General features: G+C 40.0%; 4 protein-coding genes and 2 non-coding genes across 13 annotated transcripts; 2 read left to right on the top strand and 4 right to left on the bottom strand.

Moving 5' to 3' along the window:
• The first annotated feature begins 14,687 nt into the window (after nt 1–14,687).
• Nucleotides 14,688–23,916, top strand: scoca (short coiled-coil protein a). 2 transcript variants are annotated; one of them, XM_069676999.1, is made up of 4 exons: nt 14,688–14,883; nt 18,396–18,467; nt 18,779–18,859; nt 20,821–23,916. In XM_069676999.1, the coding sequence occupies exons 1-4, from the start codon at nt 14,757–14,759 to the stop codon at nt 20,961–20,963; spliced, it is 423 nt and encodes a 140-aa protein (XP_069533100.1). In that variant the 5' UTR covers nt 14,688–14,756; the 3' UTR covers nt 20,964–23,916. The 2 variants fall into 2 exon arrangements, with proteins under 2 accessions (XP_069533100.1, XP_069533101.1); XM_069677000.1 differs by lacking the exon at nt 14,688–14,883 and adding an exon at nt 16,992–17,081.
• An 883-nt stretch (nt 23,917–24,799) lies between these two features.
• clgn (calmegin) lies at nt 24,800–38,694 on the bottom strand. 3 transcript variants are annotated; one of them, XM_069677015.1, is made up of 15 exons: nt 38,540–38,694; nt 35,744–36,016; nt 35,164–35,237; nt 34,976–35,034; nt 33,107–33,248; nt 31,398–31,479; nt 30,955–31,147; nt 30,640–30,829; nt 30,421–30,534; nt 30,158–30,314; nt 28,309–28,524; nt 28,028–28,144; nt 27,776–27,923; nt 27,502–27,686; nt 24,800–27,270 (listed from the first exon to the last, which is right to left on the bottom strand). In XM_069677015.1, the coding sequence occupies exons 2-15, from the start codon at nt 36,014–36,016 to the stop codon at nt 27,196–27,198; spliced, it is 2,025 nt and encodes a 674-aa protein (XP_069533116.1). In that variant the 5' UTR covers nt 38,540–38,694; the 3' UTR covers nt 24,800–27,195. The 3 variants fall into 3 exon arrangements, with proteins under 3 accessions (XP_069533116.1, XP_069533117.1, XP_069533118.1); XM_069677016.1 differs by having other exon boundaries at nt 27,502–27,680; XM_069677017.1 differs by having other exon boundaries at nt 27,502–27,677.
• Nucleotides 38,695–39,540: 846 nt separating this feature from the next.
• Nucleotides 39,541–44,904, top strand: exosc9 (exosome component 9). Its single transcript, XM_069676921.1, has 12 exons — nt 39,541–39,708; nt 40,026–40,120; nt 40,593–40,712; nt 40,916–41,018; nt 41,101–41,238; nt 41,446–41,528; nt 42,418–42,550; nt 42,762–42,850; nt 42,976–43,122; nt 43,863–44,047; nt 44,247–44,325; nt 44,423–44,904. Exons 1-12 carry the CDS (start codon nt 39,643–39,645, stop codon nt 44,484–44,486), a joined length of 1,302 nt encoding a protein of 433 aa, XP_069533022.1. The 5' UTR covers nt 39,541–39,642; the 3' UTR covers nt 44,487–44,904.
• A 315-nt stretch (nt 44,905–45,219) lies between these two features.
• Nucleotides 45,220–45,291, bottom strand: trnaq-cug (transfer RNA glutamine (anticodon CUG)). Its single transcript has one exon. It is a non-coding gene; the product is annotated as a tRNA-Gln (tRNA).
• A 297-nt stretch (nt 45,292–45,588) lies between these two features.
• trnai-aau (transfer RNA isoleucine (anticodon AAU)) lies at nt 45,589–45,662 on the bottom strand. The gene has a single exon. It is a non-coding gene; the product is annotated as a tRNA-Ile (tRNA).
• Nucleotides 45,663–60,733: 15,071 nt separating this feature from the next.
• Nucleotides 60,734–79,633, bottom strand: LOC138605002 (high affinity choline transporter 1-like). 5 transcript variants are annotated; one of them, XM_069677067.1, is made up of 10 exons: nt 79,290–79,633; nt 74,043–74,887; nt 73,258–73,466; nt 72,940–73,053; nt 71,973–72,128; nt 67,878–68,026; nt 66,082–66,225; nt 65,669–65,822; nt 65,208–65,425; nt 60,734–64,355 (listed from the first exon to the last, which is right to left on the bottom strand). In XM_069677067.1, the coding sequence occupies exons 3-10, from the start codon at nt 73,442–73,444 to the stop codon at nt 63,813–63,815; spliced, it is 1,665 nt and encodes a 554-aa protein (XP_069533168.1). In that variant the 5' UTR covers nt 73,445–73,466; nt 74,043–74,887; nt 79,290–79,633; the 3' UTR covers nt 60,734–63,812. The 5 variants fall into 5 exon arrangements, with proteins under 5 accessions (XP_069533168.1, XP_069533166.1, XP_069533167.1 ...); XM_069677065.1 differs by lacking the exon at nt 74,043–74,887; XM_069677066.1 differs by lacking the exon at nt 79,290–79,633 and having other exon boundaries at nt 74,043–79,279.
• Nucleotides 79,634–113,488: the final 33,855 nt, after the last annotated feature.

Here is a 113,488-nt window from a genome sequence, read left to right as displayed (position 1 = left end):
ATTGAAAACCAAAGAGAACTGTTCCAAACAAGTAGAGTCAAGTCAAGCTAAGTTGTACCATGGAGTGGAAATGAGATATTAGGCATAGAGGTGTTTTAATTTCAGTACAAATGTCAGTATGCTAGCATGTTCTAAGTGAAAATGCTACTTTGCTGAAGTTAAGATTGTATTGATAATAACATTCTTTTTTTTTTTACCCTGTTAGCATTGCTAACATTTGCTTATTAGCACTTAACAGTAAGTACAGCTAAAGCTAAGTCTGGAAGTATTTGCTAAAAAAAAACATTGTACAAAGAGGAGGGACAGGAGATCACTGAAGTCTGTAGGATTCATCCCTGGGGGACATGCATGTATGTACCAAAAATAAGGACAATCCACTCAAAAGATATTGAGAAATTTTAGTCTGAACCAAACTGTTGGACAAACCCACCATCCAATTGCCCAACATCACCATCCCTGCAACCACATTACCAGTGTGGTTAAAAATTACATTGCTGATTTCAGGCAATTGAATTGGTTTATCATTTTTATTGGATTTGATCAAATTTTCCTGATAAGAGAGATGCCATGGCTTTTTGGCAGCAAACACCATGTTTTTCCAAAGTGGTTTCCAATCTTATTTATGATCATAATCAATGATTTGATTTGATTTCCACAGCCCCCATAACCACATTCAGTGTTGGGAAGGAAACCAGAAATGTGTGAGTCATGTTCCACTTGGACAGAAAGGAATTTAAAGTCAGTGTAATAAATTATCAAAACATATTGGGCTGTCCATATTTGCCTTTTATTGAATTCAGATTTAGAACAAAATGAAAACATGATTGCAAATATTTTGACTTTAGTCTGATTTATTCTTGACTTCCTCTCCTACTTGCCTGTCCACAAACCATGACTACAACTTGTGTCACATTAACTAACCAGCTCTGAAAGCCCAGTTTGATAAAGACACACAGCTGTGTGTCCATGGAAGTGTGGTCTGTGTGTATGTGTGTGTGTGTGTGTGTGTTGAAGGGCTGTAACTGGTGCTCTGGTGCTGCCGGTTTAGCGCGTCAGGAATGAATGGAATGTTGTTTTACACACGTACACACACACACACACACACACACACACACACACACACACACACACACACACACACACACAGCACAGATGTACCACATTCCCAACTGCGTGCTTTCACCTATTTCTGTCATTTTTAGTTTTTCCTTCTCTGCTGTACTGTCATTTTTCCGTTGTTTGTCATAACTGACGCTGTGGGAGTGGGTGGTTGTGTATGTTTGCAGGATTTAGGAGCGGGGGAGTGTCCAGCTGTATTTTGACTCTAAAACAGGCATTGTCAAGTAAAATATGAGTTTCCCAACATAAAAAAGCACCAGAATGATCTCTCTTGAACACATTAGGGTGCTGTATGCTGACGTTACACTGTGCAAATGTGCTGCAAATGGCTTTTAATACCTGCAGCCAGCCACTCACCCTTTGTAAAGAAGAGTTTTTGAAGGAGTTTAAGCGATTATTAAGGGATTGTTAATAACTGTTTTCACTGGATCTGCCTGTGCGTTGTGAATTTACACAAAAGCATTTGCTGTTTGCTCTCTAACAAGGAGAGACGTATTTCTTTTCTCTTCTCGCTGTCATGCCGGTTTGTCTGCTCACGACTTTAAGTGTGGGAGGTAAAGAATGAGTTTACACAAAAGGTACAGACACGCACACACACACACACATACACACACACACACACACACACACACACACACACACACACACACACACACACTTGAAGGAAACATTGACTGTTGTAAAAATCAACAGGGCAAACAGCGACGTCTGTGTATCTGTCTTGCTGTGTGTTGCTCTCTTTGTTGCATCATAAACCAATCAAAGAGATGCAGACCAAACACAAACATTCACAAAGGAGAAAGAAAAATGTGCTTAACCCAATTTGAGGATTTCCTCCCACACTGACACCACATATCTCCTCCTCTTCTTATTTTTCCATGTGGCCTTCTCTGTCTTCCTCTGCGCTCACCACGTCGACTTCCTCTGTGTTTTGACATTCAGACCGCACTGTTCACCCTGTGATGACCCCCGACACACGCTCAGTGATACCCACGGGGAAAATGGGGCTCTCCTTCCCTTTGGGCTCTTCCGGAGACTCCCCTCCCTGCAGCGGCTGAGAGAGAGAGAGGACTCTGTTCACTCTGCCGGTCTCTCTTTCTCTCTCTCTCAGACGAGAGGTTGCCGGGCTGTTGCACTAGACCGCCTGTCTCTAAATATTTAATGTACGCGGCGCTGCCTCCGAGAGTGGGATAAAGAGGGAATCACTGTGGTTGATATATTGATGAGCCACAGGGAGGGCAGAGGATTGGATGGGAGGAAGAAATAGGGGTAGAAGTAGAGGAATAAAAGGAGGGCAGATGGATGTGAGGGACAACCTTGCTCAAGGGCACATTGATGGTAGTTAGTTAGGGAGTGGACAGAGAGGCCTGTTTGCTGTCCACACCCACATTTTTTCCTATCCAGTTCCAAGATTTCCACACTAACATGGGTACATTTGAAATACCTAATCCAATTTTCATTTCAGCCTGTAGATGTTTATCAAGAAGATCAAGGATGTCTTTATTATCCCCGAGGGGCAAGTTGTTTTACAGCCAGCAGTGCTACACAACAGTCACACCAAGAAGAAAGGGTTAAATAAGAAACACACAAATGGTTAAAAAAGGCAATGACAACAAATAAATATCACTTTAAGCTATTTCAAAGGCTGATGGCAGTTGGGACAAAAGAGTGTTTCAGTCTGTTTGTCCTGCAAGTCGGTACAATGTAACGAAGAAGGAAGCAGCGAGAACAAGAAAGAGCGGATGGTCCGGATCATTCAGGACTGACTGGGCCTTTTAAAGAGTCCTGAGTTTGAACACCTCACTCAGGTCATTCAAAGTGGTGCCTGTAATTTTGCAGCAGGTCTTGACCATGCCCAGCAGCCTGTTATTATGTTTTTAAATGAAGAGATCCGTAAAAGCAGGTAAAGGAGAATGTAAGAACGGATTCAAGAAAACATTTTCATAAAAACCCTGTCAACATTAAAATTGCGCAGCTTGCGATACAAGTACATCCTCTGGTGAATTTTTTTGCAAACAGCGCAATGGTACAATGATTTATGGTGTGAAGATGAGGCGCTCAACAGTTATTACTTATTATATTGTGGGGAACATGATTATTTTTGACATATTTTATGCTGATCCATTCAATTGTTGTCAAGTTATTTCACTTGAACCTCACTGTCGTGCAACTGAAACCGCCAGGAAATAATGATTATGACAATCCCCCTGTCTTGTAGCAGCCATTGTTTTTTTCTCCCAGTCATGTTATATCCTTCATTGGTTTGTCACGCTCCTGTCACACGAATCCTTTCCTGGAAGAATAAAACATTAGTCTTGACTTACAGCTGTTAATTCATCGTGAATAACTAATTACAGGCACTCTTTGCGCTACAGCTAATGTGCAGTTTAATTCTGTGTGCTATTAACACCTACTTGTGCATTCACTCTGCGTTCTCAGCTCTATGCTTTGAGCAGTCCTGTTTACATCATGGGCATGCCTAGAGTACGTCAACGATCATGTGATGTGCGTTTTCAGGCGTGTGAGTAAGGACAGAGATAAGACCAAACAGTGTTAAAATGCTTGTCTGGAAAGAGATCAGTTTCACCTGATGTAGTGTGCAAGTAGCCTCAGCTGACGTTAAGCGTGAGTGATTGTGATAAAAGTTATCTCTAGCAACATCTGAACAGCTCAGCCGTCTGTCTAAATATATTGCACCACTTAATCCTCAATAGGAACACGTTAGCATCATGCCTTGTTTACATATTACCTGTGTGCAACAAATCGTTCCCATAACATTGTCTAACATTATCTACAAGTTCTAATTACGTTTGAAAGAAAACGTTTTAAGGATGTTTATAATTGCGAATAAAGTTCTTGTAACGTTAAAACTAAGACAAAACGTTTTAACTGCAACATTTTGAAGATATTTTCAGAATGTAATTGAGGCCTGGGATGTCAGAACGCCTTTTATGAAACATTTGCTCAATGTTACATAAAAACAAAGGTAGAACATGCTTACTGCAACATTCTGAGGATCTTTTCAGGATGTTAGTTTGGCCTGAACTATCGGAACGTGATTTAAAACGTTCCTGAAATGTGATTTGAACATTCTCACTGCAACTTTCTGAAAACGTTCTCCTGCTATTAAAAACATTGCATGTAACATTCTCAGAACACTCTTAGAACAAAACCTTTCTAGTTGGGATATTGGTTGTTTAATGTGAAATATTGCACTTGGCAATTTACCTTGATAACTATTACATAAAAAGACCTTCTGTTGCATGCTGGGTCTGAGCTGACTGTATTACTAAGCTGTACTAGATCATCTACATATTTCTATGGCATGGTCTTGCTTTGTCATTTGGGTTGTCAAGCAAGGCCAGAAAATGAGAGACATGTCCGAGCAGACAATAAAATTACAGCTCAGAAATTAAAAACAAGCTGCCACACAACTCAACAAGGCATGAAGCGGTCACTCTCAAAATTACTGTTTTAGCTTCGAGCAAACGCAAAAACTTCACCAGCAGGCAGTGATTCTCAATAATGTGTTTGCATCATGAGAAAAACATGTTACCCTGAAATCAGCTCTTTTTCCTTTGAAAGGTGGAACTCAAAGCTTATGTAATAAAAACCTCATCTTAGTTTGATGTTGAATGATTTGTACATTAAATATAATATATTATATATTATATAATATATATTGTTAATTTGTAATTAAGTTTTTTCTATTGAAGACATTTTGAATATCATCTTCCTGGAAGTTTTCAGTGAATCTGCGGTATGAAGTCTGTCTGTATTTGATAGATTGGAATACATTTACTCATCTCTCTGTCCTTACTCTTTCATGTGGCTGTCAAAAAGTGACAGTGATGCACACTGACGAGGCTATTCTTTGTCTGTATACCATTATGTCGTCTCATCTTACAGTAAGTCTGAGTCTCTCTCTTCATATGGTCTCATGGGAGATGAAGTAAAAGAGTTTTAGGAGAAAGAAGACTGTGTTTCACTTGTCAAACTTTTATAAAACTAACTTCCAAAAAAAGTATCTTATTAGAAAATATGATGAGCCAATGCAAATTAAATGAGCGTGTGTGTGTTTGTGTGTTTGAGCACGTACTGTATACACCCTTCGACGTGTGTCCGTGGCCTGGCATCAGACTCTGATGTGCTGCAATAACTGCTGCTTCTCCTACAGGAACTGTTGTCACCCACACATTACCACAGTGTTTACTCCCTGTGCACGGGGCCGAGACGGTCGAAAACTTCTGGCTGGAAAACAAGAAGTTTTGACCGCACACGCCGTGAAGGCTGAGAGGAGAATTATATTGTTTTCTGCCTGATCAGCTGTTTCAGGCAGAAAACAACAAAGGGTTTGAAAAACAGTTTGAAACCAGACGTCTGCATTTGAAATAAGAAACAAAGATATTTTCTCCTTCTTGCTGTCTGTCATTAAACTGTTAAAGAGATGAATCATTTTCAGAGGATGGAAAAAAAGAAAAGAGGTGCTGATGAAGAAAAAACGAGAGAGAGAAGGTAAAACACACAGATAAGGTGGGGGTGGATTGTTAATGACAATAAAAGACTCACAAACAATACAAAAACACACAAACACATACAAACACTTATACGCACACCCACATGTGCGTGTCATGATCACAAAGGATGCTGGGTAATTATGCTAATGGTGCCATAATGAGATGCATATGCCCTCTCTCATTAAGAAACAACATCATCTTCCCTTTCAACACGCAGGCACACACACACACACACACACACACACACACATTCGCACACACGCACGCACACACACACACACAATTATGACTGACATGTCTCCCCTGAATATAGTTACTGTATACATACACAAAACACTCACAGAACTACACTTTTGCAAACACATGTTTAGCCATACACACTCACACGCACACAAACACGCACATGCACGGATGCACGGATACACGCATGCACGCATGCACGCACACAAAAGAACAATCACACCCAGACACACACAGATATGACGGCACTATTTGCATATGAGACTGACACTGATGGACCCATAAAAACAACAGGGAAAACATGGCTGCAATAAACAAGAACACACACACACACACACACACACACACACATCTCACATATCTACAAAAGAGATTTCTGCACATTTCTGCAAAAGTGTATTCAATCAACACAAACAATGAGAATCATAAAGTTGAATTGATGATCAATCTGAGTGATTGCTGCTTATCAGCTCATCTTCATCAAGTCTGGTTGAACAGATCATTCGTGTTATTATCAGAACAACTAACACACACACACACACACACACACTTAGCACACTGACACATAACAACGTGACTTCTTAATTTAGATCATAATATGTGTCCATGACTTCATGGGAGCTTTTATGACTTTATGACAACATCGAGACGTTCTGTGTCCACACAGGTCAGCAGGAAGAACCACCACAGACTGATGTCAATAACTCCACCACTCACACACACACACACACACACACACACACACACACACACATATATACAGTACACGCATTCATGCACACACACACACTGACTCACTGACAATCCCTTAATGACTGTTATTTGGCACTTTCTTGCCATGTCATGGTGACGCAGGGCAAAGAGAACAATAAAATACGACTGTTTCGTCTGTGCAAAAACAGAAAAACAAGGTGGCTCAGAGCTCACAGGTCTTCTGCCAAAATCAATCATTCATCAAGTTAATTTTACTGTAAGATATACTTTTTAATAATCTAATAGTAATCTAATTGCACACTACCAAAAGAATGGTTTCAACAAGGGGCTGCAAATTGTTTAGAGAGACAGTCAAGAGAAGAGAAGATCTTTCAGCTCTTGACTGGAACTTTAAATATTGGCCTCAGCCTTGTTTTGCAGCAGCAGCAGCACGCAGCTGTTTTAAGCCAAAATCAGTAAAAATGCACGGTAGGCTTCCTGCAGAAGCCAAATAGAATTTATGACTTGCTATAGTGAACTGAGTTGAACATTTAGCCTGCATTTTACAAAGTTATTTCTGTGGTGGAGACCAAAAACAGAGATAAAACGAGCACCATGCAAAGTGTTTGACGTTACTGTTACCAGTTAAACATAAACGGTGATGGTGTTAATCTTGTTTTGATAAGAAAATTACATTTTATCCTTAATTAATTTGCAAGTTTGATTTTATTGTCAGAATATCCACTGACATATGTGATCAATATGGTTCAGTGTGATAAGGAAATAAGTGCATCAATACAAACAACCTCAAGGAACAATTTGGTGATATTTCCAATGTATCTTGAGTGGTTTTAATAATCTGGTTGTGACTGATCAGCCTGTGCAGAATGAGGCCTACAAAGACTCAAAACATCAACGTCACCCCGGTCCTAAAAAATAGACATGCATTGATTGTGTATAAATGGACAAGTGTGCATGTTGTCTCCCTGTGTGTGCACTGATTTGCTCGGAGAATGAAAGTTGCCTTAGAGTCAAAAGTTCATACACAGATCAGTTTTCATTCAGCTGCACCAGGAGGTAACTGTTATTTGGTTGAAGTCACTCTACACTGCGCAGCTAATGGTGGTGGGTGGATTAAGCCCCAGGCACCTGACTCACAGGGGGCCTAAATGTGTCTGTTGTCTCTCTGCTGTGCAAACCTTTGTACTTTCAAAATACCTCCTTATTAAGTTATGAGATCAACGACCCTGTTTCAAACTTGTTAAGTTCATCCCAAACATTTGATGGAGTTCAATAAGAGCCAATGTGTTATTAGAAAAAGGTTGACCCAAAAGAGGACCCTGCACATGCAAGTTTTCTATTCATCTGAACTTTTTCAGCAAATACTTTCACATATGTACAGGAAGCTAGACAAATTAAAAAGCAAACTTTACTGACACATCTTACGTGTCCAGGTGATAATTATTTAGGCTTGGAGAGCACAAAGCCTAATTTGGAATGTGGGAATATAATGGGAATTTTAGGATCCAGAGGTATTGGAGGTTGACCTGTAGGGGCAGACGCTGCATTCACACATACAGGTACAAAATAGTAACAGTCTCTGGCCTGTTTCTAGCTGTAGCTCTGTGGGGCTGTAGATCTGAGCTTCTTATTTAGATACTCCACCTGAACAGTTGTCTACTGCTGTGATTGCTTTACTTCTCAGGAGGAAGTAGTTAACTCTGATGAACTGATTGTTTGCTGACTACAGAATTGTTTGTCTGCAGCCTTTCTTATATATTGTGGTGTATGTTATTGAAACTGTTGTAATATAAATGTAAATGTTTCTGACCGGAAACCTTTACATGAAGGCCCCCCCTTAAGTCAGAACAACTGACAAACTTGAGGCGATATCATGCAGATACATGGCTTTGTTTTTGGTATTAATTGCTTATTTTGAATGATAAATGTTCCACCTTAACCACGCTCAAATCAAACTTAATATCAGCAAAGCTAACAGAAACCTCAATGACAATATTATTTACATAAACTCTAAATGTCATTGTTAGAAGTTCTATTTGGATTTGTGGATGTGTGTTTGGGTTTTCAGGGGCTCTAAAGCTCGTGAAAACATCAAAGACTAGTTTTACAAACTGCTATGTGTCAGATTAACGCTTTACTGTAGATCATCAGTTTTCTGTTTATTCAACTGGACTTCCTGGATTGTGCGTTTTTGTCTGATGGTACCTTATATTACATGCTGCTCCTAAACAGCCCCCTGCTTTAGAACAGTTGGTCAAAAAACAAAACAACATACATATAAATATAACAAATTTTTTTTAGCTTTAAATCAGTATATCCTGTAGCTTGCAGTTCTCTCTATCTCTATTAGTGCAGTATTAATCACTGGTACTCTTTACACTTTAATTAACTCAGTATTACTGTTCTGCAATCATATGTCAAAACTGACAGTCGACAGTGTGACTTGTAGAATCATTTATTTCTTTATAGAGCAACATTCTCGGGTAACGTTTGCTGCATGCAAACACACACTGTGCGGACAAAGACACATTGTGGTTCTTGTCAACACAAAGGATATATATGATGGATAGCGTGGATATACAAAGTTCATATGCTGTGACAGTTTTTCTTTGTTGCTTTTATCAGTGTTTTGTAACTTGTGCACAAAAGACAGCATTTTGCATCTTTTGCACACTATTGCACTTGCAATTTCTTGTCAACACATTTAGTCAAATGACTAAGAGCAATTATTAAAAATAGAAATAATTATATGTTGCTTATGTCTCTGTGTTCAAGTTGCTTCTCAGTTATTCTCAGTTTCATTGTCATGTATGGCCAAACAGACAGGAGCAACAGGATGTCCAGTAACTTCCAGCACTGTAAGTTTAGCTTGTTAATGCAGTATTACTGCAGGCCTATGTTTTATTTCCACTGTAGGTTCTTCTGTATCGCTAGGCTACATGGTTTTGTTGGTAGCAGTGCTCTGTATATTTTCATGTTTTCCCCCCTATTATCTGTATTGTATGGGAGCCCTAAGCGGACATGCATCCATACATTATATTTTCTCCGTTTTCCAGTGATAATGAGTAATTTTTGGGTATTTTCCGGTGATCTAGAAAACAAAACAACAGGCTGGTCACTGTGAGAGTACAGACCATCATCTGACGGTACGGCGGTGCTGCATTGTTATCTCGAGATAACGAGATAAATCAGTGGAGATCTCGAGAAAACAACTGGAAATTACTCGTTATCGCCGGAAAAGGGAGTAAATAAAATTTGGATGCATGTCCGCTTCAGGCTTCCGTTGTATTGTTTTGTGTTGTGTGACAAATAACATTGTTTTCCCTCATATTACAGGCAAATCTGAGTTCGATTTTCAAAGTGAAAAGGTGAAACCTTGAGTATTCAGTGTCAGTGGAAACATAGAGCATATTTCCAGAGTCCATTATCTTGACAAAACATGACAACATTTTGATTCCCTGGTTTGTACAATGTCAAAGAAATGTGTTACTTTGATGCAAATCACTTATTTATTGACACATTTCCATTCCTCCCATTTGTCTTTACCTTAGTAACAAACAGAAAAGTTTCTACCACAGGCTGTGCTGCATGACTGACCAACTGTTTCATTCATGTTGTGCAGTGTGTCAGTGTGGACAGTGGAACAGGTTTAACGTCCGCTCTGATCCTCTCCGCTGCTGATGAATCTCTGTTCTGTCCTCTGGTTTCTAACAGACACAGAGTCAAAAGAAATGGCAGTTCAGAGAGCAGCAACAACTCTACTCACTCAAGTATTCTTACAGGACTGTGTGTGTGTGTGTGTGTGTGTGTGAGCTCCCCCCACAGAGTGTATGTGTGAGTGGGATGAGATTGAGGCAGGAAGAATGGAGTGAGGGAGAAGAGGGGGCCGGAGAGGGGAGGAGGTGAAGGGGGGAAACATGTATGGTGAGGATCGTAAACTAACACTGTAGCCTCTCATGGCTGCCTGCAAAGCCTGGAGTGGAGTTTCACTGGAACAGGATGGATGGATGGATGGATAGATAGACAGAGAGAGAGAAAGATTTTGCCTTACAAATAGGTTCTGACTATAATGGCTTGCAGACACACGTGTGCACATGTACAAAGGAACCTGTGATTGCCTGTAGCCCTGTATTGTAAAAGGACATACAGTTTAGATGCAATAAGGATGGGTGTGTGTGACAGCCACCTGTATCCCCTGTTGGAGTAGCGTAACAGCACAGTGCATCTGTGGTGTGCAAAATCTGAAACGATGTCATTGTCCAAACACTCTTATTGTTATAATATTACTTTTTACTCTTACCTTCCCCTTTTCACATTATTATGATAATGAAATAATACAATTACATTGCACATCTGTCTTTCTCACTTTCCCCTCAGTAGGAAGAAGAAGCAGAAGAGATTGATGGTTTCACGGTTTGTAATCCCATAAAAAGGAAAGAACTGTGTCAAAAACATCCGAAAAATTATTTATTTTAGATCAGGGCTTTTCTTGTTCTACTTACAACAATAACATATATATATATATCTTGTATATGTCCAGTAGTCCATACTGTTATCTATTTCCATCCATTTCCCCTAAGACCTTTTACATCCAATGTTTTCAAGTAAGTCCTGAAAATGAGCCTTTGCTGTGATTTCCCCTCCTGATCCTGAGTTATTGAGCTGAATAATGACCAGAAAAGTATTTTTGCAGACATTATGATGTAACAGGGATGTAGATTTTTGACCTGTTTGGTATAAATTGTCATCACTTCACAGAGGGTGAAAATTTGAAGAAATTCTCATGAAGGGATGGATAGGCAGAGAACCTGACAACATGTTTTTTAATTACCACATTTAGATGATATGTAAAAATCACAAATATTGAAAATCATTATTTAAATCATCCTAACATAGAAAGATTCATTAAGTTGGACAGATGACACTGGAACACATTGAATGTTTATGTTAAATACAGTCAAAAATACCAGGATGTCCTGATCGCATTAGGCTCTTTGCATTTTAATCAATAATAATCAAAGTTTGTGCTGCAAAGTACAACTGATGTAAGGCAAAAAGGTTCAAAGTTCAAGGTGCAAATTATATTACAATGTCCCAATGGTCGGTTTGATGTACGGGCAGCTGATGTACTGTAGGTACTGTGGTTAACAGAAAAGTAAAGTACATAAAGCAAAGTGTTAGTTTGTGTTTGGGACCAGGTTTGAGTCTTTGGGCCTCTTCTGTTCCTCAGGACTCGCACTGCCTCCAGTCGGCTTCTTTTTTTTATCCCTGAAAGTCATCCAGGTCTCTCAGGTTACTTTGATGTTGCCATGGTGACCAAGATAGCGATCAGGCAGTAAAAAGTCAGAGCCACCAATGAGACAAAATGATATTATAAATTGTTAAAATGTAAAAAATAAAAATAAAAAAGATGTGTACAATATTTTCATTATCCTCAACAAGTGGCTCAAATGACTCCACATGCATCTGAGAGGTTTATCATTTGAGTTCAAAGATAACTGAGTTGTAAAAAAGTTAATAAAGGCAAACAGTTTATTTTTCCTTTTTTTCCAACAGGCTGAATTTAGCTTCCACTCCAGAGAGATTCATTATTGAACAAATTCATAGAGATGGTACAATACACACACACACAATGTTGAGGACACTGTAGGGAGACACAAACATGCTGATGTGCTCGGTACCAAAGTAGCCTGGAGATGGACAGATGGACGAGTGCTCTTTTTACAGTCTCTGCTCCCTGTGTGTGTGTGCGCGCCCCATGCCTAGCATAACACTGGCAGAGTGTTGGTGCCAAAGTGGGCATCTGGTCTGTGGACTATCACAGGGGAGAGAACAGTCACACCAACACACACTCTCCTCTCTCTCTGTAAAGTTGTGTTTGCAGCTAATCCTGCTACAGATCTTGCTCTGGTTCCTGATGTCACTGCGCAGCAATAATTAACTACACGCACGCACGCACACACACACACACACACACACACACACACACACACACACACGCACACACACACACACACACACACACACACACACACACACACACACACACACATACACAGACACTCACACACACACACACACACACAAATTAACAAAGATGATGACAGAAAGAGCATACTGGCAGCAGATTTCAACAACAAGCAGGAGTGTGTTCAATATACAAATGGAGAGAAACTCGACAGCTCACACTAAAACAGAGGCCAGAATAAAGGTCACACACTCTCCCAGTAGCTGCATGTTCTGTCAGAATCATTCTGCGATGTGAGTGTGTGTGTGTGTGTGTGTGTGTGTGTGTGTGGTGTATTTCAGTGGCCTGCTTCCAGGTTGTGTAGGGGTCAAACTCTGTTCGGGTGCTAGAACCTCACACTGGTCATTAACCGTCACACAGACGCACATTTACACACACCACACTAAGAAACAGATACCTCTGTCTTTCACTCAGAACTTCAGTGCAAAAGATGAAACATGGTCCTCCAACAGCCTGTAAACTTTGAGCCTTTGTTCTCTGCTCGCCTTTTGAGTGTTTCTTACGGTGTCACCAGGCAAGTTGAGTTGACAGAGTCAGTCCTTATGCCATGTGAGTGATAGACCTGATCTGTGATCGGCAGCTGGGCTTCCTGAAAAAATTGTTCCAATAAATGTCAGATTCTTTCCGCCTTTATGTGACCGTTGAATCCTCTGCAAAGGCTCAAGCATGTGAGCACTGCACACGCACATACAAAAATCAAAAAGGTCATGAACAAGTAAAGAGTCATGTCGACTCATGCAAACAGAAAATAATAATATTAGTAAACGTTATTTCTACAGCACCTTTCAAAACCATTTTTTTCTACAGTGTTGGAGCTACAACAGGTAAAACATGATCCCCCTCTGTTTTCAGTCTGCAGCGTGGCTCTTGTAACGTTAAATTCTCTGATCTAAGGGGTATTGCAGCAGATCAATAGAAGCTTAAATTGAAAAGAGCATAGACGCACCTACAAATGTGAGCACGGACACAAATACATGAAAACAAACAGCAAAAATCAGATGCCAACACACCTTTCAGACAACAGAAACACATAGTGCTGTAATTCATGTGATCTGCACGGACAGTAGTTATTTTCTGCTGGCTAGACTTAAATACCTGTAGTGACTTGCTTGCTGGATTGTCCCTCACCTGGTTGTATTATTAAGTTATGATACTGCATAGTATCTCCAGTCCATTCCACTATCATTAGCACTGAATCTAAAAGCAGCATCACAATGTATGGCCCATTGTCTAAATGGTAACAAAGCAGTATCAGTCATGTTGTCAGTAGCAGTAATGTAAAAAACAACAATTTTGTAGAAAGATAGATTTATTATTTTTAGGATGCTGAAAATAGGATTAGTATTTCTAATTTTTTTTTCTTTTGCCTACAGTTGCTGCAAAATATTGAAGATATTTACCTCTAATAATGATCTCTGGTTAAATATTTTCCTTATTTTCTGTCAGATAAGAGTGGTTTAACTTGAACATAGGGCTCTTCAATATGAGGGGCTTCAGGTATTCTTTACTGCTCTGTACATGTGTGTAAACTGCAGCGTCACTGCAGGCTGCTCTGAGGTGGAACATGGAGTCTCTGTTGTTTATCACTGACCTGCAGTGCTCAACATTAACCACCAGAGGGCAGGCTGCTCCTAGAGATCTAATAAAACTAGTTTTATGTCTTCTGTCACTTTAGGTAAATGCTGCACTGAGGCAACATAGAATATGGTGGAACTAATGTGAATAATTATGACATTATACTGATTTTTTGAGCATAATGAATAAAAATAGCAGATAAAACAAACAGACTGTGTTTAAATGCACTCATTACCAGCACACTCTTACTCCTCAGGTTAATGTGTGACCGATTGTGTGCGCTGTCTTTATGGCTCCTTTGCACGAGAGCAGACTTGAACTTTGACCCCTGATAGTTTTCCTGCTGGGCCGGTCTGTCTCATGTTTGGGACCCGTGGTCGCCATGGAGACCAATTCCCATGACAGATGTGTAACCTGATCCACCAGTCAGGTAGGTAGCCGTGACAGGCAGCAGGTGTGTGTGGAGGCAGGGCCAACAGACAAGAAGAGAGGAAGAGAGGTGAAACAAGAGCAAAGTTTAAAGAGAGAAAGTACAACATTCTGGAAGGTTCCAACATTGATGAATGAGTCTGCGAGGTAACAGCAAGAAGGAAGGCAAGCTGGAGGAAGTAAAGGAGGCTCCGGTCATGGAGACGGAGGTCAATGAGGATGACGGGACGTTCACTAACATCTCTCTGGCAGACGACACAGGTAAAGCCATGATCTTTTCAGTAACTGTTTTTCTTTGTTTTATTTAAAGTTAGTCGCTTTCTGCCCTTTACTTTTCTATAGACTCAAAAGTAATTGCAGTACAGATCCTTGTTTTCTGCAGCTAAAATAACAGTCAAAGTATTCTGCAAACTTTAATTCCAAGAGCGTTACTTTCTACCTTTCCAAATTCCTGTCATATAGATAAGCAATAGCAATTCCATATGTAGCATGCTCCTCAGGTGTAAAGTGATTACTCTATTCTGCCAAAATATGTATGTATGTATGCATATGTACTCATTGTATGCTGTTGTAAATAACAGTGCACATGACAGGCAGTTGGAGCCATTATTAAAGGAATGTGACTGAACAAAGAGCAATGATGCAGAAACAAACAGTTAGTGTGCGCTGTGATAGGGCTGAGGTGTGGCTCCTACATAAGCTGCATTGCTTTGTATTTGGTGTTCACTGCATGTTTGTTAAACATGTGTGTTCATGCACACACAGTAATTTTCCTATAACTCCATTTAAATTGGACAAAGATAATTAAACTACGTGTTTAGAACATATGACTTACCATGGGGAACGATCATTTCACAATCTAAATCCTTACCATATGAATTAATAGTATCAACCTGTATCTTAACACTTGCACACTGCACTCTTCTGTGTTGTAACAATTACTAATATAGATGTATGAGTGACCTGACCGACATCTTCAACAAAATGAAACAAACACTAAAAACTCAATATCGTAAACTTTTAGCAAACAGTTGCTGTTTTACAAATCCAGCAGTTAAGGAGCCACATTTTCATATCTTAACCACCTGATGAATTTTGGTCCAATATTCAGTTTGATGCTGAGCTGGTAGTGTCCACTGGGTTTTTTGAGCTTTTTCATCCAAATAGTGGCAGTTCAAGTGATTCCTTTCACATTGTAGTTTCAGACACATAAAATAATAGCTGCTTTAAAGCGATACTATGTAGGCCTAACTATTTTTAGAAAAGATAAATGGCTCATGGAGGTAGGTTTTAGCTAACTTTAGAGGGATACTGTTGTATGGTTGACATTACTGAGTAAGTTCCCTCTCTTCTATATTTTAGCATTTAGCGTTGTAATATTTTGAATTCAATAATATCGCAGCAGGGGCTGCTGTTCAGCAAAGTTAAGGCTTCATATTGACAAAAAAAGAACTCTTCACAACTGTGTGAAAGTTACTCTTGATCTTTGAAAGAGTAAAATAATCTAAACCTTGGTCCTATAACTAGTTTGTTTTATAGCTTTCAACAGCATCCCACAGGCTTCATGTAACTATTGCTACAGGTTTGATGGTGACAACTTTTTCAGGAGACATTAAGATGTGATTGAAGGCTCAAGAAAAAGCAAGTAAATGAACATTTAGTTAGAATTATTTGTTCAAACACCTTGCAAGCTTGTTACTGTTCAACGCTCTCTGATTGGTCTGAATTGTGGCTGCTGTGATTCAAACAATCCTTAAGGCCCAATCCAACATATTTTTATTTGCAACTACATTACAGCTTGCATGCCCTATGTTTTTACTAAAGCTTTGTTATTAATAGGCCTACATGTTTACTCAGGAAAAGTTGGAAGCACATATTCAGAAATGATAGTAGAGAGTAGGACTGTTTATAGAAGGCTATATGCTGAAGCAGCAGTGTCGAGAGGGTTTAGTTTTCTAACAAGCAGCAGCATATGGACTCCTCAAAGCAAGAAGAGACGCAGCACAGCGGCTGCATGGATACCAAACACACAGACAAATATAATGTTCACACCATCCTGCAACCACTCCATGCATGCACACAGACAGGTGGACAGAAAGCTGCTCAAAGGTGCACAAAAACAAACACACACATGAAGATCTTGTGGGTATGGAAGTGTTGGTAAGGTTTTCATTTCCAACTGCTGCTCTGACTGTGCGTATGTATGTGACCATAAGGAATGAATGAACGCCTGAGCATCTGTTAGCACTGCAGTAAGTGTGCGTGTGTGTGTGTGTGAGTGCAAGTGTGAGCGTGTCGGTGCTCCCCCTGTCGGTCGGTATGGTCACGCACACACAATGACGTCGGGGTGACGATATTGATGGGTGAAGTAACCAGACATCATCAAAATCATCATCACAGAGTGTCTGGTCTGGTAACAGGCTAACTCCGCTAAACGGAGAAGACATTCCTTTCTTTGGGTGAGTTTAAACGCCGACATATGCTAAGTTAATTGTTTTATGCGACAGAAAGTTTTGTGAAGCTAAATGAAGCTAAATCCCAGGCAGCTTTCCCATTTCCATTTAAAGCTAAAGCTAGCTAGCAGCAGTACTTCGCTTGTAGCAGCTAGCACCAGTCTGGACGATGCCCGTTGTCACATAATGTGATGTTTTGTCAGAGAGGCTCTTTTAAATAAAATACTTAGTAGACGGCTAACTTTGGTTCTTTCAAACGCACACCGTGCATTTTGTTGCTGAAATTGTTCTGATATGTTGCAGCTCCGTTGGCGTAGCTAGCATAAATGTAGTTAGCGTAGCTAGCTATTTTGCTAATGTACAAGCGTCCATTATCGGACACGTTCTCTGCTAAGCAATTCGGCTAATATATTCCAAATATTAGCCGAATTGCTGCTGTCAGCCTCTCCACGTTGTATAACCCTACGGTGTGATTCTACTTATGACAGCATTTTTGCAGATGCAGTATCGATATCCTTTGATTTTCAAGCTTTATCGTGGAGTTGGCTCAATCTCTGTTTACGGATAGCGAACTGAGGAAAAGGCGAGTGTAGCAGAGCTCGTGAGGGAGCAGTAGTTCGTGATCGTGATTGAAGATGTCCCATCTACAGGAAGACGAAATGATGAGCAAGGATTATGAGAATTAAAGAAGTGACCGTAACAGAATGCTAACAGCGCTGGTATCTGATAATACAACTTTGTCTCAGAATGTTTGCATTAATTTGCTGGACTTACGTTGATGAAGAAAGAGCTGTTTCATTTTACGTTACTTGCTCGTTTATTTGTGGCTTCAGTGGCAATATACATGACAATGTTACAAAATAGACAGACACAATAAAGTCTTCCCATATATGAGGAAGTGTTTGTCTCGCAACAGGAATTTCAATAATATTTTTTCAGGTCAGCAGTATCGGCGTCATCTGACAGCGTGGACCTGGGTGCGGTGTCTGCTCCCACCGTGCTGCCCTCAGCCCCAGCAGGCAGGGATAAAATACCTTCAGTCTGTTTTCACAGCCTGCTAGTTTACACCAGGGTTAATGGTTAAAACTATCAGAACATAACAAGAATAAGTATTCAAATGATGAATGAAGTCTAAGAACACCAGACGGTGAATTAATTGAACTTTAGAATATAAGTTATGAACATGCACTGAAGTTTTGTATTTGCTACTAACTATATGAACAGAAAAGTTAAAAGCAGCACAAATCACTGAAATTATAAGTTTTGTTATCAGTATGAATGCTTTATGATCTCAAAGTATCTGTCCCTTTTCTTTTACAGCGGACAGTGGATCTGCAGCCCTGTATACTAGACAGGAGAACGAGCTTTTCATCATGAACTGCGACATAGATGGTACGTCTGCTTACATCTATAGCCCTTTTTACATTGCAATTCCGCCACAGCGCTGTAACGAAGCGTCAGCGTTATGCCACCTTTGCCATTTTACATTGAACCACAGAACACCGGCGTAAAGCCGCCTCCATGCGTTTTACATAGAAGACAGGGCGTAACAGGCGTAATAATCCCGTCTTGAACTGGCAGTGTAAAAAGGGCTTATGTCCGAGGGGTGCATTGTAAAATAACAATGATGTTAAGAGTTGTAATTAAATATAAATAACTGATTGATTGATTGATAAAGCACTGATTGTTTGTGTTTGCTTCAGGAGACATGGAGAACCAGGTGGAGATGGAGGAGAAGACGAGGTTAATAAATCAAGTTCTGGAACTCCAGCACACACTGGAAGGTAACACCCAAACTAATTTAATTTTACTGTCTTTTACAGGATGGGAACATTTCCTCAGTGGTTAGTAAAGTCAACAACAGCTGTCCATGTATTTTGATATTTTTTTTCTTGAAGCCTTTTAAGGTTAGTGATGCTAGGATAAGGAACTTTACAAGACAAAGTATTAGCTGATGATACTCAGCATCTGTAGAGCGCTTACTTTCATCTTTAAGGTCAGATCCTCTGCCTTCATCTTGTTGGCTGACTGCCTCTTTATGTGGTTCCTCTCATCATGTGATGAGTGAAATCTGACTCCTGCTACTCTTTGCAGACAGTCAGCTGCTGCTGCTGCTTTACAGGGCAGACTCTTTGAGTTTATAATTTTAGTTGTTGCTTTCAGTCTCAGTATTGATAACACGCATACAAAAAAAGGATAACATAATCAAAACCATCTCAATCCTTCTCTTCCTTTCTAATACAAACCCAAGCCCAAACACTCTCATTGTTCTCTCCTCACTATCAATACACATCAGTCTTTCACGGTCTTGTGAGCATAGAGCTTTAAAACACTGGATGTTTTCCCGTTTTGGAGTCCTGTGCTAATGCACTCACTTTACTGTACCTCTCCTCCCATCTCTTTTCAGCATTCACTAACACCATAAACAGTTGTCCAGCAGATTGCATTTTTTTTTTTACCAGCACAAGTTGGGAACCTGGAAAATCTCAAATATTTCTTAAATTGAAAAATTTCACATTGATGTAGAAGTGTGAAGGTGAGTTGCATAAGATGATGAACAGGACAGTTTCATTCAAATGTCATCAATTAACTGCAACAACTGATTTTATTGACAGTGCTGGTTATGTAACAATGCATTTTTCTTGCACAGAAATCAAGTCATGTTTACATTCAATGTTTTTCCCCAAAACACAGAAAATCCCATTCAAGTTCAAAATGCACCTTCACCTCTCGCATTTATATCTTGTAAAAACACAAACTGAGAGTACAGACAACTTTTTTTTTTTCATTCCATCCCTCTCATAGATGCACATTTAAAATTCACCATGACTGACACCATGTCAGGATTTTTAGGGCCGATACCGATTACCAATTTTTTAAATAGTGAGATCTGCCGATCATGGATCCGCGTGATTATCACACAGATCCACGTTATTAAACGTCTGTGTCCTCCTCGCACTGCATTATTCTGAACTATAATGAACTGCTCGCTAGTTACAGCTCCTGCTCGTGTCATTCACAGCATGTGGAGACGTACTTTATAGTAACTGTGCGCGGAAATAAGGACAGATCGCGACCTTATTGAGCCAGGTACAGAGCAGGAGAAACACAGAGATCTGCTCGTCTGCTGTGGTTAAAAAGGGAAAAAAATGTGAATCCTGATAAATTAGAAGACTGAGTGCGATCTAGTCATTTTAAGTCGTTCACATCCCTGTCTCGTTGATTATGATTTTTTTATAGTGTTTTAAACAGACTGCTGTCTTTGGAGCGTGTCTGTGTCTGTGATCACTGTGTCACAGAGCGGTGATGCTGCACTATTGGAGCAGAAGGAGCGCATGCTGGGGGATTTCCTCCTTGTAAAGCGAGTGCTTGCATCAGTTGACTGAATCATACTAACTTCTAATCACTTCCCTGGGATAAATGTTGCCCAACTTTTAAACTTTGGCTTTAAACTTTGCCAAGGCAAAGACACAAAATAAGACGCTTATTAGAGACTATATTGTCCGATTTTGATTGGCATCCGATCGATCGGTACATCCCTATTTATGACCTTTTTGAACATGCTGTCATAACTTAATTTTCCTGATGAGGACATTTTACACATTGTGCAATACAATTAGAATCAATCACATTACATTAATATATTTCCCAGCTCTTTGTACATCTGTGTGTGGGTGCTGTGGGATTTGTGCAGCAGTGTTGAATGCTTTCTTTTAACTTCCTTTTTCTTTATTTTTTGCTTCAGATCTGTCAGCACGAGTCGACGCAGTTAAGGAGGAGAACCTGAAGTTAAAGTCAGAGAATCAGGTCCTGGGTCAGTACATCGAGAATCTCATGTCTGCCTCCAGTGTCTTCCAGACCACCGACACTAAGAGCAAACGGAAGTGAGGTACCGTCAGGGAGGAAATGAGCTGAACTGCAGCAGCCGGGAGAGGAAACCCCACATGGAGCCATGGAGAGTATTTTGTGTTGTCACCTGACCAGGGCATTTTCTGTAACTGTAAGAGCTCCCTTACCTGTGTCGAAACTAACTATTTAATCATGAAAATTTTTTAACCGACCCTATTACCAGTCCCCCAGGCTCAGAGGTAGATACATTTAATGTTAGTCTGGCCCAGGTCTGTTTTGCAGCAGCTTCCTCTCCACACCACCGAAGAGGTAGACTTCACCCTTTAATCACTAACACAAAAACGGAACCAGAATATGAAGTGATTAAGGGTCATTTGTACATGGGTTTCTTCTTAATCCTCCCTGTCAAAGTAGTATCTGCAAAATAGTCCATTACCCTGTTTAACCTGCTTGTTTTTTTTCGGTTTGAAGACTATCCTGAGTTTCTGCGGTTTCCTGACCTCCTGACAGTGCCTCTGTCTCAAACTGTCCTGTTAGGGGGCCAAAGCAACCCACAAAATATTTCGAATACTGCTTGACCACCATCCTTATTTTCAACTCTGTTTTATGTTATTTATTTATTTTTGTAAAGTATTTTCTACGTCAGCTGGATCTGAGTTTTTGGCAGGTCTTGGATGTCATCATGTCTTTGTAAAGCTTGACTGCAAACTGAACAGTATTACTGAGAATGGAAAAGGTATTTGGATCGCATGTATGAATAATATTACATCTCCTGAATGGGATTCTTTTTGGTGTGAGTTTTGTATGCATCATGTAATGTCATTCCACCAATAGTAAGTGAATTGCTGATTATGTAAATCTACAAAAAATGTATCAGTAGAAGGTGGATACAAAATATATACAGGTAGAACTGAGTGCTTAGCAACAACTGTGTTTACAGGGACCCTATTATTCCAGCCCAAATCAGAATAATAGCCCAATCAGAACAGAAATGCCTCTTTTAACCACCTCAAACGGAAGAGACTGGAATGTGTAAACCTTCGATCGTCAGTTCAATAGAAAAGTGAAAGCCCTAATGACCATGTAAACGTTTAATCTCATCACTTCTGTCTGGTTGGAAAACATTTTCTACTCAAAAATTAAAGAAAAAGATTACAATGGTGAACGTGGTCTACCATCAGAGTTAAGAGTTTCTTAACTTCTGAGATTTTCTGTATAGATTGTGATCAGTAAATATGTCTTGTCTGACGTTGGAGAAAATACAGCCACACATGAAGTTATTGAGTCCAAACCATTTGGTTAATGTAATTTATATCTGTTCCTGTCTTTTTTGAGTAAATTATATTCTTTCTGAGCATGTTTTCCCCACGTTGGCAGAACATTAGGTGCCATGAATGAGTGTTCAGGAGGGGACAGAAACAGGGCAGTAGAAAAACAGAACTGGCCTCCCCGATAAGTTCTGCACATTTGAAACTCCCAACATAGATGAGAGGAAAGCATGTTGGCTCGCTAGTTAGCTACTTACATCATTTCCGGAATGAATAATTTGTCTTATTAAGACTAATATTGATGAAGACTGATGAGCTACATGATTTAAGTATATTGTATATAGTGACCTACACATACATACCTTCTTTAAGCCTTCGTGAACATGTGTAGTTTACCTATTTTGTCTTATATCTACAGAAGCACATTCATGTATAGAAGAAAGAGGTTAAAGTTATCTCTATAGAAAATAAGAATCTAATACAAATAAAATAAAAATGAGACACCACATCTCTGATTATGATACTTACCATCCCATATTTACGAGATCTGATAATTAAATGATAATTAAAATAACCATGTTAAGGGTCATACCTCATCAGACTACATCCAGAAGACTTTTAATGTGTTTTTTAAAAACACACTTTTTCCCCCCAGAGCTGATGATGGAAGTAGTTAACGAGTGAGCCATCTCCAGTTAATGGCTGATATAACTTGTTTATTGGAGACCTTAATAGATTTCAAGATTATTGAATGCCTCAATGGTTGAAAGACTCTAAACACTACTAACACACTAAAAAGATAACTTCTTCATCTGTGATATTTCCAGCAGATAATGTGCTTCACCGCAGGCAGAACCACTTTGGCATGTAAACACATATCTTGTATAACTTTAATTGTTCATGTTAACGGTTAAACTGTCATCTCTAATCAGGGTGAAGAAATATTGTCCATGGTGGAACTACTAGTGGAAGTGAAAGCATAGAGGACTAAAAGTTTTAAACTAAAACTAAAGCGTGGGTCTTACCTAACATCAACAATGTTTTATCCAATTGTATGATTTGACACAAGATTTTCTTTCTGTATTTAAAGTATTTGTAGCCCTTTCAATGTGTCCTTTCAAAATCTAATGTGAGAGTGACAAAGGAGATGGTAGGGTCATAAATGCAGAGACTAACCCTGCATGCAAGAAACAAAGCTGTAAAGAGGCTCTGAGTGCTATTGATCCACTCAACCAGGCCTGGAATCCATCACCTGATGGAGGATGGGTCTGACCGTAAACTGTGCTGATGTCCTCAGTATGCAGCAGAGTGGAGGGTGTGTGCTTCTATAACGCTGCTGCCTCATATAAAAAGAGGAAAGGATTGAGGATCAAAGGACAAGTAAAATGTTAAAATTTGAAAAAGTGTATATTCCCTTTAAACTAAAGTATTCTGGTCAAGTGTGTCTGTTCAAAGTAGTGAATCCTGTGCAAATATCATGTGACTGTGTTGCTGTTCAAAAAGGGAGGAACTGCTTATATTCCGAGGCTACAAACAATGTATATGCTGTAATTTATTGAGGTTATTTTAATATTTTTAACAGATGTATAATAGTATTTCATTGATTTCTTCCTGGCATGCTAAATATGCCCCATCTACACACACCCTGGTACAAACTGTATTGTGTATAGACACTCTGCACCTTTGCCTTTAAACATTTTTGTTTTAATAAAACCCTAAAATCATTCCTGTCTCTGGGTGTCTTGTCACGTACAAAACCCTACATCAGCACGAGAAATTATATGGAAATGATGACTGAGAACAATACTAATACACAATAAAGAGGGGAAAATTCAGCTTATTAAAGCTCCTGTGAGGGTTGTGTTGATTTTGGTGACCCCTGTGGACAAGTGAGTTTTAACAAAAAAAAAGTCATCCTGCTTTCTTTAACGGTCACATGTATCACTCACATTAAATTTTTGCCCTGGAAAATGTAAACAAAGGCATCGTGCAGTTAATCTCTTCGTCTGACACCTACCCTCCTCCAGCGGTTTCACTATATAGAAATAATCAATGTTGTTGCTGATGGTCTGGTTTGCTTTAGTAGGTCATATAGAGTAATCAGAATTAAATTCCGACTGTTTGATAACCAGCAAAAAACTCCTCACAGGAGCTTTAATATAGCGGCCAATGTAGTGAATTTTTGACGTTAACAATAGACCTTTACTACTTTTAGATTGCATCTACTTTGCATTGATATGACTTTGCATTGGTACTCAGAAGGCTGGTTTCTTAATAACTTTATACGAGAATATTATACAGTGTCAATTAATTCTCGCGCAGATGCTCTGCTACGTATGCAGCAGACAGACTAAGAGTATTGTAAACTATTATGTGCGCTGCACGACTACATGATGACTTTTCTAAATCTGCCCAAGCATTGTGTCCTGCATTTGTTCTTTTAAAAATATTTGATTTCAGTGCACATCAGAAAATATAACTGTGATAGTACTGTGAGATATCGGCCATCAGTATTGGTAGGATCAACTGAGTGATATATAAATCATGCTCTATAAATAAAGTAAATAATGTGCCACATTTGACCAGGCTTTTGACAAGTGATTTTGTATTAAATAATTTTATTTTCAATTGCAATGTACAATATGCAAACAAATGTAAACAGGGATATCTGCCATCATCTGGCAAAATTATGAACTACAAAAGCTTGAGACAATAATAAAAAACTAATAAATAAGCATCAACATCTTCCCCAGGCAACCATCTAGAATCTGAAGCAGCTAGTCTAGATATTGTGGGAAAGCTCTGCTGTGCACTGACTGAATGAGACATGTTTTCACAGGTTTCCTATTCAGCTGTTTGCTGCAGAAACCCAGATTTTAAATGTCTTATTGCCAACTGATGGCCAAGGCATTTCAAATGACCTGTTTGACTGTAAGCACTTACAAAGTTAGTGTTTTCATTGTTAACTTTACACCGGTAAAGTGTTTCAACCTAGACCTAGCCCAGAATCAACACATCAGTGGTAGGGCTGCACGATTAATCGAAATAAAATTGCGATCTCGATTCATACTTCTACGCCATTAACAATGCGGCATTATACCACGTGATGCAGAGCAGCAGTAACTGGCCAAAACGAACACATGTGAGAGAACAGTGTGAGCAAAGTTGAGTGAGGATTATATTGCCTTACTGTCCTTACTAAGGACAAATAAAATGACAAAATGAATCCAGAAGATGGTGGTATATAAGATATGGCTACGCACTTTCTTGTTGTTGACGTGTTTGGAGTACTTTTATCGGTTCGATTCCCGTCCTGGCAGAAGCGAGCCAGGGCTCCATTGTTTACACCAGGGATCAGCTAATGGGACTCTGACACAGCGTGCAGGTTGTGTGTACCGACAGGAAACAGGAGACATGATTTTTCGTTTCATGAAGTGACTGTCACTGGGCTGATTAAACATATATTTGATCATCATTAGCAATGTTTGATGACATATCATATTAATAACACAACTGGAGCCCACAAGTCTATAAGTATTTGTTTTATAAAGACTGTGTCGCTCCAACTGTGCTCTCTACTTTTTCTTGCAGGCGTCAGAGTCTGAACCAAGAGTGATAAAAGTAGGAGGGTGTTTTGTTTTATTATCAGCAAATAGACTTAAAAGTCCCAAATAATAAAAAAGTATCTCTGTTAATTGTTTATATGTATGTTTATATGTATATAACAAAAATATATTGCAATGTATGTTGTTTCCAATATCGTGCAGCTGTAATTCTGTTCTATTCTATTGTTTTCATGTTCAGTTTCAGATTCAAGAAGCGTTTGCACTGAAGCACTTAAAACAGAAGCATTCTCGTTCTGTTGTCCAAAATTGATGTGCCGGTCCTATATCAGGCACCTATATATTTTTTGCTGCCTTTCTTTTTGTATCAGGTGAGTGCAATAAACATTTAAGTTGAGAAAATTGAGAGAGAATCGTGATCTCAATTCTAAACAAGAAAATCGTGATTCTCATTTTATCCACAATCGTGCAGCCCTAATCAGTGGTATCTCATTTCACTCAAAACACTGCATCTTCAAATCTATATTCATACTGGCATAAAACAATTTTAAAACAAACAAATAAATAAGGTTATCAGTGCTAATCCTTAATTCTTAAACTGCTATAACTTTGCAAAAGACACATAAAAGTAACTGATGCTCTTGACAAACTACCTAAAATCTAAACAGAACATCATTTTTTTTTTGAGTAAGTTAAATTTTAAATCTAAGCTGAGGCGATTTATCAGCTGAATCTGCCGCAACATCTTAAACAGCCTTGGCGACCTCTCCTCCTCGAACAAACCCAAACAATTTTGATCAAGCAAGGAACTTTGTCAAACTGTGTCCTCAAACGAGTTCTTAAAAACAAAGGACACAAGAATAAGGTCTAACTTCTGAGAAGTGGCCCCTATGATACGCTGTAAAATGGTATGAACGACTGGAGGCAACAGCAGAGCAGAAGCTCTATGCTGCCCTCACTCTCACAGGAGACACTCTGGTAGATCTATGATGGCATGTATTCAGAGAAGACTCACAGCAGAGGCAGGGTGAACAGGGGAGGTGGAAGAGGCGGGGCTTCTTAGGCAGGCATTTAGACAAGAATGGCTTAGAGAAGAGAAAAAGTATAAAGAAGAAGAGAAACCTCAAGATAGAGGAGGGCAAATGCACAAAATCTCAATGGGATTCATCCGATAGTTCAACGAGCAGACAGAAAGGAGTGACAAGACGAGTGGAGGGGTGAGACAGGATGTGGTGTGGGAGACTGCAGACCTGTGATGGGTATAGCTGAGGGGATAGAAGAGATGTGGATAGGGCAGCCAGGATGACTGAAGGCTACCAGGTAGTTTGGAGGAATATCATGCTGCTTGTCTCAGAGAGGGGAGAGCAGCAGCAGAGAGGGCCCTTCCACCTCCTCCGCATTGGGGGGAGCAAGGAGACCATGGGCAAATGGTTCACCTCTTCAGTCTTTCCGTACCCTCCGTTTCCTCACAGCTTGTTTGTGACTCTCTTCGGCGACGTCTCCTCCCTCCTTTGGCTGTGGTACAGATTTGAATAAAAGAGAGCAAGGAAAAGTTATATAATGAATGAAATTATCACCATCTAGAGACATTTTAAATGCTTATTAGAATCAACTACAAGAGGATTCCTGAAGGTAAAATCCCTGGAACAACAATGAGCTAAGGGAAACAGTGAAGGAGTGAAAGAATGTGTCTATCTGCAGACAGACAGGGTTACAAAAAGTGTGGACTAACACAATGACACCAACCTCATCTTCTAATGTTCTCTCAGGAGTTTTGCTTTCCTCTTCCCCTTCTTCCTCCTCCTCATCCCCCTCTAGATTGTCACCTCCCGCAACTGCTCCCTCGTCGTCGTTGTCGTCGTCGTCGTCCTCCTCCTCCTCCTCCTCTTCCTCTTCCTCCTCTTCCTCTTCCTCCTCAGCTTCTGCTGTTGCTTTTGAGAGAAGGAGAGTAAAGATGATCACAGTTTAAAAATACGATTAGAAAACAAAAACAGTAATGTCCAGTGTTTGACCCTCTAACCAGCAGCTGCTGCTCCTTCTGTAGCCTCAGCTGCTTTGTCTTCCTCGTCTGCAGCTTCCTCCTCTTCTTCCCCATCCTCTTCTTCCTCTTCTTCTACATCGGCTTGGGGAAGATCAACCTTCTTGTATACATAGTCGTCTTCTGATTTCTAGGACACAAATAGGATAACAGTCAGCTTTAGCGGGGTTTCTGGTGTGCTTCTCTGAGATCAGAAACATACAATTAATCTATTACTCTTAAGGTGCACATTACTTTTGGCCAGCAGAAGAGCACAGCCAGTCCCACAGGCAGGCCAACTGTAAGTATGTAGATCACCCAGAGCCACGGCCGTTCCTCTGCTGCCAATGTCAGCTGAGCAAAAATTCCTGGCTGAAAAATACAGATTAAAAAAGAGTTAATAGTAAGCAACGGAGATCCTTTGCCTCTCAGAAACTGATAGCCCTGTGGTAAATTACATGCACATATTGACAATGAAAGTGTCTGTTTATGTGCTGCTGCATGTTCCTGTTACCCTTACAAAGCATCACACTGACCTCGTTTGCACTGGCCACCAGTTTCTTCAGCCCCCAGCTGTCAGAGGCCCAGCGGTCGGCCACCTCCTTGTGAGACGTGATAATGAAGTTGTCGAAGTAGATGTCTGAGGTCATGGACCACAGCTCCAAACCCAGAGCCTTGAAAGGTGTCATCCTGAAAGGCTGCAGGTCCTCAAAATAGTCCGGGTTAACAATCTTATGTGGCTTCCAGACTCCCTTGAGAGAAACAATTAGAAGGAAGAGTTCACAGGGTGGTTTCAGCTGGTGCACAAACAAACAGCACCTCATACAGGACAGGTCTGTGTTGTCAAATGTTCCAAACATTGTTAACTGTCATTTGGCTGACTGCTGTAATGCGGACATCATTCAGAATGGCATGAAAAAAACAAAAGCATAAGTAGGCCTACACACCAGTCATTTACAGGTGGGATTTACTACCAGAGAACGTGTCTCTATTTCTGTTTCTCTGCTGAGCAGGTGATGTCAGTTGACCCCACGTGCCTCTATGAAGTGTTATTTCTTCAATTTGAAGACATTGATTTGGTTCATATCTAAAACGCAATCGTTATTTTGCCTATCATAAATATGATTAATAAAGAATAATATTCACCAGTGATGGTGAAGTGTGTTACATTGCAGTTGAGTGTGCTTCACACATTACTTACCAGCTCATAGTAAGACAGAACAAGTGTAGACTATAATAATAATACAAATAAGGTAAAAGATAATATAAGATAGAACAAAATCGTATTACAAATAACAGAAACAACAAACAGAATGATTTTGCAACATAAATGCAGTAAAATAGGTGATTTAAAGTGATAATCTCTGATTTTCTTGTAAATAAATGTTTGATAAGTCACTATCTATCGCCGAATGAGGTAACACAATGGTGATTGAGCCAATGGCCCACTGATGAAAACCTTAGCATTTGCAGTATTTAGTATTATTACGGACTGGGCGTCTGTGGCGCCATTCGCAGAAAAAAAACTGAAGCGGCGCCCAGTTGGTGTCGTGTTTTCCATCACCCAGCAGTAGTTGGGTAGGCGGAGCTACGTGGCTGCATTTCCGGTTTCTGCAAGTGTTGCGAGTAAACAGTAATCTACTATGGCTGAACAAACAAAGAAAATATGGATGACTACAGATACAACTTGAAAAATAAGTAAAAATCCAAAGAAAAAGAAACAAATTGGACACTCAGATGAAGGCAAACAGTCTAAAAAGGACAGCAACCGTCAGCCAGGAAAATCAAGCGTTACAACTGTAACAAAGGGAGCCACCCGTGGACGTGAAATTGGGAAGTGTCCTCAATCTAACATCTTTAAAAAAGATTGAGACATTCATAAAATTCATGATTTTATGAATGTCTTAATCTTAAAGAAGGCTGCAGAAGTTTGAAGTTCACGTTTAGAGACATGAACACTTCACTTTGGGTGTTCTCAGGTCCTCAGACTGTTGCTGCTAATGGCTGCCTCGTCCTGACGGCCATACTGGTTCAAACACTGTAAACATCATAATGAAGTCAAACTTTTCACTGAGTTTTCCACATTTTTATGACTGCATGAACTAACAAGGTAAGAAAGCACCGGTCGATAGATGCGGTCTTTGCAGTTTTTTTACACGGCAGAACCACGTGACATCAGTCACATTCGCCCTGAGTAAGTGCAGTCGGACTATCTGAGCACTGCGTTTGTCTTTTCCTTACTCCCTTTGAATTCTCCTCACACCTTTCCCTGACCTCATGACGTTTTCCATCAAGGTCAAGGAAAAGTGGTTAGGAAAAGGTGTTCAGCCATAAAACAAAAGGTTCTTAAGGCAGATTGACTTCTTTTGTTGTATTCACAGTTACCTGATAGTTAGGATTGTCCACCAGAGGGGCTTTCCACTTGCCCTTGTACTGGGGGTTGTTGATCTTTGGACGGTTCCATTTCCCACAGCCAGGGGCCGTCTCACAGGCTGGGTTAGGAATCTGCGGGGCTTCCCACTCTCCATCCATCTCCTCATCCCTGCACACAGAGGAGAGCTGTCAGGCTGGATCATTTGCTCAGTATAAATGCTGTAACATAATTTAAAGGCTGGTTAAGTTTGTTTAGGAGGTGAATGTGCATTTACCAGTCTTCTGGTTTCTCAGCATTAGGATCAGAGACAAACTCTAGTTCGTTGTCCAGCCAACCCTCTGGCTTAAGCGCGTCAGGGTCATCGATCTTTGCTGGAGCATCTTCATCCCTGAGGCGCACACATTATAAATGAAGTCACTGAGGCCCTGACATTCAAACATGCAAAATCTGAAATACTATCTGTACTGTCTACAAGTGTAGAGGTTGTACTCACCAGTCATCTGGCTTCACTGCCTCAGGGTCAGGAATCTTGGCCCTCTCGTCCCAGTCCTCCGGCTTGGAGTCATTTGGGTCATCAATCTCTTTGTGTGGGTTGACTGGAGGCACCACGTCCTGCAGTAGGCTGCCACGGCTCACACTGGACTGGTCGATGAACATCTCATAGTTGTTGTCTGGGTTCAGGACTGACAACAGGGAAAAATGTTGGCTGAACATTTAAGAAATATGAGTAAAAACGTGTCATTTCAATATTTATGCTTCAGTGTGGTACTGTTAAAACATGTATTCTCTTTTTACATAGTCTACCAACCCAAAGTGTAGAGGTGGGTCTTCTTGTCAGTGTAGAACTTCTTGAGGTCGACATCAGCCCTCTTGGAGTGCTTCTCCTCCAGGTCTTTGTTCAGAGGATTCTGATGGCGGAAGATAAAGTGCAGCTTGTAGTCCTCTCCACACTTGTCCGGTCCAAACATGATGGTGTAGGGTGTGCGATCGTGGAATTGCTCCTTCATTGCAGAAGAAATAAGAGTTCAAGTTAAGTGAAATTTGAAGTCAACATAGTCTAAATCCAGATGATCTTTACCCAGTTCTACCACACAATCACAAGACAGACGAGGAATATTTTGAGTATGTAGTTGTTTCTGGTTCTTGAACCGCCCACCAAAAAGCCTCTTGGTTCTGTGTCAGCTGTAATTGTACAGTGCAAATCATATTTAAACACGTTATAAAAGGTGTAAGGGTTGAATGTAAACTAACCAGATTGAGATTGTCAGTGTCTGAAAGCAGTTTGATGTATGCTCCACCACAGTCGATTCCATCCTGGAAATTCACCTCATACCTGCAACCAGAATGTAGTGACCATTTGTCCGAAAAATCAAAACTAACATTAAATCAAACATAATCAAAGTGCTACTGATGCACCAGCATCCAAGTCCAGTTTGTTTTCCCAAAAATAAGCAAGCAAACAAAAGAACAAAGAAATCATGGCTCCTGCTGCCTCTCTTGCACTGGTAAATAACCATAGGCCCACCTCTACCTGCCTGCCTACCTACATATGTAAACTCAGATGTCCACAGTGTTACCCCAATTTCTAAACAAAACAAAATACCACTTATGCAAAAAACTAAATATACTTAACAAAAAAAAATTATGATTAAACTAAACAAATATTCTAAATAAAGCAAACACCTAGAATAATCAAACAAACAATACTACTTATTATTAGTGAAATAAATACACAACTAAATACTAAGAACAAATAAATAGCTCCTTCACAGAAGGAAACAATGTTTGTTTTGTTCTTGACTTGATAACATACAAAGTAAATGAAAAATTGCTAATTCATATCACCCAAACTAGCCATTCAATTTCTATTTAAGCAAGTGTTGAAAAAAAGAAAATACTATGTTGTAAAAGACTACGAGGTAGAGATCTAACTGGTGTCCTGAGCTTGCATAACTATAGGTCCATCTCACCTCCATTCAAAACAGCATTTGAATGTTGTCATGTTGCCACCTCACAAAGCATGAACTTTCACTTTTTTTTCCAAAATCTGCATCATAATTTAGTTATTTAAGCATCCTTTCAACCTGTTAATTGCAGTTAATGACAACGAAATCTGGTTGTTTGATTGCATTCCACATGGCACAGAGAAATTGTCCCTGGCAGGAGTCAGACAGTCGGGGTCCATCCGAGAAATCCTTTCATCATACTGAGCCTGACCTGACCTAGCTTACCTGTCATCCAACTGGGCATGTGTCTACATCAAGTAGCTTAAAGTGGTAGTAAAGTGAATACTGTCAGTTCTTGGAGAAGACAGTGCCATGATTAATGCTGTGTTCAAATGGATTCAGGCAGATGGTAGATGGCAGGCAGACAACACCTTTTGCACGGCACGGGAAAAGTAATCAAACACTCCAACGGAATGGCAGGACTGCAATAACGAATGTTGCTATGGTGATGTTAAGTTTTTCGTGTCATCATTTGCTGTAATTATTGCTTATTAATATTGACATTCTATTGCAAACATAAAATTAGCCTATTGTTAGATTTCCCTTAAAACGTAAGCTAATTCTTTCATTTACAATATGGTGAAAGGAGAATCCCTTGTTGATCTGCGTCTGAAAAAAGAAACAACAAAAACAAAAGCGCATGTGGTCATAAAGTTTGGGGTGCTGTTGAACCAAAATGATCAGCCTCTCGTTGTCAGGATCGCCAGGGTTATCTTATTGTGATAGGGAGGTACGCCACATCCGGTTGTAAATTCCGTTGCAGAGGAAGGCAATGCCGTTTACCGTCTCCGTTGCCTGTGATCTCTGCCGGCCTCACCACATTTTACCGTCCTGCTCTCATCCACTAAAATGATATCCGGTTTGCCGTCTGCCTGTATCCATGAGAACGCAGCATAACCCACAGGGATAAACACAAATGATGCTTTGTGTGTGGTTGTGCAGGCTTGAACTCACTGTATGACCAAAGGTTCATCCTGGAAGACAAAGGGTTTGTTCAACATGGCGGAAATTGCGTGGTGTTTTGCTCGGGACTTGAGAACCAGGCCGAGGTCACCTGGAACTTTGTTCTCCTTCAGCTGCTCCACAGCCCACTTCCCTTTAGAGGAAAGGAGAAGAGACGTTTAACAACCTGGGTTTTATTCTCATATTAATTACGTCTATTGTCACCTTACCAGAATTTCAAACTTCAATATGATACTCGTAAAAAAAGAAAAACAATACTTGATACCTGTTTTGATACCACAGTATGAGCAGAAATATGTGTCAGTAGGAACTGAAGTTGAATTATTTATATTCGAATTGCTAAACTTAAATAGTTTAATTAAAAATTTTAATTTGAATCACATAATTTGAAATGCCAATAAACCTGAAACTAAATGTAATATTCTGAAACTGAATTCAGATTAATGTTAATAGTTATATTATTACTTCTGGTGGCTACTGAGACCTTCCAGTTGAACTATCCGTAGATACAGTCACCTGCCAGAACTGCCACAGAATAGTGGTACGATAATACCAATAATTACCATTTCAAATTAAAAACACAGATTGGCCAAAAAGCAGTGCTGTCAATCTGCACTTGATTGCTCTTCCTCGTCCACCGGATGTGTGTCTCAAGTAAGCTGAATTTGAATTGCAAAAACTGAATGTGTAATTTGAAGAATATTACATTCAGTTTAAAATTCATTGGAATTCGTTCTTTCATTGGATATTAATTCAAATTCAAATTATGTGACTCAAATTCAAATATAAATAATTAAAATGTAGTTTCTATTGACACAAATTTCTGCTTTACAACAATAGAAGTCCTAGGAACAAAAAATGAGGTAATTTTCTTGGTTTTAATTTAATTTCCCAACCACCTAAAAATATACCAGCTCATTTGACATACTGTTGATAGTAATGAAAGGCTTAATGAGCAGGATTCTCCCCAAAAATATTGTATAGATCCCTATTCAAATATTTCCTCTTAATCATCACTCATAATCCAGTAGAAGTGTGCGGTGGTGTCTGTATCTGCAGATAATCTGCACTTCCTTTGTTATACCATGTTTCCTATTATTCTGCTGTGTTTGGGACATTTCTGGACATCAACCACTGGGCAGTGGTCTGGAGCTCAACCAACTGTCTGTAGATCTGGACTAAATAAAAAGATAGTGCCAAAGTAACATGTCTGTCTCTCTGCTCTGCTCTCTCTTTCTGTCTGCAACAGACACTATCATAACTTTTGCATCTTTACATGAAAGGGACAAAATGTCTTAATTTGCCATTCTGTGAATGAGAACAGTCCGCTGGAGGGTGAAGCAAACACACACAGTCGGCAGGATGAAGTGCGACTTCAGTCTGTAAACAAAATCTCTTTTTGCTCGCAGCAGCTTTGGGTTGAAAATGTGAATGTTTTAACCCTTTTGGTATGTTTCAGTACTATTTATAAAACACATGGTATCGAAAAGTATCAAATTATCAAAAACAACCCTAGTTATAAGAATAGTTTTTGACAGCTTAACTACTAGGATGTGAGGTTGCAGAGTCTCTGCTTGAGATACCTTTAGTTTTGTGAACAGAACTTTGCAAACACTATTTCAGTGACTCAAGCCGCGCCGTTTTGATCTTAGATCTAACAAATATTCTGTTGTATAAATTATTCTGTTGGTCGAAACTATAAATATAAGATCTGTTATTGTAAATAATAAATCTATAAAAAAATCTTATTTGTATCATCATGAGAAACATGTGGGAGGTAAAAGACAGCAATTTGCGACTCCGTAGAGACTCTTATAGGCACAAGATCGGATTAAAGTGAGCAACAAAAAAGCAACAAACCGTCATATTTGGCAATTTCTTCATCTGCATCCCCTTTCACTGTCTTTGACAGCTGCCATCTGTAGAGATCAACGTCACAAAACCCTTAGCTTCCAAAAGGAAACGGCTCGTTTCCAAGCGTGCATCAAACATTTATGCTGTATTACGCTGTATTTAGGAGAGCTTGGTGGCAAGTTTTTAGTCTTTACCTGTCCAGTGCTCCATCATCAAACGTCTCAGCCAAGTAGACTTCTCCAGTGGGAACAGGAGTCTTGTATGTTACCTGGGAAACAAAAACATGAATCTACAAGTTGATATACAGGTCATTAATGTTGTTTATTCAGATTCCCATAACCTTACAAAGCAACATGCACTTTTGTTGGGTTCCATATCAAGAACATAATATGTACACAATATATATGCTTTCACAAACACACTAACATAAAAACTATTACATTACAAACCCCACTCCAACCCTGGTTAATAAAGTGTTAACATTACAAATACATACAGGGAACTTTCTGCTTACACAGCTTTGCAACCTAATACACTTCACTTCCACATGTGACCTTTACTTGACCTTAGGGCTTGGGTGACTCATCAACATAGTCAATTGGTGGCATCGGTGTGCTGCAATGGCTGCGTATTACCCCGATTATTAAATCAATTCATGTCGTATAAAAGCTTAAGAATAATCCATAAATCAGTCAAAAAAAGAGTCATCACATTAATAATGATAACAATAATAATGATAAAATAAGGGTTTGGTGCAGCCTACTTGACCCTGACCTGGAAGGAGACATTTCCATCCGTTCCAGCCTTCCCTCTTGCCGTGTCCGTGCCATCTGTTTCATCAGAGTTGTCGTCATCCATCACCGTGGCTTCCTCTTCCTCCTCCTCCTCTTCACCCATCAGAACCTTTAAATCTTCCTCGTCCAAGCCCATATCGTCATCAATGTCAGAAACATCTGCCTCTAACTGACTCTCCTCGGCCCCCAATGCTGCCACAGCCAGGGAGGACAGGAGTAGCACGCACCACATCCAACCCCTGTCCAACTTCATCTGTACAGGGTAAAAACAGGGAGGGGACATGGGGTTCTCAGGCAGATTAACAGAGTGTGAGATAAGGGCATCAGAGATGAGCGTGGTGTGAGCAGCAGAATGAGGAAGGTGTGGCGTGGGAGGATGTGGGAGCAGGGGGTGGGGGAGAAGAGGCAGGTGGTAGTGAGGTAGACGTTATTTATGGAGAGCGGCGGGATGTTTGTGTGGGGGTCAATGATATAAATATAGCACACAAGTGCAAAGAAGAATGGAGTGATGAGAGGGTGAGGGAGGAAAATCAAGAGATTGAGGTCACATTAATACACAGTGCTCTCTGGTGTGTTCTCAGATCACATCCTTATCTCACATTTTTCACACTATACCTCCTTAAAAAGCTTAAGGCTGGCCCCTCTCTGCTGTAATGTAATTCACACCAGGTAAATCATAAAGACAGACTTTCACTACCCAGTTGCCAGATATATCTGAGCTTTTAAATCTGTAAGATGCAACTAGCCTTATTTGCGATTTGTCTTTTTTCCCAAAACATCCTTAAAAGTCCTTATTTGTAGCAGCAACACATCAGATGACACTCTTTGGGTGTGTCCTCATCTGCATTTCAAACCTTAAAAGGGACTCTGCTGAACAATGGTACAATTCAGAGATCTGTTACACCAAACAACAGCTTTAATGACCTCCTATTGATCGGGCCACACCTGCTCACTCTCGTTGTGAGCAGCAGGAATTGAAAAGCATCACTGCAGACAGCACAGCAGCACGTTTTCCTTAATTCTAAATTAACTTTAATTCCCATACTGCTGTTGTTCTACAGCTTACATCAGAACGCAGGATGATCAAAAGGATTTGGATAAGCACAAGGACGAGATGATGAACAAGAACCACTATTAGGAGCCTTCCGATCTTGAAGCATCAATATAATGCTCTTCTATTTATATGTTTCGTCTGAAAGCAAACAAGGCAACAGTTTGTGAGAAATCTTGGCCACATCTCACGCATGAAGAGGTGACTGAAATAACTTGATTCTGATATGAGAATAAAGAAAATATGTAGGCCTGCATGTTAAAATAATCTAAAGCTTGTCCAGTTAATGAAATAAAGACTGTGTTGTAAAATATAGACACTTCATACAAAAATCCTTTAGCCTTTGTCCCACAGGATCCATTCAAGATATTAAATAATTGGATGGAAAAATGTGACACAGAGGTGCCTTTTAAAATAAAAGTGTATGTTAAATATGAGCATATGGATCAATGTTTTAAATTTGTATCCATGTCATTGAATTGCTGGGCATCAATCCATTTTAATGGACTGTTACACCTCTGGAACTGTATCATTACTTTTTGATTATAGAAAAGGATAAACATAGCTTTTTCAATGTGCATATCATGTATACCACAACAGTAAAATCAACGGTTTGCAGCACACCCTCTACTAGTTAAATACTACAAACCCCACAGCCTCCCTGTTCTTCATGACATGTCAAGTATGTCAGGGTTAGTGAACAAAGTCAGTGGTTATAATGCTATGGAGGGACTGGAGGCATAAATTGTGAAGAAATCAATTTTAGATTTTTAGATTAACCAGTGCAAATATTGACACCTTGAGTACTGACTGAGAACAGAAATGTGGAGCTAAAACAGCACCAACAATCAGGCATGACATGAAGAGAAAAATGCTAAATAAACTGCTAATAAACTCGATAACATCTTTCCTTCTTTCAATCAACAGCAACATGGGTAAGGTCTCTCTATAAAGAATTAATCTATTTGTGGCAAAAGTATAACCAGGCATTTTTTCTAGCAGGTGCCACTGTCTGTGACACGTCATCTCATCCCACAATACATTAAGACAAGCTCATTTGTGTATGGAGGAGCTGACTGTAATTTATTTTATCAGCAGTGGCTTCTGTATATATCCCCAACAGGCAATTATTTAATATAAAAAAATCGCTTTTTTGGTCTATCTTTCAGCTTCTACAACCAATTATTTACAGTTTTAGTATATGTGTATGGAATAACGTCCCTCACCAGTCCCTGGTTGACGTAAAAACAGAGAACCTCAACAAGGCAAATTTATATATATATGACGTTGTGATAAAAGCTCATGCAAAAAAAATTAAATTTTGAAACTATTAATAAAAGGGTCACAGGACAGGGTTATGGAGATAACATGGCTGCCACCAAACACCGCAATGTCCAAAACTCTTACAGATGAATGGCTCTGGCTGCAGCACCTGCTCCGCTAGCCAACTAGCTGGCTAGCTGGACGGTGCGAATCATAAACAGCAAACGTTAGCATAACAAAAGCTTATCTCGTACATTAATGGGCTTATACAAGGAGCCCACTAATTAAACGTGGCCTTGCGTTAAAAACACATTCGTCAGAAATGTATTTTAAAGTAAATGGTGGCAGAAATGATGTACTTAGACTGCAGAAATAAGTGGATAGCAACGGTTAGCTTGCTAAATTAGCAGTGGTGTCGCACAGGGAGGGATGGAGAGAATGAATGAGCGCAGGCATACAAACCTTATGCCTTCTTGTAATTGCAGGGGGAAAATCTCTATTAAAAAAGCTGCTTTGTAAAAACAGTGGAAGTATCTTGTGCGTTGGCCCGTTGAGTGTTTCAACGAGGCCCGCCGAGTACGGTAGGGAAAAAACGGTGTTCGGTTAGAGAAGATGGGACGTAAATGACAGCCTGGCTCGGATAACGGTTAAGAGCGGTTGATGAGTGCGAGCGAGTCTTTGCAAATGAGCATGCGCACTACATACAGCTGGAGAGCGTGAACGGTGCCTTCAAGTACTTTCAACGGTTCTAACAAATATCAGGAGATAAGTCAGTTTCCCCGTCGAAAAACACATGTAACGTTTTTCCTCATACAACTATGTTTTTCCTCTGACCAAACCTGCTACGCGGTACCATAACCAGAGACAGTTCACCACGACGGCAACAGCTGACAACTTAAATATTTTTGAGACTCTGCTTTTTGCACTAATATTGCTATTCTCGTGCTATTACATGAGATACAGTTTAAGAAATGTTACTGAACTGAATATTATACTTCCCATACTTGAACTAAAATTTGTATACTTGTTATGAAGAACCAATCCATAGGACAAGATTGGCAGGTTACCTAAAACCGACTAAGCAAAGGTATTTATTCTATCAAGTCATGAATGTGTTCATACTACACACCTCCGCCACAGTACAAAATACTGTATATTGTCCTTCAATTTTTGCAACGTTGAAAGCCCCAAATTACGAGCTTAAGACGAGTCTTCGAAAGCATCAAAAACTTGCGGTTGAGTAGGATTTCACAGTAAAAGCCTATTTTCTGTAATTACCCTAGCAATCCGTCAGCACAATATAAGCGAGGATCTTGCACATGATAAATAAACCCAGATGAGATTACATAACAGTCATGTCAAAGTTATTTAATACCAGTAAAATAAAGAAAAACAGCCCACACTTTTAATATGATAGGTCGCATGTACTTCCGGGGTAGAGTTCATAAAATATTGATGGTGGCCACATGCCTGTTGGAACAGTGGCAGCGCATTTTGAATTGAATCACTAAAACCTAATAATTACAAAATAAAAAACTAAACACAGACACTCTAAAACGTGCAGAATGAAGGACACGCCGCTGTCTAACTGTGAACGGGATTTCCTGCTCAAAGCCATTGAAGAGAAAAAGGTGAGCAGGTTTCAGAAAATCGTGTCCACTTTGACTTAGACAAGCTGATGCTGAAATTGAAGCTCCACACAAAAAAAGCAATAGTATTAGCATTTACAGGTCGGTAAAAAAAAAATCTGCAATTCTTTCAGTTACCTTCCGGAAGATGAACTGTAACAAACAGCAATTCACTAGACCGACTCCAGTATCTATTAGCCTAAGTGAGAGGTGTCTTTAAGGGACTTTGTTTTGGACTTTTTTTTTAAAGCCCAGTATATCCCAAAATAGTTCCGATAAAGTATTGCTTTTTCGAAGTTTCATCTGTCCCTTGTTTGCAGCGCCTGGATGGCCGACAGACTTATGACTACAGAAAGATGAAGATCACATTTGGGACAGACTTTGGTTGCTGCTATGTGGATCTCGGGAAAACCAGGTGAATCCATTGTCAGATATGTGTGACAATAGTATTTTGCTTTTTCGACCTTATGATCCCATTTATTTTAATCTCCCTCATACACTTTCCCCTAAATCGTATTTGAATATCTGTAAAGTTAACAATAACATGTTACATTGCAGTTTAAAAGCTTTATACTATATTTTCTGTAAATAAGATTTATATTTTGTGACGCCACAGTTCAAGGTGATTTTTGCATCATTTCATTAATATTTACACGAAAATATAGTTTGACAGATTTGGCATCTATGGATTACAACTTCAAGTTCTATCACATGAACAATGTCTAACGTTGGTCCATGGGGATGAGGAGCATTAAGGGAGGAAAGCCTCTCAAACCAGGCACCAATGTTTATCAGCGTTTATACAACACCATAATTATTAGAGAATATTTATAACATCATGTTATATTTGCTGTGATTATGGAATATCTATGTTCTGCACTCTGCAGGGTCATGGCCCAGGTGTCGTGTGAGCTGGTGGCTCCTAAAGAAAGTCGGCCAAATGAGGGAATCATGTTCTTCAATATCGAGCTATCACCCATGGCTTCACCAGCATTTGAACAGGGCAGGTGAGGACAAACTAATGCATCTGATATTCAATGCTTATTCCCTCTTGTTGATTGGTGCCATTTCTTATCACTTCATAATGCTTGTTTTTTGGATGGAGTTTGTGGACATAATAGACTAGGACTCTGTCTGAGACATGGTGCATTTAGTCAAACAGTTTGTGCAGATAGCAGAACTCATCTGTGGGGTTTTCTTTTTTCTCCAGACAGTCTGAGCTGTCAGTGAAGCTAAACCGACAGCTGGAGAGATGCTTGAGGAACTCCAAGTGCATTGATACCGAGTCCCTGTGTGTGGTGTCTGGAGAAAAGGTAAAACACACTTGAACAAACAAAAAAGGGGGAAAAGGACCATATTCAGCATTGTGGTGATGATGTGTGTGGCTGTGTGCAGGTGTGGCAGATCAGAGTAGACGTTCACATGCTGAATCATGATGGGAACCTGATGGATGCTGCCAGCATTGCTGCCATCACTGCTCTGTGCCACTTCAGACGCCCTGATGTGGGCATCCAGGGGGATGAAGTCACAGTGGTGAGTCGGCAGCAGACAGACACAGGTGGTGTCTCTGCTTCACTGAATCTACTGGGAAATGTCTGATGTTTAAAACACCAGACTGCACTGTCATTTGCATTATTTTGTGACACTTAGAGAAAATAATGCAGAAGCTTTCTTGCTTTACCACAACACTTTTACTGCTTTTGTTGATTGTAAGTTTGTTTTTACTCTGTGCCCCCTCAGTACAGTCCAGAGGAGAGAGATCCTATTCCTCTGAGTATCTACCACATGCCCATCAGTGTCAGCTTCTCCTTTTTCCAACAAGGGTAAGACACCATGTTCAAATACAACACAGAATATTTTGCATGTGTGGGTGAACCTATTAAATCAGTTGCATGGTCATTATAGATGATCTAGTTTGTGTTGCCGTTGAACTTTACTGTATAACAGAGAGAGGTGTTTTGTTATGTAGCACACCCTCATTGATATAAATGGGTTGCAACCCAAAGTGTAGCTTCTACTCAGATCATACAGCTGACAAGAAACCTTTTTAACAAAACAAAAAATCTGACATTTAGTCACAAAGTTGGTTTTAACATATGAGGAATCTGCCTTGGTATTTTTTGCATAACATTCACAATACGGTACATACATGTGGTATGAGATAAGAAAAATGAGTGCTACAAAAGTCAAGAATAATTTTTAAAAAAAAGACAAACAAATAATAATTCTTTGTGTTTTGAAATTAAAATAGCTGTATTGTGTGTAAATTAAGGAAGATGGAATGTGTAGAATATTGTGTTGAAAATGATGTGATGTAACGTAACTGCACATTATACGCTACTTTAAAAAAATCAAAGAAATTGTCATAACGTGAATGATTTGCCAACATTTTATGGCCAAAAAAACTATTTTTGCACGGTTGTGTTTGTTCAGTGTAAGACAGTAAAGTTCCAGAAATCACGTTCATACAGAAAACATCATCCAAGTCTTACATTTACTATAGACCAGGTGTGCAATTGTGAAAAGGCTTTCTATAATTTATTTTTAGTGGTATATATTATTATAATATATAACATTACATATTAATAACCTACCTACCTAACTACCTATCTATAATAACCAGTATAACTAAACATTCTTACCTTTACAATGATAGGGTTACTAGTCTATCCTTCTTTCTACAAAGCTTTATTTCTTCTCTACGCCCTGCAGAACCTATCTACTGGTGGACCCCTGTGAGCGGGAGGAGCGGATAATGGATGGCTTGCTGATGATCGCCATGAACAAACACAGAGAGATCTGCTCCATCCAGTCCAGCGGGGGCATCATGTTGCTTAAAGAGCAGGTGAATGGAGCTGTGTTAGTCTTGTAGCCTTTAAAGAGCAATACTCTTAAAAATAGTATCACTTTACTGTTGAGCTTCACAATCGCCTATCTGGGAGAGATGCTTTCCAAAACATTCACAGGTTGAATAAAACCACAATTATCTGTGTAAAATTATTCTGGTAGAAACACACAGTTTATCACCAATACATTTTTTCTGTTTGTTGTTGAAGGTTATGAGATGCAGTAAAATAGCCAGCGTCAAAGTGTCTGAAATCACAGAACTCATCAGCAAAGCCTTGGAGAATGACAAAAAAGCAAGGTGAGCAGTAACATCACACGTCAGAATTATTCTGTTGATGTGGACGTATTTACAACTATTTTTTTTATTTGGGTGTTGTTGAAAAATATAAGATACATTAGAATTCCTTATTTTTACTTTTCCAGGAAGGCGGGTGAAAGGTGTGGTTTTGCAGAGTCAATGCCTCAGGAGCGAATCACAGCGTTGAAAATGGATGAGACATCTGTAGAGATGACTGATGTGACAGATAGAGCCAATGACATCGTCCAGAAAGCAGAAGCCCCGCTTCAGACGTATCCTTTAGCCTTAATGTCTCCTTTATAGTTTTTCTCAATTGCAAAGATGCATTTCCCAAAACAGCTCATACATGCAGCATAACACTAGATCAACCTTAAATAAGGCTGTAACTTTACATTCATGTTTCAAAAATTATTGTGTCAATGAGTATTATTGCCACTGAAATGACACATCCCTGTCACAGTGTGTAACACAATGTTGGTCAAAATATTTAGATGTTTTGTTTGGTCAGAATAACAGTGGACTCTAGAAGATGGTTTTCATGTCTTATTTTCCAATCAGTCTTGGCCTACATGTTTTAAATGACAATGAAAGCTTGCTCTGTTATTTTTCCAAAGCTAACTGTACTAACTAACTGACTCCGTGAGTCCAAGGTTTTACATTTAACTTTGAAAAGCAACAGAGTTGTGTCTAATTTTGATGATTTCGATGAAGAGGGACTATTCTGCATATAATGACTTAGACAATACAATTTTTTCAACATGTTTTGGAGAGTAAAACTATTCAACCAGTAAGACACAATCTGGTCAGGACATACACAACCAATAATTGTTAAAATTGTAGACGGTTGCGCTTAGTCATTTGCCAAAATGCGCTAAAACAAGGGCGAATGATAACAAAGAATTATTATTTTTAATATTTTTATTTATGTCTCTTGTGCAGAAGTGACGAAATTAACTAAACTCTAATAATTGATCATTAAACCCCCTATGGCATCTTAACAATACATTGCCAGGGTGCCTTCCCCAGTGGTGCCCGCACCCGGTGTGGGTCAGGTAGGGCAGGGACTGCAGAATACCTGGGGACTAGAGGAGGATGATGAAGAGGAAGAGGAGGAAAATGACAACAGTGGTGAAGAAAGAGAGGAAAATGTGACAAGAATGGAAGAGGATCAGCATGACAAAGTGGAAAGCAGAGGAGGTAATTTAATTGTAGTCCTATTTTCTAGGTAGGTATAATATCTGTTTATAAAGAGACAGACAGGAAACGCAGGTCAACCCACATGGAAGTTGTTTAAAAGGGAAGGAATCATATTTAAATGTTACTTGACCTTAGGTATTGCATGTTTATTCTGAGTGTTTTATTTAGAGTGTGACTGTGAATTTGTTTTGACTTACAGGAGATGTGGTTGAGATATCTGACAGTGAAGAGGAGGAAGTGGTCATACTCCAACCAGAGATGATAGACAAAGCTCCAAAGTAGGTTCAATAGTTGTCTTTTCTATACATAGAGATTATTATAAACAAACAAAAATGATCAGGTACTTTTTTTATTACATCTTTTCATTGCTCTCAGAAATACAGGATCTAGTTCGCACCAGAAGGGGGCAGCAGCATCAAAGAAAAGACAGAAAAAATAAAAGAAGGCTCTACATGAACTCCCTGTTGTCTGAGATCTGCCTTCATATCGACAACAGAGATCAAGACTACAGAACCTCTTCATAGTAATGACTCCTGTCCTGGTTAAGAAGATCCCTACCTGCTATGGCTGAGAATTGTTCTTAGGTATTATATTACAAAAACACTTCCAACTATTAGATTCTTACTAAGAAAACATGGGGTTAACTTCTTGTTTTTAGTCATTTTGATTGATTTATAAGCAGATTTTGTGTTTTCAAATGTAAAGAAAAGTACTTGTTAAATATTTTTTAACAAATATGTGAAAGGTTTGTTATAGATTATCAAAGAAACCACAGTTGTGTGTTAAGTGGACTTTTACATTTTAGTTTGCAACGCAGTATATTTTTGTAAGAAGAAATTGGGTCTGGGCTGCTGATTGGAAAAAATAAATAAAAAATTAAAATAGTCTTTTTCTGGTTTAAATACAACTATTTCATTGAAAAAGTTACAGATATACTGTCTATGTAGTGTATCAGCTAGGATGCTGACATTGAGACTGGAATTGCAAATTTAACTCATGCATTTATGCAATATTGTACCCCGTCATTCACTAAAATGCACAAGAGCCTGCAAGTAAGGTCCTCATCAATGACTGTGTATATATACGTATCTATACAGTCTATGGTACTATTGTCTTCATATAGTGATAATTTTGGAGAAACGTGCAAGGATATAAAAATCGTAGAAAAACACAGGTTCCACCGAGATTTGAACTCGGATCGCTGGATTCAGAGTCCAGAGTGCTAACCATTACACCATGGAACCCATATTGGAAACACGTTGGTAATTGATTTTAAGAATTGTACACATGGTTGACCATGATTCGAGATGTTTCGTTCTGTTTTATATTGTTAGCCGTGTAATCCTTAGAAATGATTGAACTGTGTTCCTCGGTGAGAATGATATGCTATTCAAACGAGTTCACTCACTCACAGTTATCGTTGACTTAAAGGGGACATATGTGAGCTAGCATTTATTTGATGAGTAATGTTAATGGCAATGTAAGGATTGCATGTAATAAATTCACCAAATTATTAACGCATAAGAACACAAAATCCTGCTTGGCCCGTACGGGGATCGAACCCGCGACCTTGGCGTTATTAGCACCACGCTCTAACCAACTGAGCTAACCGGCCATGTTCAAAGTTGCACTCTTTTTACTACAAATAGCATGACATATATACCATTTCAGGTGCACGAATACAGTACGGGCACTCAAGTAGGAGCATAACACAGCAATATAAATGGATAATTATACTCCTCTGAATCGCTAAATGCTTCTCCAGTCTGTTTTGGCAAGGGCATAACTTCTAAACATCCGTATAGTACTTTTCAGCATTTGCGGTCCTAACCTTGAACTGAATCCCCATCAAAGGGATGCCGGCTAACCTTCATGTTAGACGAAATGGCTGAATGTATCATTTGAAAAGATGGACAACTTTGTTGGATTCCCATACTTCCAACTGCAAATCAAACCGCAGACATCTTATTGTTAGCTTTCACAGATGCGGATGCTAGTCTCCATGCGGTCCACAAATGGATGAAACTTAGGACATCAATCAACATAAATGGATGACTGTAAAATGTAACATAAGAATGAAAATACTATCATACACAGGTATGGAACAGTAATGAATTTGCTCACAACCTCTAGTGTATTGAATGTAGATCACACAAAAATTTGATGAAAAGTGGGGCTGACAGCTTGTAGCCTGCAGCTCATTGTGTCCTTTAGTGTGTTTTGAGTTCTATGCTGTTTGCTTATGGCCTTGTAGGCTCATTTGTTCTGAGCTTGGTTGTGTCTGCTTAAATATTGCATTTTTAATTTAGGCTTGTGACAGTGGTAATGTAACTTGTGTTTGCTCTTTCTTCTGAGGCATTCCGTCTGTGAAAATATACACTTGACCGATGAAATCTTTTACTTTCTATGATGTCACATTTTCAAACGTTTAAATATTTCCTCACACTTCACAAGACCTAGATCCTAGCTGATCTTTCACTTTATATTATGATACGATTGGCTAACAACATTTTGGTTATGATTTAATATCTACGTGGCTTCAGGCACAATTGATTATTCGTATTAGTTAACTTTAGACACTCTTACAATTTCTTACTTATGTACCATGAGTTTCATTTTTTATTTATTTACGGAATGCCATACCAAAGACAGCTGTCTATTTTGTGTGTACAGTTGTGTTCTTAAGTGCAGGTGTACACGTTTTTTTTTTTTCAGGGCAATGCTACAGTTGGAAATCATTTCTGCTTACAAAACAAGCTGAGAAAAGTTCTCACTGATGTACACAATGTACTCTGCACAGAGAACATTTCGGATAAAAGAGATTGAGTAACCTGTATGGCACATTGTTCGTACAAAGGACATGAGTCATTCCATGTAAAATGGCCAATGGCAATAAAGCATGGTAGGTTGGCATGGGTTAGACGGGTGGTACCAGAGATAACTCATGATTTATTGTCTTTGTCTTCACAATACATGTTTACACATGAAACAGAGTGATGGAGTGGGAAAGGGAGAAGACAAAAACTTTAAAATGGACACTTAAATGTACATGATTGTATACACATTATGTTTGTGCAGTGGCAGCTGAAGATACTTAATACTGCTGATACAGGCTAAAGGTAGAGGTAAATTACGGTAATGTTTAATAATGAGAGATGCTGTTTGGACCACGCCCACACCAGTGGAAACTTTTTATTTGGCCCAGAGAACAAAAAGGTGTCTTCGATTTGACACCCCACCCAGCTTAACTGAGTGAACATTTTAGTCAACATCAACAGGAATGTTTCAACATTGCAGGTAAATCACTACATGTCAGACATGCTGGTGCTCCTGCGCTCAATGATAATAAAAGTTTAAATAGATTTATTGTGTTCCATATTATTTGTGGTACAGTCACTCAAGTCTAACAAGTGGAAAAACAAGCAAACTTCCTGTTAGAAACTAGAAGTGTATTGCTCTACATTTTCACAAGTAGACACCAAGTGGTGGTTCAGTATATCTATCTCAGTAGTGCTTCTAACATAATACATTTGTTACTAAAAAGCAGAGACGCTTGACTATGACAAAATCTATCCAATTATGTTTGATTGAAAACATACCATAACTTATCAGGCATTACAATGAGAAACTGCTTCACCCAGGCCCTGAGTTTAGGAAATAAGATGGTTCTTGATTCTTTATGGTTATCAAGTCATGTTCCAACATCAACACCAGATTCAACACTCTAACAGATGGAGAGCCAATCCAGTCATTCCCCAAATGGCACACCTCCTCCTGTCTTAGACTGTATAGACTGTTTAAGGCCTTTCAAGGTGAAAATTCTGGGACACATTTTCAAGCAGGAAAGGCAGAGCTGCAAAGTTCCTCCATGGAGATAGACTGAAAGCAGCAATTGGCAAACACACATCTCCACATCCATCTGCCGCATCCATCGACCAAGTTTTGGTCGAGTGTACTGCTGCATCTTTTCTGCATCAGTATCTGTTTGATACTGCTAACATGCTAAACTAAAATATGAACATAATACGCCCTATGCCTTCTAAACCTCAGCTTGTTTCCATTATCATTTAGAGAGTTTGGCTTTTAGTACTGCGGAGACTAACCCTTATTGTTAAAACCACTGAGGTTGTCTCTTGTCAAGAGTCCTCCCTGATGTAGCCTATCCTTCGTGTTCTTTCCTTGTTTACCTGACTTAATTCTAACTCTCCTGTCATTACACATCCTGCCACCTTTTCTGAGCTTTTCCGCACCTGCATTTCACTCTCATTCACCACGCCTGTTTGAATTGCCCTCTGCCTAGACCTATGCCCGTAGATCACAGACTGTATTTTAGAAGTGAGCAAAGGTAAAGTATTAAATCAGGCAAGTGGTCTGTCATTTAACGTCATGGGGACCCTGGAACTCAGTCTAGGTGGTCCTTCATTATGGCACAGGAACATTTGCGTACACACTGCTCAAAGAATGTAGTAAAATGGGTCCCAAACCACCCCCCAATCAGGCCTAAGAGATTGACTTTATGGTCACTTCTCGCTCCAGAAACAACAAGAAGGTGAAGGCCAAAATGCAAAACTGAAAGCTTTAAAATGGTAATCCAAAAAGAAATTGATGATGCACAGTTGCTTGTCTGCTGGATCTTCCTGCCCGGCCTTTGTCTCCTGCTGCCTGCTGTTTGGTCCAATACTTTTTCCTCTTTCTGGGCAGTTACATCATTAAACTCTGAGGCCTTCACATGAATTAGTTTTGTTTAGGCTAATTCATGTACAATACTAGTGCAGTGTACTGTTTTCTCTCATGATATCATTAACATTTATTATCCGAACAACTTTGAACTCAACACAGCACTTACTTAAGTCAATGTTCTGTAACAGCACTAAATTTAGACACCTGATAACTTGCGGTTTGTATTGACTATAGCTTCTTTTACACTGCCAGTTCAAGGCGGGATAATTAGGCCTCTGTTACGTTTCATCTTCTATGTCAAACGCACGGAGCGAAGTAGATCCGCCTCTGTTACTACCTCCAATGCCAGCTCAGAGGTGGAACTACTACAACCCACCATTCCGCCTCCGTGCATTTGACACACAGTGGAAGACAGAGGCAAAATGTCTCTGACAAAGTGTAACAGTGGAGCTGGCAGGATGGAACAGCACGTATATAACATGTATGTGAAGTACACGTTGTTTGTTTACACCTTGTGCACATTTTGGTTCCGCAACGCTGGAACGCAATGTAAAAACTCACTCTAGGGTGGCTTTACGGCGGCATTGCTTGGTCCAATGTAAAATGGCTAAGGGGGCATAATGACAGAGCTTTGTTACAGCACTGTAGCGTAATTGCAATGTAAAAAGGGCTTGTGTCTCTGCTAAGCCACTGCTAAGCTCTATTAATCCACATTGAAGAGGTCAAGATAGTATACAAATGCATCATCATTATGTTGGGATTTGCAGCTGACATCTTGGAGTGGTCAAGGTCCATGAAATGTTTTCGGTTAATGATATCTTTCACATTTCTTATTTAAGCCACTTCACAGTTTACACTCGGCAATCAAATTGACATGGGTAAAGTCATTCGGATAAAGGGTTTACATTTAAATCAAATTACAGACATCTTGATACGTACAGACCTTTATAGTTATGTGTTTGAGGGTGTGACCCTCTTGTAAAACCTCTGTAGACCCACATTATACCAATGCTGTTGATGTAGACAATCCACTGTCAAGTGTTCTTAAGGCCTCGATGGGGCTGAAGCAGCGTGAAGACGTTGACCACCCTGTAAGCACAAAGACTCGCAGAATTAGTTATCTTCTTCTGTATAAGGCCTAATGTTGAATGATGAATAAACAGGGTTTATTTCAGAGCTGACAGTTTAATTTAATTCTGTGTTCACAGATCAGTGTTGAATCCTGGGCTGTTAAAACAGCCACAGTGACCCAAATTCTGTTATATTAAAAGCATCCCAATCAGATGATTGTGCTTATGAGTCACAGGGGGAGCACATGCAAATAAAACAAGTGCTCTTCTGTGGTCTGGCTGCATTCCACGTATTTTGTTGGATTGCAGCCTGTAATATGACAATGCTGACCAGTTGCAGGTGACAGTATGAACAAGGCTGTGCAAAAATGTCAATAACTCAGCTACCCTGACTTTGCAGTGATTAAAACCATGTGGCCCTTCTTTGTGGTCTTAAACCAGCCATTTTGACTCCGCAAACAGGAAATTAAATCAAATTTTAAGTCCACTGCCAGCTTGGAACCAAATGGGTCATGGGTGAACTGATTGAAAAAGGACATCTCTATATTTGGTCCACACTTTTCTGTGAAAATACAACTAGCTTGATTGGAGGTGGACATCAACAAACTGAGAGTGGCAACAGAACAGATACAATATAAAATTCAATATGATGATGATGTTATAGGCTCTTTTCTCACAGTGTATCAAACTGGGCTCCAGGCATCCTAGATGAATGGACCCTAATGGACTGCACTTAAACTATGCCAAAGCTCTTTTATACTACATGTCACATTCACCCAAAGTGCCAATCTCACCCTTGCAGCTTCAGGCTAAGCCTGAGGAATCCTCTTAGAAGTTAACAAAGCATTACAGGTTGCAAGTGGCATGTCGTTTGGAATTTTATTTTTTAATGAATTGAACTATAAGGCAATATTTGGGTGATAAAATAAAAAGTTACACAAACCAATGTGCAGATTTCGTGAACAAAGGAAGTTTAATCCTGATTCTGTCTTCTTTCACAAACACACCAGACACAGGAAGAGATATGTGAACGGTGAACAAACACAAGCCTGGGTGGTTTTTCTCGTCCACACTAGACTGCCTCCTATCAGACCAATGTATCATCAACAAACATTTCAGTTCTACCGGGACAAGAAGAGGTGTGTCGCATATGCTTAAACATGTACGTGACAATGTGTCGAGGAGTGATAGCACACTTTTCTTTATTGTGAATTGGTCTATGGACTTAAAAAAATGGTGTCATATTTGCTTACAGGCAGTTTGACCAACAATCAAAGGAGCACAAAAAGTGAAACCTTTTGATGAAGTCATCTAGATATCACCAGTTAATAAGATGAGTAAACTCAGTAACTCAGAAGTGAGGTTCTTGGAAACCTGAAGCTAAACCTCATGATTGATGCAAATCAACTGGAAAGGTAAAAGTGCACAAGTAGTGTGTCATCAATGTCTTTTTGTGATGAGCTACAGCTCTGGCTTGAGCACATGTTAAGAGTTGCCCTTAGCTCAGAACTTGCAATGCCTCAGGACATGGCACTTAGTCAGCCACATGCCTCGCTCAGCCATGCCACTGCTTTATTGCTTCAGATTTTGTGGGAGCCATATCAAGCAAACTTTGAGGTGCCATTGTCGGCATATCTATCCCCTCTTAACAAAAACACATGACTAACTGCTATGAAATGCTGCCAAATTTGTGCCAATTAAGTGCTGTGTGACTGTGTAATCCTGCATCTAAATCCTGCTCCTCCCCAAGAATTCAGAATTTAATTAAAGGATTGCTGTATTTTTCTTCCTTTTTTGTGTGTCTTTTCCATCTGGTTGGCTGATAAGGTACATCGTGTGCAGCTGCATTTTCTTCACACCGACACACAAGGCACTTGTACACACGCACGTGCAGGCTGGTAGTCAGTGGAAAAGTACTGGATGAGGCAGAGGCTTCAACCGCACATCACCACACCTCATCGCTATCATCAACAGCCCCACACACAAAGCAATGGTTTCCTACTCAGTGTTATAAATGACACTCAGAGACTCAGCTGTACAGCTGTAAAAGCCACTACATTACATGCTTTAAGAGTCACGACAGTTTACTTGCATGCTGCAAGGGGCTGCAGGTTTTTGAGACTTCACAAGTGCATGTAAAAATTAAATACAAGGGTGACCCAGAATTATTGAAGATTCAACAAAAAATTATTATGTGGGTAAATGGTAAAAATCCTTACCATTGACCTTTTTAGGTGAGACTAAACGATGGTGGTGAAAAAGTTAAAAACATGATATCAAAATTTGAGTTGCATTTAGCTTTGAGCAAAATCTGTGTAAAATAAAACTTCCATAACTTTTACAAAACTCATCTCATTATGCTGTTTAGACCATTTCTCAAAACTGGCGTGGCGTTTTCAGTAATATTTCATCTGGCATTTGTCTGGCGCCGCACAGAACAATGACACATATGACAATCAGCATAGTGGTTAAACAGTATGTTTGAGTCTGTCAGAATCAGAAGAGGGAGCAGAGAGACTGTCATCTGAAATTCCTTCTTTTCTGCTGGTCATTGAATTGTGAGTTAAAAATGCTTTGCTATCAATATCAAAGTTAGCTTAAATGCTATAAAGGCAATGCAAAATAATGGCCCTGTAGCTTAAGCTAATGCCATATTATGCCATATCAGCAGAAAGTAGTTCACTGCAGTTGACACTCCACGTCTTTGTCCGTTTAAATCACCTGCAAATGATGCTCATGCTGAGTGCAAATTACTCAATATCCCAAGAATTATGTTCATATACGTGCGGATAATCGATGTTCATCTGTCCTAATGCAAGAGACAGAATTTTGAGCCCATACCTTGCATGAAGTTTAGTATATTCTATTCTAAGGCACCAATAAGTGCAGACATGATGGAAGCTTGCTTTGAAAATCAGTCAGATGTAATCTAGAGAATACGTGATTTGTAGTAAATTTACAAATACATGCGAAAGCACGAGTGCCTCCATCCATTACATGAAAACAGGCCTCGTGTGAGTGAATACCATAATGTTAAAAGTATGGTAGACATAATTGAGACTGATAGGAAGGGCTGGTTTGGGACGGTTTATAAAAGGATCATTTCCCTGAAGGAGAGGTGGTTGCAGTGTGTGTATCAACCTTCCTGGGAACAAGTCCTGGCCCTGTCTTTAAGACTTGGATGTCAGTTCTCAAATGACCAGGGTGGGTGACATTTTGGACCATCTGGTAAAGACCAGTTTACAGGGATACATTGGGATCATTGGACTTTATGCAAAAAAATGTTTTTTTGTTTTTTTTTAGATGAAGGACTAAAGAGGGAAGTGAGAGCAAACTCAGAAAACTATTGGCAAGAAAAGGAGACTGAGCTTGATATTTTCTCAGAGCTGTCTGGTCCCTAAAGAGGGTGTTGTTTGACATTTGCTATCAGAGAAACAGAAATAGCACGGTAATAAATTTGCTGTGACTAAGCATGAAAAGACATTAACAAGATAAAGTGGACTCAAAACAGTTTAGTGCTCATGCTGAAGGCTCTTTATCAAACATTGTAGCATGATAATGTAATGTATACTCATCTAGCTAGCTAAATTAGTCAAATGCTAACGAGATTAGTTAATTCGTTAGCTAAACGTTTATCGAGTTACATAACATTCAGTTACTTAAATTACATTCAGCTAACTTGACTCTGAACATTTTAACATTCTGCATCACACCGTGAGATACCAATGCCTTATGACTGTCAGAATATTAACATACTATAGAAACATAACCTCCAGTGCTAGGACTCATTTAGCTAACGTTAAAGTAGGAAAAAAATCTTTTGGTCAATATTTGCTTGTCCAGTACAATCCTTTATTTATCTTTATTAAATTGATTTAAAGTTTTTTGCAAAACCTTACCTCACCTGCACTTGTAAAAAGTAAAAGAGTTGGTGTGCCATTTGTTTTTTATACTATCTGCATTATTGTCTGGGGAACTGACCTAATTAAGAACGACAGCAGCCTTAGAAACAAGATCTCCTCTCTCCTAATTAGAGATCTTTGTTTATTGCATCCGCCTGTTAAAAATAGAGCAAGAAATTAGCATGGTGCTTTCCCTCCACTAAACTTGCAACTTTCACTGATTATGTTTAAAAATAAATCACTTTATCTACATATTATTTAACATGAAAACAGTGATTATGTTGCCCAGAAGTTTCATCGACACTCTCTTTCATTAGGACAGAGCTACCTTTCCAGCCAGGTTATTCTACCTCACTTAAGCACAATATTCTTTCTTTTTTACAGCAAAACATACAAGACAAGCAAGATAGGAGTCAGTTCTTGGTTTGACAAAACCAAGATGACGACGGCAGAATAACCAAATACTCATCCAACAGAGTAAGTAACAGGCTCTGCCTATCAGGCAGTTATATAAACTTTCCAGTCCTTAACCAAATCATGTAGGTGATGCATGATGGAGCCTCTCAACATAGTTGCTTGTTTAGAAGCCAAGCTCAAATGTCGTCTAAGTGGCAAAGTGTTGGACCAGAAGTGTTAAAACGAAACTTGGTCACATGAGAGCATTTGCACTTAAGCAGTCTGTATTAATAGTTCTGTTTGGGGTGTTGATGGCAACCAATCAAAATGCTGGTCTTTGTGTTGGCGGGGGTAGTACATGAATGGATTTACATGTAGTTCCTACTAATTTAAACATAATGAGCCTGTTGATCTCTTGATTCAAACTTCTCTCTTCTCATCGCCTGCAGTTTAACGTAATTATTTGGTTTATTCTTAATATAGAATGTACTGTACTACAACTAGAGGTCCCTAGCCTGAATGGATCAGTCTGTTCATACAACACCAGAAGTTTGCCAGAACACCACAGAAAACAATCCACTGCTCTACGATTGTATCTTCATCAGTGTTGGGCAAGTGAGCTAAACAGGTCTATAATTAAACTACCTGAAGCTGTAAATGAGAAATTTATCAAAAACATGAGTGTTTATCTGTAAAGTTAGAGGATACATTTTCACTGCAAAGTTAATCAAAAAAAAATCTATGTACGTATGTTGCAAAACTAAAGTAAAGTTATGTTTTGAACATGAGCACTACTCATGATTACACAGACCATTATCATGTGATCTTACTCTTACTCTGTGCATCGTCCAAGTACTTTATATATGCTCCAACAAGAGTTTACAGCAGTTCAGCTGGACCTTGTGAACATGGTAATCACAAAAACCTTAAGCTACAGCTAAGCTAAGGACTTTGCTGCTCTGACTGCCAGAGCCCTGGTGTTTTTGTAGCTAGAAAAAACTTTTTTGAGGGCTCATTGATAGAATAAACCACATGCATGTCCCTGACTGAGTCACCATTCAGACTTAAAACAACAGGCCAACAAAATCTTTCAAGCTTTATCTTGAGATGACAAAAGGTGGATGAATGGAACCATTCAGAAATAAATACTTTGTCTCCTGAGACTGTTTTTGAGTACCATACTTTCTATGTTATTTACAGCAAATACGAATGGACCTAAATGCGTTAGATGGCTTTGCAAATGCTAACTGCTAAACTAACAGCAGTTCCCAGGCTCCTGCACAATACAAATTAGTGCCACAAAGCAAATTAGCATAACTGCTTAGTGGATGTTTTTCATGCTTGTAAAAAAGCTTAGCAAACTGACAAAACAGAGGCTATGTTTCTTTTTCACAAACACTGACTTATTGTGGATGGTAGACCGAACAATCACATGGAATTGTAGAAAATATATACAAAAATAGGACTGTTGATGTGATATCAATCAGCAATGTCAAAGTCACTCCAAATCAACTATGTAGCTCCTGTGGTAAACAAACACAGTACACGGAAGTACTTTCATATTTTTAGCTTACCAAAGCTAAACATGCTGCCTACCTAACTGGCCAACTTGCTAGAATGGTGTTGTAAGCTTTGTTTATTACTCAGCCTCACAGCAAAGAGAGTGTTTTGCTAGCTAAATAATCAAGAGCTAGCTTTGCAACATTCTACTCTAAAGAGGTTCCTTAGAGGACACAACTCTATGTGAGGTAAAAGAGACAGCCAGACTTTTTCTGTGGTTACTCGAGCCAACGCGAGCTAGCTATAAGTGCTAGCCAGGGATGAGTGTTGCAAACTGGTGATACGGAGGTTGAAAGTTATGAAGCACAGGTCACGAAATTGCTGTATGACTTCAAAATGTACCAAAGCAACCACAAATTTAAATTTACAATTTAGTTTAATACATCAAATCTTATCTTAGTTGTACCTTTACTTCTGTCTTATGGACAAAAAACATAATTCGAGAACAGGCCTAAAGAATTTAACAACTTTGGGAGATAGTCCCCAAAATGTCAGAGAAGAGACTGAAGAAGAGATTTAGTGTCTTTCTGGCCGCACATGGTTGATATTCTAAGAAAATTCACTAGAACGTCTTCTGACTAACAGCAGAAACATGATCTCACCTCTTTAACCGCCATTTCAACAGCTGCTGCCACATGCAGATGATCAAGAATACAGTTAAGCGGTCAGTTAAGCAAACTTGCCTCTTCAGCCTTATCGCTTCTGGCTTCAACCTAAAATTCGTCCCTTCATCACAGGTAAAGGTTGCAAGGCATCAGGAATGGACCAAAATGTAGTTCAGTCAGGAGAGACAAGTATATGAAGTAAAGAGAAGTACTTATCACAACAGATAATGTGGTTTAACCTTGTAAGAAATCATTTGGCCCCAGGACCCTACAAGAAAATATTGTAATCGAAGGGCAGCTGCTCTGGGAAGCAGCCAGATAAATCCCCCATAGGAGTGTAGACACTGTGGAGTTAGTGTCTGATAACATCAGTAGAGAATTATGGAATAATAAAACTGACAAACTGCATTGACCAAGTCTAAAATTAGTGTAAAGCATTGTCCAAAATAGGCAAGTAACATGTCGGCAGTTCTAAAGGTACAAAGAGCAAGTGAGCAAACAATGACACAATGCAAAAAGTTATGTAACTTAGCAAACTGGCAAGGAACAAAGGAAAGAGACATGGGGAGTTGGTGGAGAGCACAGGTAGCATAAGCAGGTTACTTAAGCAGCTCTCTCAGCTTTGCCGATAGGTCATGGCAAGGTTCAAAAACCAGGGTAGAACTGAGCGGTAGACTGGCTCCAGAAGGGCTTATTATGAGTGCTACGCAGCTACACTAAACCAGACTCATTTCCGATAGTTAGCTATAGGTTTTAAAAAGGTTTTTAAAAAAAACAGTGTGTGTGTGGGTCAAAATCTGTTTTCTCAGTCATGGGTTTTTAAGAGATGTCATACCTTCGGCGTCTTCCTCGTTCTCCGTCGAAACCATGCCAGCCCCTCATTCATACCAGGTGCGACTGATATCGGCTAATGAGTCAAAGCCACCACCCCCTGTGACATCAGTTCTGACCGATCCTGCCCCCTACTAAACCACACCTATATAGAAGACCTCAACCACTACAGCTTATTATAACAATGAGGCAGACAGCTGGAGACATGGCTGGTTGTCTGTGACAACTAATGATGTTGGAGGTACGGTATTTTGATCGGTGGGGCTATTGGATGTTTTACCAGGAATCGGCAGGAGAATCCAACAGGAAGTCTGGCTGGATGTCAGCAGGGCTGACAGACTGGAGTTCCGACAGGACCTTAAGGTAGGGTTGCAGGAAGGACTTTCAATCAGGATCAGGTTTTAGCTGGAATGCTGCTGGAAACCAGGAAACCAGTCACTATGGGGCAGCCAGCAACATGTCTGGGGCCCTGCACAGCTGAGACTGTCAATGAAGTTGGGATCTTTGATGACCATGTATTCTTCTGTGGCCTCCAAGGGACAACATGAAAATGTCCAGGCAAGTAGACTTGAAAGTTGGCTGTGGGAAGCCAGGAGCCTCAGTTTTTCCATAGAAAAGTAATGTAGGACCAGAGAAGGCACAACACAAGCTAGCTTACTCAGGACAGGCAAGTAGCAGAATAGCCAGTGTCTGGGGGTTGGCTGACTGGAAATAAGAAGGCTGGTGTGAAGCAGGCTGGAGGCCAGCTGGCTGCAGGCTAGCAGGTTGAGGCTTAGACTGGAGGGTAGCAGGCAGGATGCTAACAGGCTGTGGTGTAGTAAAAGCTTGTGGGCTAGAAGCAACAGGCTGAGTGGCAGACACAAAGCACGTGGGTTGGATGCTAGCAGGCAGTGGTGGAGTACTGAGGTACTGAGGCTAAGCAAGTAAAACAGGTCCCTCAGTGAAGGATTATAGGACACTGTCATGTTTGTCAAAAGACTGAGCAGCCTTTCTAACTTTATTATTGGGGATGTTTCTCCAACAATCTTGTTTGCACAGGAGGATTTAATTAAAATCATACTGTTCATCAAAAGTAGCCTCTATGGCTGCTCAGTTCATACAAGGTGATACAGCTGAAATTCAAACTGAGCTTATGCAGTTAAAAGTTTTTATCTCAACAAAAGACAAAAACACAAGGCTTACGGTCAATGATGAAGGCAAAGGTAGAATCCCATTAAACAGCCCGATTCAAGCTAACTAATCCAAGGTCACTTGGCTTGTGGTACAAATACCAACTGGCACTGATTCAGGAAAAGAGAAAGACTTAATACACTGGGAATGTGAGGCTAATCAGTTACAGGTGTGACCAATCAGCCACAGGTGAGAACAATCAGCTCAGCAGACACCATGTACGAGATTGGAAAACACACAGGGGCAAGTAAAGTGTTAGAAAACAGGACACAAAATAAAACAGGAAGTAATAACTGGACACTATCATGAATCAAATATGTAATAGCCCTTAAATTTTCCAACATGAAGGCAGTCTTTAGTATCAGACTCTGCACATACATCATATACATATATAATCATGTGAAGTAACAATAATCATAACACAATTTTGAGAATGATGTTTAGATAGTAACCCTCGAATTGGAAAACTCTAGCAGACTTGCCCTCTGTCGTTCACCCATGAAACTACTGTACATGTCCCATGTGAAAGCAAAACTCAACATTGACATATTATTTGATCCCAATACAGGATCTTATACACATTGTTGTAAAGTTGTTTTGGTGCCTAACTTAGTTATAGTGCCTAGACTAAAGAGAGTAGTTTTGGTATCTGAAGCTATCCAAGTATTTGAGACTGTTTCACAACGCTTTTGCAGAACCGGTTGCACTTTGGTTAGAAAAGGTCTGTGGATTTATTTCTGTGGATCTGTCATGAGCCTGATTATGTATTAATGTACATGTTTATACAAGACAAATGTACTCTCTTTGTGTGTACAGATTTCCACTCCTTTGCTGGGATTAAACAGTAACTCAACCTTGCTTTTCTGTAGTTGGGAACAAAGAGGGCATACAGGTATACTTTACATAAAACATGCTTTCCCCACACTGCCTAAAATCCTGCCCAGATGTGCCTGTTTGGCTTTAACTTGTCATCATAGAATTTCCTCTTTCTTTCTCAGAGGAAATATTAAATCTTTAGGTTCCAAAGTGCATCAGTTGTTTAAGTGGACTTTTATCACTGAACTGGGAGACAGGAAATAATGTGCTGACTTTTATCCAGAGGTGAGCAGTGAATTAACTAGTTCTATGACTGTTCACAAATTGGAACAGTAAAATTTTTTTTATTGGTAGCCTTTAAAGGTTTTTTGACACTTGAAAACTATATGCTTACAAGTCAAGTACGTCAAGTTTGAATTGAGAGCGTTGATATCACTTTTATTTTTGTACAGTAAACATGGAGCTACACACCTAGCTGCCGGCTGGGCTTAGCTAAGCTCATATACTGCAAAGCAGGACACCAATTACATGGCTTTGTCAATGACACCAAAATCTTCTCATCAGCATCTATAAACGCTCACTCAGGAACATCACAGTTTTCCTTCACAAACCCTTTGCACCAAGCCAAGCTAGCTATTTCCTGATATATACTGTTTTTGTGCTAAATGATGCTAACTTCATTCTGGCTCTCATATTTGCAACACAGATGTGGGAGTGGCATAGAACTTCCACCGCAGAACCCATAAGTGTACTGCATCTCTATGCATGCAAACATGTATACGCTAAGTTACACACCTTAGGGGCTTCCATTAGGACAGGGGACAAATAATATCCACAATAATCATTTCTTCTGTGTGCATAAAAACCTTGGACCCCATGAACTTGTTTTAGTAGCCGAATACTTTCTTCAGGAAGGAGAAGGCCTCATGGAGCTCTGTAGCAACATCAGCTTTCTATTTGGCAGGACAGCTAACCGTTAGCATACTGAAATGCGTTGCTTGCTTGCATACACACTGCTCTGTTGGAAAACAGTTTATATTTGGACTTCACATAATAAAATTTCATTTTCAAAAATAGAATTAAATAAAACATATGATCTCTTGGAACTGTTATCTCATGAGGTGCTCTCACACTGCCCAGCTTATGTGAAAGCACAAAAGACAGAGCAGCTTAATCTTTGTTTTTGCTCACTAAACTTTTAATTTTCATATCTAAAGTTTAAACAATAGTCTATAACTGTGCTAAAAGTCCCAGGCACAAGGTGTAATGGAGAGAGGAAACAATAGTTTTCAAGTTTAGGCAACAAAAGCACTCTGGTTAGGGTACGGGAACACTCATGGAGTCAGAAGGTTGGGATTGTCACCAAATGTTTTAAGGAGCTTGACAACAGAATTAGGTAAACACCTTCCATGACTTCTTTAATCACTTGTTCGAAAAAAGTTGAGTTAGATTTTAAGAGGCTACTCTGAAGCAAATAGACTAAAATAGATCCACTAATAACTGTTGACTTGAGAGTACCCCACTCCACAGTGTTTGATTTGAGTATGATGCAGTTCTTCTGGTGATTTTATGTTTTATTCTGCTTTTTAAAAAGCAAGTGAGGAGGGCAGTGTTGCATGACCCATTAAAAAGAGTAAGACAGCAAAGAAGCAGTCGTTTGGTTTCAGCCTTTATTCTGACAGAACATCACCCCATGGGGATTTACATTAATCGATTACAAAGTAGGACCTTGCCAAGTGGCAAGAGAGAACAGCCTTCACAAAAGTTCAGTATACAAACAACACAGTTAATCAAAATCAACATGCATAATAGTATAAAACCACATACATATTAGGGGAAAATGCAACAAAGAACTCATCACCTATTTATATTTTAAAACTACCAACTTCTCAGCACTTTCAAAGAGAATGTCTGAATAACCCAACATGGAAAATAAAACCCTTCTCCTCAAAAAGTGATGAAATAAACAGATGACATATACATGCTCCATCATTAAGGCGTCCCTTCCAATCCTTTACAGCATTGTGGACGACTTTCTGAGGACCACAGACAAGTTTTCTTCCATTAAGTAATGAAAAGAAATGAGACGTTGTCAGGCAGGAGTTTGAGTTTGTTCTACATGGCCATGTCTTTCACTCATCGGCATGTAACATGTTTTTCTTGTGGTGTGTACAAAACACATCTAAATCACTGCTGACACAAAGGAACAGTGATTTAAAAGTGTGGAGGTGAAATAACATTAATGTTCTGCAAAATTGAAGGTGAATTTATTTTTACTTTAACATTGTTAACTTGAGATAAAATACACATTTGTGTTTCTCCTCTAAAACTCACAACGCATAGTGATCAACTTTAATAAAAAACAAAAAGTGTAAATATACAAATCATGATTAGACTGTACAGTACAAGAGTATAATACAGGTAAAAATCACAATAACGCATATAAAAAGATGGATGCATCGTGTCCTGCATGCGTCCTGTTTGAGACACAGTTTCTCCTGTGCTTCCAGTCTTTGGAAAAGGACATTCACACAGTATGCTTTGGATAGAAGTCAAAATATAGGTTAAAGTCTCGCATTCTTAAAGCAAACATTACCGCCGGTTGAGGTATTTGAACAATGACAAGCTTATACACCCATATTACGATGACCAGCGCAGAAGCACTGACAGCGGACAGAAACCAGTTTCCAGTGATATTAAAGGCAACAGTATGGTAGAGAAAGGCTTTCTGACTGTCAGACATTAGCACATTAGCAGGGATCTTTTTTGATGACAAAGTACTTAGTAGGCTCAGTACAATAACATATACACTGAAAAATACAACAGACTGTTCTGTAATCATATCTAATCATGAATAGGTTGCAAAACTGTACTGTTGTGAAACTTTAGTGTACATTCTTAGAGTCTCAGTTGCAAACATTTTCTCCAACTCAAATGAAAAATGATCCCACTGTAAACTACAACTGCAGGAAGTAATGACAGAAAATTAACTCTACAGTACAAAGTCACAGAAAAACTAAACGGAAAATGTCTAACACTGACAGACGGAGAAGAAAATGAGGAACATGTCTTATGTTTTTTCTCTCCGTGCATTTTGTAGAAAACTGCTACATTCAGTTATTTATCATGTGAGTAAACAGCAGCTGTGGGGGTTGGCCTTACAATTCCTGCAGGATGATGGGAGGTAAGGTTTTACAGTTCTGTCTCTCCTTACTGCTATGCATGACAAAAAGGTAATATTAAACAATTACAACAAAATATTGAATTTTTTATAAAACCTGAAATAGTGTCTGTGTGACTCCAATGTTTTTGTTGCCTTTTTTGATTCTCAGTATTGCTTGTGTAATAAAACCACCTGCATTGCACTGAAACCCAAGTCTGAGCAGTCAGACAGGGTGTTCTTAAAACTCTTGATTGTCCTCTCCACACATTCACAGATTCACACTAAGATTCTTCTCTGCAAAAACAGAGAAACATTTTCAGGCTGCTGCAAAACCAAGATTTTTGCTAATATAGAGCTAAGCACTTCGGTGATTAGAAAACAGCAGTCTGTCATTTTGGAATAAGATCACAATGGTTTTTAAGCGATGATTGTATGTATAAGGTATATCTAAGAAGGTAAAAATTGATTATCTATTATTATCTAAGCAAGCTTAGAAGAATCACCGTATAGCAGAGCTTTAAGCAGAAGCGATCGAATCACAAATAAAGGTTAAATTCTGAAATGTCTTTCGCAATGCGTCTAGGAACATAACAGGGCCTGCAAAACTTCTCTGTGTAGCATTTCTTTGTTCTGGTGTGAAAGAGAGCCCTGTCCTGCTGCAAATAGCTGCGAATCATTTACAGAGGTTCACATTGAGAGAGAAGCTAGGTGCACTCACAGTACAGTACAGCATTGTGAGGCACACCTGGGTCAAACTGATAACTTAGTAAAGGATGAAAAAGATGGTTTGGTGCGTTTCAGTTTTTTGAGTGGCTACATAACAAAGCCTGAAGCATTTTCTCCTACAAAAAGTAAATTGGAATAAATAATTACAAACTTGTTTTTGTGAACTGTAAACTATTCATACTATTGGACTTTTGGGTCTTTTTTGCCATAATGTGTTGCCACAGTGTGGTGGTCTTCAGGAGCTGAATTGATGTTGGTCAGAAGGAATCTCAAGGCGGTGTCTCAATTCATCAAAAAGTGGAAAAACTATATCTTTATCAACCTATATTAATGTACATATATATTTCTATTTGAGGAGTATCTAATGATTAAAAGGTATACATTGTTGTATTGTGAACATTTAACTTCAGTTGAATTTATTGAATTTAAATGTCTTAATGGTTGGACTTTCGTCTGGATTCTTTGTGTGGCCTGCTTACATTTTGAAATGGAAAAAAGTCCACTCAAAGTACCCAGATGCAACTGATATTCTTTTCTGGCGATTTGCATGTAATCAATTTCACTAAATAAAATGCTGGCTTTTTGCTAACCAAACCTATCCAAGGAGCCTATTTTCACTGTACTATCTGTAATAGACTTTGCAATAGGCAGCTGTTGAAGTAAGGTGCCAGAGAGCTCGTATCACACTCGGCTAATGTAAATGTCATCAACTCAAATTTACTGTGACACTGCACAGATCATGTACATAATGTCCAGTCTTCGCCGTTTTCCTCTGTGAAGTCCTGCTTAGCAGACAAACATGTCTACTCCATCCAGTGCCCATCTTTTCTCTCTTCACGGGCCTCTTTAGAGGGTGGTGGTGTCCAGTAGCTGCTTTGCCACGGATGATTCTTCCTGTTCAGAGATGGTCCTCTTGTGGTCCGCTGCACCAGGTGTTGGTTTCTGCTTGCGTTTGATCTTGAACACATCCCAACTCTCGGGCAGCAGACCCTTGTTGAAAATGACAGACGCCAGCCATGAGATAATCAGAATGGATGCGAGTGAGATGACCATGATGGCAGTGCGGAATGGGAAATACTGTGTTAGCTTTCCCTCTGCGTCCATCCGGCAGCCTGGGAAATGGATGGCTGGTGGGAGGCCAATGAGGGGCTCACCACTGAGGACCCTCATGATGATTCCCATCAAGTAGCCCACGGAGGCTCCATAGCCGTTGGACACCTTGAAGAAGAGGATGCAAACCAGCTGAGGGAACATGATGGTGTAGGACATGTCGACGCCCACAAGCCAGAAGACCAAGACACTGCTGTCCAGGAAAGTAAGGGCAGTGCCTGCCAGACCCACGACCACCACTGAGATACGGATCACCCACTGCATCTCACGGTCTGACGCCTGAAGGAGAAGAGAGAGAGACAATGAGAAAGACCAAGAGAGTTAAATTTCACTTTAGACCTTGTTATGTAATGTAAGGATCTAAGGATCATCTTGTCGTGAGGCCTCCTGGGCCGAGAGCTCCCCTTACAAAATAAGTACCAGGTTACAGCTCTATAAGAGCCCAACAGTGAACGGGCTAATTATATGGTACATTCCTTGGGGGTGAAATAATGAAATAGATCATTGTTATAAGAGAGCAAACATCATAAACTGAAACAGAGGGCATACTGTACAGTATGGGCAGTATTGTAAAGTCAATAGCTACTTTGTTGCTGCCTCCAGCTTTTCATGCGAGAGTACAGTATAATGACACAGACTCTGGGCTGTAAATGTCTTGTGGCTACCCACACACGACACAAGACTTATTTCCAGCTGATCATTATGCAACTGGAGGCAAAGTTATGATCTCAAAAGAGAGATTTTGGCATTGCATGCTTTTCATGAATTAAAAAGGTCAAATTTAATGACATGAGTTTCTCAGAGCAAATGAAGATACTAAATAACTTTATCATGCAAATTGTCTCTCTGTCCATTCCAACTAAAAAATTCGTTTTGAGCAGGTGACTACATTGATCTTCAAAGCCAAAACACAGTAAATGCAAATTTAGTCCATTTTGAGACATCAATCAGACATTGTTTGATTGACACTGTTTTATCAAAAAATAAGGTGTGCTGTGGCTGTCCTGGCTAAACCTGTATTTCTCAGTTGTTCTGCATTCTGCATTTGTAGTTATTGCTCCTTGTAAATTTAACCCAAAAAATGTGGTTATGGAAATACAGTCCATCTTTGTATGTTTCTCAAATCATCACCTGCTTTCTGATGATGTTCTTGTAGATATTTGAGGAAAACAATGAGGCGGAGGACAGAAGAGCTGAGTCCATGGAGGACATGACAGCAGCAGCCACAGCTCCGATGCCGATGACAGAGATGTAAGGGGGTGTGAGGAACTGCAGGGCGATGGGGAGGATGGAGCCGGCCTGGTCACGCTCATAGGGGGTCGGCAATCCATAGCTGGTTGCGTTCCAGTCTGGGAGGAAGGACAGATGAATATTTGGATGAAGACCAAAGGAATGTTTGAGAGACCAAGGGGAGAAATAATTGAATCAAGCAAGAGACAAAATCTGATAAACAGAACTTAATTCAGTGAAATGATGAGAGAAAATGTACAAACTCTGACTGTTTTAAATGCAGAAGCCCAAAGCATATACAGACTCCAAGCTTAGGAATGCAGAGTTCAGAATTTTCTAGAACTGTAAGTTGGAATGTGTACCTGTTGACGCAGCCACAGCCCCGATCAGCACGGAGGGGATACCGAGCACCAAGCAGAAGGCTGAAGAGGCAAAGCAGGTCACTTGAGCCTGGGTGTAAGATGAGGCTGACAGGATTCTTTGGTAGAACGCCTGGTAGGCCAAACCGCCCAGAGCCTGGCACAAACACACAGTTGAGACATGATGACAGGAATCAGTTTGTGCAGCTACACAGGGGAAGAAGGAGCAATCCTCTCATGACCCTGTTGTTGTTGTTGTGCTTAGTTGTTTGCTACACTAATGAAATCAGCCCATTTAATTTGACCACTGAGTTCCTTTTAATTTAATTGCTGTAATAGCCAGAGTTATGTAAATACCAGATAAGCTGTGTATTAGAGCCCTCTGTGTGTGTGATGACTTCTCCTACTCCACTCACCAGCAGCATGAAGTCGTCAAACCACTTGCCGGCCTCATCAAGCTCCACCGTGCCGACCCAGGGAGCCTGGAAGGTCTCGTTGTAAGCGGTTAGTGAGATGTCCACAGAGTGAGGGTTGGTCAACAGGAAAGGAACACACACCCACTGTATACACAAACACAAGAACACGGTTAATCTGATTATGGGCCCAGGGGAGGAGCTTTCAGTCTGTCACTGGAAATTAGGAATCTGAAACTAGTTGTAGTTTGAGCTAAAGCTCCAGGTTCTGAGGGGTTTTCAACATTTGTTCTCACATCATTTAATAAAAAAACACAACCTCACCATGAGGCCCCTTAAGTAAGGTCTGGAGCTTTTTAATCATATTGCAGGATCATATCAGCTGATGTCGTGTGACCAGTTTTAATAGTCGGACATGAAGATAAAGCGCTTACAACAATAATCATACAATACATTTCTTCATGCTGCTAAAGAAGATCATGTGATATGATTGAAATCTCCTGACCAGCTTTTAAACTGTCCTCGTGGGGAGATTTTAAAGTTAGGAGTTAACTTTTTAGCTCAGTGAGTATTCAGGCTAAGTGTAGTGTATATACCATTCAGGGTTTGGGAGGTTCAGGAGTGACAGCAATATGTAGTCTAAAGGGGCTTGAATGCGCAGTCGTACCAATGCTCTCAGCACAATCAGTCGTTTACAATTTCTTCTCCTCAAGCTGACGAATAGCAAGTATTCGTGAAATATATCTGTAAGTGTAAAAATATGTCTATTGGCTATGAACTTTCTGTTTTGTTATGTAACAGGCTAGCAAGCCTCCTTCCAGACAGTTGGCTAACTGGGGGTTCTCGGTCATATAAGGGAACTTTTTTGAATACATTTTTACTGATGTACAATACGGAGAACATAATGCGACAGGGAGTAAAACGACACCTAACAGGAATAAGAGAAAGTAAAGTGAACTCTCAATACTGACCAGCATGTTCCCAGTTAGCCTCAGTGTTAGCAGTTAGCTATGGAAGTTTAACTACTTGGTCTGTGTAAGCGCTACGTCATTAAGGTGCTAGAAACACATTTTCTTGCAAAGATTTGTCAGTTTATTTTGGAGGAAAGCCATTTGAACACTGAATTATTGGAAACTTCAAATGTATTTTATTGTTCTCAAATAAGCGAATAAATTTGGTTTTAGGTAGGGTTGCCAACTGTCCCTTAAAATATGGAATTGTTCCAAATTTGACAATTAAATGCTGCGTCCCATTTTGAATCAATACGGGACAGGCTTTGTCCTGTATTTCTGAGATGTTTTGAACGCAGCATCATCCCACTCGCATTCTGTGATAGGGTGAGACCATCAGGATCAAAGCCACTCAGAAATGGCCTCTTTAGTAACGTTAGGCTACATTATGATGTCATTTGTTTATTAAGGTTGAGGTTTACAGTCGGATACATGAGCATTTATTTCATACATAAATCAAAATATAACAATGTATGTTATTATGATCAACCAATCTGGAGAATCCTTAAATAGCCTACTAATGGTAGGTAACAGTAGGTATATAAAAAAACTATAAATAAATAGATAGTAATCTACACTCTACCTCTGCTTGACCTCTCTATAGGCTTTTGAAACGTGATCCCTGGGGACTCTTTCATCAACTTATTCCAACTATGTAGTTCTTTGGACACCTCAGTGATCTTCATCATTGAACAGAGGAATGGAGCTAGCGCTCAAAAGGTCCCTGCCCTTCATGTTCAACATGGCTATGTGCACAACTGTGTGCGCAGGTGAAAAGATATTACCTACCAGACTGACAAAGATGAGGATGAGCTGTATGACATCTGTGTAGGCCACAGAGTAGAGCCCACCAAGCAGTGTGTAGATAATGGCCACTACTGAGGAGATGATGATGGAGTAGACATAGGACAGGTCCAGGATCACACTCATAGTTCCACCTGAAACAACACATCACAGCGATGAACATCAGGGGACTGATAGAAACAAATACTGTTATAGCAAGTCATCTAATGTAAAGCAGTTGATTGCTACTCATACATGCAACTGCTTATTGTGATAGTTAAATAGTTTTATTAGTTTCTCAGTCTCTATTTGCTTTAAAATCTTTTCTCTCATACACAGACACGCACATATACATGCATCCACACTTATGTTGTAATCCTAACGATTTTAAAAGAAGCTGCGCAGTGACACTGTCTTGTTAAACTGTTTATATATCTAAATGCATTATTAAGAAGTAAAAAAACCCAAATGAAATGAGACTTTTACAAACAAAAAGCAAAATATAACATTTCTAGCCATATAAGTCACGAGTTAAGTTATACTTAGTCAAGGTTGCTTCGGTTTAAACCTTTAAAAAGCATCCAAGAGCTTAGGTAATGCAACAAACCAACAATAAAAAAACAAACTGATCATGATAAAATTAATACAAACAGAACTGAACAGAAGCACATAACAGAAGCAGCCTATTGATTGTGACTCCAAATAAAACTCTCACCCTCTTGGGTGAATTATCACCCTTTTAGAAGATTGATCTTAAATAAGTGAATTTAACAAAAAAAATCAAGATAAAGGTAAAGAGAAGTGTCTTCAGTAGTGAAGCATGTGTTTAAAATAAATATTTATATATAAGTAAATTTAAACAAATTAATCAAGGAAAGACATCTTGTTACTCAAACAAGGCAAGCAAAACGTCACTACCTTCACCGTCTCTTCTGCCACATTGCCAGGGTCTCCCCAGCCGCAGCCTGCAGCCACACCACAACAATGCCCTTAAACAGAGAAGTGTCAGATCGGCACCATCGATCGCCACTCAACACCCTGCTGACCTTTCACCCTCCCATCGACCCCCCCACCCCCTCCCCCACTCAATCCTGTCTCAACTTTCTCTTCCCCACTAGCTGTGCACCATTCAGACTATGCTTGGCTTTTGCAGTTTAGGCTTTCACCACATGTGTTTTACATTTTTGAAATCTGATCTGTTACCCTGTGAGCTTTTAGCCAGCGTGTCTTAGCTACTTTATTATATAATCTGAAGTAGTTTGTTTTTGCATTTTGATTTAAAGACGGACTAACCAAACACTTCAGAAAACAAGATAGTAGATATCAAAATGATTAACCACCTGTTCACACTTGGCACAAAAAATGCATCTGAGCTCAAAATACAGTTGGGAATAGATTTAGAGGTGTTTAGTGACACAATGTGTATGACCACAATGAACAGGATGTTTAGAAAATACAGCAAAGGAAGCATTTACTGTGATCGGTTCACTTTGCTTTTATGGTAGGTCATATTTAAAACATTTCTGGGTATCTTTGCTGCCTGTTATGTAGTTGTGTAATTCATATTGACTGAAATGTAATCAGGTAAGCAACTGTGGCCACAAGTGGTCAGTGGAGATGCATTTTGATGCCATGTGTGAACTGAAATCCATGTCAACTGGATCTGGATACATTTCCAGATCAAACAGGGTCTTAGTTTGTCCTGTGACTTCTCTTATGGTTGGAACATGATGCAACCTTATCACTGTATATTAAATAATTCTTATTTGAGCTGTTACCAAGATATAGCAATGGATCTCATATTTGTTCTATGCTGAGCTGTGCTGTTCCCCTTCAAGCTAAATTTAGGGAGGGGAAAGGTGGAATGAGATTCAGGGGCCTCTGGGCGTAATGGGCAACACCAGGGATGGACAGAGAGAAGGGGCCGCCCAAATACCCCCATGTTGTTTTTAGATCCATGTCCCACTTTCAAAGCTTGCGCATGTGCGTGCACACACACAGACACACACATAACCTCTCTGTCCTGTCCCTGATTCATTCTCGGAAGAAATTTGACCATGACTGCGTACTGTTGATACCACACAGCTAACTGACAGCACAGTGTGTTTAAATAAGTTAAATAATTTCTGGCAATGAACCACCACCACCATCGCCACCATACACACACACACGCACACACACACCTACACACACGCACGCACACACACACACACACACACACACACACACACACACACACACACACACAGATAAACAGTTTCCCAGCAACAACGCCCCTGTGGTGGGTCAAATGCTCAGTGCATTCTCTGGAGTGTCAAGTGTTTGTGTGTGTGTGTGTGTCTGTGTGTGATACCAAGCACACATCAGGGATGTATTCATAACTGTCCCAGAAACAACGACAGGAGGTTTAACTGAGGAGTGAGGGGTCCCCTGATTCTATATTGGTTTTATAGGTTTGGAGAAAATTGTCCCAGGAACATTCCTGCCTTCCTACCAGTCCTTTTGTGGAGTGTCAGCACAGCATGTGGTGCTACCTTGGTCATTCAAACACAGGGTTCAATGGATTTCATTGGTTCTCTTAAGTTTGTTTAAACACCATCTAACACAGAAATTAAATTGACATGTAATATTTATGCTGCCGGTTAGTCAGTGCCTTGGCACAGATAATTGAAAAGCCTCTAATGACACAACAATCTGATTTGAATCAGAATTGATCACCTTTCACAATCAACAGGCTGCTCGATGTTTAACCCCCTTTTCAAATAACACTGGAAAAGAAAACAGCATTAAAAACACTCAAGAAAACATTATATACACACCCACCGACCAGCACACACATTTTCTCTCAGACACGTTCACACTGCAGAGCACATGCACACGTTCATCCATTATCGAAGCGCATAAACAAATGAACGCACACACATTAGAGAAACAACAGTAAAAGCAATAGCACCAGATGTAGTAGCTTCTATAGAAGCATTACATAACAATGCTAATTATATTACAAAATGGCCATTTTACCTAAGCATAATCTATCAGGCAGCATAAATCTGCACAAATAATGCCTGAATGACCCTTGTTGTTCTTACAATGTTAAGGGTCAAATACTGTCTCATATGTTATTTCAGAAAGCCTCCAAAGACAAGCGTCTAATGCGTCTGGGTGTGAAATGTTTGATTGAAAATTGTAATATGCCTATATGCTTTTCAAACTAGAGCTTGGTGTGGTAAAATATTTAATTATAGGCGATTGGTTTTGCAGGCTAGCATGGTACAGCCCAGCTTGGTTTATTAAGTAGCCTACTGGTAAGTTGCTGACCGTTAGATAAGCAAGACTCCCTTTTCCTACCGTTTTAAGGCTATCTAGCTTTCCTCACACAACAACATCAACTTTGACAGATTTACGACCTCTTAGTCTTGATTTCTGACAAAGGTCTACCTAGCTCCTTTGGTTGGTTGGTTCATGACTTTGTATTGTATTCAGCTGACTTGTTTAAAACCTGATACTATGACTTCATATATACTGCTAGAAAAACAAGGATAATGCATAGTGTCCCGAGCACTTGTAAGTTACTTTTAACCCCACAAAGTAATATAGTTAATGGTGTGCTGGATGCCCCAGCTAATGTAATAATCACAACTGTAATAGTAATTAGACTGCACTTGTGTGAAAGAAGGAGATGGTAAGTGGTCAATTGACTTTCTTTGAATAGTTTTCACTAATATTTTGTTCTGTGTTTTTAGTTTATCTAAAAGAAGTGTGTGGTAAAAAAACCCAGAAACAGCGACAATGAAATGCAATAAAATAAAATGACATTGAACAGTGAATGTAAATAGTTTTGAGAGTGTCACAGGATGTTTATTATACAGCTGTTCTTCTCATGTCATATCAGGTTTTTCCTTTTAACTCTCACCTGCTTCATTGCAGTATAAATAAGACTGAGTTGGTGCCAAAAAAGCACAATCCATCAACACCCAGCTTTTTTTCATTAAAGTGTTTATGCCAATGTGAATCCAGATTTGTTGGTGCCCGCATGATTGCACCAGTATGTGTGTGCTCACATTAAAGTGCCAGACAGTTTTATAGTGTGAAGTAACTTACCCAGGCTGACGAGTGTGCGTGCCACCCACAGGACATCGGCCACTAGTGCGGGAAAGATCAGCGCACTGCTCAGAACGTTCCCATACTTCTGTTGGAAGGGATCCATCATTGTCACATACTTGTTCTCTCTCATAGGCTTGGCAAAGAAAAAGCCACCTGGAGCAGAAGGGAAAGGATTAACATACAATTACAATCTCTCTCTGGAAATGATGAAGCCTTCAGTGTTGAAACATGGCAATATTTCTGTCCGTTAAAAACACAAAGGAGAGGGGAAAAGGTGGAAGAGGATGAGGGAACAAGTGTGTGTGTGAACAACAAGAAAATAAGTGTTCAGTCCAGATAACGCAATAAACACCTTCAGCTGAACTCATGGGTCCACTTTGCCAACAATAGACTTTAACAGAGCGGGGAATGTTAGATTTCCTGATCAGGGAATTTGGTGTTTCCAGTTCCCATTAGTCACACCGCGCAGGCCTTTGCGGCATTGGGGCCTCAGTGTTGATTCTTTCACCTGTTACAATTGTTTACAGAGGAACCACTGAGTTTGTCGTTTTGATGAATTCGGGAGTGGGTGAAGTCTCTGGGTGAACTCATGCTTTTGCACCTGTTGCTTCAAGTTACAATCCTTAACTGATTTCTCATGGCCCTATTTTTAACATGAGCGACACTTTTATTGGTGCGTGGAGTTGGATGAGGGTTGGGGATATAGCAGCAACGTAACAAAACTTGGGAATTGTTTTCGCTGCATTCAAAATCTTTGTCCCTTGGACTGCCAAGTCCATGTCTGTTCTTCTCATTTGTGCCTTCCTAAATATTGTGCAACACAAGGACAACACGCACTTAAGTAATTTCAGAGGCTGGGTTGTATCTAATTACTTTGGCCCAGAATGCATTCAGCTTACATCATTTCTCAAAAAAGAGGGGGGTGTTTATGGTTCAGGGTTTAAAGCTTGGGGCTGCTACTCACCTAAGAAAAAGGTCAGGACATATGGTACAGGCATGAGAGCCCACACTGCACCAAGTGTTGGGTTGTATGTTGCCTCAGCTATACCAAGGATGAAGCCTCCGCCCACCCAAGTAGCTGCAGAGAGACAAACGCATAAACATTAGAAGAAGAATTATGACTCAGATACCTTGCTAACTCATGCATTCCTTCTTTGTATGAACCAAATAATTATTCTTTAAGACACATCACCACTAGACACAATGAAGGAATTTTTTAAGCTGTAAAACATCGTACAGACAATTAGCTGGTGTCTGAATAAAGCCCCTCTGTGTAATTTACCAGTAAGAGTGAAGATGCCAACAAGCAAGTTGATGTTGCGTCCGGCCAGGAGCGTTATCTCCATGCCATCTCCTGAGCACTTCTTCTCCTCTTTTTTGGAGCGCATGGATGCCCAGATTCCCGTACCCAAGATCAGCAGGTAGAATCCCGCCATCACCACCAGACCAGGCACATTAAGAGCCATCATGAACTACTTCTGTGTGTGCTTCCTGTTGAGAGACAGAATAAAAAAACATGAAAATTTGAGTTTATTACAGCTTGAAACAGAACATTTGCAAAATTCTGGTTGCAATAGTTGTTTGAATCACTATAACACAGTTTAAAGTGCACAAACAATCACATCACAATACATATTCTCATTTAACATTTTTAGAACTGCAGGAAAATGGTAGGGTAGGGTAGGAATGTTGACTCAAATTGAATTGTCATCTAAGATGATCCTGACAAACAAAAAAGTATATTCAACATGTGCATGAAGCTAAGCGCAAATGATCAACAATAATCAATAGTAGTGAACAGAAAACAGTAGCATGTATTCAAATTAATGCACAGAAGGAGATGATAAGGTGAAAAAAGGACTTTGTCTTCTTAAAGAAAGAAAGTGTATAAAGAAAAGGCTGCAGTGAAAAAAGAAAGGAGCAGCAGCATCTTAGATGACCTGGCTCTGCTTGCTTGAGAGAAGAGTGATGGGGTGTGTAGAAAAGCTACAGCGGAGAATGAAAACAAGAAGGCAAATGTGTGAGGGATGGGAGGATGAAGAGTCGAAGAGGCAAAAGGGGTCTCACCATAATACTTTGCAGCACTGACAAAGATGGCGGACAGATGTTGTCCCCCGTCTTCAGTGGTTGGGCGGCCCGAGGTTCGACCCCAAACATCGGGAAGTGAACACAACTCAGAGCCAAGTTAGTGCGTACACATGTGTGTCTATGTGTGTGTGGTTACTGTAACTGTGCATTGGATTCTAAAAAAGGTTTCAAAGATGAGAAAAGCCTTTGCATCTATAAAAGAAGCGTTAATCTTTTACTGCTGCTTTGCACCTTATTGCACCCACTTTGCACATTAACATGGCTAACGTTGACTACGCTGTAGCAACGGTGTTAATGCAGTCCAGGAAAAGTGAAGGACTCAAGACGAGATTGCTATCTAAAATATCACAGTAAGGCACATTCTTAGAAAAACGTTATCTTTATTACATACAGAGCTCATTAATTGTAAACAAAGCCATCATTGTCATGGTGGAAAACAAGTCACGGCCCTTGCCCAATGTAGTGAAAAACACATTTGTTATATAAAAGCTATAAAAAAAAAAGAAGAGGTAATGGCTCGAATCATAAAACTCGAGGAACAAAGAATGTGAGTAAATCCACTTTGGAGAATAGGGAGAGGAAAAAAAGGAAGTGTTTGTGAAAGGACTGGTCTGAAAAATATGGGCAGGAGGCAACTGTGTGTGTGTGTGTGTGTGTGTGTGTGTGTGTGTGTGTGTGTGTGTGTGTTTATGCGAGGGCATGGAAGGAATGAGTGAGGGGCAGAGGGGGGGCGGCTCTGCGCCAAAGTCAACAAAAGCCTGAAAAGCTTACTCACGTGGCTCATGTGTTGTCCTGTGTTCTGTGTTTGTGCAATCTGTTGCAGCCTATACATACCAGACATTGCAGAGTTCAAACAGTATCACGTTAGATTAAAGGCTTGATATTTTTCCAGTGGAAGACATATAGGTTCAAAGACAACAAAGAATTGCAGTCTGTATAACATTAAGCTGATGGTACTGTGTCCCATGAAGAATACATAGTAGTAGAGTACAGTCTCTTGGAGAAACTATACATATTTCCACAGTGTTTCACAGCTTATTTTACTCCACTACAACGGAATAAGCCACTCCTAGAATCCACTAGTATTTACCTCTACGAGAACAATTGACAGCTGGAACTATTCCAGGGACTTGTAAAGTTTTTATGGGGTTTCATGCAACTGCAGCCATGGCAGATTTCCCTGTGGGCTGCTGATATTTTTTGTCCTTTCATTAAACAAGAGAACATTATTACGTGAATTGTAAACGGCACGTGTCCCAGTCTCAGGAGTTTCGGAGAAATTTTCCCTTCAGAAATAGTAAAAGTAGCACTTTTGGCTTGCTAACGTGCTAGTTAATTCACTACCATTACTATTACTAGGCTACTATACTATCACAAATATTGAGTCAGCAGTAGCAGTAGGTGTAGATTAGAAGTTTGAATATGTTTGGAGTTGTGTTTCTACCCACCAGATCGATGTTAGTCTCTTATACTCTCCCTTTAGCTTTAAAAAGTAACTTTAGCTTGCCAGCGACTCTGTAGCTTGGTAGCAAGCAAGCTAGCTTAAGTTGGTGTATCCAAGCTTTTTGGTTAAAAACAGATTCCTGTTGTGCGGACAATCAAGTGGGGAAAGAGACTAAACGATACAGTGTGCTGTAAAAGCAAGACTACGAGCTAAAAGAAGCTACAACATGCTAAGGTTTGGTGATGTATTCTGGGTTTGTTACTGAGAGGACTGGAGGCTATTTGTAGGCATTCGAATCTGTTTGAAAAGATAAAACGTGAAAGCTCTCTATTTCTCCCAGATGTTTATCTGTTTGTTAAGGTCTTTTCAGCCAAGCAGGATTTTCACAGTCCAGACTATTTTTGTGACCCCCCCCCCCTTCTTTGAAACACTATGCAAGATATTTCACAGAGCGGAAAGGGGCCTAAAGTCTCTGTGGATATCCATGCCTATTGACCTATTTTGGAGTTGAAAAAAAGAGTTCCCTTCCTTACTATACCCACACCAACGCATACTTTTTTTTGCCTTCTTCTTTTAATAGTTAATGTAATGTGATTAAGGAACTTGTGAGGGATTATGGATCATCTGCCTTTACTCAGTGAGACTATGTTCTCATATTCGCCAACCTCTGATCCAAACACAACACGGGGATGAAACACTATTTCACATTTGGAAAATGTCTCAGTCAGACTTCTTTTACCCTGGCGTAACCTACATTCTCAGGATTTTTGCCGTTACTTAAGATCCGGTTTCAGTACGAGCCAGGGTTTGATCCAAACCAGATCAAGAAATTCTATGAAAGTTAATAGTTTGCTCATGTTTGCTTCAGGCAAAAACTTTCAGTGCAGCAGAGTTAGAGACTCTGACTTTGAGGCAACTGTTGCAAAATACACACAGCTTGAGTCCACTTCATAACCAAAACTATAAATAATTTGGTGGCCACAATCGTTAAAAAAAATTAAAGATTAAAAAAGATTAATGGAAGTAACACCACAAGGTAGAAACAGTAGACAAGAGTTTTAAGAAGCATGAAACAGCCTGGATGTTTTTTACATCTATGTTCATAGCCACCTAACTCTGGAGCCAAGAAATGATATTGCCACAGATATAATTAATAACCCCAAAAGGGTCACAACAAGGTCACAAATATGCTAATTGTCCTTTCAGTGGCCCTGTGAGGCGGATGTGTCTGCTTTAATTATACCTCATGCTGCCAACATTATCACTAAGTTATGCATAGGTTTATCTCAGGCTTTAATAGTCACCTATCATTTCCTACCTTTAAATGCTCTCACACACCCACGCAATAGGGGAAGAATCAATAACATGCCACATTTTTTGTAAATGTCACCTCACCAGTCTGCTTACTCAGCTCCTGGTAACTTTCCATCACAGCTCATGTGTAAATACAATGCAGGCACATCAGCAAATAAAACGTTCACAAGGGTAAGGCCAACATTCTGAAAAATATCTGCACATTGGTACTTAATTAGCATCTCATGCCACATTGAGATGTTGCAAGACGGCAACAGAACAATTATTTTCACCATGACTAAAAAAAGCAATAAGTCTGTTAAACTGTTTCAGTGCAGAGAAAATGTTCATCTTACATCAGGTTTAAAAATGAATCATCAGTGAGGCTTTGTTTCTCTTTGCAAGTCAAAAGAAAACATGCACACCACATGAAAGCAAAGCAAAAAAAAAAAAATTCCCATTCACAAGTTTAGTCACCTGAAACCATCTTAAGTTTGATTGTATTTCCATTACTAGAATAGAATAATATCAGGGCTAAAGCTACAAAAAATGCAAAGCATGTGAGCATCCAAGCTTGAGGAATTCTCCCGCAGTACAAAACGCTTGAATAAATCTTAAGTTGCAGAAGGTATGATGCCTGTTTGACATCATCTAATGATATCTAATGACAGCTCCCTGGAGGCTGAATGTAAGTGCAACCTTTTGCTGCATTCGCCTGACTGATGGCCTCTTTGATCAGATTATCTTTCTCTGTCTCAATATGTCATGCGGTATTCTCTTTCATACAGGTGCGTGTCTTGGCTCGGGCACAGCTACAACACTTTCAACGAATATAACCCCCCCCCCCTTCACACACACACCCACACACACACACACATCTCCTCATCTCTCTGCCTCTCAGTAATTTTCCATTCAGACCGACTCTTCTGACAACTGTGTGTTTGCTGTGTGCCTCTTCGCCATCTCCACGCCCTGCAATTTGGCATGAGGCGAGTCACAGAGCGTTATCTGCTATTAGCTAGTAGCACTGAATTGAGCCTAACTGTTAACCTTCACATGTGTCTAGGCGTCAAGGCTTGCGTATGATGTAGAACCGCAGTGAAATGTTACCTCACTGTGTTCCAGACACCGGCATATTGTCTTTCACAATGAGGGAGAGAGAAGAAAATAAGAGAACCAGCAGAGAGCTCATGAATTAACAACTGTGTGTGTTTGTTTAAACACCCCTCTCTTCAGTCAATATCACTTTTGTGCCTCATGACATTTTGCAGATTATTTTTCCGGAACTGATCCAAGTGTTATCCGGGAACGGTTTGGGGAAAATCATCCATCAAGGCTTTACAAACAGATCAAGAACCATAACAAATATAAGGCTGTCAATGTAAGCATTAACTTATTTACAGCTCGGTGTGTTTGGAAAGGTTCTGAACTAACAAGACTGCTAAGAAAAGTGTAGAAAAATTCCCCCTGGCATTTCAAGTGCCTATACCCACATTATCTATATATTCAAAACTATGTCAAAAGTTACAAGTTACACCATCATATCTTTGTCTCTGCTTTAGAGGACACTAGTGGTGGATAAGAGATACAGAGAAGCCTTGAAATAAAGATGGACAGGCAGGAGCTTAAAAGATTGGATGCGCAACAAAAGGATTGGTCAAAAGGCACATTAAAAAGTGAATCACTTGAGGCCAACTTGAAGTTAATCTCTGCTCACTTTGTTAGTTCGCTTAAGGAGCTGCAAGGAGTAGGTGAGTCAGCCCACAGAGATGATGACTGTGATAAAGAGTTGCAGGTTTCATTTGCATGATTCAAAGCGGAAAGCAGCAAACAGAATGAAAGTGACCAAGTCTGACAGCATTTCTATACCACATGGAGGACTATCTTAAAAAAAAAAATCCAAAAATAATTTTCAAAAAAACTATTATTGACTAGGAAGTTCATAAAAAAAGATGCTAGTTTTGACACATTCAAAATAAAAGACAACAACAGCTCACTGCATCCTGAACCATAACTCTGATATCAGAGATATCATTAAGTCTCAATTAAAAACAGTTTTTCAACACAGTATTTCTTCAAAACAAGATTTATAAAAAAAATATTTTCAATATTCTTTCAAAGACTAATAGTAATACTTAGTGCAGTCTGACCATTGTCTTAGCCTTTATTACTCCTCTTTTCTCAAACAAAGTGCAGTGGAAAATTACAGCTTGTCAAAACCATTGATAGAGGAAAAAAAACGGAAAACAAAGATGGACAGCTGAAGTCACCACAAGAGCCAATTTGGCCCCCCAGCAGTGCCCCAAAGAGCTATTTCTAGGACAGGCGTGCACTCTCACTTAGCACGTCCCAGCCTGACCGAGTTTAAATCACACACATATATTGGCAATGCCCACATGCAGAAACATTTAAGGTAATATTAAGCACATTTAGGATAAAAAACGGAACACAGGAGACATAAGTGAGCATATTCAGTGATCAATACATACCTAGGTTTAACAGTCAGTTCTTAGTGATGGTGTGAGGAGGGAACAGAGGCTACTTTCACGGGACAGAGAACAGGCCAGGTGATTAAATCAGTCCAGGAGGAGAAAGATTCCTGTGACACTCATCCACATTGAAAGTGAAAGAGACTGCTGAGAGATGGAGGGCAACTCAAAATAAAAAAACAAGACAACAGGTGGTTTTCAATCTCTGACACTTGAGAGGCTTGAGGAAAAAAAGTCTTTTAAAAGAAGAGTCTTAACAAGGTGCTCCGCTGGGAAGAGGTTGAGGAATCAGAGTTGTTTAAATGCTCATCAGGCAGGTTCAAAGAGGAAGGATGGAACTCTCTAGAATCAGCACTCTGCCTTCCCCTGGTTTTAAAGCTCACTGGGTGGGAGGGGTCAGAGACGATACAAAGCAGAGGGAAGTTGCCACTACTGCCACCTGATTGGTGACTTCAAGGGTGTCCCTGTCTGCAGCCAATTAGCTGTGTTCAGAATGTTGGGCAGATCCAGTCCTTGTTTAGTTTTGGTCCACATGAAGTTGACTGTAGGGCGGCTCTGGCACTCCAGCAACTCATGATCAGCTCTTTAAACAACTCCCCCTTTCTCTGTCCAACTCTGCCTCTCTCTAACTCATGTGTCTCTCATTCTTTTCATTTTTTCCTCTCTTTAACTTCCTAACTCACTTTTGCCCAGTTGCATAGCTCCTCTCACCAAAACTGTCTACTTACTGCATACACTGAAACACTGACTCACTGCACCTCTCTATCTCTCACCTATCTGCTGTGTTTCACAGTGACTGAACAACCAGCGTCACAGATGCCACAAGAATCCTCACATGCCCGCATATACATGGAGAAAAACATCTCCCTCTCCAGGCTGCCCCTGTTTTTTTTTTTTCAGTTTTATTAGTGTGCTGGTGCGTGAGTGTGGGCGCACACAACTGCCTCCTTGCCTAGGACCTCCACAAAGCTTTCCTTGTTCTGTCCATATGGTTTAGTGTGTCAAGCATTTTGTAAATAACATGAGAAGAGCCAGAGAGAAAGTGTAAGCCGAAGTCGTAGTGAAGAAAGAAGCATGCTTTGGTTAAAAATAGACAGGAAAATAAAAGGGTTATGTTTGTAGAGGAGCTCCCTTCTCAGTGCAACATGATCTAATTTTAAACATGATTTCATGTCTGCCTTGATCTAAAATGCTATAAAGACACCCTTGTTTTGTCCAGGTGAAGCCAAATATCAGGTATTTCTCACACCTGGCCCCAAAGCCAAATATTTCAGGCAGTTTTCACATGTTCTCACTCTGGTGCAGAAAGACAAGCCACTTTCACATTTCAATAAATCTGGCATATGTGTGAATTTCTCCTCCTCCTATAGAAACAGAGCAACGAAAGAGCAACACTCACAGTGCATGTCATCCAGCTTCCCCAGAAACAAAGTGCGTGATAAATGTCGTATGTGCCAATCAAACAAAAACAACTTGACCCATTTTTATTAGCTGGTACAGATCATGCAATCAAAAACCCGCATCCTGTTTAGCAACCTCATCTCCTGTCTGGCAACTACTCTCCCCTTCCTTGAAATACAAAAGTAAAACAGCTTCATCTAAACTTTTTTTCTCCTCTTTCTTTTTCTCAACGTGAATCAACAAAAAGACCAGCTGCGGAGAGCTGCAAGGACGCTGTCTCTTTAAGAGTCCTCTTCCTGTACCAGGAAAAGCTCAGGAACTCTCTGCTTTAGAAGTGTGTGTGTGCGTGTGTGTGTGTGTTTCTATGTGTGGGTAAAAATTTTAGTTCACCATTATACTGCCTTCCAAGCTTTCACCTTTAAACATTTGCAGTTTGTTTTCTTTGCATCTCTGTTCCTGCTGGTTTATCACTTTGCATCTAGTACTTTACATATCTCCAAGGTCTGTCTTTGTGCCCTCCTCTCCCTCTTTCCCTCTCTCTCTTGTACTTACAAACAGGACTGGTTCCTATCAAGTCCAGATGGCTTCCACTTATATTGTCAGAATCACCAACTCTCTGCCACCGTGTATGGACCTATAGTCCCAGCTATAGGGGAAAATGTTTACGTTTCATCCACATATAGTGGGTTTGTAAAGGAATATGATCAGATTGATGATAAAGTAACTCCTATAGCTGTCTGTACATGACACTTACACAGGGCATTTCAACATAAAAATTGTAGGTATAAGAGTGGAATCTAAAGTAACACCTATTTAAATTCATCTAAGTTTTATTATCATTATAAGTATTTGGAAAACCACTTGGTTTTGTTTACAACAAACTAGATGGTCACTGTTTTTTTTAACTATCAGAGTGATACAATACTAACAGACTTGGAAGCAACCTGTTCAGTGCCTTTCCTGTGTTCATATATGAATGTGTCATCTGCATACATCAGTACCTCCACACCATCTAACACAGATGGGAGATGATTGATCTATGCACCACAGACTGTATAAATAATGGACGTAGTCTCAGTGACGTCACCAACTGGTTTCTGAAGAAGCGTTTTGTAGCCCGCTGGGGGTCGCCACATTGGAAAGGCCAGAGCCGGCTAATCCAGAGGCAGGCAAAGAGGCGGAGCGCGACCGAGCTACAGCCTATGGCTGAGGACTATGGGCAGGCCGCATGAATCAGCCAGCTACGGCTATGAAGCTAGGCTATATGCTCCTCAGCGTAGCTAGCGGTTATTAGCCATAGACTGTATAAATAATGAATGAGCTAGTTTGACTTTGCCAGGAGGATATTCTGTCGGTGACTGACTGCAGGTGTTGAGTTATCAGACTCAACACCTGCGGCGAGCCGACACGTAACGGGAAACTTAAAATAACCTGTCTTCTCATCACTGCAGTCCGCTGTAATCTCTCCGGGGAAAAGCCAACAACTCCTGACTCCTATTTACTGGCTGACGGATAATTAAATGTTTGATAAACATTGAATAGGCTAACAAGCAGCTAAAGCAAGCACAGTATACCTGCTACTTAGTGCTAAAAATATTTCAATACATAACACTAACATTTAACTCACCGAAAAGCTGGAGCTCAGACTTCTTGCACAGCTATAAAGTTCCATAAATCCCACAGAGACAGATTATTTTGAATGAAAAAATCCCCAAAGGTCTCACAACACAAACAGGTGAAGTTAAGCTCAGTGTCTGTGTGTCTGTATTGACGTCTAGCAGACAGCCAGCAGGATCCACCTGTCAATCAAGTGATCCGGGCCCCTATGATTTAAGGCTTAATATAATTAAAACGGGTGTGTTATAAAAAAAATTCACCCCCCGTACAGTTATCTTGAACAATAAAATTAGCTATTTATGACAAAACTGTTTTTTGTACCAGGCTGTAAACATGATTATTTCAGCTGTAGAAATTGGCAATTTCCCACCTGCTGTAATGTTATTTCTTGTTTTCTTGAGCCAGCCTCAAGTGGCCACTAAAGGAACTGCAGTTTTTTGCACTTCTGCACTGGCCTCATTTTTCAACACTGGAGGTTGAAGCTTGCTATGCACTCAACAACAACGGCCCTGAGATGGAGCCCTGCGGCATTCCTAAAGCACAGTCTCAGGTTCAGTGGAATGGTTTGCTCTAAGTTGATTCTTTTAATGAATGAATGCTTGCCATGATTCAAGTACCTCTGATAGATGATATAACCTGGAATACTACAAACACATGATTGAGTTGTGGACTGAACAACTTTTCAAAGTCACACAAATAATTAAGGCTAAAGTCTGACTAGCTGAACTAACTGTAATTTTTCAACTAGTTCCATCTTTTAAACAATACTATGTTATTATCATGTTATTTTCAACCAACATCCCTTGAGTTTAACTTCAGGGTCCCACAGCTCTTCTGTGTGATTCACAGTTTGACACATTTTTGTTTTCTGTTTCATGATCACGGCATTAACGATGTGTAAGATGTTTCTGAGAAGGTCAAATGACCAGCGGTTAGAAATCGCCACAGTGTCATCCAGTTTTTGTTAATCATGGAGTTGCCTGGTGCTGTTTTAATGTCAATATGTTCTTCCAGTAGAAATAAAAAAGCACAGATTTAGTAACTGCCATAGGTCCACAGACAATACGGCATTTTGTCTGCATAGATGTTGAGAAGACAGACCATCCACCGAATGACACCGGGAACACACCGGATGCCGAAGCGCTGCGAAGCGCCGCGCAACGAAAATCGCGCACGAGCCGGAGCACTTCCGTTCACACCAGACGCGCATTTCTCCGCGCCGGTCGACAAGCGCCTCTGCTCCTCAGCTGTCGTTTACTCACATTGTTTTTTAATCATGCTCTCTCTCTGTGTTTGCGTGTGTGTTTTGACACCCCGCCCGCACCCCCTATAGCCAGTCCACTTTGTGTCTCTCTCTTTCTTGTGTGTGTGTGTGTGTGCGTGTGCGTGTGTGCCTGTCTGTGTCTGTGTCTATGTCCATGTGTGTGTGTGTGTGTGTGTGTGTGTGTGTGTGTGTGTGTATCTTCATCTCTCTCGCGCTCTGTTTAGATACTGACAAATATATAAAAGCACACAAATATAACATCGCATTTGTCAATCGCGGTGTTTTATTTTGAAAATTGTTTTAATTTTGAAAATTGACCGGATTCTCTCGTTGTTTCATGTGTGACTTCCTGCCAGGATTGACGCGATCGCTCGCGGCTCGCGCAAAAAATAGACCAGGAGCCGAAACGATCGCTGCAGGGCGCGAGCCGGCTGCGGAGGTGCGCGCCGCGGCGCGTCTGGTGTGAACGACACAATCGGTTAACATGGGCGCCGAAAGGAAACGGGCTTCGGCGCAACAATGCCATTCGTCCTTGTTCTGGTTTTTCCTTGATTGGAGGGGGAAGCTGATCCTTTCAAACAATGTCCCGGCAATGAATGATAACATGTGGCATTCCATGGGGCTAAACCCCCTCCGAAAATGGGAGCCCGTGGTCCTGGTCGAGAATTGTAAGGCTGCGAAATACTTTCTCTGAGTGCTCTCATCTGGTGCTCTCCAGCTGAGCAATAAATTCCACGCTGGGACAGTGGAGATGGGCCACACTCTGCTGTGAGGCCCCAGTTGGGACGAACATCCATCTTCTTCCAGGGCCTCCTCCGCCCCCAAGCAGGTTCTAGTGAATAGAACCCAATCAGAACCGCCATGCTAACAATGGTGTTCTGTCCGCTACCACTCCATGTGTGTGTAAATGTCATACAATTGCATAACTGCAAGACAGTTGAAAAGTTCACTAAGACATGTTACACTCACAATAAAGAAACACATACTAATGGTTTTGCATGACAACTGTGTGATAAAAGAAACATATACACACCTACACACATCAAATTAGGGCTGAACAAGTAACCCATCTAAAGTGTAACATGGAACATCATGTTCAATTGCAGTTGGCACATAGTGTCTTTTTTGCATATAATATGACATTGTATTATTGATTTATGGAATTATTTCTTTCACCCAAACAAGCTAAAGCTGTAAACAGACATAGACGACGTGGGAAATCAAAGCCCCAACTGATGAACCTCACCTAAATTAACATATTCCTCCTCCATGTATGTCTCAGGGAAAGGCAGGAAACCTTTTGATAAAGCTTAGCTTAACTTTGTTTATATGTCATGCAGCTAGATATTCTTTGTGCTTGAATTACCGAAGAGCATGGTACAAACATTACAACCGCTCTGTGAATAGTGTCAAGAAGAACACTTGTCTTGAAATGCAAGAAGCTGCAAAAAAAAACATAGCTTGATTACAAAGAAGTTGAGTTATGTGAGCCACGTCTCTACGGCGACTGACTGCTTGACTGCCAGACAATGCAGTAACTTGGGAGTCATATGTCACTTGATAGGCTCTTGCTCTTCAGCAAGGGGGTCTACTGTGCCATCTAGCAGTTACATGAAAGGCTTCTACACAATTGAAAACATTCCTGCACGATTATAGGCAATGCATGGAGCAGGAGCAAATTCACAAAAGGATTAGCACGACTTTTTCGGCTGCTAAACCAGCACAAATAAGACATACACAAACTGTCTAATTCTCAAGTTATACAAAACACACCCCTAACTGCACTGCAGAGTAAATAGTTTCTAGATGCTCCAGCCTGTTTGCATGTATTAAAATAAGCCATTATGCATATATTAAAAAAATTGCACTTTTTATGCGAAAAGCTTCATCGCAAAAAACGTCCAATGCAGTAAAACCAACGTTAATAACGATGCGCAGATTCGTTAGACAGTTTGTTGTCGAGGCAGAGCAGTATTTTCAAGGGGTATCACACCCAGAGTTTAAAGGCCCACATTTTCCAGATGTGTAAAAGTGGGTTTGGAGCCGTTATGTAACACTGGAATGAGAGTGTTAATCTATTTGAAGGAGCTGCTTGTTGCTGGCTCGCCCCAGGGAGAAAGCTAATATTTAGATAGTGATTCTAGTGTTGCAACTGTCGAGTCTTGTCTTCACAATAACCTGGAAAAAAAAAATCTTGCTGTCCCATCCCATCGAAGCTCATATGTGGCAGGAAATTAAGTCTTTTTCAAGCTAGCAGCGCCTTTTCTCAATCAGATGCTGACAAGAGCGATTTACATCCCTTTGAAAAACTTTTTTGTGCTGAAATATTAATTACTGACATCTTTAAGAAGTTGTAGAGAAGAAGTGGACTTTATGGCTGAGAGTTTATGAGTATGAGAATGCTTGAGATGATGAAGGTCCTTTAGAAGGGGGGGGGGGGGCATAAAGTTATCTCTGCTATTTTGAATGATGACGCTTGCCTGGAGTATCAACTTCCAAGACATCATAAGCATGCATGCCATCTATTCTCTTTCCACTGATGCCAGCACTGCACAAGTTGGCTGTTTGACGTACAAGGTGCTCTCCTCTGCTTTTGGAACAAACCTGCAGGGGGACTAAAGCATTCCAAACTATGGAGTCTCAGTTTGAACTGCTGTTCCTTCTCTCCAGTGACACACAGTGCAGCTCCTTTTAACTTGTTGTGGACAGAGTTTTCCAGACCCTATAGAAGAAAGTACTATCCGGAATTAAGTATTATTATATGCACAGTATTAAACATCAAGGTGTAAATTTGTGGTGGATGAGATAAGTAATATTTGATGTTGTAAAATATAATGCTGGGTTTCGTCAATATGTAGTATAAAATATGCTTAAATAATGATTGCTGCATATCCCCAATAAAATAAGAACAATGGGCCTGTTAATTATAACACATTTATTAACATACTGTATTTTTAAACAGTAATTAATCAGAAAGTCAGTAGTGACTTGTGATTTGTGATTTGTCGTGTCTGCGTTGACAAATGTTCATCAGGATATACAGTGGGTTGTCCACCACTCGTATGATTGTGGGGTTCAATCCCTTGCTACTCTCGACCACATAAACCAGTGTCCTTGGTGAATCCCCAAATGCTGTGCCATCAGTGTGTGAATGACATGTAGTGTAAAGAATCACAGGTGGTCACTAAACACTTATGGACACACACTACTTCCAGGTGTAAGCAGCTGTACTTTGAGCTGTCCACTTGTGATCAGTCTCTCTTACTGTTCTAGGGTTCAGTGAGTGTTAAAACAGGGAATTAAACAGTGGGACTAAAATGTGAAAGGTTTCGTCACACTTCCTTGATAAGACAGGTTACATTATGTTATCTAAATTGCTATTCTAAAGATAAGAGGTGGAAAGCAGATGAGACTCCTGGTTTATGTTGGCTTCTAATTACAGAAAAAGTGTGATTCTGATAAGAGTTAAGGTGGGGGGCTCTCCCTTCAACAGAACAAATATTTCTATACATATTTTATTTCACAGAATATGATTGTTCATATGAATGTCCACATAATGTTTATATTTTGGACACTGAATGCATGTACAAACAATCTTTCATACACACTCACCCACTCATACACAATGGAATGCTTCCAAGCCTCGACTCTAAGGACTCAGTAGGTGACACAACTAGGCCCCTACACAATACGCCCTTCTCTTGCAGTCCGCAGACAGACCTCTCTTGTTAAAGTTGCTGTGTCCACAGAGTCTCCAAAGCTCACCTAGGATGTTTCGCCAGTGCCCCTAATGGGAAACATAAGTCTGGAGCCCTGTTGTTATTTTACAGCTGAAATAAAACTCAATTTTGAAGCAGCTCCTGCACCAATGAATTTATCACTCAATTATACTTCTAAACTGTAAACAAGACCCAGGCAGCATTTGGATCAAGGACAAGATGTTGATTGTGGGGGGCATCAGTGGCGCCAGATTCAGTCTCGCTTACCCTTGGCGAGATGTTGTGTAATAACAGTCTACACATGCCCAGCACGTTCTAAGAGGAGGCCTAACCGAGCCCATAAGTAAAAACACCTGTGTTGGTGCAATGAAGCTGTGCAGAGGCTTGAAATTTTACTCCAAATGTTTTATCAACTTTACACATTTTGACATTTCATAGCAGGAAATTCACAAGTGTATCTAATGACATCAACATATACGCTAAGTGGAAGAAAGCATTCTACTTCCTCATATGTCTGGTTACTGGAAACACTGAGGGTGGGCGCACGTTCAAATATCAGGAATGATGGCCGCTGTCCATCTGTGTCAGCCTGTGAGCCGCTACACTTTCAGCAAGTTGTGCAACACTTCACACTGGCAATGTTTACCGCCTCATCTCTTTTTCTGTCTCTGCTCCTTCTGTACAAAACAAAGTGATTCCTGGATGTTCCTAGAGTTTGATTTGCGCCTAACTGTGACTTGGCACACAAGAGAACTGTCAATAGTCAGATGTGGTTTCTGCCTGCCTGGAAATTGCTGCATGTACCACTACTGTTTTCTCTCCTCCTAATCACAAGTGATGGAAAACAAGAGTTACATGTGATAATATCAGCTTGTTGATTATCATACAATATTAATCATGTTAAATTTTTACCAACAAGCTACTATCTTGTAAAGAAACCTTGTTTCTATATATGTATACTTGAATTCATGTAGAGCTGCTATTCCACCTCAGAAACTTCTCCAAAGGGAACTAAAGTTCTGGGGCCTTTTTTTTTTTTTTTTTTTACATATATGATTGGTCCAGTACTCCCAGCACTCAGAGCACACCTTCACACTTCAGCAGAAAAACTTGACTAATCCCTACAGGTCTTTGGACATCTGAAATGCATATAATATTGAGTTGGCCACCTTTGTTGTACCAGAAGAAGGTTAGCCAGTAAATTTTTTACCTAAGAGAATGTAAACATGTTTTGTTTGACTTGCCAATATGCAAATTCCTTTTAGCAGTTGCATGTCAAAAACAGGAAAGACAGCCCTGTGGTATTGTTTATTAGAAAGTCATACCAGAGTGCTAACATGTACAATAGCAGAGCCCTGGGACTAGCAGTGGATGAATGCAGCCGTAAATAAGTTTAAGTAATTTAAAAACATTCTGATCAACCTCAGCTGCATTGTTGATCGGAGCTAATTACTTAGCAGGTGTTAGCATGGTCACATGCAAATTTAGATGGAGAACATAACCAGCTAAAGAGCCTAAAGCACCACTGTGCCTCACAGTACAGCCTCAGAGCTGCCAGCATGCCTTAACCTAGTGACATACAGTATTTTGCTCTACATCACTACATCACTGTAGCTCTTCTGTAGTCATGTAAAATAAATGTTTGTTCAGTGTCAAAAACATGAAACAATGTCAGTCAATTTGCTTATACCATAGAGAGAAATAAATGGTGGAAAACACTGGAATGTATTTGCGTTTCCCTCACACTGGTGGGAATACATGTCCTGACCTGAGTTGTGTTATGGACCTGAGACAGTTTGAATACTTTCTTGTTGAAAATGATATCGCATGCATTAAGCTTGATTTGCTTGATTACATGTCCCCAAGTTGGTCCCCTAAAGCTTCTCATCTAATCAGACTACAGTGGCTTTTTTTCTTTCCTGTAAAATATATACCTTATCTCCTCACAGGCCAAATATATCTATATGTGGCTGTATAATCCAAATGATATGTCAATACCCCCACTAACAGTGATATGCTAACATTGTATGCCCTTTATGATTATCTGTGTTAACCTGATGATTATATCTGTTAACCTGGTCTAGTTATCACTTACAGTACATAGCACATATACACAGAGCAGTTTAAAGGGTGAAGTCTGACATGACATTGCACATGCTATACATCTTCGTACTTAATGCATAATACAGGCAGTCTGAAACAACAACAACAAAACTAGACGACAACCTTCTCACCATGTTGTTTAGGAAGTTATTCGTAGCTAGTCACACAGTATTATTTGTAATTTTTCCGTATCTGAAGAACAAGTTAGTGTAGTGCAGGCTACATGTGTCGAATGGTGGCTGGTTCTGGGGTCGTTCATTCCTTTTAGAGTCAGTAATTGTTAAGGTTTCAATGTGCCACCATGTAAAGAGACAAAAAACTGAACAAATAAATGGTCACAAAACCAGACAGGTTGGAAACAAAACCTAAAGTTAGTCAAACTTAGGAGAGGATAAAGAAGAAAAAAGGGCACACAGTAATACATGGCCTTATAAACATCCATCCAGAGAGCATCCTGGCTGGGAACATCAAGGCCTGGTACGGCAGCTGTACCACGCTTGAGTGCAAAGTGCTGCAGAGGGTAGTAACATCAGCTCAGCGCATCACCAGGTCAGAGCTGCCAGCCATCCAGGACATTAACAGCCAACGCTGAAGGAGGAAGGCGACGTGGATCCTCTCTGACCCCAGCCACAGACTGTTCATGCTCCTGCCTTCTGGCAGGCGGTTCAGGGGCATCCGGAATAAAACCAGCAGGTTCAGGGACAGCTTTTATCCACGAGCCATCAGAGTGCTGAACTGCACACACACACACACACACTTTCTTGCACACAGCCATCTTTTTTTAATCTTATTTTATTTTTTTTACATATACTTTATTTTGAATTATGCTGCTACTGTGAAGCTGAGCTGAGTTGGCACTGAGTACCAAGAATTCCATTACTGGTAATGATGTTACATTGTTATGGAGTACATGACAGTAAAGAATCTTGAATCTGGAAGTCTACAGGTAAACTCTGTGACTCATATTTACCACAAGCACAATTAGATTTTTCTAAAGAACACAAGTTCCTGGAGCAACATACCACACAGTAGACCAGTCACCGATCACGGCACTCTGATGGCTATTGATATTGAGCTGCACCTTCAGTTCTTTGGAAATTCCTTTGTGCTTCATTTAGTTTTCAAAATTGAAGTGGTACCCTGAAGAAAAAAATGCTTGTTGTGTAGTAAATACCAAGAGCTGTGGCTATACTAGGCACTGTAGGCAGGGTTAGTTAGTTAAACTGCTATGTTGAACCCTGGACCTGCCATGTTAATAACAATTACCGTAAAATTCGGTGTATAAAATGCACTTACATACATTTTTTCCTTTTTAAAAGTGGGCTGCATCCTATATACCGCTGCAACCAATATACCAGTATGATTGACTATACAAAAGGAAAACCCATGGTTATTTTCTTTAAATGATGAAAGCATTTAAATATAGTGTCGTCTTTCCCTTTAATGTTAGTAGACAATATTCAAGCTTAGCAAGCATACTTGTTAGCATAGCTCACTCGTTAGCACAGTTAGGCAATGATTGCAATGTTGGATGTTAGATCCAGGAAAATGTACTACTTGGCATGATCACATTGTGCTTTGGCCTCTGTAGTTGTACATACTAACAGGATTATCAACCTCATTGGGGGTGTTCTCACTTTGCTTGCTTGTGTTCATAAAAGCCCAAACCCAGAATTCTTCTGGCCCTCTCTTTCTTACCACTTGGATTCATCCCAGCCTTTGACTGCACGATGTGCCTTTGTATGCCTCTGCTTCACACCTCACACCTCCCACTTCATTATGTCACACATCCACATTTATGTCAATGACTTCACTGATTCTTCATATTTCTGTGCTTTGAATGAAGGAGTTGGGTGGGGACAGTTGAGGAACATTGCTTCATGGGATTAAAGAAAGATATATAGTCTTTGTGTCACTGTCTAATCCTAATACGGTCAATGATTGACACCAGGAGACACACTGAATCACCAACAGCACCTTCTCTGCGGCTGATCTCTGGATTACATAACAGGAACCTGACTGACAGACTCTTGCTCTGCAGCCAACAACAAGTTTATATCAGCAAAATAAATGGTAGGTGATTAAAAGGCCATGTCTAATACAAGTGGTGTTATTACGAAGTAGTTTATATCTTTGTGCAATAACCGAATGGGAACACAGCACCTATAAAAGTATTCAAAGTAAAACAAGATCTCTACAAAGTGATTTATGATTAATAAAAACAAAACGCAGTATTCACCTCTACCACCAGTTAAGACAGTTTGTTTCATTAGACTATTAAGTTCATTGTTATAAAGACAACCAAGTTTTTCTCACTCTAATACGTTACATAACCGACACCATGAAGTCAAATAACATTCAAAGCAACTCAGCATAAAAGCTTTGGCTTGAAAAGCAGGCAGGAGATGATTTACAGTTTCATCAAACTCTGCCTGAAGCAGCCAACTGATTTAACGTGTGTGAGGGAAATTCTTGTTCATCTATGACCATGTGTTCGCTATTTTATTACCTTGTCTCAGTTGTGAGGTGATGGTATATGAGAAAGCTCATTGTAAATGAGTTAGGCCTGGATGAGGGATTGAAATCCCTTCGTGTGTGTGTGTGAGTGTGTGCGTGCGCTACGTTGTAATGTGTAACAAAGAGAGGAGTGTGGAGAAGATTAAGGATGATAAACATGTGACATACACAGGATGAGAATGTGAGCGCTGACTAATCACAAGTGCTCAACTGACATCCTGAGTGCAATCATGAGGGTCTCACTGTTTGATGTGACCCTGAGGTCTATTGTCTCAAAGTGCTACGAGAAGGTGAAGAAAGTATCACTCTGTAATTATTACGGGATGGCTCTTGTTTGCAAGCAATAAAAGTTGACTAAGTAACTGAAAAATGGTGCTGACTGGGATTTGGTTACTGTCTCTCACTGATCCTAGATAAAGATGGATTTTCACACGTCTGACGGGGAAGAGTGAGGGGCCTAACAAGAGATTTATAACATCTCTGAAGTTGTTTATTGTCGAGGAGACTAAACTCGGAGAGATTTTGTAGATAACAAGATTGTTGCTGCAAACCGCCCTGCTCGACAACCGCTATAACTAGTATTATCAGTCTTCCCTATATTATCACTAATATAGTTGCAAAAGGTAATAATAGACCTGTTGACAACTGTTACAATTATTATCAGTCTCATTATTATTAATTAAGTTATTATTACTTTCTTACTTGACTTTCTTATCATGCTATCTTGCTAATATTATACATTTGTACCATTATTATTGGCATTGTAACCATAAGCCTGTATTATCTGTTGTTGTTGTTGTTGTTGTTTGTTTGTCTCTATCCTGCTTCTCCCTCTGTCCCACTTCTTGGACCATCCAGTCGAATCGACCACAAGCCTGGTTCTGCTCAAGGTTTCTGCCTGTTAAAAGGAAGTTTTTCCTGCCACTGTTGCTAAATGTTGCTAAAGTACTGCTCATGGTGGATTCATGTCGGGTCTCTCTGAATAATATAACTTTAAGTATGGTCTAGACCTGCTGTTTAAGCGAACTGACGCATGGATCACCTCCGGCTCATCTCAATCACAGTGTGTGAAGACGTATTTTATGCTTTATAAAGGCTTTTCACAGAAATACGGGACCGATCGCGACCCCATTAAGTCTGGATCACAATATAAGTTCGGATAAACTGCTAGGATCACACTATGGATCATCTGTCTCTAACCCGGGCCGTCCCTCTCGTCGGCTCGTCCTGTATTAAAAACTTAGATGCAGTCTCCTCACTGGATAAATACAGACACAGTCTGTTTGTATTTCCGTGCGTGTGACCGTGATTTATGAGCATGCATGTCAATGAGCACAGCAGAGCCAAACTACTGGCGACTAGTCCAGGGTTTACCCTGCCTCTTGCTCAATGACAGCTGGGATCGTCTCAAGCCCCCTGCGACCCTGAACAGGATAAGCGGTATTGATGGATGGATGTTGTGGGGATGTTCTTCCGCATTAAAGCCATTGAAGGCACGAGAGGGTAAAGGGTAAAAATGAATGCAAGTTTCACTTTCACATTCCATTATGGTCCCTCAATAAGGTGTAGTTTGGGAGTAATCAACAATAGTGAAACATTCCAATAACAACCTAAGGCTAAATGCTGTGTCTCCTGAGGTTCGGACCGTGGCTCAGGTAAAAAAAAAAAGCACTCTGACGCTCACATCCTGCGCTCTGACAGCGCAGGATGAGAGACTGTCTTTATTGGTGAATGATCCATATCTATAATTTGTCCCTGCACTGAGGGTGAAAGTGAAGAACCGTCTCCTAAAGGTAATTCATTTGTACAATTTCATAGCACTGTTGGTGGGAGTGGTGGATGATTAAAAGAAAGTCGAAACCTTAACATTCTAATCTGTACATTTTGATATCCTTGATTGTAAACTAAGACTTTAATTTGAGATAAAATATTTTAATTATTATTGATAAGAACGAAAGAGCGTCATGGTTATTTAATGCATTTGGTCAATGCATCAGTAAATCCACGGTTTTAATTGTTTTGTCTATTAAAGGCTTTTTTTAGATGAATAGTTTTAATATACCTTAATCATTTGTGCGCACACATGGTCTGAGGAAGGTATACATTTGTTCGCAGAGTACGAACAAACTCAAGTAAGAACATCCCATATTTATACGTCAAACGTTCGTATGCACAGTATAAGCAAAGAGCATGCGCACTGTTTGTGAATGTGGCCCAATGTGAAGTATTCTGCAGGTATACTATGACACAGCCACCTAAGTGTTCATTATAACATGGCATCAGCAAGGTCATCTCAAACTTGGCAGTTTGAAGACGTCATTCAACGTTTCATCTCTGTGGCAGTAGAACTTAAAACCACAACAAAAACACAATGGCTGTCACTCTGTCAACCTTACAGGAATATTTGATACTTCTATTTCAGCTGGCATCGTCCACCTGGCAACACGAGTACTGGGGGCACTTTGTTGTGGCAGTACAATTGAAAGCTGAGCTCAGTGGTATTAAGTGTTGTGGGGAGTACAGATATTATTAGAAAAATATGGCAAAAAAAGATGTACTGCAGTGAAATGCATTGTTAATAACAAAATAACTACTACTAATAATAACAAAAGAGTGACTCTCACTTTGAATTATCATTTTAAACCACAGGAATCTACATCTACATTTAATTATTTATAATTGTATACACTAATTAAACTACAAACAAAAAGCAGAACAACAAAGTAGCCACCAAAAGAAAAACTGTATTGGCTCTGATTGGCTGGACTTAAGCAGAGCCGTGCTTTGAGCTAAATGCTATGTTTACAGCGACGATGCTTAAATGCTGACGTTTAGCAGGTCCAGTGTTCACCATGCGTAGGACTGTTGTTTAGCATCCCACATTTTTGTAATTTGTACTTAACACAAAGTACAGCTGAGGCTGTCTCACTGGTATTTGGCCATTAAACAAAGTATTGGATAACTTCAGATTCTGGCCTCATGATGGCTCTTAAGCAATAAAGGGGGAACACCAAAGCTACAATTAATCATGAACATCTGAATAAAGGTTCATGCCAATCCAATAATTATTGATATATTCCACACAAAAAAAAAAAATGCTTCTGGTGCAAAAGTCAGGGCATCACCAGTTTACACCAGTCCCCACTGGGATTAATCAATGGTACAAAAGTTCATAAAAATCCGACCAATTGTTGAGACATTTTGACAAAGGCCAACAGACCCAAAGACCAGCCAGCAAACTGCCCCTCCTCCATGTTGCTAGTCAGGCTAAAAATACATCCACTTTAGAAATAGGTAAAGGTTAAAGAGATGCTTTACACTTTAACTTGAAATACGCTGACTGTGTACAGAGTGTGTCTGAAAGTATTGTGCAGATAGATGAAACCAGAAGGTATACACTGTAATGTGCCCAAGAGGAGAAAGGCAGTTCCATTGTAGGCATCAACAAGTACAGAGTGGATCCAGCTTCATTCAGGGCATCTGCCAATAAACCAGTGATCTAATGAATGATTTGGATTTCATCCGTTCATTCTGTTTTTGAGAAATTGGATAAACAGTTCAAACAGAACGACTGTGACCTGTCCTTCATTGTGACATTGTTGAAACATGTGAGTTGTGTTCTGCTAGTAAACAAGAGAATGAATGGCTTATAGAATTATAGACAACCCTTCTTCTCACAAAGGCATGATAACAGAGGATGTTATTGTGTCAGATCACAGTGACCTTACTTTCAAGTTGATATTGTTTGCAATCACAATCTTATTCCCTTAATTCCTTGAAGGGATAGTTCGGATTTTTGACCCCCAGTTGTATGAAATACTTGCCAGTAGTGAAGTGGATGCTAAGCTATTAGCTTACTCATCGAGTCCCATGTCCGGTTCCGAATGTAGAATAAGTAGTTCCGGTGAGATGCCAGGGTCATGAAACAAAAAAGTTTTACCTTACAAAAACAACATGGACGCAAAGGAGATCCATTTCCAACACAAAATCACCATCCATGGATTTCATATACTGCGCCGTTTTTTTGGCACTATTTTCTCTCTTGAACAATCCAGTATCACTTAAGGCCAGAGCTGCAGCAATTATTGACAACTTAATGGTTATTCATTTGTTCTTGAGTAGCTGAAATTTCCTTATGGCTAAACAACAGAACAGGTTTCTTAACAAGACTCCCCAAACATATATTAGACTGTTGCAGATAACCAGTAATGGGCAGATGGGAAAAACATATGAAACACGTGTTCAACATTGTGAACACTTGTAGTTCGGTTAGGTCAAGGCATAATTTCTCTTGGTTATGTTAAAGTAACAATCAAACGTTTTCAATCGTGATTGAGCCAACTGAGCATTTGCAGCATATCATATTTTTATGGACTGGGCGTCTGTGGCGACAGTCAGGGAAAAAAATCACAAATGGCGCCCAGTTCGTGTTTTCCATCACCCAGCAGTGGTTGTCTGTAAGAGAGGGTAGGCGGAGCAAAAGTGACTGCACGGTTTCTGTAAGCATTGCAAGCCAACAGTGATCTACTATGGCTGAACAAACAAAGAAACGATCGATGGCTACAGATACAGTTTCAAAAATGAGTGAAAATCCAAAGAAAAAGAAACAAATTCGAAATTCAAATAAGTGGAAAAAGAATGCGTCTATATAAGTAAGTAAAAATTAAAAATATTTAATGTTTGTCATTACGAAATGCATGTAAGTTGAAATAATTGTTTGGTTTACACGAGGACACCCGTCCTCTGGCTGAAACTCTGTTGTGTCCTTTGTTTGTGTCAGAAGTACCAAGGCTACTGAAGGTTAACTGCTAAAAATAAACAGAAGTATGGGTCATAAAAATACACCTGCACAGACGACATGTCAGTTGTATTTTTGGAAGAACAGTCTGTTGGTATCGGTCACCCTAATTAAAAACATTTTCTTTTTGTTTCATTGTATCTCCAATAACCTTGTTCCACTAACCCTCTGAAAATGTTCTGCAGGTTTTACTTTTAATGGCTTTATTACATGATGTTATGTATGGCTAATTTTAATCCCCCAAAAACGTATGTGTGATGAGGGGGTACATACAAAGGGATTCATATATGAAAATATATATGTATATGACAGGTGTTTTACTAGTTTCACTGTTTGTAATGCTTCATTCGTTGTATCCAGCTCTCTGCATACGGCCATAACTTCACTCTACGTGCGTGGTGCTGTTGGAGCAGGATTTTGTGAATTTGGTGCTATTGCCATGAGGTTCATTTGCATAGAAGGGGGGCAAATTAGCCCCTGGTGTATTCATAATGACTCAAGTAAGTATGCACAAACAGCTCGTAGCACAGAGCTGCTATTTGCTCTGCAGCAAAAGGTTGGAGTGCATTTAACCCTTTGTGTGTTTCAAAAATTGCCCGCTGTACTTCTGTCTCATTTTGTGGATGCTAATTCATGCAATCCTTGCGTGAATTAGGCCCCAAGTCTTAAAAGGAGAAGTGAGTTGTACAAATCTACAGCCCAATTCATGAGACAGAGGGCAGAGTGTTGTTTCATAACAGTGAAACCACAGCAATGAGATGGACTGATGAAATATACCGGTGGCACAGTGGTGTGTGTGTTTTAACTTTGTTTGTTTTAAAGGGAGGGGGGGCGGTGTACAGTAGGAATGCTGCTTGAGATTCATAAGCTCATTACCTAAGAAAGATAAGACGTCAAGAGACATTCTGTGGAAAAAAAGCATGCTGCAACATGTGAGCTGGTGTCCGTTTCACAAAGCAGGTTTATTGAAAACTCTGAGTCTGTTAACCCTGAAATGAGGGAAACTCTGAGTTTTCCGTTTCACAAAGGGAGGTAACTTAAGCTCTCGGTCAGTTACCGTAGTAACAGACTCTATGAACCTAACCTGGTCGCGAGCAGGTTTTCTTCAGGAAACTCAGAGTTTCGCTCTGTCTCCTCCCTCTAGAATATAAAACCGATTCGGTTTTATATTCTCTTATATTCTCTTATATTCTATCAATTCGACTCGTTCTCAGCCCGTCTCACGCGTGTGTTTAAGCGGTTACCGAATTAAAAGAAGAAACGTTGCGTCTCTGTGCTGCTCTGATCCCTTTGCAAAAGTCTTTTATAATTATGATAAAAAAAATCAAAAGACAAATCTGTGTCAAAGTCATCATTTTTAGATTTTCCAACACCACTGCCGAGAGCACTCAAATAAGACACCTTAAGTTATTGGATTTTTTTTATTTATTTAAACTAACACATTCAGTTTAATCAACATAAATTATAATGTATGTGAAGTCAGCATCATGTTAGGGATAAAGCTAATGCATATTAAAACAGCCACTGAATTATATTTCATTAGTTTAATATTTAAAATATGATTGAAGTGCTTCCATGTATGTTTTTTTCTCCCGCTGCATTGCTCCTAAATTAATATACATTTTAGCTTCCGGTCGTGTTTAAGTAGTAATAGACCAGTTTAAACTAGCGCATTAACTCGAGCAGCAGTTTCTTCCCACGCCGCTTCTCTCTCTTTTGCAGCTGCAGCCGTGTTACTTTGTTTTTCTAAAAACATGCTCGTATTCGCTGAACGTCCGCGTGAGGATTTCGAGCTCCACTGGTGTGACGTAGGAGGACCTCTTTTTGTGTACCGTTGCCATGGTGAATCGTGGTGTCGGGGCTCCATTAATGCTGTCTTTTTGCAGTCAGCGTGCACGCACTTAACTCCAGGTGAACCTACTCAGAGTTGATTGAACTAACTCTGATCAGCTGTTCTGAAACCGAAAACTCAGAGTTTCCTATCTCAGAGTAGATCGACTCAGAGTTCAGGGTTAGGCTCAGAGTTTGTTGAACCTGCTTTGTGAAACGGACCCCAGGTCTACTATGACCCACCATAACATCTTTGCCTGCAGCATAAATCTGTCAAATCTTTGGAAGGTTCCACTGACTGATGGGCAAATACTCAGTTTGAGTGACAAATTTTAACCTTAACTTGTGGTGTTTGTTTTGCACCAGCAAACACAGTGCTGCACTGTCTGTTTATACACTTCTTGGAAATTGGTTATTTGACTTGCACTTTAAATGTGTGAACTTTAACAGAATTATGCACCACAACTATATCTTGAATATACACAGATATAACTTTAGATCAACCCTCTCCTCTAAAGCACAATTTCTTGAAGACCACAACACCCCAGTGACATGATATTTTCAAATGACAACCTTTTTTGTCCTGGCAAAAGGACAATGTGCCACTTGACCTCCAAATGTGTACGCAGATGCTAAATCTCACAAATATTCCAACGTCTGTAATAGATGCACAAAGCTTTCAACTAACTCCAATATAAACCTATTCACAACTGCTTGAACCATCCAGGATGTGGGAGGTCATTTGACCCCACAGAAAGACTGATAGTGGACTGATGTCCAGTTGGTGTCAGTCATGGTGATGAATGCATCAATAAGTAAAAGACATAAGGTGTGGTTCCAAAACTTAACCAGGTAGTTTGGTGCCTAAACCTAAACAACAGATAGTTTTCTGAGTACTGTGTGCTAGAAAGGAAGAAAACAGTAGACAGCAGAGTCGACCAACTTTGTTATACAGAATACAATGATGAGTGTTGTAGGGATCTCTGGTCTAATCTAAGAGCAGAGCGATGAACTGTATCCAGGGATTTAAGAGTGAAAGCAGCATGTCTGTCGATAATATCACCAGGGATGGACAGTAACAAAGTAAATGTACTCGAGTACTGTACTTTAGTAAATTTTTTGAGTATCTGTACTTTACTTGAGTGTTATTCTTTGAGACTTTTACTCCACTACATTTGAAAGATAAATATCGTACTTTTGACTACACTTCCACTAATGTTCTCATCAATACTTTTGCTCTGAAGTCAGCGGATTAATTTTCTTTTCTTTTCTAAAATCTGAAAGACAATAAACTGTGTTTGTGTAGTTCTGCATGTGGTTTGTCTAAGTGGTGCTGCCGTTCCTGTTCATTGCGCATCTCCATGGTTGAACGTAGAGCAAATGCAGAGCTAACGGCACTCAGATCAGGCAGTTCATTCAGGGGTGGTAATGATGGCAGGGAAGGATGACAATTCTCGTTGGATCGTTGTCAGCTGTTAAAATTAATGTCTCTTACCCTGGTAAAATGCAAGGATTTGGTTTTGCTGGCATTGAGTACCACATTAAAGCTGCTAAATGACTTCTGTAGAGTTTTAAATGAAAGTTGTAGCTTCTCTACAGCATGCTGTACAGTGTCAGCAGGACAATACAGAATAGTATGGCTATTACAGTCTGGTATAGAAGAGACAATATTATTGATATAGAATGACATAGATGCTTAACGGTACCTTGAAATGGGTACCAAAGGTTACCTAGAACAGACACTAAATTGCACCTTCAAATGGATTTGCAACCTGTTATTGGAAGAAGTTATATACATGTTGTTGTTAATGCTCAATAAATTAGTTATGTGTTAAATCATGCAGCACCATTGGCCAATTCCCAATGTACACCAGGGAACCACTACTCTATAGCATGAATATATAGTACATGCAAAAGGCAAATGATGAGGATAGAGGGGAAAGTTCAGTATGTTGTCCTATCTGAACTTGGTACACTTAAAGGAGAAAAGCTTGATATCAGCTTCTTACAGGCTACAATGCCATCACACTGCCTCCCTGATCTCAAGAAATACTGTATGTCCTTATGGTCTTTTTAGTCCAGACTCAACGATTTTGGAGTACAAATGGGGATCAAGGTTGATACTTTCAGGCATAGTGACATTCATGGCGTAACACTCAGTTGTGCTGCACATACGAGAAGCGATGGAAGTAGCAGTTTAAAATATAAATAAAGAGAGCTTGAGAGGGCTGTTCAACTTGTGCCTTCTTTGTCACCTCTGCAGACCTGCACAATCGCTGTGTGATAAGGGCATGCTCCTCAGATTTGGAAGGTTGCAAAAATTGTTGATTGCTGAAAGTGAGAGTCAATGTAACAACCACATGTGCAGTACTTCATTTCTTTTAATCTTTATTTTCCACATCTTAATGAAAACAGAACTAATGTAGACTACTGCAATCTTCATGTGTGTTGTGTTGTTTGACTGAGTGAAAACTTTCTTGTTGCTGTCTTTGCAGTGACGCACATCAACTATCAACATTGTCTCCAACCTTGAGAGATTCCCAACCAACGCACTGAACCTAAACAAGATTCACTGAGTAGGATCCTTGTTCTTAAATGGCAATGTGGCAACCAAGATCGAACAGTAAATGGACCGTACAGCGCTTTTCTAGTCTTCCAACCACTTGAAGCTGCTTTACGTTTGTTCCTTCGGTGCAGTTCGTTTAGGTGGTGTGAACACCGGAATGAAACTCTGGTGCGGACCAAACAACCGTACCGTGGTCTGCTAGAAAAGACGGGTCTCGGTTTGTTTCCAAACAAACCACGCTCCGGTTTGATTCTGGTAAGAACGTAAATGGACTTAAAGTAGGACCAAATACAGGAATCAAACCGTAACACTGTGCATTGTAGTATGTTTACGGGTGCTGACATTTGCATAGACATGCAGTGAGATGAGTAGAGGACAGACTAGGGGGAGCAATGAGGAAATAGAAATATGGGCTGACTAAACAGTTTCACAAATGCTTGTGGAAACGCACAAAGGTATTCAAACTGTTCAGTGAAAAACTAAAGGAGAGTGGAACTGATCGAGCAGTGGAATAGTGTTGGTAAAAGTAAAGAACCCAAAACATGTGTCACATAATGTCTGCCTGACAGAGGCTGCTACGTAAAGTGCCCAACTGTCAATCAGATATCACATTCATACCCGTTGGCTATGCCACCGGTAGCAATTTGGGGTTCAGTGTCTTGCCCAAGGACACTTCGACATGTGGCCTGAGGGAGCTGGGGATCGAACCTCCGACCTTCCAATTGAAAGACGACCAACTCTTGTTCCACTGAGCCACAGTCGCCCCTTCAGGGAGTTTACCCACGTGGAAATTCGGACCAATCTTTGATTCGGACCAAAGGATTCTGACCATCGGACTTTAGGTGTAAATGCGCCCTTAGAAAGCCAAACAACTTTCCCATCACGCACACTGGATGTTATGGATTACTTCTCATTTTCTCATGTTCACATCATGCTGTCACAGTTGAAAACTGATGTAGCTACCAACACCAGTGCAGAGAGTATGCTTGAAATTTCCTGTAAGAAAAAAAAAAAGGAACAAGCAGTACTGACAGGACAATTGACGACTGGCAGGTGATGTAATTATATGTCATTTGCATTGGCATAGCTGCATGTCCTAGCCAGACAACAGGCCTATTTAGGAGAACATCAGTACAAATGATAGAGAGAATGCCTGGACAAAAAGAATTAGTAACAATCAGGAAACTTATTTCTTAAAACTTTAGAAAACAAACAAAGCTGCTCAGTCTGAAATACATAGAGGTAGAAACAGAGATGGAAATAGAAACAAATGGAGGGTTTCCAGACTGGTGTGATAACTTTCTCTCTCTGTCCTGATAAGCTATCTGAGCTGCTTGTTCTGCTGGATGGCAGTCAGTGCCAAGAGCTGTACTGAGAGCAGACATGTCATCATATGTATAATTTATAAGATAAACAGATTAACGCTGGCAAATACACAAAACTTGGTTATTCTTTAATTACAGATTGATTAACTTATCTCAGAGACACTTTGCTGTGTTTCAGCTTGCAGGTCAACTGCAGCTTGGATGTGCTTAAAAAGGTCAGCAGTGAAGAGCAGCAAGGTGTACAATCCAAGCTGTGCATTGTTTCAACCAACCGCATAGCAAATGTAAGAGACATTATTTAAGGATTGCCCATCACTGTGAGGAATCCCCACCAACCTTTTCTTTAGAAGAGAAACGTAGATAACACTGTGGTGCAACCTGTTTACCTGCCTTTTGTCACTGTAGCAGATTTGTATCGATAAGTGTTAGTTTACTTTCTTGACCTTTACCAGAGGAAAAGGACCCTGTCAAGGAAAAAAGGCTCTGTTTACACCCGGTATTAGCTTGCGCACTGAGTGATCCGATCACAAGTGGACAGGTTTAAGTTCAGGTGTGAGTGCTCTCAAGACACAGTGAGGACGTTTTGAGATCTGATCACTCAGGTAACATCCGGAGGTTGTCTGGAGCACATTTGTTTGACAGTGTGTGTTATTCTCAGTGTATTCTTCGTTACCAGGGAAACAATTATGTTGAGAGACAGTCAGCTTCATTCTTGTCTGATTTAATACTTCTCTACCATGTCCCGCAAAAAGTGTAATAAGGTGTGTCGCTGAAACAGAAACTTAAGTGTGCACTGTAGTTCATACACTTCACCGACAAACCACACAACTGTAGTTATTTTGAAGACAATATCAAGATAATTGAGGTCAACTGTTTTTTTATTGCATCCAGAGCAGCAAAGTTCTGAGACGTGGAGATGCATGTTGAAACAAGGTGAAGAGGTTGAACAGGTCCAAACAAACAACAGCTTTCCATCAGGGTGCAAATTACAAACCACCCTTTGTCCTGTGTATCATGTTCTGAGAATTAAAGCATGAAAAACTGAAGGACATTTTCCTCTTGTTCCTCTTTGTCTGCCAGTAGATAGATCTGTGGTTGTTATGTATTGCAACATTGCCTGCTCTAGCCCACATTGCATGTTATGTTACATGCTGAGGCCCACATAACATGTGAACCACAGCGTGTAACATAACAAAGCTTATTGTGTTTGCACATTTTTGTTAGGTAAGCACAGATTCTTTATGTCAGAGGGCAGACATGATAAACAGCTCATGCCAGCAGGAAAGTAAACATGGCATTCTCCAAGCCGGGCTCGGGTTTTACAGTTGAGAGGTGGTTAGTTGGTGTTAATTCATCATATAAAGTTGTAAGTGTTTATTCACATGAGGATGCTTGCCAAATACTGCTATTTTTGATTAATTAAAGGTAAAGACAACACATTAACACAGTCAACCACTCCCTTGATCATTTGTAAAAGATTGTCAAACACACCTTGTGTAAACATTTACCTGAAACAGACATGTCCTTTGAGAACTGGAAATGAGCTCAGCTAGACTTCTTTTAACGCCCCTTTTGGTTTCTTTTCAGTCAAGGTATAGAAACTGGAACTAACTTTTATTTCAGTCTAATTGTATTATTATTTCTTTATAATATGTAATGCTAAGTGTGCTGTCAGTCTCTTTTTTGCCAAGTCATTACTCTGTAGATCAGTTGGGTAGGCTCAGATGTCAGTCAGGCCAAAGTTTATGATTGACAGGGTGGTGTTAGTGTTAGCATAGGCAGCCACAATGCTAGCTTGTGACACCTGCTGTCACAGGAGACAGGCGAACAATAAAAAGATAATGAGATGACCTTGAATCTGATGGAGACTTAAATGAGAGAGAAAAGCAGGTGATGATTAGAGGATTTTGTAATTGGTTGATGTATGAGACAAACTCATTCTACAGTTCTAAATTGTTCTGGGTGTAAAGGCCATTTCAGATCATTGATTCGCAACAAGACTGGATGCAACGCAATGCACAAAGACACAGCTGACCGTCTCCATAGCAACGACGCAATGACATACCCCACCACTTCTTAATACAATATAACATTAGAATTAGGCCCAAGTTACCCAAATTATCTAGCTGGATTTCTGTTATCATTATAAAATAAAGTGAGTGACAGTGACATGCTGCAACATTGATTAATAAATGTTGAAGACAGAGAGTTTGGAAGGAGAGGATCTGGAGCCAGTTCAAACCGCTGCAATTTTCTCTGCAACATTCTAAAACTGTTTTGTTGTGTTGCGAATCATTGATCTGGGCTTACAAAAAATAAAGTGAACTTTCCAAAAATGACAAATTTTATTCTGCAGGTGATGTCCTCTGACTTTAAGGACAAAAAGTGAAGGGCTGTGTAGTCATAAGAACCGGTAAAAACATTTTTGAAGCCTGTTACTGTTGAGGCAATTATATAATTTACAACTGTGACATGTTATCACAGCATCTTGCTATGTGTTGAAAAGGGGGGTGTTTTGGATCTCACTTCACAGAGGACACACCCATGGACTCAGACTCCTACACTTTGTTTTTTTCCTATTTATTAAGTGTGGTTGTCTCTGACCGCTGTAGCCAACAAATAAATTAAACACAAACAAACCTGTTTTGACACAGACAGACAGACAGACACACACACACACAAACACACACACACACCTTTCAACGCCATAAAACATTTTCTGTCGCTGTGTACTTTACAAATAAAGCAGTTTTCATAAAAGACTGATTTCCCCTGAGGCATGACAGCTAACCGTTAGCATACAGACAGGTTCTGTCAAAGAGCCACCGCCATCATGTAACAGCAATGGCAAACAGTAACATAAGAAAATGTATATTTAAGTGGTGGTGAAGACTCGGACACCAAGCGATACATCACAATAATCCCAGACTTACCGGGAAGTCTGGTCACTGTAACGTAGAAATACTACTATTCTCATTCAGCTGTTTGTATACTGTTTGGTTAGAAGACAGAGACTGAAGAGTGTCTTGAAAATGTAGAGGTAGAACCTTGTTATGTTAAATAATAAAAAATATAATGGGTGGAGGGATACTGACATGCTTGTAATGAGGCACAGGTTTGGTCTACTACTCTTTAATGCAGCTCTGTGGATGATCCTACATATTGTAAAAAACAACAGGTGGTTAAAGCTGCTCTTCCCAACTAGGTGTTCCAACACTTACAGCATGACAACAATGATCATACGAAAGTAGCCTGGACAGCCAAGCAATGCTAGGGGCAAGAAAGAGGGTATAAATGGGTGGAGAGGGCTTAAGAGAGTTTGTTCACGTGTTTAGTGATAGATACATGTGTTTTGTTGAGATAGGACGCGCCCCGTTCCCGTTAAAACATGTCTGTTGTGACCAGCACATGTTCGGTAGTACTGATGCTTGTGTGGACAGGAACTAGAGCAGGACCACATAAGACTAAGTATTTTACATGTGATCATAAGTCCACAGTGTGCATTGCAAAGGCACAAACTCATTCTCGCCTTTAAGGTGAGACGAAGTCAAATTTTAGACTTGATAAATGAAAATACCTGCAAACTGTCATTTGCAAATGCATCATTTTTCAGTTCATGATGCCTATCAGGTTATTACTCAACAGGGTCCGCAGGCTAAAAAGGCATAGATGCAGCAGCATCTCTGCCAGTGTTGTACAAACGTACAAAACCAGCTGGCTCACTCTGCCATGACACGAGAGAGAGCTTTTCACACATTGCAGTATTTTTCCATGACGTCTCCGGTGTGTGAGTGTGTCTAGTATATTTCCTCTGTTACATCACAGGACTTATGCTCTCACAACGCTTTATACATTTAAAAGAATACAGGAAGTTGCATTTTACTGGCAGGAAGATGATTTATAACCTTCACTTTTACACAGATAATTTGTAAAACCACTTTATTGTTCTGTTTTGTTCTGTGTTCGTCTGTATTGTTTTGTATTGTTAGACAATCTTAATTCTGCTGTTAAATCAGTCCAATGCAAGATAGAAAAAAAAGAGATAACGTTATTTTCGGATTTAAAAGTAAGTCACAATACTTCCTGACTCGCTAGGAACTAAAAGCCATGATGGCATGGTTCCGGTCAGTGACACCTGCCGACCAGGGAAGAGTTTTTAGAGAGTTCATTGTTCTGTCAGAGATGCACAACCCTAGCCAATCAAACCTTTTTACACTCTTTGCAAGCTTTCCCTGGAGATTGTCCTTACTATTACTGTGACTATTAAATTCCTCCAGATGACTCTTCTTTTTACACAAGTGAACAGTTATGCACTTAAGGTCTAAACTACAAATGGCATTCATTTAATGACTACGAAAGTATTACTCAGGAGAGCAGATGTTACCAGATATGTAAGACGTGTCACATACGAATAAACAGTAACGGCTATGGTGTCATGCTGGGCATACAGACAGAGTTGCGTCTGTGTGAGCAACTGTGGTATTGAGGTTGAACAAAATCTTCCTGTTATGCCCATACGCAAGCGAAGAGTGACGATAAAGAGGAAACACTTTACTTATATGCCGTGCAAAAACGAGCTGTGTCTGTTTTTGAACAGACAGTGTAGCAAGATATTTCTCAAGTCATGCCACATCGAATATAATCTTGCAAATGGTTGCAAAACTCTCAAAATAAAAATCCAGTGGTAAACAGTTGAGAAACCTCTCAGAAACTGCTGCAAAATGCAACTCAGCAAGGATTGCTTCAAGTTTGTCATTTCTCTTCAATAAGTTTAGTCATGACACGACTAGCGCTGGACCCTTTTTCAAATGCTTCCATTCAAATTACATAACAAAAAAAGTTCTTTCAACCAGCTAAAATGTGGTTTTACTTGTTCAAATTAACATGATTGCATAACACCATGTCTCCGCTGTTTTATACGAACACTCCCACACCAGACTTAAACAAAAACATGTATTTTTATGATGATGATTATTATCATTGTTATTGTTATTATTATTATTATGGGCTGCACAGTGGTCAGCGCTGTTGCCTCACAGCTAGAAGATGACCCAGACACAGGGTCGTCTCTCTATAGTTTGCATGTTCTCTCTGTGCATGCATGAGCATAGGTAGGAATGTTATGTGTTTCAGCCCCGTGATTGACTGGTGATCAGTCAGGGTGTACCACGCCTCCTGTAACACTACTTAACAAAACTTTGAAAATGTAAAGATAGGCCCTTTGGTTCTGCGTGCTGTAAACTACCTTATGTGAATCTGACCCAGTAACAGCTGTGATTAAAACAAAAATATATATATATATATATACACAGTATATATATAACATCTTTCTTCAGCTGTCCAATTTGCTTTTGCAGGTCACAAAGAGGCATCAGTGTTACATTGAGACTGTTTCAGAACCACTTAAGAACTTCTCACAGTATGTTCCAGTACTATCAATATTAATAACATGTTTGCTTGCATTGATTAAAATGGCTATGAATAAATTGCGAGTTGTTTTTGTTTGAGTTTATCATAATGATGATGGCTGTTCCTAGAAAAAGAACCAGCTCATAGAAGACCAGAACTGTAATGAGATACTAAGCACCAATTAAATAATTCAAGTTGAAGGCTGGGCCTAAGTCCAACCTGGGATACAGATTACTAGAACTCATTAAACTTGTCATGAACTGGGCATCTTACACATCAAGTAGGACTAAAATGTGAACGCCAGTAGAGTGGAGATAGAATTAAAAGGCGGTTTACGAGGACAAGGTCTTTCAGCAGCTGTCAACAGGCAGGCAGGTTTGATCAGGCAAACACAGAGAGCAGAGGACAGGCAGAATGTTGGCAACACACCATCTGTTATGTAGCCAGAGTAAGAGCCGAGAATAAAGACATACTGACTGGAGCAGAGAGAGGGGTGGGGTGACGAAAGGTACTGAGTCTTCGGCTCAGTAAAGGCTGAAGAACAAAAACAGAAGACCAGGAACAGGAACATGATCGAGCAGTGAAATTGGAAAAGGTTGTTTTCAGGAATATATATTCAGGAAAAACTTCAGGAACAGGAAAAGAGAATTAGGTATTGGCAAGGACGTGGAAAAAGGAAGTGGGTCAGACGGAGAAATGGACAGACATGTTTAGAGGCAGAATCGGAGAAGCAGAGAGAAAATCCAACAGAAAGCCAAATGGAGATTTGATCAGACAGATGAAGGGAAGTGGTCTGCTGGGTATCTGTGGAATGTATAAGACAACACAGGAAACAAACTAAATGAGAGATAGAAGCAGAGCTCAGCAGCTGATAAGAAAATGAGGGCCTGGCTGACCACACTGAGATAGGAAAGGAATAAACAGCTGTTAAAGAAGACAGGAAATAAGTCACTTCAATGTCATTGCTTCATTCAATTTGTAGTCTTATTTTAGTTGTCTTGAACTACAGTCCAGTGTTGAGTTGTGCTCATATGCAAACTCTCATGGGAGGTCAAAGTGCCCTTTCACGACGTACTGTAGCAGCTGTCAGGAGTGTGAGGAGACAGAGACAAAGACAACAAAAAAAAGATTACATTTGACTCCTAGGCAGAGAAAACTCTCAGTATGACAATAAAAAGCGGGATTTTGTGTTGCGCCATGCTATAGGGACATTTAGGGTTGCCAATGCCAGTGTGTTGGCGGTTACGGAAATACCTTAACAACTACTTGATAAATTGCTATGAGCTTTTGCACATACATTCACGTAGGGTGTTACAGTGCGCACATTTAGCTCACATATGGAAGTGAAAACTGAAGAGTGTAAATTTGAAATGTGTTTGTGTGCAGTGATGTGAACTACTATGTTCTGAGTAGGGAAACCAGAAACCTTTATTCACTGCAATCAGTGGATTAAAGAAGTGAATTTGACATTAAAGGGGCTATATGTAAGATTTTACATGCATTCATCAATCAAATATCATTTATTATTTCCAATGTGTGAAGGGATAGTAGATCAACTGATAAATTGAGACCTTCCCCAACTTCCTCCATTGCCTGTCTAACAGCCTGTGGGCTGATTTTTATGTAAAGCACTCGTGCCGTTTTTTTCTGGAAAACAAGAGGATGTGACGTATCTGCGCGCCCGCGAGTACCTCTGCCGAAAGCTCATTCTACGCTACTACAGTCAACGGTGTGCAACATGAGGCGATGCAAGCTGTGAAATGGAGACAGATAATGCTAACAAACGACAGCACCCACAACAACATCAACACAAAGTACACACATGAATAAAAAACAAATATAAGTTTTATCTAGTGAAGCTGGTCTGGCCAAACAGCAATGTGACCGATGTCAGGGGGAAAACTAGAGTCAACATCGGCAGGGCATGTGAATCATGGAGACCTTTGATCGCTTTTGGGAATCAAAACAGACCCACAACTTATTGTTGTCATAGAAACAAAACCTGCGTGCAGCTTTTTTTCTCTCACAGCACAAGTGCTTCATCCCAGCTCTCTCCAGCCATCCTGCCCCGCCTGGCTAATGTTCGCTAATGACTGTGATGATTTGCTGGTTCGCCAGCGTAATTTGCCACTTGGTTACGAAGCACAATGCCGGAGACATTATTCTGTTTCGTTGATCTTTTCTGATTGGTTAGTTACAGCATTCTAAGGTCTGCTATTTCTTCATAGTAGACTGCTTCTATGGATAACAGAGCAATGCTACTTATGCAGTTCTGATCATATTCTGTAGTACTAAATCCAATCAAATCAATCTGCAGATAGAAGTCAGATAAATGTAACATTAAAAAAGGTTACTGCATCAAAGAAAACAGCTGAGAAAAATATGAAAAGAGTTGGACGACAGAATTGGATGATATTAAAGAAGACCCATGAAATAATACGCTACATAGGCTATGGGCTACGACCGTAGACTGTTCAGCCTGGGTAAATTAAATGTCACCATTGACAGCTGCAAGGCCAAAAACCTCAATCAGGTGTTGTGTCGAAACAAGAGCTGCATTCCCCTGGCGGGCTTCCAATCTACCCTTACAACTTGCTCACTGTACATTAGCCTTACAAATCCATTCAATCACACAAAGCAGCCATGCAAAGTCCTACCCCGACCTTCTGGAGTCATTTGGTGTTCACTGTATGGCTCAAGTAGACCTTGAGTTGACACACAGACAGGAGGCTTCGGGATCAAACTGCTATAGCACTTTATCGTGTGAACATACCAAAAAGATCTTGATTTTAAGTGTGTGAAGCGACATCCTGTGCCATCACAACTGTTGCTATGGTGTAACTTGTTGGGTTAGGTAAGGTATTAAAAGAAATGCAGATTTGACTGACAGGCCATAGGATACATTACTTCTTTGACTTTGGCTATGACATAACACTAACTGGGTCAAAGGTTGTTTATGAGCAGGGCAACATCAGATCATGTTTTAACCTTTTTCTCAAATGTATAACAGCCTTTTGGCTTAAAATACAGCCTGCCCCCCTGCGCAGGGTAAGTCACCAAACACTTGAGAACTATTTCTGTTTCTGAACCCAGAACTAAGTAACAGGGTGGGTGTCGGGGTCTTCGCGACTTCAGTCTTGTCACAAAGAGACATGTAGGTCAGGGATTCTTGTCTAAATTTATGACGCAAGTCTATAAAGTCTTCCTCTTCTAAAATAGATTGACCCACATCTTAACTCAGCGGTTCTTTTAGGCCGTGCACAACCCCTGCGTCTGTGACAGAAGCATATGGTGACAGTCTCCTGCTGACAAAAGGTCAACTCTCGACATGTCACCAAATAAGTTACTATGTCTTTGCAGCTTAGATAACATATTTAGCTCATTCAGCTACGTCAATGGGGCATCCCTGAAGTGATAAATACTGCCCTTTCACAATCATTATCAACGCACTGGGTTGTTTTTGCAGATTGAATCGGCCATGTTGAAACTCCCAGAGCCAATGGTAGCAGAAGGCCAGCTGCTGAAAATTATCTGCCCTTCAAGGCTTATGTTACACTAATGTGGGGGCAAATTTAGCTCACTGGCATGACTTGTTGGTGACAACAGAAATTATTACATAACGCTAAGAGGACTATCTGAATCTATGTCTTATGCTTGATAGTAATTATAATAGTGAACACAGATAGAGTTTATCAATTTATGTATTAAAAGGGTTTATTTAGCACCAGTTTTAGTCTTAGTTAGGAGCAGTGTAGAATCAGTGTAAAGGTTTAGTGATCAAAATGTGCTGATGCAACCCTGAGAAAAATCCACCTTAACTTTATCATTTATTACTAACTTACCTACAATCACATGCAGGCATGATAAACAAAGACAGAAGACAAGACATAAAACTAAACAAAAACTAAACCATGAAAAAAAGATGAGTAAACATCTGTTTCGTTGTCTCAGTTTCGTTGTCTTTGGCGGCACCTTATGGCGGTAAACAGCAATTGTGGGAGTACACCTCCCAGATAACCAGATGTTTACAGTTGGCTCCCTTTGTTACGGTTGTAACTCTTGATTTTCCTCGCTGACTGTCACGGTTTGCCTTCATCTGAGCGTCAAATTTGTTTTATTTTTCTTTGGATTTTCACTTCTTTTTGAAGTTGTATCTGTAGTCATCGATCTTTTCTTTGTTTGTTCAGCCACAGTAGATTACAGTTTACTCGCAACACTTGCAGAGACTGGAAAAGCAGCCGTTTAGCGGCGCCTCTACTTTGTTATCAAAGCACAAACATTGACTGAAATGGTTGATTGATTTAGTAAAAGCACAGAGGTCTCAAGCAAGCTATATGTAGCCCTGGTCACAACTTGCTTATGCCTTGAAGATGCCCTCAGTTGGTTGAGTGAAAAATACTTTGACTTTGCAGATTTTCAGCCATCTTTGTGTTATTACAATTTAGGAAGTATACGCACATCAACAACTTCCCTCCATGTTGCCTGTGCCCCAGATTTTCCCGCTCATTACAGGATGTTGTTTTAACTGCTGATTAAATTTCCCCTTTTTTGTTTGCCTGCCTCAACGGAAAGTTGGATCAAGAAAGGCTGCTCCTCGCCGCTCCAAAATCAAAACATCATGTCCAAAATCAAGATAATTATTTTAATAGTGTAATGCTTGAATCAGACAATCGAATCAGTGATACTTGAGCTTGAACACATTGGAGAGAAAATACAGTATATTGAGGAGGAGGAGGAGGAGGCCACCTAGGCCAAGAGTCAAGCACTGCCAGACAGCAAAGAAAACAGCAGAAAGCTGCTCTATGCCAGGCAACAAGTGGTGTTTGAGCTACCGTAAACATGCACCGATGGAAATGGAAGTTGGTACATTTACAGTGAAAAGGTGCACAAGCATGTGTGACATTAGACCAACGCTGTCATGTTTTGTTCTGCTCCTAAGGACATTGAGAAATGACTGAGTCATATTTTTCACTGTGAGTTGCTCACCTCTCCTCTTCAGACCCTTAACTTTTTGTTTTCTGTCTTTCCTACTTCTGTGATTGTCTGACCATCCCTGATTGGTTCCACCTGGGCTTCATTAGCCTCATCTCCTCAGAGTATTTATCTCTGTGTTCCCTTCTCTTCAGTGGAGGGCTTTAGCACACATTCGATCTCAAAAACAAACTGTAACTGGTTGCTTGTATATATGGTTGTAAAAGGTTCTCTACCATTTGAGCAAGAGGAAATAAGAAGATTCAATGTTTGGAGCAGATTATGCATGGGATTTTTCTTTTATAGTTACCATAAACTTCACCAGACTGCATCCAGAAGTCAACTTGATTTAAGACAGAACCAATTTTTTTCTGTAGTAATGAGTGAGCCTTCTTGCTTCTTTCTCATCTCTGTCCAGGGACTTGTGCAGTAGAAATCGGTTTTGTACGGATCAGTTTGTGACAGTATGGAGGGACACATGGAAACCTTCTTTTCTTGTTAATTCCAACATTCTCTCCCCCTTTTTCCTTGTCTGAGAACCCTGACTTGTTCACAGTGGTGATGGTATATGGACTGTACTTATATAATGCTTTTCTAGTCTTCAGACCACTCAAAGCTGCTATTACACTACATGTCAAATTCACCCTTTCACACACACATTCACACACTTATGACAAAG

Source organism: Semicossyphus pulcher, unplaced genomic scaffold (assembly GCF_022749685.1).
Source record: "Semicossyphus pulcher isolate SPU_LCO1_2020_fin unplaced genomic scaffold, fSemPul1.0.p SCAF_27, whole genome shotgun sequence".
Taxonomy (NCBI): Eukaryota; Metazoa; Chordata; class Actinopteri; order Labriformes; family Labridae; genus Semicossyphus; species Semicossyphus pulcher.
This window is presented reverse-complemented; position numbering and strand designations above follow the sequence as displayed.

Excerpts from the sequence above, each read along its gene's own strand:
- scoca (XM_069676999.1), top strand. The coding sequence starts at position 14,757 with ATGAGTCTGCGAGGTAACAGCAAGAAGGAAGGCAAGCTGGAGGAAGTA. Across the intron at positions 14,884-18,395 it reads CTCTCTGGCAGACGACACAG|CGGACAGTGGATCTGCAGCC; the intron begins GTAAAGCCATGA and ends TTTCTTTTACAG. Across the intron at positions 18,468-18,778 it reads CATGAACTGCGACATAGATG|GAGACATGGAGAACCAGGTG; the intron begins GTACGTCTGCTT and ends TGTTTGCTTCAG.
- clgn (XM_069677015.1), bottom strand. The coding sequence starts at position 36,016 with ATGAAGTTGGACAGGGGTTGGATGTGGTGCGTGCTACTCCTGTCCTCC. Across the intron at positions 30,535-30,639 it reads GCAGTGAAGCCAGATGACTG|GGATGAAGATGCTCCAGCAA; the intron begins GTGAGTACAACC and ends TGTGCGCCTCAG. Across the intron at positions 28,145-28,308 it reads TGGTGGCCAGTGCAAACGAG|CCAGGAATTTTTGCTCAGCT; the intron begins GTCAGTGTGATG and ends TGTATTTTTCAG.
- exosc9 (XM_069676921.1), top strand. The coding sequence starts at position 39,643 with ATGAAGGACACGCCGCTGTCTAACTGTGAACGGGATTTCCTGCTCAAA. Across the intron at positions 43,123-43,862 it reads GCAGAAGCCCCGCTTCAGAC|GGTGCCTTCCCCAGTGGTGC; the intron begins GTATCCTTTAGC and ends ATACATTGCCAG. Across the intron at positions 44,048-44,246 it reads CAAAGTGGAAAGCAGAGGAG|GAGATGTGGTTGAGATATCT; the intron begins GTAATTTAATTG and ends TTTGACTTACAG.
- LOC138605002 (XM_069677067.1), bottom strand. The coding sequence starts at position 73,444 with ATGATGGCTCTTAATGTGCCTGGTCTGGTGGTGATGGCGGGATTCTAC. Across the intron at positions 66,226-67,877 it reads TCCTCATCTTTGTCAGTCTG|TGGGTGTGTGTTCCTTTCCT; the intron begins GTAGGTAATATC and ends TTGTGTATACAG. Across the intron at positions 65,823-66,081 it reads TTGACGACTTCATGCTGCTG|GCTCTGGGCGGTTTGGCCTA; the intron begins GTGAGTGGAGTA and ends TGTTTGTGCCAG.